The sequence below is a fragment of the Megalops cyprinoides genome, chromosome 22, assembly GCF_013368585.1.
Source record: "Megalops cyprinoides isolate fMegCyp1 chromosome 22, fMegCyp1.pri, whole genome shotgun sequence".
NCBI lineage: Eukaryota > Metazoa > Chordata > Actinopteri > Elopiformes > Megalopidae > Megalops > Megalops cyprinoides.
Genome location: NC_050604.1, coordinates 18,199,159 through 18,343,337, shown reverse-complemented (window position 1 = coordinate 18,343,337; position 144,179 = coordinate 18,199,159). Strand labels below are relative to the sequence as shown.

Below are 144,179 nucleotides of genomic sequence, written 5' to 3'. Positions count from 1 at the left end.
GAATTTTTATTTTTGTATGCACTAAACAGTGTTCTGTTCTGCAGTGGCAAAAAGTGCTTTCCTCACAAAGCTGTGATCATTTTATTCATATCTGTCAAAAGAGAAGTTACATAAGCTAGCCAGCACTATAGTCAGCATTCAGTTGTTCTCCCTTGTTCATTTCCACAACCAAACAAAATGTTAGGGCAAACATCATGACAAGACAGTCAGAGTCAAAGAAAAAACTGCACTCCAATTTTGGCTTCAAATTAAATTTTGAAGGAAACGCTGGCCAAAGCTTACTGTCCATATCATAAACAAAGTTCCTCATACAGGGGTAGTGTTGCAGTATCATTTAACATTTGCAGTAACATTTACATGCAAAGTACACTTTTGCTAAAACTAGTAACACAATACTGGGAAATGAAGGGACAATTTATACACTGGGTGATACTACTCTTTTGGCACTGTGAGCAGAGGTAGAAAGTAGAAGCGAAGAAGCGAGGCCCTGAATGACTTTGGGGAAAGTTCCTTCAGAGCAACATCCCACAAGTCACTGCAGACTCTGTTTAGATCGACCTCACACAAAATTTCACGAAAAAAACTGACATTTAGACTGAGACCAAAATAAATGAAAACAGGCCACTGCGCTCAGCTACCTGATTTGAGTATATTTAAATATTAGTGAACGGTTCACACTTTGCATCTCACACATTTAATGTGGATTTAATTCATGACAGCGCTATTCATCAAATACACTTGGAAGCACCACGTGACTATTGTTGTCAAAACTACAGGGCATCAATATCTCACTGGAAACATAATGTGGTCATACCATTTTCTGGTAAAGGAGAAGGGAATGGCAGTGACAGGTGGTGGGTTCTCGAATAACTCCCTCCCTCTCACAGACCCTGAAACAATTCCATAGATTGACATTACACTAATTCATTTGGCAGAAACTCTCATCCAGAAAGACTTACATGACAAAAGGTGATTACTTGGTGGTATCACACCACATCCCTCAGTGAGGGCTGAAGGGGCTGGGGGTAATGTCATGAGGCAATTATTCAGCCCCCACGTCCTCCTGGATGTACCCTTCCCGGATTTGCCCATGTAAAACAGCTTCAAATATGTGGTCAAAATACCAGCCTCATGATGACCTAGTCTTTTCCCTGACATGGTTTTAAGTCTGTAAAGGTGGCAGCTTTCTTCCTGTCCTAACATTTGCGGTCGAGAAACGGATCAGACATTGATGAGCTAAATTAAAGAATGGTGCACTGTCCTGCTGTAAACATGTTGCTTAGCGATCTTTGCCCTCCCAAGCTCTCTGCCACCTGGCCCCCAGTTCACCATGCCCTTCAAAAACAATGCCGAACGCCAATCACTAACCCACTGCACCATGCAAGTGGTTCCTCAGCATGTTCATATTCTACACACAAACACAAACTAATGATCTGAAGTAACTCCTGTTAGTAGTGTGCAATGCAATATTTACTGTGCTATCACTTAAAACTCTAATAAATGCAATATTCATAAGTTACCTTGAGGTGCAATGGGTGTGCATTATATTTTATTCATGAAGCAATAGGTGTGCACATAGCATTCCAGACTTCTTCAGTACAAGTGCTGGTCAGAACGCCTGGGGAAAAGCCTCAGCCTTTGTATAAGTAGTATAAGTTATATAAGCTGTATATAATATGTAAGTATACCTGAACTACACTGTATGATTATCTTGCTTCATATATTATTAGTTATGCCCTGAGCTGTTCACTTAGCTAGACATGCTAGCTATAATCAACAACAGGACAGTACAATGGAAAGGAAAATATAACTCATTAAAATTCACTAGCTAGTGTAGTTCCCACAGTGGGCTCAGTGATTTTACATGCTAGTTAACGCGCAGTGCTAACAACACAGCATCGAGCTACATTATCTAATGAGGCAATACATTAACTTCAGTCACTCATTGTATGCTTTAAAGAAAGCATGTGCTGTATTTTTACTGAAAATGCATTTATTGATTTTTTTTTCTGTAGGTTTAAGTAATATCAGCTAGCTAGCTAATTGTGAGAGTAACCCCTTACAAGTTTAATCCTTGCTTGATTGATAAGGCAACACACTATCAAAACTTAGACCCTTCTGGAAAACTACCTGACATTATTAGTTAGGTCCCAGCATTTTTGGGATATTCACTGGAAAATACCCATATTTTATTAAATTAGCAAATAGGACATGCTTTACCCAAATGTAAGCCCCTCGGGCTGTTTTCACAGAGTTTTGTCCACGCACTTTCAAGCACCAGTGGGTGAAATTCTCCCAGCTGGTCCAATTAATGTGGCCATTTAGGTTAGCAAACAGTGGCATCTATCTGACAAGTAGCAACAGTTAAACAAATCATGCTACCAAAATGCTATGTGATTTAGAATTCACCTGTGACGATATGGTAACAATGCTTTTAAATTTACATACTTTTCAAGCAAATGTAATATTATGCAAAATTAATTTTAACCTCAAGGCTCAAGGCCATTTTAACCGATTCAAGGCTGTAGGAAGAATTAGCATTCATTTTTGTGCAAAAAAACATACAGCGTGAACAGTGCAATGATTCCACCACATCTCTCATGCAGAGTGCTTAGTACTAACAGACACAAATTGGAAAGATGCATGTAGAACATAAAAATTAATGACTCATCATTTAAAATGAAAACAAATAAACTGACTGTCCTTTTCCCTGGTGGTGTAGGTTTGTTTTATGAAAATATATCTTATGTAATAACTCACAGCCTGGGATTGATTCATTTGCAAAAAGGTATTAAGAGCAAGCTGGTCTTTTCAAACACACCTGAGAGGACTTCAGCCAGTAGTAAAATCCTAAAATGTGCCTTTTGTTTCCCTTTTCCTTTCCCTTTCGGCTCCGACCAACACATCCTCATTTATCATCACTGGCTTTCAAACTTACAGTTCCACAAGGCCAGGGACCATGTTTCAGAAGTACTGCAAGAACCAGCACGGAAACAATGAACAGCTGTCATCCGAATGTTTACTAACAGGCCATCTTTTTCGGCGCAGGTGTATCCGAGATCACAACAGATCACAGTCTCCTGTGAACACCTGTTTTTCAACTGGGTAAGTTTAAAACGCTAAAGGGTCAACAGGCCGAACAGCTGACCTAATTCAAAGAAGAGCATCTAGCCTCTCTTTGAGACTGTACACGGGGACTCTAATCTTTCTCACAGAGGTAGTCCGACTGATAGGCTGCGGTAACTGAACACCGTGTCTCCTCCCATCGGACGTGTAGAACAATTACCTCTGAATTTACTGAAGGTCTGCCATCCATAGAATTTGGATTAGTGTAGAATCTGTACAGGGGCTGGGATTTCTTACATCAGGCTGTCAAACTGGGGACAGCAAAGATTTCTGTGCATCATCTTCTGGCTTTACAACAATTTCCAAAGTATGAAGGGAACCCTCAGAAACTTAGATATCAATGATGTCACAGAGGCGAAAAAAAACCTAAGGTCAAAGTTACAACATGCAGAAAATTCTATCACATCAGGGGATTAGTCAAACTTTTATTTCACGATTAACACTGAGAATACAGTACATGTCTCAAAAATATTTGTCAGCGGTCAAATTAACTTATATAAGTGGGCCCTCTAGTGGTAAATGCTGTCATATTGCAGCTATTTTGACCAGTACCTTCATAAAATCAATTGAAATCTGAGTTCAATTTCTCTAGTGTTTCTCATGAAGTCACAACAGTGATAGTATTAATTTTTTTACATCAGACACCTTGACTGCTGTACTGTACAGCCAATCAGACAAGAATAAGAAATAACAAGAGACAGAAAACCTGCTTTGCATATACAGTAAGATACATTAGCAATGAAATTGTTTTTTTTTTTGGTTTTTATTGAAATGCATGAATTCTTTTTTAATCTACATAATACCATTTGAATACAAACGCAGCCAGCTAATGAGACTAAACATGGCACTGATGACTTACAAAAATACAAATTTCTAAAGTCAGGGGACAAACCACCTCACAGTCTTTCCATAACAACATACAACAAAGACACACACACACACACATACACACACACACACACGTGTAAATCGTGTAAACACATGGTAAGGCCACTCCACGGAAAAGGTCTGAACAGCTACGTTTTTGACTGCGTGTAAAAGACACAAATGTTTTTTTGGTTCCATACTTTGTGCAACATCAACAGGTACACCAGCAGGAGAGATCTACAGTGCGTGCAGGTTTCGCAAAGGTGTTACTGCCTACAGCTAGGGGGCGCTCTCCGGCACTGCAGCTCTGTTCACGGCTGCACAGTTGTGGCCTCCGTCTTTCCCTGGGACGTCACCAACTGCACCAGGCTACCCGACGCAGGGCGATCCACTCCTGTCGTCCAGCTGAAGAATGTTCTGGAGGATAGACACAGGACAGATTTGCTACATTTCCACAACCATTGCAATGGCAGACCCTACTGTGTGAAAGGGGCATCACACTAAAGGTTCCTGTGTCTTTTGTGAATTCTAAAACCCTCCCTCTCAGGTATGAATAAATGCCGTTAATTTTGTCAACGCCTTCAGTGATTAAGTAAATCAAGTTAAACCCCCATCTAGTCTTAATGTAACACAAAAGACAGGCAGTCTATTTTTTTAGTAATCCTGACCATCATCATCATGGAACCACGTTATAAGCCCTAGGTTGTGCATCTGGCTGGTTGCTTATAGTCTAGCAAGTGTACTCACAGGGTGTTGTCAGTCAGACTTGCACTTTCTTATACAGTCAAGACAGAAAGTGGTTGTCTCAAAAAATATATATACCTAAGAAATTAACATAAATGCATTCAAATCTTGCATAGCTATACCTAAGAAATTAACATAAATGCATTCGAATCTTGCATAGCTTCTGAGCTGATCCTTCATACTGGCTTTGTAAGATGAGCGTGATAGGTCCTCTCCTCATACAGGTTATTACTTTTACAGGTGCTTCAGAATGTGAATGTATATAAATTGGACGGAGGTGGTGTAATTAATGCTGTAATTAAAGGGCTGTGACTGTCAGCGTAACAATCCCAGCATGAGTCACAGCGGCCAGCTGCAGACATCCTCTCTTTATCCTCTGTCCGGAAGCATGAATGTGCACGCACATGGACACACACACATATGCAAAAATGCACACACACACATATGCACAAATGCACAGACACACACCCACATGCACACAGACACACACATACGCACATATGCAAAAATGCACACACACACACACACATACACGCACTCACATATGCACAAATGCACAGACGCACACCCACATGCACACAAACACACACACATACGCATACATGTACAGACACACACACACAAACACACACATACACAGACGGAGCCACTAACTCTGCAACATATTCCAGCGGCGTCCAAGAGCTGAAGTCGCCATCAGGCATGGATTTTCTGTTCATCGGTGTGTCCAAGGTTACACTGAGCAGGGCACAGAGAGGAATTACTACTGTTTACACTGTAAGCAAGTCAACACATGAGAAGAATCTCAATAAAATCATGCATGAGCCCTAACACCGATTTGTGCTCTCAAACATTATGAACACATGCAGAAATGGAACCAACAGGCACTTTAAGATAGTAATGGCAATAAAGTAAGAAGCTAGACAAAACCAGATGCAATATTATCATTAATTTGACTGCTGCAACACACAAATATGGAACTCTTCTGAAATGATTCCAGTAGAGATGGCAGATGCTTAATAACACTGCCATCCAGCTGTGATTCAAACAATGCATTAAAAAGTAAGTTTAGAATAAAAATCTACAGTCTTAAGCCAAAGCTCAAGAATGTAAGAGATTTACATTAAAAAAAAAACCTCCTTCACATGGCGGTCTGACTGGTTAAAACTGCAGAGTCATTGCTGTAATGATGAACAGATGGAGAGAGTGAAAACTAAGGCTGTCTAATACAAAACCCAACAACTGAGCAGTATGGGACCAAAATATTACAGTGGGTCTAATGCCAGATGCAGTCAGACATTATGCATTAATTACAGTGAATCCAAACTGTAATGGGAGATGCCTTTAGACATAATGCATGCCAGTGGGTCCACGTTCTAATAACAGATGCAGTCACACCTAATGAATTACAGTGGATCCAAACTCTAATGGCTGATGTAGTCAGACATAATGCATTACAGTGGATCCCAGTACAATATGGAGCTCGCAGGTGACAGCAGATCCTAACACTCAGTAGCAGAGCACATGATTTCCTGTCACTCACGGCAAGATGGCCACCGCAGCGGAGCCTTGTGGCAGGCCATTTTTTTCCCCAGCAAGACTCTGGCAGAGCTGGTGAACAGCAGCTTTGGCCATGCCATATCCGACCATGCCTGAGAAAGAGAGAGAGAGAGAGAGAGAGAGAATGTTAGAGGGACAATGCAATGTAAGGAAGTGGTGCTGGGTTCTCTTTATGGTCCTTAATATAACCCTTCCTCCACTGAAGCTTGTGACTAGGATGTCTGGAATCGGTTCCCAGCTGGCGCTAATTAAAACAGTGCAGGTCCAGGTCTCTGTCTGATGTCTTTTTTCTGCGTCATAAACATGTCAGACTTCCAGTAACAGTTACCTTAGAAAAAACAACCAATGAGATCTGGGGTGTGGAGCACTCATTCCAAGACTACTTCTCAAGAACCACACGTCACAATAGCCATCTGCCAATATATATTTGGTTCTTATTGTTAAGTAAAAGAAAAAACTTTTTTACCCAAGTCAAAATGGCTAAAGACAATACTTTTATGGTTATTCAACCTGTTACTGGAGTGACTGTGAGTGTGTGTATGTGCATGTTGGTGATTAGTGGGGTGGGGTCAAAAGGACAGATCAAAGATCTGTTGTAAGCCTGGTCACTCTCCACACTGTATGGTTTTACTTTGCTTAAAATCCAAACTGGAATGTCCCTGAAATCGTATATTCCACACCCACACACTCTAACCCCTCACCCCCTCTACATTAACACTCACAATGCAAAACGAGCAAAACAAAAGCTGCCTGAAATACAGTATAAACAATGTAGCCCCGATCAAACACAAGACTGCACAGGTTTTGGAAACAGAAGGTAGGTTTTCAGTTCTGGTCTGACACCACAGAGACCCACAGATTAAAGCAACAGTTAAACATGCTGAGTTGTCGCTCCCTTAGATTGGCACATAATGCATCCTTTGGGCTATCTGCTGAGAGGGCATTTTTGATGCCTTCTGTTGGCCCTCATATTGTTCCTGGTGCTATGAATGGCTAATAGGGGACATTTTCAGGCTTTCAGTCATTGGAATTTATGGCTTTTCTGCAATGACAGTAAAAAAAAAAACTACATATTAGTAGTTATTTTACAATTTAAGACCAGATTACACATTGGCATAAAAGTCGCATGTACCTCTTCCATTCCTGTGTGAATGATTGGCTGCATTTGACACAATCTACTTATGTTCAGGTTTTTAATTTCCTGTGAGACTGCTGGCTCATTCCATCTACATGAATATTAGCACAACGCTCATGTTTATTTAGCCTGCTTGTTTGTGTGGAAGCAAGCCCTGTCCCTCCATATGTCAAGGCTGAATCAGTGTCACTGATAAGATTGTGCAAGGCTGGCTCTATCTCTCCATCTTATTTGAAAAAGGCAAATGCATATGAGCAGCCAATATTGCCGACAGCACACTTGAACAAGGTACTCAACCTGACCTGTGTCAGTATGACACCCAGTGGAATGAAAGGACAACACTGGACTGTAAGTCACCCTGTACAGGGGTGTCTGCCAAGCGAATTAATAACAACAATGAAAATCCACACAATTCCTACCAGGGGTTCCAGCCAGGGCCGCTTTGGCCCCTGCTAATGTCAGCAGGCCGCCCTCCTTCAAATGCTTGGTGGCCAAATGGCTAGAGATGGTTGATGTCCAGACACTCTGCTTCCACATCAGGTCAGTGTTTTTGTACAGAGCTAGAAGAGATCATGGACGAAACAACAGGTCTTTATGAGACAATGGCAACAATAATACACCAGGGCCACTGAGTATTCCTGGGTGACTCAATGTCTGTTTAATTAGATGTAACTAATTCAGACTATTTTTCCCAATTAAATATGTACTTAAGAAAAGTGGTCCTTGCCTAGTGCTTCCAAATACTGGGTACTTAGTTACAGGCAGAATTGGCAGTTTCATTGGTTGTATGCACATAAGGCTAACTCTCACAACACCTAAACTGCTGTTTAGGTGCTGTTTAGGGGTTTAGCATAGGGCTAACTCTCAGTTTAGGTGCTGTTTAGGGGTTTACCTTTTTTTCCCCAAATATGGTGCATTTCTTTTAAGGTGACCATTGTTCTGATAACTGAGTAAAATGGTCCAAGGGCTTGCTTCTTCAGAATCCCATTGTACCTCTAGTTGTTGTCAAATGTCAACGTTTTTCAAACGACTTCATTCTGCTTAAGATCGACTGGTTTCCATTGTATTTTAAGACATAAATATTGGGCACTAACCTTTAGCCTTGGCGCTACCACCTGCCCACCCCCCTGCAACACAGAGGATCGCATCCACTTTTTCACCTCCCAACAACATAGAGACATCCGCTGTCACCTGCAGCAAGCGGGACAACAAACGGGATATAGGAGAACTGATTCACGCTGTGTCGTGTCTGAACCGTCTCCTTCTGGTACGATCTGGGAGCAAAGTGCATATCGACATGTACCGGTACTTCCTGAAGCGCATTTGTTCTGATCTAGCCTATAAAATGTGTCTCATCTGTACGCTAGCAAGTAACCATCTCCCTGGCGACTGGACATTGAGTCAGAGGAAAATACCATCTCCTACCTGATCCGCTTGCTCTGTAAAAGAGTCAGTGAGCTTCACCAGCACGTTCGCGCTCGCCTCTTCATTAGCGGTGATGTCGATGCTGGCAACCCACTGCAAAACAACACAGACAGTCGTTAATAGCAAATTATGGATTCGAAGCATGCACAACATTAGACGGCTTATAACACCCTCTTATGAACTGATCACGGGGTCATGTCATAACATGCACGCAACCACACCAGCCAAACAGATCAACAAACCAATTCACAGTAACGTCATTTTAAAGAAATAAATATTAACAACTTGCTACATGACCATTTAGCTAACACATGGTGTTAGCTAGCTAGCTGGTTAGCTATTCGATCCCATACGCAGATGCATGGTATGAGCATGGAGTGAAAACAAATTGTCATTCGACCAGGCTTGAACGAATGGAACTAACCCAGCTTTTGGACTTGAAGTATTCCACGCATTTGGAGCCCAGGGCTCCTCTTCCCCCGTAGACGATAACTCGGTGCGCTTCCCCCGCTGCCATTCTAACCCGTCTCTGGTCCGAAACTTTCTGACACGAACCGCTGGCTGCAACAACCTCCACCGCAGCAGGGTAATGACACTAGCGTGCACTCTGCTGGTCCCTCCCATTGTCCCTCCCACCACTAATCCCGTTTAGCACGGAAAGTGCAGCGCACAGCACCACCGCCAGCGCGGCGGACTTCGCATTGTCTATTTCAACAGGGCTTGCAAACCTGCTGTTATTTTAGCAACAAAGGATTCCTCGTGAGTGTAACCGTGACCTGTAGTCCTACAAGTATAATCATATGAGAATATATGGGTCTGCTGTGGTTATATACTCTGCATCAGAGCTTCTCTTCAGTGAAACACAGTGAACACTGTTTCAGAATGCTGGTGTGTTCGGACAGAACTGCAGCTGATCTAATTCATTTGGAGACAAACATATTTAATGCACAGAAAACAGTACATCATAACAGTTGAGCATTTACTCGAACCACAAAATTACAAACAATGGTACAGACCTTCAGCAAAATGGTTTTATGTTTAATAGCTGCATGTTGACATAATTTGGTTTGAGCATCATTAAACATGACCTTTTCTCCTCCTTGGTTGCTTGGTGCTTTGTGGCTTGGAAGAATTGGCCATGCCTTGTGTGCGGAGGCTGACATTTAGGGAAGTGGGGGTGGCGAGTGGGAGTTGGTTGCAGTGACATCTGATCCAGGGTACGGCAGGGGTGTTGATAACGATTGCCATGTCTCTGGTAGATACGACTGGAAATTAAACCATTATAAAGCAATATTTTGACCTGGCTGCACCACATTTGAACTGACAGCCTGCCATTGGCAAGGAATGTTAGAGGTGTTGTTTTAGGGGGGGGGGGGGGGGGGGGGGGGGGGAATTAAACTACTTGCTGGAACACTAGCACGGTGCAAGAGATAGAATTTCCCCCTGAGGTAAGAGAGATCTCTCGAGCACTGTAGATTTTATTTCCATCCTGCTAATGGCGATGCTTAGTTTTCAGGTTAGACTGGGTATTTCAAAAAATGTTTTAACATTACTTTGACTCTCAAATGAGGTTTATATGCAATACCTTTTGGGCAAGGATATGCCAGATGCACATTTGCATTACAAAAGAGATTGCTGACACAACCTGGCATCGTATTGCAGCTAGGCAACATGGGGCCATAGTATCATAAGCAATGAAATGCCTGGAATCTGGAAGAAGATCACTTTTTCCTTGGCTTCTGTGCTCAGCATCGCCTCAGTTGTCCTGATAGTTGTAGCTCTTTCGACGGAGAAGTGGGTGACCGGGAGAATCCTGTGCAAAACTGGAGCAGAGCTGGTTAATGCATCGGATCCGGAGCTGGTGAAATTTATCGGGGATATTTATTTTGGGCTCTTTCAAGGAGGCAAAATCAGGCAGTGTGGGCTAGGAAGCCGACGATCCAGGATCTACAGTAAGAATCTGTTTGGTTTTTGTGAGTTGCTGTAATCCATTGCATGAGTCTTTATTTTCTAGGAAAATATTGCCTTCATTCAATGAAAGTGAATCTGTATTCTATTCTTGTTCTTCCATTTTAGAATTATTTGCTGCATTCAATTCTGATTAACTGATGAAGTCTTTGGTGCAAACAAATAATTGAACCGACACTGCTGCTTGTACTATGTTGCTAACCAAATTGTTTTACTTTTGCCCTTTTGATATTATATCAAACAAAAAACAATTTACGTTTTTAATAGATAAATTACTATATCAAAATTTTACAAACAAAATGTTGTAATTATGTTAGAAGTAGAATTAATTCAGTATGTTGGAAGTTTAAAAGTAAACATATGTATTTTTTATTTTGCAGTTTTCCCCAAACTTGTGAGGAAACTGAATGGTGGGCTGCATGTGATCATCATCTTATTCCTTTTTATTGCAATAGGCTTTGCTTTGGTCACTTTAGCATTTTGTATTTATAATGCAAGAAAAATTCCATATCAGTCTATAAAAGGGCCGTCTGGGATATACCTATGGAACTTTTTTGCAGGTATGTTGAACCTCATTAATACAATATAGGAAAGTTGTGCTTGAAGTGTATTGTAATAATCCTCCACACAGTTTTTGATTTATAAAGTAAAATAAAACCTCTGAAATATATACAGTATAATAACAATAGCATTATATTCTGCATTCCGTGCTGCTAGCGTGATGCGTTGAACTGATCCAACAGTGACCTGAACATTCAGCGATGAGACTCACTTAAACAATTACAGGACAAAGTGCCATTGCCATTGCCCTTAACTAACATTAATTACATGTAAATATAAATATATAAGTACACCCCCCTGAAGAAAGTACCTAGTTACACCTTCATCAATAAAATTAACAAGATGGCCTAAGTTGTCATGTGGTAATTTTTCAGAATTCCTCTGGGAAAAAGTGTATTGCATTGAAATTCATTATGCCAAACTATAAGCATTTCATCTTCATACATAAAAAACAAAAAATAATAAAATGCTGGCATGTATTTTGGTGGCCTGTAACTCTGGTCCTTTCTATGGTTTTCCAGGTCTGTTTGGGGTGTTTGCCATTGTCTGTTTCATTGCAGCAATGAAACACCACCGTCTAACAGAGAGAGTGGCCAACTTCAAAGAAGACATCTTCCAGTTTGTCATCCTGGAGGAGGACTATGCCTTCTCCTTTTGGCTGTGTGTGGCAAGTGCGGCAACACATGGCGTGAACTTTATTGTGGTGGCCATGAGTAAAATCCATCTCCCAAAAATACAGACTAAGAAGCCAGAGGTGCCCACTGTAACAGCTGAGGACCTCCTTTACTGAGACGGACTCACAGCTCTGGATTACCACCACTTCCAGCACTTTCTCCACATTTGAACGCAAGGCTCGCTTTTTTTTTGTGGGGGGGGGGGGGGGGGGGGGGGGGCATGTTGCCAAGTTTCTGCAGAATGGAGTAGTTGTTTATGAGTCTGGTTTTGTGGACAGTAGAATGCAGGTTTGAGTCCTTGAAGAGGCATTAATGGTTTTAACTTGTAAGGTTTAAGCTATGTAACACACCCCAGATGAAAGGATCTGATAAGCAAATTAACAGAATGGTCTGTCAGTGAATTGCACCTACACCATGAAACTTTTTGTACAGTGTATTTCAACAAGCTATTCATCTTTTCAGCATTTATGTAAAATGTAAATATAATACATGTGATGACAAACATCTAGTTTTCATTCATCTTATTTCAGTGAATCTTATATGGAAAACAATTATACAATGAAGCTGACATCAATGTCAAGACTGTCACATGACATGGGAACACAAGCTCTACCGTTGCCTTCATCAGGACTTATGCTGTACCTCACATTTCTTGTGCCCTTCCGCTTGGGTACTTGGTGCTGCCACCAACTGATCCAGGTTCACCTTCCTCAGATCTAATCCTGACCCTACCTGTTATGTGAAGACAGTTAAAGCTCTTCTTAAGTCAACGCTTCTAGGCAGTATCTATCAGTATCACCTGGTTTGTGCAACTAAGAAGTGGTTATATAGTGGTTTATATGGTTTTAGATGAATATCGCTCCTGAGGATAAAGACTATTTTATTTAAGGTATAAACTAGTATACACTTCAACATTAAAATTTCAATGCCATGCTTGCACAGCATTGATGTGATTAATAACAACTCGATATAGCAATAAATAAATAATAGTTCTGCATTGAACGGTTTCAGTATTTTATACTTCTGTTGCTTACATGAACCTTATTTAAAACACTGACAGTTACAATCCTCTTAATGTTCATTCCGACTGATAATTTTAGGGGTATAACTACAAATCAACAGCTTCGTAGATACGTCAGGTGAAGAATGGGCTTTGCATTCCCAATAAGCAACTTACTGTAGAAAATTGTGAATAATGTAGGGAAACAAACAATATTTTCTGTGAAAGGATACCCAAACTATAATAATAATCATAATAACAACACGGAGCACGCACTTTACAATAATCCCTTAATGCATGTGTCGCTCTCTGATGACATAGCAAACGCGACAGTTAAAGGTTGTCAGACAACCTTACGCATGGTGAGTTGGGTACATGTAACACTGTGAATGCTATTGAGATTGAGGTCTACATTCGCTAGTATACTTGTGTGATAGGAGATTGTCCAGTCCATGATGCTGCGTCCGTTTAGAAAATTAATACTACCTGGAGTAAGGAGACACTGCTGCAGATCTTTTTCAGTATCCCAAAACTGCTGGAATGCCAGAAAAGTAAGTTTGTCATTTCTTTTTTTTTCTAGCTAATGTTACGATGGTTATTCTTGCGTGTGGTTTTCTTGCTAACTAGCTAGCGTCCATTTAAAATGTCCTCCCTTCTTCCGAAATCTTCACTTCCTGCCAAGCTAACCAGTTACTTAAATTTTTGTTAGCTACAAGGTCGCCGCATCGTGCATATTGTTATTATTTTATTGTAGGTAGCGAAACGCGTTAACGAACACTTCGTCAAAGTGACTGTTCATAAGTAATAGAGGCACACCTCCATTATGAGCTCGCTGTTGTTTCGTCCACAGGGCTTGGTCCTGGGTGTATATGAGAAAGAAAAAGAAGATGACAGTGTACATTTCACAGAGGCTGCTGAGAACTTTGACCGAGCACTCTCAGGAAAGCTGAGAGAGTTATTGACCATGTGAGTCTGAAACGACATCCACGAATGAAGAGATTGTGACTGAAATTATCATTTATGTGCTGTCTATACTCCAATATTCCAGCGAATTAACGTTAAGCATTAAACTGTTTGCCTGTTTACATTTCTACCATGGAAGTCACGAACGTTCATTATCTTCCTCTCTGACACACTATAGATCTGGACCAGCTCTCAAAAAGGGCAAAAGCAGGATATTTTATGGTGTTGATAAGGTATGTTGAAAGAAATACGTGAAAATATTTTTTAAAAATGAATTCAGAGTTACCTTATTGCTAAGTTTATAAATGTATCACTCGTTCTATATTTTAGAATTTGATTCAGTTGTTGGTTAAAGTGGCAAGTGATATTCAAGTCCATGAAGACTTGTTTCAAATTTGAAACCATTAATTAACATTTGCTTAAACCTTAATTTGATGACTGTGTTTGTTCTTCACAATACATTACATTTTTCCATCTGCTCCTGCTTCATTGTAGGAGTTTTCCAGTGTCGTCCTTATTGGTCTTGGTAAAAGCTCGGCAGATGTGTGTGATAAAGAGTGCTGGGACAATCGCAAAGAGAATATTCGAGCTGCTGTTTCAGGTAAAATGTCTTGTCATTTTCACATAGACTAATAACACACATGCACAGTGATTGCATATGCTGGACTAGGATCAGGTTTCTCTCTTAAAAATGAAGAACTCAACAGCTGATCTGGGGCCAATGTTCACTCTACCTTCAGGGTAAAATATGAAAGAGCAATGTCAAAATAGCACAAAATCTCTTGTGACGAATTATGACATGCCTTAGTTGGCCTGCTGATGAGATGCATTCTAACATGTGTTATTAAACTTTGCTGCAAGCTACCTAACTGTAAAAATTGAGAGATTAGAGGAACAAATGTGCAATTCTCAAATGAAGGAATAGTGATTCAGTTGAGCAAAAAATGTGTATGTATTTGCATGCATATATTTTTAACAGTTTTCCATTGTAGTTCTTCTTTTCATTATTAGCGTTTTATCAGACGCTTTTATGTTAGTGCCTTACATCGGTTACAGTTTTTTCCACAATGTTACGCATTTATACAGCTGGATATTTCCTGAGGCAATTGTGGGTTAGGTACCTTGCCCAAGGATACAGCCTAAGTGGGGAATCGAACTGGCAACCTTTTGGTTACAAGTCCCGCTCCTTAATCACTACGCTGCACTCCCGCCCAATTTATGATTGTAATGGTGATTATGATTATACTTATGATTATAATGGTAAGCCCCTGAAACCAACTGCTTTTGATGAAATTCCCCACACCACAGCCATAGCATAGCCAAACCCAGGGAAAATCACGGCACCTCATAAGCACGGTAATGTTGCAATGAAAGCTGCAGCTTGTTTCTGAGCCGTGCTGCACGTGTGTCTTGCAGCGGGCTGCAGGCTGCTTCAGGACCTGGAGGTTCCGGAGGTGGAGGTGGACCCCTGTGGCGACGCCCAGTCGGCCGCAGAGGGCGCAGTGCTGGGGCTGTTTGAATATGACGAGTTCAAGAAGAAGAAGAAGAAGGCGGTCAAAACAAAGCTGCATGGCAGGTGCAGTGAAAACACAGTCAAATACAAGCATGCGATATTCATTGACGATAATAGGTATACCCATACTGTAAATGTACAAATGTACAGATTTTCCTACTCAGAAAAGATTTTTAAATTGAATATTAATTGATTTTTCAACAGATTGAGGAGAATTAGGTCAGTGTTAAAAAATGGATATTAAATCTCACAAATCTTTGCTTTATGGATGTACGAAAACAGTAACACAAAGGTTATGAAGAAAATTGGAATGAAGTGGCCTTATAATCATAAAAGTACTTTGACTTTAACTTGAATCTAACATCCAGTGTGATGCTACCTGTACGTCTGAATGCACAGGGAGCCTTAAAGGTGTGATGGCAATGTTTTCCAGCTCTGAGGCCGGGGCCTGGGAAAAGGGGGTGCTGTACGGAGAGGGACAGAATCTGGCAAGGCGCCTGATGGAAGCTCCAGCCAATCACGTCACCCCAACATTTTTTGCAAATACCATAGAGCAGCGGCTTGCGCCTTTCTCTGATAAAGTTACCATTCATAAACGGTAAGGATTTTTTCTGGAGACCAAGATGTCTTTTACTTAATCATATTACTGACTGCTGAATTTCAAATGTTTTGAAAGTTGCAGAAGATTTACACCTGCATAAGGAAAAAAAATCACATTTGGGGTCTGGGTTTCTCATAAATTTTAGAGCAGGTATTTGCTACATTATTTGTTTGTTTTGCACTTTTATTCAGAGTGGCTTATGTAGCTTACTGTAATTAGCATATGACTCATTTATACAATTGGATGTATAATTACTCAATTTAGTTACTTAGCTGCTACTTAAGAGCTGCACTAAGACAAGCAAACACAGTAACATATATAAGCAAGGCAAGATATTGCATATATTTAAGCAGTAACTGTCTACTTCCAGCAGTTGCACAGTAATGGACATTGATTTTCTCACAGGTCGCAGTCCTGGATAGAGGAGCAGCAGATGGGGGCGTTCTTGAGTGTTTCAAAAGGCTCAGAGGAGCCCCCTGTCTTCCTTGAGCTGCACTACAATGGAAGCTCAGATTCCAGTCAGCCACCTTTAGTACTAGTGGGAAAAGGAATCACTTTTGACAGGTGAATGTTATCACAGTTATCTCCTCTTCCTTTGGTCCTTAAGTGACAATTTAGTGTTTTGTCTAACAAGATAAAAAAAAAAATGCACACAATAGGTAAATGATAACATTCCCGCTATAGAGGGTTAAGTAGAGTGGAACATATATTCTGCAATGGGTCAGTGCAATGAAATGTGTATTAATTAAGCCCTTTTCTTGCCGACAGCGGTGGCATTTCTCTGAAGCCCTCCTCAGGCATGGACGCAATGAGGGCTGATATGGGTGGAGCCGCTACAGTCTGTTCCTCTATTGTCACTGCAGCAGCCTTGAAACTTCCTGTCAACATAATTGGTGAGATTCCAATTCCCGGTGCTAAGGCACATGTGACATTAAGTTCATTTCAACACGTGTTTTTTTATTTTTTATCATCTTGCAAACGGTTGCATGGTTAGGATATTTTCCATGTTGTCCTTATGTTTGTTGAAAACATGCCTGTAGGTTCATGTGTGTTCTTACAATTGTGTTTGACTGTTTCAAGGTCTGGCTCCCCTTTGTGAAAACATGCCCAGTGGAAAGGCAAATAAACCTGGGGATGTTGTCAGGGCAAAGAATGGAAAAACTATACAGGTACCTTAGTGGTATTAACTATGCTATTTGATTGGTCAGTGAATGGTCATTGTATGTATGCATGTACTGTATGTACCTATATGTATATGTGTGTGTTTAAAACTTCTTTAGTTTTAAAGACATACAGCCAAAAGCTAGCATTTGATATGTTGCACAATTTATATATTGAGGAACCTGTTTTCAGTGTGATATCTAAACATGAGTGTTTTGACAAGATAAGTGTCCTTATCTGTAGCTTTAAGTGCCTGGAGTCAGTAAGAAAGGTAGATGAATCTCAAAGTAATGGTGTTATTACTCCCTGAAAAGGTTTCATATCACATAAAGATACAATTCAGAGAGTAGATATGCTATTTCTAAGGGTATACATTTGTGGTTTTTCCAAAAAATACTGTTGTGAGATGCATTAACTTTTTACCACTGAGTTGCATGACATTCTTTTGGCTGGAGACATGTGATATGTATTATCAAAAGGAGGTTGTCAGTTCTACAGCATATGCTAACCTCAACAGTGTGTTAGTCCTGGGTGTATACTGTCAATGTCTACATTTTGAATGGACTTCTTCTTAACACTTTATAAACTATGAAACTGTCATTATAATGAGGAAATCATGCATGTTTCATTGCTATATTTTACCTCAGGTTGACAACACGGATGCAGAGGGCAGACTCATACTTGCGGATGCTCTTTGCTATGCACACAGTTTTAACCCAAAGGCTATAGTCAATGCTGCGACTTTAACAGGTACTGTAATAAATGTACCCATTACTGAAATAACAGTTCTGTCCATACACATAGTAAATACATTTTCAGATTGGTGTTCTGCCTATCACAGTTACCATGGCAAATAAGAAGTAATAAAAGGTTCTGATGCTGAATGGGAGAACTTGTGCTCTTCAATCTGCAGGGGCTATGGATGTTGCCCTGGGCTCTGCTGCTGCTGGAGTTTTTACCAATTCTGACTGGTTGTGGAGTCAGCTGCATAAGGTACATCTGTATGAACAAGGATTGTTGTGTGATAAGATATTGAACTAGATTTCTAGTTTCAAAATAATTAATTTATCCTGCTGCAAAAGTGGGAAAGTATTTTGATAGCTACTTGTTACCTCTGTGGGTCATGGGTCTTCTGCCTTTTTAAAATTATTTGTGTCTTATTACCTTTGCAGTTAATATATAGTAATGTATATGCTGTTTACTGATCTGACATCTCTGATTTAGGCAAGCATCATAACAGGTGATAGAGTTTGGCGGATGCCCCTCTTCCAGCACTACACCCGGCAGGTCACCGATTCCCAGCTGGCTGACCTCAACAACATCGGGAAATACAGTCGGTGGGTAAATGGCAGAGGAGCTTGTGCCGTGAGTCTCCAGAAGCCGCCTTGTGGGGGAAAAAAAAGACGCCCACATAAAAATTGCTTTGCTTAATTGGCTGTCACTCCAAGCAAATGCCACGGTCCTTGCTAATACAAGCGCATCTCATTTTCCACTCGCATGTGAAAAGGTTAATGGCAGACAGGGATTTTATTGATTCCTGATGAAGCTCCATTCATTCGGCGCTGTTGTTGGTTTGTCTGACTTGCAGGTCCGGCGGAGCCTGCACTGCGGCAGCTTTCCTTCGCGAGTTCGTCACCGTCCCGCACTGGGCGCACCTGGACATAGCCGGCGTGATGTCCAACAAAGACGAGGTCCCATACCTGCGCAAGGGCATGTCCGGAAGGCCCACGAGGACTCTGGTGGAGTTTGCTGCTGGTCTTTGTGACGAATCGTAAAAAGGACAGACTCGGTCTCTTTGGAAAGACCTTTTGCATATGTATTTGTAAAACGTCTTTAGTTGCGTTTTGAATAGTTTACATGGGTCAAATTCATGAAGTGTTAAATCATGTTAAATAATGTTAAAACATTATTAAAGGATTTAATATGTTATGTAAAGAGAAATGTCATTACAAAAAGTGTACAAAAATAAATTACCATATGTGTTTTATTTGACTGGCATTAACAAAGCAGGAACTAAATAGTCTAAAAATTTAGACTTCATTTTGAACCTCATTTTGGCCATGTGAAACATTTAGCTATCAAAACATTTACAATGAAGCAGAGAAAAGAGACAGCAAAACAATCAAGCAAGAAAAAAGCCCTGGCTAACCTCAACAGCTGTGTCTGTTTATACACAGTGGATATTTTCTGGCTCAAAATCACAGGTCTGAAACCATAACAACAATCGTGAAATTCATCTGTACAAGTAGTGCGCCAGTTATCAGAATTGCTAATCCAGTTGTACTGTTAAAAAAGATCTGTGAACATATCACACGTATATTGTGAGGGAGTGTGAGATTGAGGTTGAAAGCATGACACCAAATGAGTGAGAGTTGGCAAGCCTGAGTTAGAAGTTTTGCTCGAGAGATGGTGTTTTGCTTTGGTGATTGTAGCAGGGAAGCTTAGCTCCAGAAACAGTATGCATCTGTGGCTGCTGTAGCAGTCCTGTTGTGACGTCAGCTTCACATGAGAGATTACATTACATTGCATTCATTTAGCTTATCTAAGGAGATTTCCAGCCCAAGAAAACAAGTATATCCATTTAAGTCATATGAGCAACATTAGCAGACCAGGCTAACAACACTCTCAGACTAGTGAATGTGAGCATAACACTATTCAAGCACTACCACAAGTTAACTTGTGCTAGCATGAAACTAGAGAGCCTAGAAACTAAGGGAAGCCAAGAACATAAACTATCATACATCACACGGTCACTAGATCACAATATCCATAACACATCATGATACTACATGTAAAATAAGTAGAGAGTAAATACCAGTAGCAGGTGTTAGGGGGTGAGGTGGAACCAAGATGCAGTCTGAACAGGTGGGTCTACAGTCTGCATTGGATGATGGCCAGTGATTCTGCTGTCCTGACACCAGTGGGAAGTTCATTCCACCACTGGGGGACCAGTACAGACAGGCATTGTGGCTGAGAGGAGGGATTCCGTCAGGATGGGACAGCCAGCTGTTCCATGGTTGCAGAGCAATTAGCCTACTATATTCCATGGAGAGCAATGCTAAATAAAATAAATGTACTGATAGTCTATTAAAATAGCAAAATCTAGCGATAAAGGCGGAAAAAGTCCTGCATTTTTAAAGGAGGCCAATAGATTATTTCTCTGAAACAGGTTCTACCACACTTTTTTGTGCTTTGTCGATATTAAATTTCGCAGACCTGATATTCTACCTGATATTATGACCGCAGAGCGTGCATTAAACTAGTATGATCGGAGAAACGTTTTTCGCTGTTCCTCAGTACACGGAAAAGCATGTTTGTCTGAGGACCAAACAAAGAGAGGATGGCAAGCAGAAATCGAATCTACTCAATCTAGCTAGCTATACAGGCTACAATGGGACAGTGTTTTCATTTCTACTCGTCTTAAGAGGCAAGTTGAGATTGTATTAGCTAGCTACCACTAGCTGTGCCATGTCGTGCAGCCATAGTCGCCTACGTGTCTGAGGCGATTATGTCCCCGACCATAGCTGAAAGGGCCAGGTAAGTTTTATGTTTCTCCGTAACAAACTACCGAGTATTTGCTAGATAGCTCAGGTTGTTAAACAGTTTCTTGATAGCCAGTAAAAGCGACGGCAAAATGCCTGACCTTGTGTGTGTAGTATGTTCCAATGTTGCTCAGATACTGAACGCCATGGACAAGACAGCGTATGAGAGGTTCCATTGCGAAGAGTAACACCTGCCTCAAGAACCTAGCTTATTACATTAACCAGGACACGTCTTACACTATACTGCGGGCTACGTAAAATAGCTACACTATAACCCAGAAAGGAGTTGCAATCTAGAAATTTAGCCAGCCGCATTGACGAAACATTAATGATAGACGCAGTTTCATAAATCGGCAAATGCTTTCATCCAAATAGCGACGTACAGAGCAACCGTACGAAAGTCCAAATATTAAAGTCACAAGAATAACATTTATATAAAGTTATTATTTTTTTTTAATTACTTTTATATGTAAAGTTTACGTAAAGCTACAGCCTACAGTACAACGACAGAGCCGGCAATGTAAACGAATCGCTCACAGCCAGAGAGGGGACTGACTCTTAGCTACTTTGGTAGAAAGGCGTCCTTAACTAGTACCAACTAGCATGATTGCGATACCTGTAGATACCAGTACAAATCAACATCATAACTTGATGTAAATATATAGGAAATTATCATATAGAAATTATAATAATTATTGTAACCATAAGTAATCCTGATAGAGAATAATAGTCTTGGCAAGTTTCACATGTGGATTTACAGAAGGTGATGGATTGCCGTGAACAGGAATTCTGGTATTTGTATGGCTACCGCCAGTAGAATTCTTAAATACTGTGATGTCACAGTAGGTGCTGTTAGGACAGCCCCCAAACACAGAACATAAATTGCCGTGTTCTCTCTCTAGTGTCAGTGACAGAGATGAATCCGGAGAAGGACCATGGAACAGAACGACGAGCTGGAAGAGGAGGAAAAGGCCAGGGGGCTACTGGAGGCTAAGCTGGGCCTGGCTGAAGTTGAGGTGGAGCACAGCAGTGGACTGCAAAAGCAAACGGAGCAGGCACAAGACAAGTACCAGCAGGTACAGGAGAAAGTCGAAAGCCTCTCCCAGCAACTGAGCAAGGCTGAAGCTACGGCCGTTTTGCTACAACAGCAGATGGAGAACAGAAATGCTGAGAAGCAAGCTCAGACCGATGGCGTGGCGCTCCAAAGGTTTCTTGAGGAGAAGATAAAGATGCTGGAGGCCCAGAGCAAAGAGATGGCCTCCAGAAATGTAGAACTCCAAAATCTCCTTGAGCTGGAGAAAAATGAAAAAGAGAACATTCTGAGTCAGGCCCACCAGAAGCTGACTGACACAGAGAAACACCTCTCATTTTGCCAGGAGTCAGCAGAGATGATCAATCACCAGAGGATAAAGCTCCAGGAGGAAAATTTCTGTATGCAAAATGAAAAGAAGAGGCTGGAGGGATGCCTGAAAGAGCTGGAATACCAATATGAACAATCAATGCTCTGCATCCGGAGACAGCGGAGTGCTATGAACAAGAAGGATATTACTAACCAGCGTCTGGAAGAGTGCCTGCAGCTGCTGCGGAATGAGAATGCGAGATTGGCGGAGGCAGCCATACTGCAGGAGAGTCCTGAGGAAGAAAAAGAGGGCACGCAGAAGTGTATCGCCAAGCTTGAGGGAATGTTGCGTGAGACAGAGAACAGGTGCAAACAATCGAAGAAAGCCCTGGACGGCAAGGAGCGTGAGATCGCTGCCTATTCCCAGAAGCTGCAGGAGTATGTGACGGTCTCCACAGACAAGAGCAGGACAATCGCGCAGCTGGAAGCGTCTTTGGAGCAGATGAGCACCGAGAACGCTAGGCTGCAGGAGGTAACCGAGCAACAGAGCAGCGTAATCACCTTGCTGCAGAAGGAGGCCGAGGTGGCTGCGACACTGAGGAGGGACATGGAGGAGCAACAGAAAGGGATTGCGCTGTCCGTAGATGGACGGACACAGCCGGAGGAAACAGAGGTGGAGCTTCTCGAGGGAAACGAGAACGTAAAAGAACTGCAAGAGGCCCTGCAGGAGCAGCGGGAGCTTCTGCAAAATGAGCGCGTGGCGTTCGGCCAGCAGCTGCAGGAGGCCCAGGAAAATGCAGAGGCGAAGGAGCAGGCAATGAAGGACTTGCAGGAGTGCTTAAACGGCACAATGGCGAAAATGCAAGCAATCAATGAGGAGAAGGTAGAGATGACCGAGGAGAGAGGCAGAATTAGGGAAGAGCTGGCCTATAAAGATGCGGAGCTCCAGGAGCTTTTGAGTGTCCTGTGTGAAGCGCAGCAGACACAGGCTGACACAGAATCAGAGCTGATGACGTGCAAGGCGTTACTTGAAGAAAGAACTCTGCAGTGCAGTGATGTTCAAGAGGCGAGAGTATGCATGCAGAGGGATATAGACTGGCTTGAGAAAAGGTTGTCACAGCAGGCGGGAGAAATGGGGCAATTAACGCGTTGCCTCCACAACCTAAGGCAATCCCTGGAATTCAAGGAACGTGAGGTCTTGGCTTCTGGCAGTAAGCTGCAGGAAGCCCTCTCAACCACAGCGCTGTTGGAGAGAACTGTCAGGCAGCTGGAGGACTCTACTGAGCGGGTAGACATGGAAAACTCCAGACTGGAGGATCTGATTAAACAGCAGAAGAGTCAGATCAGCATATTACAGAAGGAAGCTGACAAGGTTGAGACAGTCAAGAAGGCTTTGGAGGGACACTTTAATGAAGAACTACAGAAGCAAACTGTGCTCCTCCTAAATGCAGAAACACAAATGAAGGGAGTGGAGGCTGCGCTGTTGGAGGAGAGGGAGAAGGTCAGCAGGGCTAGGGCTGTGCAAGAGACCCTTTACCGTCAGCTGGAGCAGGAACAAAATGAGCGCGTGATGCTCTGTCAGGAGCTGCATGACGTGCAGAAAATCTCAGAGTTGAAAGACCAGGCAGTAAGGGACATGCAAGGTTGCATAAATGACACTCTGGAACAGGTGCGGGCAGACAGTGAGGAGAGGGTGCAGATGGTGGAGAGGAGAAACAAAGAACTGGGGTCGAAGAATGCAGAGCTCCAGGAGCTTCTGAGTCGCAAGGAAATTGACAAGGAAGACACTCTCCGGCTAGTAAGGCAAGAACTCTCTGCCACGCAAGAAAAGCTGTCCATTTGCGAGGCGTCACTCGAAGGCAGAACTCATCAGTGCAGAAACCTTGAGGAGGATAAACTGTGTATGCAGATGGAGATAAACAGGCTCAAGGTGTTGCTGCAGCAGAGGGAGGACAAATATTTGCAAGCACTGCATGGGAACGATAAGCCGAAGAGTGCCATGCGAAAGACCAAGCAGGAGGAAGACTGTTCAGAGTATGTGCAGCAGCTGGAGACTGAGAACACCAGACTGCAGGAGGCAGCTGAACAGCAGGGCAGCATAATCGGCATGCTGCAGAAGGAAGCTGAGGAAGCCGCTATAATGAAAAAAGATGTGGAGGAGCAGCTCACTCAAGAGGTGCAGAAACAAAACAGGCTGCTCCTAAATGCACAGGCACAGCTGAAAGAAATGGAGGCGGCGCTGTTGTGCGAGAGGGAGAAGGTCAGCGATGCTAATGCACAGCAAAAGGCCCTGCAGGATCAGATGGAGCAGATGCAGAACAAGTGCACGGTGCTCCGCCAGCATTTGGAGGATTCTCAGAAAACTGCAGAGATGGAAGGGAATGCTATGATGGACATGCAGGATTGTATAGGGGAGACTCTAGCTAAGATGGAGGAACACAATGAGAAAAAGGTGCAGATGGTGGAGGAGAGAAACAAAGAGCTGGCCCGTGAAAACGCCGAGCTTCAGAATCGTCTAGCTTGCATGGACACTGAGGGAGAGAGCCCTCTGTGGCAAGTTCAGCAGGAGCTGATTGAAAACCAAAAACAGCTGTCAATTTGCAAAGCATCGCTTGAGGATAACGTTCAGCAGTGCGAACATCTGGAGAAAGAAGGAGAGGAAATGCAAAAGTACATCAACGGGCTTGAGGGAATGCTGCAGGAAAGCGAACACAGGCACATCCTCTCAACACGCTGTAACCATAAACTCCAGAGTGACCTTGACGACAAAGACAAAGAGATCATGTCTTACGCCCGGAAGCTGCAGGAGTGTCTGACAACCTTCACAGACATGAACAAGACTATCAGTCACCTTCAGGAGTCTGTGCAGCAGATGAAGATGGAGAACACGAGATTGGAGGAGGCGCTCAAACATCAGAACAACAAAATCAGTGTGGCTGAGAAAGAGGCTGAGGAGGCCCTTCAGGATCAGATGGAGCAAATGCGAAATGAGTGCAAGATACTTCGTCAGCAGTTGCAGGATGCACAGAAATATGATGGGATGAAAGAGCAGGCAATGAGGGACATGCAACATTACTTAAATGATGCTCTGGCTAAAATTGAAGGTTACGAGGAAACGACAAAGATGCTGGAGGAGAGGAGCATAGAGTTAGCCTCCAGAAATGCTGAACTCCAGGATCAGTTAGATTACAGGAAATCGGACGGAGAGAGTGATCATTGGCAGATACAACAGGAACTGTCTGATAGCCAGACTAAACTGTCAGCTTGTGAGGCGTCACTAAAAGACAGCCAACGCCAGTGTCAGGAGCTTGAAGAGGAAAAAATATGCATCCAGATGGAGAAAAACAGACTTGAAAAAATGCTGCAGGAAAGCAAGGAGAAGTGTGCCCAGTTAGAACATCATGCTCAAAACCTGACATGCGAAGTGACCGCCTCCACCCAGAGGCTGAAGGAGGTTGTGTCAGCCAACGCCAGTATGGAGAGAACAGTCAGCCAGCTGCAGGAGGCAGTACAGCAGCTGCTCACCCAAAAGTCCAGACTGGAGACTGCGTTTGCTGACCAGAAGGACAGAATCACACAGCTGCAGAACACGGCTGAGAAGGCCGCAAAGAAAGATTTCGAGGAACAGAGCAGCGAGGTGATGCAGAAGAGAAGACTGCAGACACTAAGCGCTCATATCCAGCAGAGGGAGAGGGAGCTGCGGGACATGGACGAGCAGGCTATCCAGCGTAACCTTCTGCAAGGTGCCCTGCAGATGCAGCTGGACCAGATGAAAGAGGAGGCTACAGCACTCCGTCAGCAGTTGGAGGAGGCCCGAAAAAGAGGGCAGGATAAAGAGCAGGAACTGGCAAACATGGAGGCTTACGTCACCAGCCTCATTGCTAAAATGCAAGCTGACAGTGAAGAGAAGGTGCAGATGGTGGAAGCGAAGAGGATGGAGCTGGCCACCAGGAACGCAGAACTCCAGAAGCTTCTGGAGTCTAAGGTAAGTGAGAGAGAGGTAAGTGATATACTAGAGCAGGAACTCGCGCACACGCAGAGGAAACTGCGGTTGTGTGAGCAATCGCTTGAACTTAAGACTCAGCACTGTGGCGCTCTCAAGGAGGAGACGGTTGGCATGCAGATGAAAATTAACACACTTGAGAGACAGCTCCAAGACAGTGAGGATCGGTACTCACAATCGGAGCATCGTATCCAGACTCTGAAGAATGCCCTGGACAATAAAGCACGTGATGTCGCTGCCTCCTCCCAGAACCTGGAAAAGGTCCTTTCAGCCTCTCAGAGCATGGAAAACACCATCATGCAGCTGGAGAAAACTGTGCACTTGCTGGAGATTGAGAATGCCAAACTGAAGACCAGAGCCAAGTGGCAGACTGAAAGAACCACGCTGCTGCAGCAGGAGTTTGACAAGACCGCAGAGGCGAAAACGCATTTGGAGGAAAAGCTAGTGCAGGAGATGCAGCTGAAAAGCCAGGCCTGTAGAGAGATGCTCAGTATGCAGCTGCAGAAGGAGGATGCCGGCAGCAAAATGACAGCCAGGGTGAATGAGCTCTCTCAGCAACTAGAGAGGGAGGTGCTGAGGTGCTCTACGCTGGATGAAGAGAACAGACGCCTGGCTGCACAGATCTCTTCTCTGAAGGCCTTGAGTGAGGGATACAAGTGGATGAAGGACAGAGCATCACGTGCAGAGGAAGAGGTGGCATTTCTGCGACAGCAGTTTGAGATGATGCAGAGATCCAGAGAGGAAAATCAGCCCGGCAATAACTATACTCCTTCCTCTGGGCTGTTCCCAAGTACATCAACCACTGGAGGGCACCAAGGTCAGCGAGGCTGACTTGATCAGCCAACTGGAGCTGCACGTTGAAGATCTGGAGAGAGCGGTCAGGTAAGCATAGAATATCCTTGCACTCCAGTAGCATTGAGGGGAGCCTGATCTCTGAAAATGATCCATCTGGGACCTGCTTGACCTACCGTGAGACCTGATGGGAGTCCATTTGTAAATAGCTGTAAGTAAATCATGTTATAGTAGCTGTAATGAATTTTTTGTATGTTAGGAACTTAATAAAAGATGTTATGTCCATTATCTTTGGGTTATTGATCTTTGATTGACTCTGCAAAATAAAAAAAAATCAATCAGCAGTTGAACTTTCTCTGTGTGGTCCGTGAATTTATTATGTGAATTATGTGAGGGAACAGAGAAATGTGCCTTTACATTATATCTTATCCAAATGTCTTTGTTAGGGCTGTCATCAATGGAGTATAGTCTTAATGGCCACAGTTGTAACATGATGTAAATGGTTCCTTATTGTTTGAGGTTGTCGCAGTTAATCTGTACAATTGGCAGCTCTAAAATATGGTTGCGTAAAAGGTGAAAGTATTCAAAAAGTCTGAAATCATAAAGAAGACTGTGAGTAGAATACATGGACAAATTACTGGGCTCACTCAATTGCTATGTCAATTACTTTTTTGTTGTTGTTGTTTTCTGAAACATCATGAGTTATGTCTGCTGCTCTAAACAACTTTTTGGAAGTTCAGACAGTTTTTTCCTTTGTGGAGAACAAAGCTGATTTTCTCCTGTGTCTTGGGTTATGGCTTTTGCCTTGAGTAGCTCAGGCAGTTGTGGGTTTGGTTGGTTGTGAGCTTTCTGATGAAATGCAATGCAACGCATTAAATGTTCATATACTGCTTTGAAATGCTTTTTCCCCTCTTCTTTTCACTTTGGCTGAAATTTAGAACCCATTTAGATCTGTGTTGATTGTCCAGCAGCTGTTTTGTTCTGAATTCCTCTCTGCATGAATGGTAGCATGGGCCCATATTTATTAAGCATCTCAGACTTATGCACAAGAGTCCTGCTAAAAGCGCTTTTAGGAGTAAATGTACCTCTGGGTAGGCAATGCCAGTTATTATTTATGAAGCTTCCTACTCTTACTCTCAGCTGGGACTAAGACCATTTTGTATGATTGGATCAAACTTGATTTTGATGATATGTGAAGTGTTGCAAATGAAAGGTAGTGATGACACTTTTCACAGTTTGTCCGCTAGGTTGAGAAAATTTTGGGCATGACCAAAAAATGTGTAGAATAGTTGCTGTTTATGCACCACACTCTTTCTAGCAGTTTCTTAGAGAAGAGAGAAAATTAGAGAACATCTTTGCCAGTGCATGTGGCATTCTAAAGAATTGTAGCACACTTATCCACTGACTTTGTGGGCAGGTGTTTTCACATTTTCATTCCAGTATTCAACTCGTTTATCCCTAGTATGTTGTGCTACATGGTGACTTTGAAGACACTGATTGATGTACATATTTTAGTGTGTGATTTTCAGATACTGAAAGAGATATGATCTTGGTAAATTACACTCTGTCATAAGTTTTTCATCTTATTCTTATCAAGAGGTTGTTGCACAAAATGTAAATTTGATTGGGCCCAACTCTTAAATCTTCCATCCATCCCAAATATCTTCAAAAATGCATAATAATGAACAGGTTCACATTGCACTTTTCTTCACCATTAAACTACCAGTTTTAGCAATAATTCATAACACCTTCATATACAGACAAAATCAAAATAATATTTCCTGCAACATAATGTATCAGAAATCGTGGGTGCATATGTAGGTATTTGATTAGATCCGTGGAGCTAACCGTCTCTTCTCGGTTAGGTAGAGGTCACATGACACAGCTTGGAGAACGTCACGTGATTCTACTGGGTCACTCGCGCATGTACAGTCGACACTGAACGAAATACAACCAAAATGGCGTCTTCGATGGGAGGAATGTTCCCCGGTCAACAGCCACCTGGTCCTCATCCTGCCGGTGCCCCAGGTGCTCCCGGGCAACCAGGCTTACTGCCAGTTGCAGCTGGGAGCAGGAGTCAGAACAATACTTTGGTGGATGATCTAGAAGCATCTTTTGAAGTACGTAGATTGAAATGCAGAATTCCCACTGGTTAGCCTAGCTGAGTTAGGCTAGCCTGACTCAATTAATCAGGTTTCTTCAATTTTGCTTCTTTTATTTAAATTGGTGTCACGGTAATTACAACTCTAGCTAGATGTTTTTCATGTATTTGTTCTGATATATTGTACTTTTTTATCTGGCTAAGAGTGATTGTTCCCGACGTCATTGTTATTGTTGTTAGTTACCAAGCTAATCTGGTCGACATGAGGTCCGTGTCCAAAATCGCTGTTTTGCAGTTGTCTTCTCTGTATAAGAGTAAGTAAAAACAGTGCAGCGTGTGTATGTTGCAAGTAAAATCGTATTGGAACCAATAGGCACAGACAGAAATAATACAAACGTATGATTGTTACTGTCTTTACCAGGCATGTTTTGCGTCCCTCGTAAGCCAAGACTACGTGAATGGCACAGATCAAGAAGAAATCAGGACGGGTAAGAATTTTGCCAATAGATTGTTCCATCTCGGGTAAATGTTTAGAATACCCATGTATATGTGTTTTTCGTTTGTAGGCGTTGACCAGTGTATCCAAAAATTCTTGGACGTCGCCAGGCAGACTGAATGCTTCTTCCTGCAGAAGCGATTGCAATTATCTGTCCAGAAACCGGAGCAGGTTGTAAAAGAGGTGGGCACATGTGAAAATGTTTTTCTGAGGTTTCCAAAGCCCTGAGACACAATTTAGGGTTTATATTAAGTCCTTACAGGTTATTCATCCAGCTGCTTTGGTCTCACCTTCTTTAACCAATTATAATGACACGTTCTTAAATTAGTAAAAATTAAAAATGATCAATATCCTGGGTGTAGCTTCATTGATCTTTTTAATGCTTCATGAGGTTTTGTGTTTTCAGTTTGCTTTTTTGCTTATTTAAATGTTGCATAGATGCATGCATGCAATTCAGCTAATTAACCAAATTACACAGAACTTTGTAATACGCTGTTTGCATTTTGATGTTTTTGAGTCTCAATATGTGACTCATTTCTCTGCAGGATGTTTCAGAGTTGAGGAATGAGCTTCAGAGAAAGGAGCATTTAATTCAGAAGCACCTCACCAAAATCCACCACTGGCAGCAAGTACTGGAAGACATCAATGTTCAGCACAAGAAACCAACTGAACTCCCGCAAGGTCCCTTGGCTTTCCTGGAGCAGGCTTCAGCTAACATTCCTGCCCCCATGAAGCCAAACTGAGCAAGATAAAGCCTCCCCAGGCTGCGGGATGTTTTTACTGTTGTAAATATTTTCTGTAACATTTTGTATTGTGAAATGAAACTTGTTTTTGAGGGTTGGAATTTGTAATAAAAAATTAAAACTGCAGACCAGAGTTGGGTGACCAGCTAATCCTCACCTGTTCACATGCCGGTACAGAGTACCCTCAGAGATGGATCCCCACAACCTTTCTGCTGCTTCTTATTTAACAGTGAAAAGACATTCCCTGGCTACATGGTAATCAAAGGAGTTGGTACTACAGCTGTCTGTGATATCTAACTTTAAACACACAATATTATTTTAGTCTCTATTTCATGCCATAAATAGCCTGTATGTGCTTGCTGCTGGTGTTGGTGAATGCCCATTCATGCTTAAATCACATACCAGCTTAACTGAAAATTTTGTAAAAATTATTGGCAAGGGGTTATCAGAATTATTTTCAAATTATGCTATGTAACATTTTACAGAGATAAAGTGATCTTGAAATCATCTGGATGGCTCATATTAGGCATTGATCCCCATGTCAGGCAATGCAGACAAAAAGACATCTGAAAGATTGAATCTATGCAGAGTTTTGCACAGCAAGATTTTCTCTGATGTAACCAAGGCAAAAACATTTTGGGGGGGAAAAATGACAGCTGTGGCTAAAGTATGCATGTTACATTAATCGATCAGGCGGCCACAGTGAGTAGAAGGGAATAGCTTAGAGGAAGAATAGCTGATTTTGTATGTCCCATAGTCATGTTTTGCATTTTAAACTGCTGACCAACCCATCATTAAGACAGAAAACAATCGTTCATAGGTAATAATCACTGCAGCGTTGTAAGATAGTGAGACACTATATGCAACTCCCTTGTGGTATGTCGGCCCACACTCTCAATGGTTCTCCTAAAATCAACTTCACAGATACTGTGCTCTTGTAAAATTTGGCTCATGATAGGTACACCCATACAGTTTTGAAAACTATTCCATTGTGACTGTAACCTTCAAACACTGATGGTGAGTAGTAAGGTGAAGTATGGCACATAAGCTGTAAGGTAGGGAGCTATATTACAAACACTTTAGTGTAAATCTCAGGCAAAATGAGCTTTCCCAGGTAAGATGTAGAGGTCGTTTTTCAACAAGGTAGGTAGCTTAACACTGAAAGCAATGACAATATTTGCACAGGATTTTGAGCAATCACATATTAATGAGACACCTGTTAGCTTGCATCATTATTAGGATCATAGTGACAAACAACGACCTAAAAGCGGTCCATTACTTATTTTCAGAACTCACTGATGGAGGTGATCAATTACTGAGTGCTTGGCATAGGACAGTGTAAGGTCTGAATGTGTGTAGTCGTGCAATTCTACAGGTCTGATGGATAGGCCTTTCCACCACACAAATGAGGGCAAATGAGGGAAAAGGTGAGTCTGGAATGTGTAGGCATTAAGGGGAGGAACAAAAAGCTGACCTTGTTGCTGAAAGGAGTATTTGTGCAGGGATGTAAGGTCTGAAATGAAGGAGCCATGCCCAGCAATTCAGCAGCTGGTTCTTACAAAAGGCATACCTGTAGGAGCCATGCCCAGTAATCTAGCAGTTGATTCTTAAATTTTATGAGGACAGCAATCAGAAGGAAGTCACCTATAATATTCCACCAGAAGTATAGTAGGTATTTTACTTTATTTTAATTAGAATGTTGTTTCAATTTGCTAGCTAACAGATTCGTTTTCTTGTCAATTCACTGGAAAATAATAATAATAATAAAAAAATCATAAGAACAGCAAGTGTACACAATGGCATGCATTTGCTTACGGGATCTATCTATCTAAGAAGAAAGTGTAAAAAAACATCTAGACCCAAGCGTCTTGTTACGTGTATGTTACTGGTACCCAATCAGATCCGAGCTACGCGTTCGACACGACCAATCAGAATAAGCGAATTTAAACAAGCGGCGCGTATGCCCATTCGCTACATCTCGAACGTAACGTTATAAATTTATTGCGGAAGCTAGCTAGCTAAATCAGCTAATCGGCTATTATGACAATAGTAATCGTTAGGTGCAAGCTTACATACAGCTTTAACCTGTGTAAGTACCACTAACCAGTGAGCCTTATCAGTTCGCGTTGGTTGTCCGCTAGCTTCGCTAGCTTGCCAGCGGCAGGCAAGCTGGATGTCATACAGATAATGTTAGGTTCCTATGTCAGCTGGCTAGTAATGTAAATCTAAAATTTTATGAACTAATTACACTGTTGTTTTGTAGCTAGCAAGCGCACTAAACATTATTCTCGACAGGCAGTGCTGGTAATTAGTTTGCTAGTTTTTTAAAGGGGTTATTGCAACTTGGGTGTCGAGCTTGGGTGTCAGAAATAAACTTCATGCTAATTGAGAAGTTAGTAATGCATGTCTCTTTATTGTCTAGGCGAACCCAGGCAAAACCTTGATTCCGCTTTTGCATTTACTCGAATAACATCAAAATGAATACGTTCGGAACAAATGGTCCATTGTTTTTGAAAACGTATGGAAAGTACTCAAGGAAGGTGGAGGCTTGGCTATCCCCTGACATACGAAAAATGGCCTTCGCAAGTACTTCTTCGTCTGACTTCTCCGTCGGTGAACAAAGCGGCCTAAAGTCCGGAAGAAAAAGGTTTGTTGACAGCTAATATGAAAACGTTGCTAATATTTACCTTCAATCAACGTTATGTTGTATAGCTGATGCAACACTGTCACATAATTACTTTGCAGTAACTTTACTCCGTCTTTCTAAGAGATCTGAGATCTGAGACCTGCAGACATGGCTAAAGTTTTTGATCCGGTTTAGGAAAAAGATCTTCAGCACTGGGTCTTCAAAGCCGTTGCGAGCTGCCAAGAAAAAGGCCTTGCTAGGACTGAGAGAGAATGACAGCGACGAGGAAAATCTAAATCTAATCCTGGAGGCCGAACAGAACAGCAGAGTGGATCGAAGAAGGTTGGTCTAGTATCTTGACTTGGCAATGCGTTTTGCTTGCTTGATCTTGTATAACTGCTGTGCACATGTGCTGTAATATAAGATCCTCTCCCTAATATGAACCTGAGATTCTTCTGTGTATAAATATTGTACTGATATGTTATAAATGGTATTGGCAGTTGGTAGTAAGGGGGACTTGGACTTGTATTTCTAGTTAAGCTCAAACTTTGACTATCTGATTAGAAGGCTTTTCATATAATCATGCTGTATGTGACCCTCAACCACCTCCTTCTGGTAATAAGAAACTTGGTTGTATCCCCCATGCAGAAATATATTTCTGGCAATAAGCTAGCCAAAGGTGGAGGTCTACAGAAAGAAACATTGGTGCAAGTGAAGAATGTTTGCTTGAAGCAGTGTTGTGGGAGCCTCGTCTTTATTTGCTTTGTTGTAGGAAAAACACCTTGAGCACCGCATCTTCAAAGCCATTGCGCGCTGCTGAGAAAAGCGCCTTAACAGGCTTGAGAGAGAATGACAGCGTTGAGGAGAATGGTTTCAACCTGGACAGCGGGCGACGCAACAGAGCCAATCGAAAAAGGTTGGATTAGAATGATGTTGACTCTACACTGAGAACACTGAGAACAGTAAACTTTTTATGCGGTGCTTGCATAACTAGAGAGAGAGTACTGCGTTCTCGTAGTGCGATCACACAATGATTGTTGTCACCTTGTAAATCATTGTGTGAACACACTACGAGAGACACTAAAACCGGAGTCAAATTCCTTGTATGTGTAAAAACATACTTGGCCAGTGAAGTCTGATTCTGATTAATTCTGGTTAAAATCCTAAATGAACGTGTGTTCTATTGACAGAAGGGGAAACCTAAGTGTGAAGTCATTGCCTAAGCGGGCTGAGAAGAAAAGGATGGTGACAGAGGTTACTAGTGAGAGTGAAGAGGAGAATGCGGACAAGAATAAAATCAGACATGGCTCCAACACACAAAGGAAATGTATGAACACAGTGGAAGATCAGTGCCTCAGGTAAAGACTTGATCTTTTAAAATATTTTTTTCCTGCAGCGCATTACAATACAAGACTCATCTGTGGCAGTAGTACAGTGCATCTGCTCCTCTGTAAACATGAGTGCTGGTTTGGTGGTGTACGTGGGTCATATTTGAGCTTTCAGATTAGCATTGTAGCTTTGTGGCAACATCAGCATCAACATTTATGTTTTTTTTCTTAAAAACCAATCTGCTAGTTCCCACCTGAGTTTCATACTTGCATGTGAGATATTTTTGTGGTGTTATGCCTTAATCTTAAAAGCTAGACTGTTGCCCCAGAGGATTTAGGGGACTTTTCAAAGGGGATAGGTATGCAATATAACATGGAAAAAAAAATCAATGTGGAATTTGTCACTGTAGTGTAGCAGCTGTAAAGGTTGCGCAGTGCTAATATTTCCTTGGACAGCTTGCTGTAAGTAGGAGTGAAGCAATTGCTGGTCCAAGTTCCAAGCTGCTGAAATATTCTGAAAAGATATTGAAATGTTTATTTTATCCTTAAATGGTTATTTTATTTTCTTCCCTCAGGTCAGGTGGTACTGCAACTCTTCCTTCATACCTGGGCAAGTTTGTCACTGATCGCAGGAGAGGGCCACCCGAAAACCCAAAGGTCCCACAGCAAAGAAGAATGAAAACAAAACGAAGTGTAAGAAGTAGTAGTATTACCTTCTGCATGATTTCATTCCAGATGTCTTTGGCAGCAGTGAATGATGCCATTGTGTAAAGACTTTAACCTCATGTATGCAGCTATTGCATACATAGCAAGCTAGGTAGTAACTACAGTCCTGTCTAAAAGAACTTCAGAGAAAATGGCGAAGAAACTCAGAAATACAGCCATGGCAATTGGCATTTGGTTTACTTGCAAATTTTGTATGGAAAAATTCTTTAAGACTGCAAGAAGAAACGGATACAATGCATTACAATACAGAGCAATGTTACTTCTCTTTTTTTACACTTTAATTGCATTGTTAGTATAAATTGTTTTCTCAATTTAAGCACTTTAATGAACAGCCAGTGTGAAAATGGAATGTATTTTTTTTTTTTTAATTTATCAAAAAGATGAAACTTTGGACATGTTTAGAGTTAAAAGGGAAAATGAGACTTTTAAAACCGAGGAAGTGGAAATCAATAAAATATAAAGTGGAAAATTGAAAATAATAAAACTGATTTCATTTGGCTGTGCATATATCAGTCATTGAATACTATATTATAAGGTCATAATTTGAGTTATAATCATATATTCATATAATAGATTATATGGACATCCTTGATTGTAACACATGCAGGAAGTCAATTTTCTGTTTCCTAACATCTCAATTTGAATTGTAATCTTGTAGCCCATTTGCATGGCAATCTCTTTAGGATGATTTGATTAGTGGTATGTATCTGACTTATGAATTGCAGCAGGCATTGTATTAATTATTTTTGAACCATGGATTTTAAACAGGCTTTCTGGGAGCTTTTTTGTGACTGTTCAGCATTTTTATGGATATGTTTTTAGGGTCCAAATAGTAAAATTGAAATTGCTGATTATGATATGCAGATTTTTAACCCTTGCAGCCTTAACATGTTCTAAACATAATTTTAAATTTCTCCTACAGGTGTGCATTTCTAACCGCAGCTTAAATTCATCGGAGGATTTTGTGAAAAGCCCATGCCTTCCCCCTCGCTTTGTAGACAAGAGGAAGAATCGTCCACTGCGTGTCCAGGAGCTCTGTTCGGAAAACACAAGCTCGGAAATGCCCTGTACCACCTCAAACCTCAGCAGGACAAGAACGCTTTTAAAGGAGGTTTCCCTTAACAAGACGGCCGACCGAGTTTTCAACTGTGGCTACAAAAAGCCGCTACTGTCCAGCACCCCATCTCTCACCAACAAACAAAGTTCCAAGTGTTATGAGCCGTCCATCAGTGAAATATCCTTCAGCAATGATGAAATGGAAGACATTTTCAGGTCCAGCACAGAAGCTACTAGAAACCTCATATCGCCCAGGCAACAGGAACTAAAAGTTCTGGTGGAAAGAAGTCTGGAAGTAGACAGAACCGACAAAAACCATCCGCCTCAAAGTGAAAAGAGTAATGCTGGAGACTGCTTTGCCCAGAATAGTAAGGAACTCTTCTCTCAAGTTAACAGCAAGCCTGTGCTACCAAATGGGGCTGAAACAATGGTGAACCCATCATTTTTGCAAGACCATTCCAGCCGAGACTGTGATTTTGTCTCAGCTAAGACACATTTCGATTCCTTTGTGGCTCTGAAAGAAGGAAGCGGAGCCTTAAACCCTGTGGTATCTTTGGATAAAAGTGAAATCTCAAAATACCTCGAGAATCAGTGTCGCAAAGAGGAGGTGTACTCTTCCTGTGTTAATTCCGAGTTGGCTTCAAAAGGCAATTGGTCCAGAGATAACTATTGTAGTGGTGTAAAGGTACCATCAAGGACTAAAATGAGTACACCTGGCTATTGTGGTAATGGTGAGACTGATAATGCAAGTCAAGTTCAAGAGAACGATGAGCTGCGTGGTGGTACATGCACATCAAATGGATCAGAAAGCAGCATCTCTGTAGTGTACATCTCAACAGAATCTGAAAGCTCCCAGGATCACAGTGGCCAAGAACACGTCGGAGAAATGGAACATAGTTCTTTCTGCACTAATGCCACTCAGAGACACGATGTGAAATCGAGCACAAAATGCTCAGTAGATTACAGTAAAGACCTGTATTTGGAACTGTCTGATGTGGAACATCAGGGTGCAAGTGAGGGAAACCTATCTGCTCCAGGCCCCTGCAATTCTGTCTCACCTCAGGCAGAGGAGCCTATAGCCACAGTGAAGGACTCTCCACCAACCGTGTCACTTGAGGCTTATTTGAAAGAAAGATGCTTGTCCCTGCAGCCCACAGTTAGACTCAAAGTCCTTGACCTGTCCAAATGCATCCAGGGCCATGGAGACCTGCCAGCGCCTGTCAGTGCTCATTCTGCTCAAGAGCCCGTGAATGAGGTTAAGAGCTCTGAGAGCAGCCAGCAGTGGCCTTCAGTCAGCAGTGACCCAGAGGAGCAACCTGGCCGCTCATCGAAGGATGAAGGACCCAGGCAAGGAGAACTCAAACACAGGGGTGGGAGTGGAAACGATAGAATACGGAAAAGATTGTCAAACACGTTCGCTTCCAGTCGGCCTAAAACTGCGAGCGTTTCGTCCAGCTTTGCTTCCACTGCTGCTGAGAAAAAGGGTCCAGGCAGAGTCAGAACCCAGGGGCTGCCCAGGGACAAGATGGGCACAGGACGAAAGGCCTGTATCAGTGGCCTGAGTGTGAGCAGGTGGACCAAGAAAGATCACCCTCGGCAGAGGCAGAAGAAATGCCCCAGCCAGTCACTGCAGTCCAGCACTGAGGATTGCTCCCTGTTTGACTTCCAGTTGGCACCCAGCAAAAAGAATTATCCTGCGGTGAGTGTGTATTTTAACAGTTGGGCCAGTAAATCAATGTTGCCGAGGCCCACTGTGAGGTGTTTAGTCATTGTCCGTTTTATCCTCAAAAAGAAAATGGAAGGAGAATGTAATAGGTTTCAAGTTATGTAGCTGAGTTCTTGTTAATGACAGATGAGTACTGGTCTGACTAGCTACAATGTGAAGCTTTCCTGTGAAAACTGGGCAAAAATGTATGTTGTCCTCTAGGATCCTGTGAACAGTTGGTTCCAAGGCATCAGTGGAACATTTCCTGGGACACCGGTGCTGAAAGAGACCTTGAACATGTCCTCTTTCCTGGCTAACTTTACCCCACAATCCCTGAACACCCATACCTGGCGCAGGCTGAAGGCTGCTCTGTCAGTGCACAAGAAGAAAAAAGGTATGGACTGTAGATTCAAATGTCATGAAACAAGGCACATGAAGCCTGCCATAGGTAGTGCATCAAATTTAGAAAAATGAATATTAACAATGCTACAGGTACTAATGGAAATTAGTTAATGGAGAGTAGTCGTCATGTAAGAAAGGGCATGTAGTAATACTTTTTTTCTGTAAAGGATGGCAGCAATGTCATTCATTAGTGTTGAATAGTTCATACATGCTGTGCAAACATGGGTCCCAGAATGCAAAAAAGGTGGGGGGGCAAGCTTTAAAACTTCAGGTATCTACATAATTTTATGTGCAAAAGTCAGTCGGACCCCCAAAGATTCACCACTTGCAGTTCATTTTTCACGGATACTTAAAATAACTATGAATTGCCCTGAATGTTTCTTCATATACTCTCAGCATTCTTCACTCCAAAGAAGCTCCAGCTGTCCCAGAATGAGTCCCGGGGGGGCGGCTCGCTGGATTTGAGCGCGGACCTCTGGGGTTCTTCTCAGTGCACCCCGCTCTCTCACCACATGAGGACCAGCCTGCTGAATGGCAGAGAGAACCTCACCAGAGGAGCGGGAGTGGGTACCCTACAGGTGAGCAGTGTGCTTATTCCAAAAACATTTGTGTTCTCACGAGGTAACACGGTGCACCCATACATTATTCATGCAGGTATGTTTTCCGTGCACTGTAGGCGGATTTAATTGAATTTGTAATGATCAGCTCTAGCTCAAACATATTGCAGAACTTGAACTAGCTGTGGAATGCATATATCGCCTGCATATATAAACCACCTCAGCGTGTACTCTGAATGTGAGAACTGGGGCAGTTCAAGACATGAATGAGTTGGAGTCACTGGGCCACGGTACAGTAAGTCCCAGTGTAATGTATAGTACACAATTCAAATAGTCCTAACAGAACTAATTCTTTTTTTTTCCCCCCCAGAGTTCGAGCGTTTTTGTTGAAGACATCACAGATGCAGAAAAGGTTTACCATGAGTGCCAGCAGGACGGACCCATCTCCTTCGAGGAGTGCATTCCGCCACACAGAATGAAGCTCCTCAAGAAGATTGGAGAGGGTGCATTTGGTGAAGTGTTTTCAACAACCAACGACTCCAATGAGACTGTGGCATTGAAGGTACCGTTCACCATCTGAAACATGTTTAAAATCAACATGTCCTACCCAGTCAAAGAACATCGCTGACCATACCATGACCATTGCTTTTTCAGTGACTGCTTTGTCTAAGGACCAACAGGACAAAACATACACTTTTGGTTCTTTTTATAGATTATCCCCATTGAGGGCAGTCAGAAGGTGAATGGAGAAGACCAGAAGACGTTTGGTGAAATTCTTCATGAAGTAATCATTTCAAAGTATGTGTACATAAGTTTTCATTGTATCTGACTTTTTGGATGAGTGACTTTAGTTTGAGGTTTTGTAGTTAGCACCTCTTAACTTGTATGTTTCTTTTTATTTAGAGAGCTTAGCAGCTTGGATGCAAAGGACCATAACAGAACAAACGGTTTTATAGGGCTAAACAAGTAAGTGAATTTCTCAAGTTTTTTGCAACTTAAGGCACTAATTTGATGTAGATACATGCTGACTGCTTGTACAGTTGCACTTGATAAAAAATTCCGGTTGTTGAACTAACTCAGTAGTAGCCATCTGTTTCCACTGACTGTAAATCATTTTTCAGCCTGGTGCATTTCTTGTCTTGTTTTAGCCTTCACTGTGTTCGTGGATCTTATCCTAAACCTTTGCTGAGCGCCTGGGACAAGTTTGACAAGCAGAGGGGTTCAGAAAATGATCGGCCTGGTAATGTTTTATAATGGGGTTTAAAGAGAGTATCGGTAAATTTAGAGTATTTATTAATTACCTTTTGGCTGTATAACCTTGATTATTTTTGTAAACTATCTTTCAGACTTCTTTGAGGAGGATCAGCTGTTTCTTATTCTGGAATTTGAGTTTGGTGGCAGCGATCTGGAAAACATGAATGGCAAGGTAAGTCTAACTCGATCATGTCTCAACAAATCAACACAGACAAAAGCCTGCCACGGTGAAGGCGCTGCTGGAGAGCTGTAATGAAAGGAGAAGCAGTGTGCAGGAACGTGGTCATTTTATCGGGCCCCCCCCCCCCCCCCGTTGCCCCGTTGCAGCTCTCCTCCTTCGCGCTTGCGAAAAGCATCCTCCACCAGGTGACTGCAGCGCTGGCGGTGGCAGAACAAGCACTTCACTTTGAGCACAGGTGAGGGAATACTGTTTCAGTTAAAAGCAGCGTGGAAATTTGCAAGATCTAGAATGGTGTTCACTCTCCCCCAATTAGGAATGATATAGTAATTATAACTGGCTGAAAAATGTATGCCAGACCCAGTTAACTGAATAGATGTGAGAAGTTAGAAGTGTGAGATTTCATGCAATTTCTCCATTTCTCCATCATGACCTGATGCAGCAGCGCTAAAAGACTGCTAAATGGTACATTGAGTGTCTCTTAAGTTGTAAAGTAACTCTTTAGAAGACCTGGCCAAATTATTACATATAGCATTTTTTGGCGATTGTGGAATGTGGCAACCTTTTGTTTTTAATTTATTATCATTATTATTATTATTATTATTATTTTACGTCCAAAAATCTGAGAAACCAAAGCAAATACACATGAGGGTTCAGTTTGATGACAAAGTTCTGATATTCATGACATTCAAAAAGAAAAACATAATTTCCAAATTATATCACTATTCATATATCATATATATCAAATTTCATATAAATATACACCGTCAATGTATCTAATGTCCTGTATTAGACAATGCATGATCAGGATAGGATCCCCCATGCATTAACCCAGTTTCAGTTTGAGTGTTGGGAAGAAAATATCCAACGGCTCTGTAATACTACTCTGTAGTCTGTCTTGCAGTACATTTTCATCAGACGGTGACCTACATTCTGACTTTTCATTGCCATTGTCTATCACTAAACTACATTTCCATTTTAAAGGGATTTGCACTGGGGGAACATCCTTGTAAAGACCACCAAGGAGAAGGAAGAGCTGTACGTACTGAACGGGACTCCACACAGCATCGAGACAAAAGGGGTCCATGTCAACATCATTGATTACTCGTTATCCAGGTTGGAAATAGGTCAGTTGCCCCATGTCTTTCTCTTCATGTTCAGTTTGGACTCTGTTGTGAGGGCTTTTTAATTGGTGGTCACTGTAATAGCTGATCAATGGTGTGACTCCAGATGAGCCGCATGGCATGGACATACATTGATTTCTTGAGTTTTGGCCTCTGCAGATGACCTGACTGTTTCTTGTGACATCTCCAACGATGAAGCGCTCTTCATGGGACAGGGGGACTATCAGTTTGACATTTATCGCAAAATGCGGGAAGAAAACAAGTGAGTTCCTAATTTCCTCTTGATCATGGTCTGCTATGATGTTAATAGTTGTCATGAACACCCCCCCTCCAGATGAAAATACTTATTTGTATTGGTTTTTTTTTTCTTCCTTACAGAAATGACTGGAGTGAATACAACCCTCACAGTAATGTGCTATGGCTCCATTACCTGAGTGACAAACTGCTTCATATGAGCTACAAAAACAAAGGACAGTCAAAGCAAATGAAGAGTTTTAAGAAAAGCATTGCAGATTTCCACAAAGAGGTCTTGGCCTACAAGTCTGCTACCAATGTTTTAGAATGCTGCAGTCTGTTTCAGTAGAATGTGCTGATTGGTAGCCTCTTTGGTTGTACATTAACACATCGTGTCCAGCACTGCTACCATACTGTAAATATTTGAAATTGTTAAATAAAGAAAATCTGTTTTTGTACCATTATTGACTTATAAATTTATGAGAAATTCCGTTTAACAATTTCAGATATTTACAGCAATTTCACTTTCCACCGTTATTTTTGCAGTAATAAATGCAGACCAATTGTCTATAGTTCCTCAGATAACTTTTTAAAAATGTTTTTAAAAAATGTAACCTTTTATCCTATTAACTTGTTCATCATGTCACTGTGTTTTAGCTTTGGCAAACAAAAATGCAAAGCAGAACAGAGTAAAATACTCAAAATACTCATACTTTATTTGACTCAATCATCTGTTTGCATTGAATGGGCACACGGTCTAAACCTCCGTGCCGACTCATCTGTCGGAAAGGCCTCGGCATGAATATGACTCGACTGTCTGTCTGATAGTGTGTGTGTGTCTGGGTTTTGAGGCGACTGCGTGAGTCAGATGGTGCATCCTCAGAAGGAGAAGTATTTGGTGAACCATTCCTGTCGCTGGGGGTCTTGAGCTTCCGTCCCGGGTTCAAGGACTCTCTGTTCTATAGGGGTCCTGAAACACAGTGGGGGTGGAGGAAAGGGGACTGCATTAATAATGCACAGCACAGGAGAGCACTGCTAAATTTACATCTGATGGGGCGTGAATCGATCTGAAACCATGTATGCCTAATTTATGAATCCGTCGCTTCTCTGATACTAACCTTAAATTACAACAGGCATAAAACCCTCAGATATGTTACTCATTGTTTCTTTTCGCACATACGGGAGAGTTCAGTGTAGGATAGTTTATCATAGCTCTGTCACCATACGAGCACACAAAACGCAGTAACGCTCCGTGTTACACTAAGGGAATCCACTGGAGTACGTGTCCTAGATTTCAAAACTGCTAGTACATCACTTTTATTAATGTCTTAATTCGATTTAAATCTGTTGTTGTGGTCAATAGTTCATTTTAAAACTGAAGATAGACACATTGCAACAACTTTTTTTTTTTCTTATTGCTGAGCCATTTTAGCCTAATAAGCATTTAAAACATCCCCAATAACAAAAAGAAAGAACTGAAACAGGCAAACTGTCAGTGTACTGGAGATGCTTAGCGCCGACGGACCTGGCAGGCTGGCTGTAGCAGTTGAGGCTCTGGTGTAGGTCCTCGGAGGGCGATGCTTGGCTGTACCTCACCGCCTGCCGGGGCTCGGGGACCGGAGTGGTGGGCGTGCCGGTTCGGGGGGTGGTCCTGCCGTGCTCGAAGCTGGGGGACTTCACGGCCTGCGGGGAGCGGACCCCCGCTGCCGTCTCCGGCCCCAGGAAGCTCTTTTCGAACGAGCTGAGGTTCGGGACGCTGGTGACACGAGGCGGCATGTCGTCTATCCTCTTTTTCTGGCGGTAATGGGGAGGGGAGAAATTATGCATCGTCAGGCAAATTTTATTTTACTTGAACTGTTGGGGGGAGGATAATCTAGTCCAAAATGCAGTACATTTATTTCGACAAAAATTTTCAGAGTTGTCACATGTCAATAAAGTGAATATAAAGTATAGATGAGATGAGTTGGTTTGAGTTATAATTATGTTTTCTGACTGGTGGGATGCCCTTAGCAACGGTGTCTTGCACAGGGTTATTTTTTCTCTTTTACATATTAATCTACCGCCTAACAATCACTGAAGCAATTGAGGTCAAACCTCTTTTCCAAGGATACAACCACAGGGCCCCACTGGATTTCACCCCACAACCTTTGATTACCTATTTCATTTCATAAGCGCTGCCCCATGATACTGTGCAGATCAAGATGCTGAGAGAAGTCAGTACATTTAGCGAGACTCTAATATAGTAAGCCAGACTACACCTGGAGAGCTGTTTTATGTGTGACTGCATTGACTTCCTCAGGTAAACTTCAGTTACACCAAAAAGTTAACTTTGTGGGACAATCATGCCTGAAAAAAGCACACTGAAGTATCATGAAATTCTAGTTACCCTCATTGTTGGAGTTAAGCTCCCAGGTTGTGGCCTGTTCTCATAGGCTTTCAGAGTGGTGCTATCACTGGTTACTAGTGGATGCTGGTGGAGGTGATGTCTCTCCTCCTGGAGTGAAACAAGCAGTACAACTATGTATTAGACCAGGGCCACACAATCATTAATTTTTGGTTTAAGCGGCTACCTTGCGGGTAGAGCAAGAGCCAGAGACGAAAAGCACAGAATTGGACAATTCAATTAAAATTACAACAAATAATCCTTATCGTGATAAGATAACTCAGATTTTCCTTTAGCTTCTTTCCAAGAACAGACTCGGCAGTCAATAGATTATGAAAATGGTTGCATCCTTGCCAACTGCCTTATCACCCTGTAGCCTTCCCCTGCCAGATGGCTGAAGTTGGGCAGTGTTTTATAAATACTTGGATGACACACCTTCCGGTAAATCCGGTTTGCTGCTGGAAGTGGTGATGGTGGCCCAGCAGGGGACAGAGCCTTCCATCTGGACTAGAGGAAAACCAATGCCCCAGTACAGTGATAGGGACACTGTACTATAGGACATGCCATAATTTCAATGAGACATTATACTGCGGTGCTGACTCACTACAGTCATCAAAAATCCCTTGCTGTGTATGGAAAGGGTTTGAATTCTGAATATGGCTGTCACAATTTGCACATCTAATCATCCCCCACTTTAAACTAAAAGCACTCCCTCTCCACCTCAGCTGATGGCACAAATATGGATGTTACACATTGGCTTTGGTTGAAGTGAGTCACTCCCTTCATCATAAAATGCTTTGAGATTGGTGAAAGATGCCTTAATAAATGAAATTCATTACACTTATTAAAGGCTTGGGAAAAGGAACACTTACCACAAGTCGCTTAATGACTTGGTCTCTCTCACTCAGCTTGTCCTGGAGCATCCCGATGACCTGCAGGTCCTCGATTCTGGATTCTCTTCTCTTGGATTGTTCTTCTTTTTCCCTTAATCTTGGTTTAATTAATATATAAATTACCACTAATATATTAAAAATAGTGTTCTGTGCTGACTATATTGGAGAATGTACCATTATTACAACATTTTAATCGCTGTTGTAATACAAATGAAATTAACCACTCCTAGATGCTAGAGTGGTGTAACTGATGTACTTACTTTTAGGAATTAATTATAAGTTATGACACTGTAACATTTGGAAACAAGCATTTCATTTTGATCAAGGCTGTGGAGTAGTGTAATTTAGTCGCACTTTTATAGGTACTTAGTAAAGGTACCTATCATAGGCACTCTTCTCCACAGTACAGCATATTAATGTGCTCAGCTCACTCTAAATTGGTCAACAAGGACTATGATCTCTTGACACCCTGCAGCAGACATAGAAAGCACATTTCATGAAACCTCTGACTGCTCAATTACAAAATCTTTCCACAAATGTAGTTTGTTGAAGACACTACATTCTATTGGTCTTTTCAGTATACATCCACAAAGCAATCAACATCATTTTGTAATCAGGCTGCTAAGTGGAATTTAGTTATTTTCAATTAATAAGGGCTCTTGGTACCATGTTCACCTGCAAGTCATTAGCATCATGGCACATATATAGCTTTAGTTTAGGTTTCCTGAACTTCAGACCAGGAAAATTGATTCACACTTGAACTGATTTACAAACAGTGTTTGATTAGTCCATGTAATACTGCTAAGTGCAGACCAGAATTCTATCGATTTCTCATTGCAGCTTTTCAGAGGTGGTCTGTTCAATTGCCATTTCCATGCTGCAGAAATTCTCAGGAGAATATACAGGTGTGATGGAGAAGGGACACCATGCATGCTGTGCTCTTTATTTTTCTGTGTTTTGTTGGTTGCTTTCATCAATTCTGTGCAGTGTAGTAGAAAAAGAAAATACTTAATGTTTTGTTTTGAGCCTGTCTGGAGAAGACACTGCCCTTTGGAAAACTCCCAAGCAAAATCACTTCACAATATATATCACATCAACAGGTTTGTTTCCAACTGAACCTGCATGCATTTCAGAATGTACCTATCAATTCAGTTCCAAATGGTTTGAGATGCCCCCCTCCATTCTTGGGGTTTCAGTTTGAATGTTTCACATTCTGGTACAATCACGTTACTGTCAGAGACTTCACATACACTGAACAACAAATTGAACATTCATAATAGACAATTAAATCAAGCAGCTAAAAACAGGTGTGACAGTTGCCTAAAAAGACACAGCATGAGATGCAGCAGTCTCCCTCTGAATGATGCTTCCATATAAGGTGAGCTGCATTTGTTCTGAGCTTCTTGCTTCAAAATTGCTTCAAAACATAAGACACTACATAATGTCACATATAGGAAACAGAATACTGTTTTACTGTAATGCAATGTAAAAAAAAAAACCTGGGATTGCGACAGTGTGTTTTCGGGACACTGCCAAATGTCCGTTTACTTGTAAGAGCCATTGTAACATTCTATTTAATGTCTCCTATAGATTTAACCTTCACATCTTTACAGTCTTGACCTTTTCAGCACGGATACATTTAGAGCACTGCCATACGTACTCTGTTTCCAAGGCGACGATTCTTGCTTGCAGTCGGGTCTGGGCGCTGCTGAAGTCGGAGACGATGGTCTGAATCTCCTTTCTGTGCTCCCTCTTCAGGTTCTCCACCTCCATGTGCTGCCTGTTCATCACTCCTTCATCCCAGCACCTGAGAGACGGAACAGAAGTACTGCAGGTAGATTAAATGAGGGGCGAATTGTACCCCCCTCCAGCTCCAGAATATTTCTTGACCCATGATGAAATATTATGGTTTGCTTAGCCATCATAAGGCGTCATACAGATGAAGCCCTAATATGCTTCTCAAAATTCCATTTTTTTTAAATTGTCAGCAATTTACTTCAATAAGTGTTAATGTTGACTGGCCAGTCAAAGTGAATCTTCCACATTCAGCCACTGCTGCTGCAATACAACTTTGAAAGTAAGGGATGTTCATATCCCTGCCAAGCATATTTTACTACTCACCAGTAAGTATAAACTACAGAGAGTAAATCTGTACGATGCAGCTGTTCAATGTCAAGAGATTCTGACAGCAGATTATGAAAACTGCCTCTTTGCAGAGGTCAAAGAAAATTGCTTTTCGTGGTAAGAAATGGTGCATTTCACAGAGGAGAGTGACTGGGTTTGGGGAAGGTTACACCCTGCGGCCTTTTGATGGTTCTTTTGCATTATTGTTGGGCCCCACCCACCTCTGGTGCTGCTCCGGGTCCTGCAGCCGGTACAGCTCCTGGGTCTTGGACTCCACCTGGGAGCGCAGGGTGGCCAGCTGTTCCTTCAGCTCGCTGTTCTCCCTCCTGAGCCCTGCGACCTCCACGCGGCTCTCCTCCAGCTGCCTCTCGAAGGCCTGGGCCTGGTTCTGCTGCTTAAAGTCCTGCAGAAAAAACATAAAAAGGAGGGGTCAATCTCAGGGAACATCAGTCTCAGAAGTGAAATAGCAGGGAGCCAGCATTTCAGTGCATAAAGGATTCTACGTTTCACAACAGCAAAAACGAGTCCTGAAAACTTCATCTGCCACTCATTTAAGTCTGGAATTACACCGCAAAAACACTATAAATCTGCCTTGTAAAATGAAACTGTTTACAAACTGTGCGGCTAATTCCCAGTGTACAGATGAATGTTAGCTGAGCTGTGTCTTTGATCTGTTACCCCAGTGATACTGTGCTGATCTCTCTGATGTGCCTGGCCCCACCCACCTTGCGTCTTGCTTTGCTGGTTAAATTCCAAACAGCTCTGGGAATTTATTTCCCCCAGCAACAAATCCAGGATCAGCTCACCTACCCATGCCCATAACCTAAAGCGGTATGAAAAGCTGAAACTGATCCAGACTCAGTGTTTAGGGCCAGAGCCTATTTGCTCTTCCATCTGTCTTCCATACCTCTCTCTCCCTTCTCACTCCCCTCAGCAACACTGATACCTGATCAGGGAGCGAGGGTGCAAGGTGAAGGCAGTGATCACTTACTCGCCTGCAGAACGCTGACCTGAGATCAGCATCACCTCGCCTCATCGACGTACCTGCTGTAGAGCCACAAGCTCTGTGTGAGTGCGCAGCTCTGCCTGCAAGTCCTCGATCTGCTGCATATGCCTCTGTGTCATCTGTCTGCACCAGTCTGCATGCTGTTGGGTCAGCTCTGCCTTCTGTCTGTCTGGAATACACACACACACACACACACACACACACAGGTACACAGGGAGGACTGATGCACATAGTCTCCACAATGTACAAAAAATTCTGCACACTGTCCATGAAGAACACAACATACATCAATATGTCAATATATGACATACATCAAAATATAATGATTATTGTCAGATTTATATACGCAGTTGTACACATATATATACACATTTAATTTTATACTGAACATATTTAAAATTTGCCCTACACATGCACAAATGACATAAATAAAAGTGCTAATTATTGGTTTGTTTATGTGGTATATATTGATCTTAACATGAATTCTGTTTATAAAAAAATTCCATTAAAAAATATATTATTATATCACTATTAATAATAGATTACTCCTTTGTGAGATGAAAGGGTGATAATGATGCAAAATGCTTATAATAATGATGACTGACAGTTACGTGATGATTTTTGACCTCCTGTCATTGCAGCAGATAGGTGCTGTAAAATGCGATGGCGCGTGACGCCCGGCTCTGTTACCCAGAAGGAGTTTCTGCTGCGCCTGCTGCCGGTGCCTCTCGGCCTGCACCTCCTCCTGCGCCCGCTCCTCCAGGGCGCGCAGGGCCTGCTGGTGGCTGTGCCACTCCTCCCGCAGCGCCTCCTCGTACTGCAGCCACAGGCGCTCCTCCATCTCCTGCGCAGGAGCCAGGGAGACACGGCAGCGCCCAACCGTCACTCCCCATCCTGCTTTCCACCGTTACTATCCGCCTCCAGGTGGGGGCGCTGTAGAGCAACTTTCTTCTGCCAGCTCCACCTCTGGTACTCCCTTATCCTACCCTGTCCTCTGCTGACCTCTCCTCCCTAATCTCCTCCTCTCCTGCCCTTCCCACTTCCTCTCCCTCTCCTCCCTCCCTCTCCAAGGGCTCTTATTTTCCAGGCCTGTACCCTTTCCTGCACTGGCCAATCCCTCCCGGTCATTACCCCTGCCACTACCATTACCTCCCAGTCTGTCTCCATTATTTATCTCTTATTAAGGATGTTGTTAGTGAGCCATTTTTTTTGCTGCATGGGGATGGTAGGCCGAAACAGCAGTTGCAATTGAGAAGTTCTGAGTACCAATCGCAGCCTTCCTGACTGTTCCTAAGGAGATGCCACTCACGTGACCGCCAAAATCGCCTTTCAAAGGTCCACACAGGCAATTGAATGACAAATTTTTCTTTGCGAATTTATTGGCCAATAACAAGGGGGTTGGGCAGCCATGATAAATGTGATAGAAGGCTAACCACTCCCAAAAGGTGATAAGTTGCCAAACCATCCCTGACAGGGTTTCAAGCTGGACGCCTAATTAACTGAAGTGCACTTATTAAAGAAGTACCAGTTAAGCCGACAGACAGTGTGACTTTTTTCTTTCTTTACCTTAAAGTCTTGGTGTTGCATCAACTGCTCTTTCTCTTGAATGGTGGACTGCAGCTGTGCCCTCAGGCTGTGGTTGAGTTTCATGGTTTTCTCAATTTCCTGCTCCAGGCTCTCTCTCTCCACACTGGTGTGAAACTCCCCTTTGTGCCTGACGTCGGTGCCAGAATCAATCCTCTTCTCCTCCTGCTTCAGCTGCGAGAGAACAGAGAGCGCGAAACAGGATTTCTGGATATTGGCTGCCGTCGCAGGAGAGGTCATTTATTTTTATTAATGTCTGCCCGGCGTTCGATCCGTACAATTAGCTTAATTAAAAAACATGACGCAAGAGCGTACCCTGAAATGTTTCTTATTGTTAGGGCAAGAGATGTGGCTTTATTTAGAACGGCTCACAAGGCTCAGTTGCACTGATGCAATACTCAAGGGGGATGGCGTGCAGCGGAGAGGCCCGCGGCGGTTAGCGAGGCGGGGGAAAAGGCCGCAGCCTCCGGCCACTGAGCACCGCAGGGTGCAATGGCGTCGCTTGTCAGCGCGCGTTTTTTTTAATTTGCGCCCTGATCTTATCAGGTACCTGTGACTGCAGGGCATCTATTTTCCTCTGAAAACTCTCCTTCATCTCCTTGATTTCGGCGTCCTTGTCCCTCCGTAAGCGGGACAGCGCAGAGAGGTGCTGCTGAGTGAGCTCCTGCCGCACGAATTCGCTCTCGCTCTCCGACCTGAGTCGGGAAAGAAATTGGGCACGCACATTTGAAGCTGTCCTCCAGAACGTACAGTGGCTTCAGTCTCAGCAGTCACTGACAGCACCGAATCCCCTGTTTCTGCCCATGTGTGCATGTTTAAGAATGCCTGTTCCAACTAGTGCACTTGAAGTGAAAAAATAACAATTTTCCAAAGAAGCCAGTATGAAGAACTACACTTGTTTCCTGACAGGGGTGAAAAAAATATCTCTCGAGAGGCAATCAGGGAATCTGAAAACCTTGCACATTCCTTCATCTCATGTTTTGCTCGTCATCCAAAAAACATCTTCGATATCCTACATTACATAACGGCAAATTTAAAATTCACTCTGCTCTGTCTTGAATGTTTGTTGTTAATCAAACCGTGGGATATCCAATATTCTGTCCTACCTCTTTTTTTCATCTAGGTTTTTCTGGGCCTGTTCTAAAATTCTGTCTTCCAGGGTCTGTTTTTCCCTCTTCATAGCTGAAATCTCTTCTTGGTGTTTCTCTTTCAGCAGCTCAAGGTCTTCCTGGAAGAAAGAGTGAAATCTGATTCGTGGTGTACTGTACCATTCTAACAGCATGAGTGTACACTCACAGAATTTACAATTCAGTACTCGTTAGGGTCTAATAAATCATCAAGCTGTAGCCTGTTTAAAAAGCAAAACTCATTCACTTGATAGTACCCATGCCTAATATAAACGACTATACCTACAACTTTCAATATTGTGCTGCAAAAATGCTGTTGAACATAAAAAGCTGCTTGTGAATGCATTTATACTGAACTCAGACTGTTAACGGGGATTGGTTTGTGTCTATTAAAAATCACTTAAAAAGAGAGAAAGACAGAAAGTGAGAGAGAAAGAGAGAGAGAGGAGGAGAGAGAGAGAGAGAGAGAGAGAGAGAGAGAGTGAGAGAGAGCACACTGAAAGTGATTTCTAATGTCTTATTTTCCCCTCCTGACTGAGCAGGTCCTTGAGAGAGAAAGCACCAGCAGCGCTGTCTGACTGGTCTTTGCTGGCTCTCCTCTCGCCCGGGTTGAGTGAGAGCGCCATATGAGCTGATAACAGCAGCTTTTCTGTCCCGGTGAGGGGCGCGGGGCTCGGGCGGAGTCTCTGCACTGCAGCGGGGGCGGGGGAGACGGACGGTGGCAGCCGTACCTGGGCCTGACCGGCGGCACGCAGCTCCAGCTCCTCCCTCACCGCGTCGGGGCGCGTGCTGCAGGGCAGACGAGCCCCCGGCGTCGCCCCGCCCTGGGCAGCCTGGCCTTGCTGGATCGCACTCTCCAGCCGGGAAATCTGGATGCAGACGGCACTCAGCATAATAACATCCCTCTGATTTGTATGGGCAGGATGAGCCCCGCACTGTACATTAGGAAATGCAAGCAGCGCCGTCTCCAGCAATGAGAAAAAACTGTTCTTTCAGTGGACTGTTGTTGCTGATGCAGGAGTCTGTCCTTGGAATGTGAATGTTTTGTCCTGAATGCTTCTGTACGCTGATGTTAACAATCTACTGTGACAGCCATTTTCTAAAAATGTAGTACATATGCAGCATAAAAAAATTCAGGAATTTTCAAAACTGCATTTGGCTCCCTCAAATGGGTCTGCTAATGTCAGCCTCTACACTCTAAATGAGCATATTTCTTTATGAAGAAATAAAAACAATGGTAGGGGGGGCGAACACTGGAAAAGCAAGTTTGGTGTTAGAAAATATACAGGGGCACATGACGACTGGTCAGCATCCTGTCCCGGGGAGTAAAAGAGTGTGTTTCAGAAAAGCTCACCTCGCTGACAGACTCCTGCAGCCTCCTCTGGAGCTCCTCCCTCTCCTCCTCCAGCTCCCTGCGTTCCTCCTCACTCCTCCGCTTCAGTTCGTCAGCCTGCGTCTGCAGATCCTACACCAGCGCAGACAACACGTCTAATCAATCTCGCTTAAGGCCTGCTGCCGGGAAGGCTATTTACAGTGCAGGGAGACTGGGGCTGTGTTTACTCAAGTCTTAATTAGAAAAGGAAAAGAAACTGCGCTGATATGATTCAGTGAAAATGATTAGCAAGATTTCAGCCAATAGTTCGGCTGTGGTATAAAGTGCTTCATTGCAGGTCGTGCTTGGGAGTTTTTGGAAGCAGATCTGCATTCTTCCAGTGGTAGTGCTGTGCTGCTATATTAACTCTGGGCTACAGTGTGTGGTTCTGCTGCATGTCAGAGACACAGCCAGCTTGAGGGTGGCTGGTAAGATGCTAGTGCATGTAAGACCACTCTGTATAATACTAGACTTGTATAAGGCGCGATATGAATCTGGGCAATGACAAAAACAAAAGTCATCTCAGCCATTTATGCATCTGATTTACTTGGAAAGTTATTGATGACTATTAACCATAAGCACATGCAGTAGGACAGGGGCAACAGTGTGGTGTAGTGGTAAGGAGCAGGTTTTGTAACCGAAAGGCTGCTGGTTTGATTCCCTGCTGGGGCACTGCTGCTGTACCTGTAGGCAGGGTACTTAACCCACAATTGCTTCAGTAAATCTCCAGCTGTCTAAATGGCTAACATGTAAAGTTATAACCTATGTAAGTCGCTCTGGATAAGGGAAATGACAGTATTGTAATGTTATGTAGTATTACATTTCCTGTTGCTAGACGTGGGATTGTCAGGTTATTGGTCTGCCTATTGGTTATCAAATGCCACGGGACCATTACAGGAAGCGCTTCCTCACCCTCTGCGCCTTCTTCCTCTCGGCGTCGACGGCGGCCTGCGCGCTCCTCAGCTCGCCGGCATGCTTCTTCATCACCTCCTCCAGCCTCTTCCTCAGGTGCTCCTTCAGCCGGCCCCTCTCCTCCTCCGTCTGCCTCCGGATGCGCCTCAGCTCCTCGGCATGGGCCCTCTGCAGCTCCTGCCTCTGGGCGGACAGGGCCTCCACGTGCTGCGAAACCCGACGCATCGCCTCAGAACCTCACGCCCAGGACCCCCTGAGTCCCACCCTGTATCCCCAACCCTCAGCCCGACCTCAGTCGCTATGAGAACGCAGCTGAAACCGAGGGAGGAGCAGAACCCGTCCCACCGAGGAATTCATCCCAGAACTCCCGACAGAGACTGATGCTGCAGAGACCGCCGACTGTCTGCATCACTCAATGACCCAAATAAGTCAAGCGAGCAAAACACGCTTCTCTTACGATCTGATGGGACACAATACTTGGACATAAATATGCTTTTTTTTCATTTAGTCCCACAGAAGCAAGCAAAAAACTTTGTTAAAGAAGGAACAGCTTACCACATGTCATGAATGTGCCATCTTGAGTTTACCAAATACTGTATTACCAAGTTCTGTAGTACTTTGGCTACCACTCCCAGACACTCTCCCAGACACAGCTCACCCCATGTGACATCCCTTGACATCCCTACCTGCTTGACCTCTCGGGCGTGGTCACTGGTCTTCCCACTGGTCTGCTGCTCCAGGTCTTTCACCTGCTTCTGCAGATGGCACACCTGAGCTCGCAGCTCGTCCACCTCCGCCGAGGCCTTGCTCTGGGATGAACACTGACTCAACAGCTCCTCTACGTTATTTAAAAAAAAAAACAAAGAAGAAAAACTGTTTTACTCGGATGACTAGGCACTGTCTTAAAATTGCCTTTGTAGTTCTGAGCTCAGGTCTGCTTTAAACTGATTGTAACCTTGGTATCTCCCCGGAGACACTACTCTCCCTACGCTTCATGAAGTTGCTGTGCAATTCTGCAGCCAGCTTTCAACTATGTGCCGTACTGCATGTGCTGTGACAGGGGACATCAATCAAAAGTGAGAAAGTCACAGAGTTACAATTATAATTATGACTTGTCAGCAATGAGGCAGGGAAAAAGAACACTCTGTTTTTGAAAGGAAGCTGAGAACTTTATGCCGCATGTAGGTTAAGGCCTTAGAGTCAATGGGGCTTTAAGTTTTCAGATTTTCACAAGCCTCTGCATTCCTGGTAAGGATGAAGACTATGCCTGTGAAGCACTTCCTGTGGAAAGAATGATCCACAGGGATGCATTCTGCCCCAAAAACTGATCCAGGATGGGCTCACTCATCCGCAGAGCTAACTCTAGCAAAGCCCACACTGATCCCGGATCAGCGCCCGAGCGTACCTGACGTGGTCAGTAGCTCGTTCTCCTGCAGCAGCAGCCTCTCTTTGGCCACGGCCAGCTCCTCCTCTGCTTTCCTCGCCTCGGCCTCCGCCCCCGCCACCCGGCGCCGGCCCTCCTCCAGCTGCACCTCCAGGTCCTAAAAACAGAGGTGTGGTACGGTTTAATCAGCCCCCCCCCCTACTCTGATAACAAGCTGAATATAAATAACCCTCATGGATGCCATTAAACAACCCTGTTTCCAGAAAAGCTAATTAAATGCACATCTTCAAAGAGGCAACTTGGATCCTTTTACGGCTGTATGTATATATACATTTATATATAAAAAAAACAACTGTGTGCTTTAGTTACACCCTGAAGCAAGTCGGAGGAGCAGAGACGCACTAATGAAATGCTTGAAAGAAGCGCTTTTCGAAACTTTAGATGTGGTTCGGGTAACTGCGGAGGTTGGTATTTTTAAACCATAAATGAGGAGAAAGTGCACAGGAGGTAGATGGCAGATATCCGCCCACGCGCACTGTGCAGTATCCCAAATCCAGAGCCCCCCATTCATCTTCTGCTTTCAGCGTGTACTCTTGCAATTTTTATCACTACCCCCCGATGCGTGCTTAACACTCAAGGTAAATCTAATCAGCATGCAGACTAGGAACTCCCCCTCTCCTTACAGATCAATGCTGGAGAAAGGTCACAGCCTCCGCAGAAGCACCGCCGAGGTTACTAATAAGCCGCTCAGCTCCTTGCGGTGGGAGTTCTTGACAGAAAGAAGGGACAAGTGTGGCCATCTGTTTCAGTCCTGCAGCTGTGCCTACCTCCTAATTGCCACTGTTATGACTGAACCCTGTCATCTTTGTTGTTAACAGCAACAGTGGAAGTAGCAGTTACTTCAAAACAGTACTTGTCGGCTGCACACACAATTTAAAGATCCCCTTCACAGCTGGCAATGAAAAGAGCGCATTTCGGGATGCACACACTTGCATGCCAGTTCAAAGGGCTGACAATGCAAACCGGTATTTTGTCCTATCCAAAGAAAGCCAAAAGGCTCCAGCACTTCCCTGTAACAATAATCAGTGTTACTGGGCAATTTGTAACACTAAGTAATAATTAACAACATGCAATAATTTGTCACAGAGAAAGGCCTCTTCTAAGCAAACTATTAGTAGCGAAAGTGTTAAATGTATAAGAATAATGTGTTAGTAACCATAATAACAATATTATCATTATTATTATGCCCTTTAACTGGACTTCTGTGTGCTTTAACTGGACTTGTGTCTGCTGCTCTGTACCTGTATTCTCTCTTGGGCTTTGAGGCAGTGCCTCTTGGTCTCGTTCAGCCTCTGAACACCGGCCTCCAGCTCGGCCTCCGTCCTCGCCAGCCTCTCCTGCAGCGCGGCCTGCTGGCTCTGCTGCTGCTCCAGCTCCCTCTGCTTCCACTGCGCCAGCGAGTCGGCCAGGGACTGCTGCAGGCTCCTCCTCAGGGCCTCCTGCTCCTCCCCGTGTGCCTCCTTCAGCTCCCTCAGCGTCCTCTCGAAGGCCTCCTCCAGGCTGGCCTTCTTCTCTCGCAGGGCCTCCAGCTCCGCCCGCAGCGCGTGGCTCTGGTCCTGGCACGCCTCCTCCAGGCGGCCCCGCTCGCCGGCCGCGCTCCTGCGCAGCTCCTCACACTCCTCCCGCAGGCCGCGGGACTCCTCCCTGGCCCTCTCCAGCTCGGCCGCGGCGCGCTCCTTCTCCTGCCCCAGCTGCTCCGTCAGCCGGTCCAGGCCCTGCAACCGGCTCTCCAGGTCCCTCCGGGTGTCCAGCGCCTCCTCGGAGACGGCCAGCACACGCTCCGAGTGCTCCCTCTCCGCCCTCAGGGCCCGCTCGTCCACCTGCTGCCGGTAGGCCTCAAAGTCGGCCTGCAGCTCGGCCTTCAGCCTCAGCTGCTGCTCCAGGGAGTCCTCCGCGGCCTGCAGCCGCTTGCGGAGCTCCGCCTCCACCTCCCCCGCCTCTTCCCCCTCGCCCCGGCTCCGCTGCTGCGCCTCCTCCGTCGCCCTGCGCAGCTCCTCCTGGTGGCTTTCGCGCAGCGACTGCAGCGCCGCCTCGTGCTCCTCGTTTTTTGTGTTCAGTGAGTAGATGACCTGAGAACGACACACAGGTGAAATATCTGTCAGCTGATTGCAAAGGCAGTTCAGTTTTGATGTCCATTTTAATGTCAGTCAAAATACCTGAGAACTATATAGCAATAGACAGTAAAGTACAAATATTAAGGAAAAATATCAACTAAAAGCTAGCAAATATTATGTGAAAATATGGGAGTGCACCTTTTGGAATAATGTATTTCAATGCATTTCAATATAGGAGAAAATGAAAACCAAAACAAGGGATATAGATGTCATATAGGTCACATTGTATGGCTTGTATTACAATATATTAATCATTCTACTTTAATAGATTCCCTTTCATACATAATATCGTTTAAAATACATTCTGCAATATGATGCTACATCTGAATACATAATAAATCTATAATTAACACATATTATTTGTTTACAAGGCAATAGTATGACTAGTCCATTCTCACGTCTATAATTCAAAACCAGAGATGTCAAAAGTAATGTATTACACAGATGAGACTGAAACCTGACCAGGTCCAGTCTATAAAAGTGACATCAGGGGGCGTGGGGAGTGGCGGGGGCTTTGCGTCCACATCAGTGCTCCGTTTCTATGGTGACAGGCTTCGAGTGTCGCCCTGTACTTTTAACTGCCCCTAACGTCTCTTTCACCCAGCAGCACTGTCAGTCACCGTGGCGCCCCTCGGTCTGTGATGGATTGCTGGAGTGGCGGGGTCAGACCGGCCCTCTATGATTCACTGTCAGGCTTCTGCACCACAGCCAGTCCACTGCCTTCACCCTGCATAGGCTGCTCATTCAACTCCGGGGGTGTATAAATATCTCACCCAGCAAGACTGTCAAGATGGCTAAGTACTTTACTTATATCTGCACAGTAAAATACATCAAATATTAAACCTGAAAATATTTTATTTATCAAATATAAAACCTGTATATTTTTTCTATAAATGCTCTAAATACTGCAGACGTTTAGAAACACAGTGTGGGGCCAAAATTCAGTCAAATTCTCTAATGAAATGTAGGCAGTTCGAGGCGTACATGAATACATGTTAGTTATGAATATTCTTTCACAGATGGATAACAATACACAACTCTTGGTTCTGTATATTTGCATCTCTCATTTCATGCTGCATTTTGCCTGTTACAATTTTTACATTCATCCATTGTTACTGGTACCAGTAACTGGTAACTGGCTTCTTCTTTGAGGACATTTTACAACACATATTCTAAGCCATACTAAACGAATTCCATGACTTTTTGGTTATGAAACTTTTTTGAAATGCTATTTAAGACATTAAAACAGACAATCATGTATTACAGATAAATATACAGTCATCTAATGCAACATGAACTACTTGCTTAAATATGTCTAATAGATGTCATCCTGCAAACAGTTTCCCTGTAATACTCACAGTGCCTTAAGGCCTATCAGTCCAATCTCAATGGAGTTTATGGTTACCTTAAATAAAAGGGTACCATTTTCAGAGGTAAAGCTCTCTATTGTAACTGTAGCGTTTGCCCTTCACTATGAGAACTATGAGCTTGAGCTAGTGTTACTTTTCTTTTCGAACATGATCATGAATCTGTCAGTTGCTGAAATGAATGAAAATGTTATGCAAACACTAACTCAGACTTAAATTGATTTGCTTGAATAGAAGCCTAAAAACATTCATCGCTGCTCTTCCTGGGCTGTCGATCACATTTCTTTCAAAGGGCTCTACAGGCTTTTATAACAAGGGCAACATTTCCTTCAGTCCTTCATTCCCTTTCATCACTGAGCCCCGTGTCACATTGGAGGAATTATATTTAGAAGTTTGCCTCTTCCACTTGCCAAATCAAACTGTCCTGAGGCTTTTATTAGTGTCCTGCAGGACGCTGAGCATATTTCAATCTGTCCGGTACTCCTGGTGCCTTCCAGTGATTGTGCTTCGTAGCAGGAGAGGTGTGGAGGAAGGGCTTGTTTATCAATTAAAATCTTCCTCCCCTGAATGCATTTAGCCATGCTGCTCACTCATATATTTGGAGGACCTTTCACCTTTGACCTCTAGATTTATTTTCATGCTGTTACCTGCATGTAGGAATCTAGTTCATTTAGATTCATTTGGCATAGCCTTGCCTGGATATGGTCCAAATACCTCTGGGTGTCCTCTGTAGTTTTTTTTTTTTGCTGCTCCCTGCAGGTTTTGCATCACTAATTAAATCCCCCTGCATAGTGAGAGGAGTACTGAGCTCTTTGAGGATACTTTTTAGAGGACAATTCCACTGGACCTCAGACTCGGCATTAAAAAACAGAAAACAAGGCGTGACTAGTCAAGCCACACATCAGCAATGTGACCAAACAAATCAGAAGACGTGTCGATTAATTAGGAAATGGAAGGGATTCAGAATACGACAAAAAAATTCCACTGTATTCAGTGCCAGGAATATCAAAGCCCTTCATCAGTCAATGTTGGCACGTGTATTAAAAAACTAGAACATTCCTCCTCCCCTTTCAGACTTCAACTGTTAGATGTATCGTGCTACCAGAATGTTCCTACCAGGAAGAAAAATGCAAACTGCTGCCTGGCATCATTTCTTTATGCCCTTAAATCTTCTGATGCAGCCATTGAGGGCATAAATATGTGTTAAGACAGCTATGCTAGACAACCCTCCCATCACACACACACACACACACACACTTGTGGGTATTCCGTGTTTGGAAACTTGACTCATATCAGGAAGTGACCTGAATTCTTTGATCTCTAATGCTTTTACACCCCCTCAAAAGCAGTGGCAAAGGTCTTGTTTCAGAGTTGGGAGTGGAGGGGGAATTTTCACACAGGGGTTGATGGAAGACTACCAGAATCATTTCAGATAAACTTGAAAATTCTGCACTTTACTCATTTGCTTGCAGTTGAATTTTTATACGTTGTTTTGCATTTCAAGTTGACATTTTTATGGCTCTTCCATATCCCCTTTTAGATACTGCCTATTATTAAGATACCGGATTTCTCAATTCAATGACCATTCAGTCAATAAATGATTGAACTCTAGCATAAACACCCATTCAGTCTGGGTACACTAACAAACAACAGACACATCAACACAGGTCAATATTTGCAGGTCTGGCGGCTACCGGCATTGCATGACTGATCCCACCATCAGTCCAAGCGGAACAGGTAGCACACTAAACAACCACGTTTGCAAAAGGTTAATTCCTCAGGAGAAACGGTCCAACGTGATCCAAATGGGATCCTCATCAGGGAGAGGAAGTCCCTTAATCCTTGAACAATGTGGTGAATCACAAAACTGTGCGTCGAATAGAAATATCAAGCAGCTGCTTTAAATTTCATGCCAGAATGCACATTGCAGTACCCTGCATTTATGTGAACCAGTCTGCTATAGCTACTTAATTGTCCCTCATGGGCTTTCCTGCAAATCAGGCATGCCGCAAATCAATAATCCTATCCGGGCTGAGTCTGTGGTGCATAGCTTTCCATATCAACAATAACTTCACAGTCAGGGAACCTCGAAATTTATACTTCAATAAAATCAGACTGAATGTCTAACAGACCGAATGCAACGGCCATCTTAGCACGTGAGGGGCATCATATCAAAGACAGCTAGCTATTGTCTGATATCAAAAATTTACGTATGACAAAACAGAGGGGTGCTAATTCAAAGAAAACAGACTGACACAATCCGTACACAAACTGTCTGCATGGGAGAGCACTTTTTATAGCTTTTGTACGACACTACTGAGATACTGGTGTATGACAGTGTGTCACTGTAGACTAGCAACACTGGGATTCACCAGGACACTTAACTCAGCTCCATATTCCCCTTTATGCACCTCTGTGCATGTTTCAGCATTAATCTTTGCATGTTATGACAGCCCAATGCATAATCAGTTTAGACTATGCCAGTCTAACACAGTGGTAAAATCAGAACAATTCAGCATAGTACTGGTTTGAAAACTCAGAGCAATTTCAGCAAAATCATGTTTGAGAACAAGCAGGCTGGGTAACATAGGGACAAATCTGTGTCTGCATGGATATCTGTGACAGATTCAATACTATAGAAGTGCAACCAATTTCTTTCTGCAGAAAAGTTACTGAGGATATCTTGAGTGACATCAAATCCCGATCAATACTCACTTAACAGCTCAATCAATTTGAATTAGTTTTGTGGAGATACACTGATCCACATGTACAATACTATTAAATCCTTGTTATGGAAAGCAGTGTGAATGCAGAGTGAATTAAGTCTAAGTCAAAACAGAAGACACTGGTATGTTAAATAAGCAACATTTTTTTCTGTCTTTATTATTTGCATTTACAAACAATACTTTAGTATTCATGCTGATTTGTTCATTTATACATAAGGTAAACCAGATTTTCCAGAACAACAATGGAAAATGAAATAGTGCCAGAAAGATAATTAAAACATTCATCTTTAAGCATATCCAATCTGGGGATTTATGAGACAGACATTCTGTTGTGGGCCCAGTGCTTACTCAAAGGAAGGCTGCTCTCAGAGGTTCTAGTAATGGAAACAAATCAAATCTGACTAGAGTACAATTCAACAAGATAAAAAATAGATTTTTTTTTATTCCTCAATCAGTCTCCAGCTTCAGAAGATAATGCATGTTTCTCTTACTGATTTGCACTGAGTGGTTTCATTTATGGCTCATTTGGTTGTGTAGAATTGTTTCAGAGCTGTAAGCGCACATAAGGGTGTGGCACTTTATGAAGCTGCTGTATTCACCTGTGATGGAACAAAGGAACGGTACTGTAACGAAACTGGAGTTACACTACATTCTCTGACGGTTGCAACACTGCATTTGTGGAGGTGTAGAATCATGCTTTTGTCCGGGAAAACTTTAATGGTGTGACAAACTTCTATTACAACGGGCATTTGGAAGTGCACATATACATGCTGTAGCACTAAAATGATTTTTAAAGGGTGAATTGAACGCTTCAACAGATACAAAAAGATGAGACAGTGGAAAATGTTTGGTTGGATGTACAACAGACATTGTAGTAAATTGCCTTTCTGAGGCTCTTTTTTTAAATGGCACCTATATTCAACCAAGCAGTCACCCTGGGTTTCAATTTTTTTCAGAGGAGAACCCTAGGTGGCCTTTGACATCACGCAACAAGAAAGACAAGCCAGCACTCACAATTCTAAAAAAAAAAAACATACTTCTTATGATACTTATAACCTTTACGTTCTGCAGATTGCACAGAATGTAGTATCACAGAACTCCTACGTTTGACCTTGCTCCTCATCAACCAGGGAATCGGATGACCATCAGAATGGCATTCCTTGCCTATACGTGTGACTGTCTCCCTTGACGTGACTGACAAAAGGAGTGACAGTGAGTCCTGTCCTGCACAGCTGCGGCTGGAAAATCTCGCTGTTAAAAAAAAAGAGACCACTTTTAGCAGCGTGTGGCATGCGGCACGGCGCGGGAGGGTGGCGGAACTTCCCTCTGTGTTAGTGGAGTAACGCCGGATCTGCGTTTTAAAAAAGAAACTGCTGCTGTCAGAGGGGCGGAACAGCTGGCGGGAGTCTTCTTTCTCTACGCACATAAACATAGTCCTACTGGTTATCTTTAGCCCATATATCACCGGCTGCTCCTGCTGGCTTATTATATTTCTGCACTTGACCTGTCTCGTTCTGAGGGGCAACATATGAAACTCTCTAGATCAACCCCAGGTTCAACACAGATGATATACAGCATGGAAAATAGAAAACTGAAAGGGAATTAAAACCTTATCATTGTATCATTGAAACATTTTCTAGATTTTTGGGTTTTGCAGCTTTTAATATGAGGTAAGATCCAAACAGGTAGACAAACAGGTATTATGTTACCTCCTAATAAATTGATGCTTTAAATTGTCTTGACACAAACTCAGTAAAAAGCCAGTGGAACAGTGCTGATGATCCACAGTTTCCTGAAGATTGTGCTATAAGCTCTTCCTTTTCCACACTATAAATGTAACATGGGAGCATTTGTAAAGTTTGCACTGAAGGCTAGTGTACTATAAGTCACTGGTCTCTAGCAAGCTGTAACTTTAAACACTACTACTGTCTACAGTGCATGTGTGTCAAGCCCTTTGTATCCTGCATTGATGCAAGCAGTTTTGGTTGCATTTATCTCTGTGGTATGTAAATGTGTTACACTAGAACTGCGCCGTCAGCATCACGCTTACAGCCGAGGGGACGTGTACCGCTCACTGACTCATGAAGAATCAATCTTCCCCAGACTGCATGAGATTCACATGGCTTGGTTTATCACATGGCTGCAACATACCGTGGAAATAGCTTGCTCGTGGGGCAGTGGAATCATTTCCCGGGTGCATATAAAAACTGTGTACAAGCAGGCTAACTGATACTCCCAGACAGAAAGAGAAACAGTGTTATAACAAAAACTGTCAAAATCCATTAGCACATCGTAATGATGGCCCTGGCGGTGTAGAGCTGTGCTGTATATCAGCATGTCCATCACTTCACTGACACCACTATGGGCTGTGTTGACGTAGGAGCGCCTGCCTGGGGTTCCAATGATCCAGCTGGAAACACTCAGTGCTTTCAACATAAAGGAAGCCGAGTATGCCCTCCTGGCGGGACTATACACTGGCTGATCTGTTGCTGATATTATGCATTCTGTAATTTTGTCTCAGCAATACACGGAGAGACAGTCTGGGACAGCGAACCAAGGACTTCAAAGCTTTCGCTTGTAATTAAGGCATATCTCCATGGTTACAGTTCAGATTTTTAAAAAAAGATTCCGCATTCATTTGGTTCGAGAAAGATGACAGTAAGTTTTAGGGGGAGACAGAGCGTTCGACAACAACAAGGTGTAAACATAATTTTGGTCTTGAAGGATAAAGTAAACCTTAATGGCTGTGAAGCATTCAATAATATCTCCCATGAAACATGACAGGAATCTCGGCCCATTCTCAGTATAAAAGGATATTTACTGTTCAGTGGATAAAACCTACAGAAAAAAGACCACTTAACTATGCAAGGGCTTACAGCCAAGCTACTGATGGGATGCATCCTATCATACACTCCCTGTAAGGAATGCTGGAAATGTTTCAGTAAAAACCACTCACGCATCTTAGAGCGTTCTCAAACATATTAGTAATACTATCAATGTTTTCCACATTCTTGTACGATGTGTCCCCTCCAATTATGGCTGGGAAATGTGCAAAAAAGTTACTGAAATACATAACTGTCTGCAACCTGGATAACACTGAATTTAAAAAGGCCTCTGTTTTCAATTCTGTAATGAATTTGTTCTGCTCAGGCACAGAAAGTGTTATACCGCAGTGAGTTGTATTCTACCCCAGTTTCCAAATGATACTAAATATTTAAACTCCGAAAATCTAATTTGAATGCATCAAACCATGTGCTGCACCAGTTTAAGCCATTCCACAGTTCCACAATGTAGTCACATTCAATACACAGTATAGTTTATACATGATAGTAATAAGACCGCTATGACACATGCCTGCCTCCCTTGGTACACAGGTGAGAAGTACACATGGTTAAAATTCTGTTAATGCTAACAGTGTGAAAAATGACAGGGTTAATTGGTTTGTCACAACTGCTGACATTATGAGAATAATGTGCCGGCACTGGTTGCAGCCCTTGCTAGCGCTGAACCTGCATGGGAAGGTTTGCTGGGAATTGTGCACTTAAGGGAAAACGTATTAACTGCACATCTGCTTGCAGTCATTTAGAATTAACTTCATGCATTAGAGCTGCTTTCCCGCTTCAGTGATTAACTGAATGTGGATATATGGTATCCATGAAACTGAGAAGGTGTATTAGCCTACACATTTAAAATACAAATCAAAATTTCCTTAAATGCTCCTCATTGAGCTATGTGTAGCATCTTGTCTCGTCCTTCATATACAGTAACATTACAGAACAACAGATGGGTTTATGTTTTGGTGGGGTGGGGAGGGGTGGGGAGACAGAAGGGGTTTTATCTCTGGTCGCAACGCTGATGACCTCCTGTCAAAAATTAATGATAAAGATGGTCCCAAAAAATCAACAGGACACTTTATTAAAGTAGGTTTAAAAGTGTGAGTTATAATTTACTGTATATTAGAAACTGAGTTACAACAGCTGAAGTGTCCGTTAAGTGCCATTGTAAGATGCATATCCGGGTTTAGTGTATTAGGTCACTATGACTACAATAACATATTCAGAGTGGTTCCACCTGTTCTGCTGATTCAGCAGATACAAGAGACGTCAAGAATGAATTAGCTGCTGGATGAGGACAGAGTATGCCCCTTTTCGTAAACATTTGCTAAGTACTTGCCACTAAAACTTGATGTAGGCTACTGAGCCTCGAATCAAAACGGTGCATCAAAAAGAACTTATATTTGTAAATTAGTGAGATTTTTTTCGTATGTTTACACGGTTTTTGTGAACACTTGCATCAGGTATAGTTGTTGAACATACATATATAGGCTAAAAAAAACTGACTACATGAATTAGCTACATAAATCACCCTGCAGGGAGTATGACGCTTTCATTTGTTGTCGGTGGTCGGCTGGTTTCGCACGACTAAAAATGTAATGTGTACACCGTAAACGCATTACCGCAGTGGTCAGCCTTCAGGAACAACCCGTTTATCCTTACCTTTGTAAGCTGTGCTATTTTCTTGCACATTTTTGTGTGCATCTGGTAGTCGTACAGCTCCTGTTCTACATTGGAGAAGTCTGCTGCAGTCCCATTGCAAGATCCACTGGGCTGCGTTGCTTTACCGGAGCTTGAAGCCATAATCTTAAACAAGTTTCTTTCCAAAATCCCGCGGAAAAAAAAAAATCCGATTTCTTGGGTGCGCCGCGATTGAGGACCAGCTCCTAGTCTGCTCTAAAGATGACTTCCATCCTTCAACGAAGAAATAAATTTACACTGCAGTGCGTAATGCGAACAACATAATTCAAATCTGATCATTTCTGTCACAACATCACCTTAGTTTACCGTCGGCCGACAGACGCTTACAGAGTTCGGATTTTTGACATTCCATCGGATACGCAGAAGGGATACAGCGCAGTCAACTTAGTGCCTTTTTAACCAAGAGACTTCATTGATGAAGGCATGTGTTCCAAACACCTGTCTTTCGGCAAGGGCGGAGAGAGCATGATTACAGTGTAACATTACCGGTGACAGCTAGCACTGCTGCATTGCTCCCCCCACGTATACTATTGCAGAAGACTGTAGGCTACTGCTCTGTTGTGTTGAAAACTATTTGCAACAGGAAGAATAAGTTTTACATAATCTTCTGTTGTAGGAGATACACGGTGTGTGTTATTGTAAAGATCAGTCGTAACCAAAAAAATCAAAACATCAATGACACAGTTGCATGGGAAATGATAGGACGCGATCATAAGGTACTGTCTAAGGTTTATTACATTTGGGTAGGCCCATGACATATTGTAATTGCTTTTTGAACGTAGATTGTATAAGATCAACCGAAACGTGAAAAATAAATCTTAACATTACCGTATTACGGTCGTTTATGTCGGTTGTAAATATAATGTTAAACTGTGTAAGTTGTGCGAGTTAGCCTAAAATTACAAATGGAATCATGCCCTTTTGGTTGAATAAAAGTGGCGTTAACCCTTAATAGTGCTGCATACTATTGCCACTGTTTTAAGACAATGAATAGGCCAGGACTTGAGGGAGCGGTTTACAATCACTTCCAAAAATTCTTCCCTGTAATCCACTCTCACCAACACGCTGTAATTTTCCAGTAAATATAGAGTGGAAACTTAAAACACGACGGTAACACAAACAGTTATTACGGGAATATTAATGATAATCATGGCAGTAAATTAGGAAATTAGGTCTTAGACTTTCTATCAATAAACTTTTCAAATGACGTTAAAATGTATTCTTGTAAATCCCTTTACTGAAAGTTAAAGTGAAACAAGTCATGTTGGTTTTGTTCTAAAACAGACTAAATTAGAGGATTGCATCAACAAAGTACATTTAGTATGGCGTAGCATTGTTATGCACAGTTTTATCAATGCAATGTCCCAGTTCGATGGCAAATAATCCATGACGCAAGAGAGAAATGAATGAATCAAACGTTCTGGATTGTTTTGGTTTACCCTTAAACTGGGGATGGGAGTAATGAATAGTTGGTGACTTCATAACGTTAACTTGCAATTATGTGAACTTCGCCCAGGTGTGTGGATCAGTAGCCTACACAGAAACATAGAAAGTAATGACAGTGGAACGAACAGCAGCCTACATTTCTATTGCCTCAGCAATATTATACTGGTACCACGATCACTACAACTGATATCTACTAAAATGACCTCAACTCTATTTTGTAATGTAGAGGCTACAACCCACCCCTGCTTAACAGTAATACATTTGTTTTCTCTGCCGCTGTTATTTCTCAGCAAAGTGTGGCGAAGATGGCGGATATTTTCGTCTTAATGTTTCATCCCCGGGCTTTCTAACTGGTACCGTCATATGCTGCTGTTTAATGTTATTTGTGAGAGGTCAGCACAATCTGTGTTACTTCAATTTTAAAAAGCCTGCACAACACCGTCAAGGCGCTTCTCGTTACGTATGGTAATTCTCGGAGTGAGGGAAAACAAGTACCAGTTCTCGCGAGATTTGATTTTGAAAGTTGTTTGGCGGTTGTTCATCGCAGAACCACAATACCTAAGGAAGAGAGCAAGCAGAGCAGTTAGAAGGGCGTTGACAAGGTACACTTATTTATATTTTAAAGTTACTTTACACTGTCACCTAATGGCTTATATTTATTGCTACCAGTTTATTATAAATAATTTCTAATGCAGCTAACCCCATGTTTGAGTTACCCAGTTGTTGCTGTAGTTATCAAATGTGGGTAACTTTGGCGATGAAGCTTCCGGTAAGCGCTGCCTGGCAGTGTCGAAGCTGAGATGTTAACGTTGACTAATTTAGTAAAAGTTAGCTAAGTAACGTTGGTTATCTACTTGGCAGCGCTCCGTAAGTGTTGTTCAGTGTTAACGAGTTTACTCCGTGTATTAATCGGATATGACTGGCCAACACATTGTGGTCTAACGTAACAGCTATGAAATAACCGTTAGCCTAACAAGCTAGGTAGTCTAGTTAGCTGACAATGTGTGGTGAGTGGCGTTAGCAAAGATGCATGTAGCCATTTAATGAAGATCCTCGTGTACCATTAGCTAGCTAGCCAGTGAAACGGGCAAATAATTGCGTCAACGACACCTGCAGATTTAAGTTATAACTAAAACTAAACTCTTGTATTGATGTCACAAACATACCCATTATGGAGCTAGCCAGCTAATTGCTAAATACATGTTACAGTGTTTACCAAAGTGTTATTTTTTGCTCGAAATAAATTCGTTAATTAGAAGCGGCTAGAAATTTTGAAAATGCGCACGGAAGGATGTGCAAGTTGAGTTCTGTGTGATTTAATGTTACTTCTGATCTGACACCTGTTTTTCTTGACAGAAGGTGTGAAGATGGCAGACAAAGAGCTGGAGATAAAGGAGGCATTTGAGAGGGCTCAGAAGGGCCATAACAATAAAGCCAAACTCGTGGCTGCTTTGCAAAACAGATACAACAAGGTGATCAGCTGCCATATTGATTACAGAGCATTAAATGTATCTATGATTATACATTTTTTTGAAAGACAGTTTTGTTAATTTGATTAGTTCTTTCACAACAAACTGACATACTTCAGAAATAGTGACTGATGTCATTGCAGCACATCACCTCATTAATCATGTTGGTAATTGGGCAAAAGTGATGTGATATAACCTGTTGAATGGCAAGCCTGATTGGTGGACAAAAATCATAAGGGAACGATGTATCCTGTTTTCGAAGAGAACAACAGCTTTATGCTGGGATTGCTTTACACTTAGGCTGGGCTAAGTCGTCACGCTTTTGCCTGCTGTCAGGGGTTTTCACAGCAAATGATTTCCAGCCTGGAAAGGTGTTACAGCCAAACCATCTATAATTGGACGGACAATGATCTGAGAGACCACGAATGAGAACATGCTAAGACTTGCTAAGACATCATTATGCTGTGTCTTAATGTCATTTTCTCTGCACCACACGTGTTAACAACACACATGCATGCTATATACGTGTACACACAGGTTATTTTGATGCACAGTATATGTACACAGTATAGTGTTGTCATGCTTCTACTGATGACATGACCCAACACATTACATTTGTGTACTCGCGATTAACTAAGGGTATTGTTCACTTTTATTTTCAGCTGGAAGACAAAACCACCTTCCATGAAGAGTTTGTTCAGTATCTGAAGTATGCCATGATTGTTTACAAGAGAGAGCCTGCGGTCGAGAATGTGATCGAGTTTGTCTCCAGGTTTGCCACAAGCTTCCACGTTGCTGCCGATAATGATGAGATGATGGAAGAGGAAGAGGAGGAGGAAAACCCATTCCTGAATTATTTGTTTAATTTCCTTCTCAAGGTACTATATAATGAATGTAATGGTAAAATGAATGAATTAAAGTTTGAGTGAGAGAGTACCATAGCTCCTTTATTCCATTATCTTCTTACATACCAGGACTTATTTCCATCTGTGTGTAATTTCAGTCTCACAACGCCAACAGCCATGCCGTGCGTTTCCGAGTCTGCCAGCTCATCAACAAGATACTCGGGGGCATGGCTGAGAACGCCCAGATCGACGACGACCTCTTTGACAGAATCCACGAGACCATGCTGACCCGAGTGACGGACAAGTTTCCCAACGTCAGAATCCAGGCCGCCCTCGCCATGGCCCGCCTGCAGGAGCCACAGAACGAGGACTGCCCCACCATAAAAGGTGCGTGCCTGCGCGTGTGTATGGAATGCCACTGAAAACCATTTTAACTCTGAGATTTCAGCATTGCCCAGTGGTTTGTGTTGAATGATGCATTTATAATGTGCGTCTTATAAAGCTTTTAAACTAGTTTAAAAAAATGTTCCGAAAAGGAAAAATACAGATGGTGTAGTGTACTGTGTGTGTTACAAGATGCATTGTGGGGAAACGGTAGGATGGATACCCTAAGGTCATATTGTAAGGAGTTATCTCACAGACTTACTGCTCCTTGGTAGGAAAAATTTAATAAGCCGTTCAGGTAATTTTTCAGAGCAGTGATTCTGCAAAGAAGCTGTGCAGCATGATGCCCTGAAACAGAACCTATTGTCTTATTTCCGCTCCCTCCTCCCTCTCTCCTTGGCCCCCTGAGTGATGATCCCTCTAGGGCACCCCAGTGTGTTTGTTTTGCTGAGGGGAGCAAGGAAGCAGCCTGGCACACAGCCCATTTCTGAGTCACAGATAGCTTTGTTGGCTTAAAGTAATCTACACTACAGTCAACTGTCTGAGAGGGTTTTAGGTGACATTTAGCTGTCAAATGCAATAGAAAATCTCTAACGTCAGTACGGTGCCTTTTTTCAGGTTTAGTTGTAATGACGTTTCTTTTCCACTCACTCTCATTTTGCTTTGTCATTTAAAAGCCTACATCCTGATTCTGGAGAATGACTCAAACCCTGAAGTGAGACGGGCTGTGCTATCCTGCATCGCTCCCTGTGCTCAGACCCTCCCCAGAATCTTAAGACGCACCAGAGACGTGAAGGAGAACGTGAGGAAACTGGCGTACGAGGTAGCATTTCCTTCAGATGTGTAATATGATTTATTCTTTGAGTCTGAGTAGCAGACATTTATCGTGACCTGTGCTGACCTTTGTTTTAGGTTCTGGCAGAAAAGGTGCACATCAGAGCTTTGTCTATTGCACAGAGAGTAAGCCTGCTTCAGCAGGGGCTGAACGATGCATCAGGTAAGGTTTGGGGCGCTGTTGAAATATAAAGCAAATGTGCTGGTGTCACCAGTAGAGAGAGCCCAGTGACCCCTTGTGTATTTGTGTGGTTAAAATGGCGTGTGTGTGTGTGTGTGTGTGTGTGCGTGCGCTGTGTCTCAGGGGCAGTGAGGGAGGTGGTGCAGAGGAAGCTGCTGCCAGCCTGGCTGAAGCTGTTGCAGGGGGATGTGCTGGAGCTGCTCCACAGGCTGGATGTGGAGGGCTGCCCGGACGCGGCTGTGACCGCCCTCAACAGCGTCTTCGCCCTGTCCTCCTCTGAGGAGCTCCTGCACGACTGCATTAAGCTGGACAGCAGGTGCGCGGGGCGTTTTACAGCGGGCAGACACGCCGTGCCTGTCAGCGCATTGAATTCCACGCAGACGGAACTCTAAAATCCTTTCAAGGACCTCGTACTGAATGATTTAAAGTTATCGGTGGCCTTGCAAGCATAAAGAGATGAAGGTCATTTTTTTTCCCTAAGCAGCTCACGCTTTAAATTTAATCTTGTTCCTGTTTCACTATTTGATACTTGCAAGACAGAAACAAAGAAACGTTATGTTTTGGCATGATAACGGCCTTTTTTTTTTTTTTTTTTTTTGGGACCAGGCACGATACCTTAAATGTGTGTGCATAGCTTCCCTAACAACCTTTTAAAGATCATTCCAAAATTCAAAAATTACTTTTTTCATTCTGTCAAGCAAATTTCAAGAGCATTTCAAAATTCAAAAATGACTTTTCTCATTCTGTCACGCAGTCGGATAAAAGTGTGCCTTTGGCTTTCTTAAAAAACAGCAACATTTGAATGCAGAAATGCTCCAAGCACTGACATGCTAAGTGCAACAGTGACACACAATGGCAACAAAGCAGTAGTTACACACACACACACATTCAGTGATGATGGGGGGAGATTGAGAAGTAATACTAAAAGGGCTTCCTACACAAAGGTACACAAAAAACCCAAAAGCCATGTCTACATTTGTACATGTCCCCAAACTAGATGAATTCCCTGTTGACAGTAAGCCGTATCTGTGAACAGCTGCCGGTTGTAGCTCGTTGTCTGCATGTGTGTTGCTGTAGGAAACTGATCCCAGTGGAAAACCTCACCTGTGAGAAGGTGCTGTACTGGAGAGCGCTCTGCCAGTTTGTCAAGTCCAAAGGAGACGAGGGGGAGGAGGTGCTGGAGCAGCTGTTGCCTGAAGCGGCCATCTTTGCAGAATACCTGTTTGAGTAAATGCTGTTTGATTCTCTGTGCTTCTTACAGAAAGCCACTTTGCCTTCCTGCCTAGCCTCTGTGGGGCCCTGGTAGAGGGTGTGCCTGCAGAGATGTAGATCTATGTGTATTGGTTTCTAGCACTTGTACTGGTAGGCGGAGATTGTTGAGCAGCTGGACGTGTTTATTTTACAGATACCTGAGAAGCATCCCAACTCTGACAGAAGGTCAAAGGTCAGATTTAGCACTGGCGGAGTTAGCCATGACTAAGGAGTTCATTGGAAAGGAGTTGCTTCTCCTAGTGGGCTGTCTGGACACCCAGGAAGAGGGAGGAAGGTAATATATACAATCATTTCTATAGTCTTTTTGTTTTAAAGCAGAAACATTTTTACTTTAAATCATTTTTCAAGCAGGATTGACCAGTGATAATATAATTTTGTGAAGAAAGTCCTTTTTCTTTGGAAGGCAGTGGCTACGCTCTTTTCTAAGTATGCTAAAGACCAGTGCATTGTGTGGATCATCTGTCATCTCACCGCCATGCTGTTATAGCCCAGTGTACTGTTGTGTTGCAGGAAGCGAATGCTGGCTCTGTTACAGGAGATGCTTGTCCTGCCAAACACTCCCATCTCTCTCATATCGTTGCTTGCGGAAAAGCTTGTCATGATCCTGAAAGATGATGACAAAAGGATTCAAGTCGTAAGTGAGGGGAAGAAACTAGGATGCTAGCGATATGTTACCAGGGTGGAGGTTCCATGATTCGGCAGTTGACATAAGGTTTTGCTCAATGACCCACACAGGTTGCTGAGATCATCTCTGATGTACGAGAGCCCATTATGCCAGTTGCTGATCCCATTGATGAAAATGAGACCAGGCGGAGACAAGTCAGGGTACGTTTAATGACTTCTGTATAATTTACTCCTCTCATATTGAAACGCGTTATACAAGGCCTTGAAAGATATACATGGGTTAGGAAAGTGTTCCTCATATGGAGAGCTCAAGACAGTTCCTCATGTCTTGAGCTCTCCATATTAACATTTGATTGACATCATAATGTATAATTAATGTCAGAATGTGCATGGTCATGTGCATGTTCATTCTGGAAAAATAATTGTCACTAGAAAACTAGGTATTTAAGTTACACAGATTGTTACATGGTCACTGAAAGAGTTCGTCTTGCCTCCCTAATAAGCTCGCAGAGGTCAAAGTCAAGATTTTCGAAGCCAAGCAAGCACTGGAGGAAAGTATCGCTGCTCAAGAATTCAGCCGCGCCTCGGACCTGAAAGATACGATCACGGAGCTGGAAAACCTCAAGAACCAGCTGATGAAGGAAACGGAGGAGCCAGAAATGAAAGAAGTTCGTGTGGAAAAGGTGAACCTAATGGAGCGTCCTTGTGTTCAATGAGTTTTTTGTAGTCACATGTTGGGCCTCTTGCGCTTGCTTAAATGTTTGCTTTTTAACTTCTTGTGCCTGACATTGAATCATTCTCACAGGATTCAGTTTTCCCAGTAATTCTCAAATGTTAAAATTTATCACCTCCCAAGTGCTTCTTTAAATGGCAGAGCAAAACCTGATAATCCCAGTTTGAGGTTTCTGTGGTGAATGAAGGCCATGACTGTCACTGGCATTGTAGAATTTATAAAACCAAATTACACCTGATCAAACAAGGCAAAAGAGTAATGTTCACAAGAAAGATGAGATGGCTTAAACATGGGGGTGGGCATGAATAATGCATCAGCAGATTACCCATGCGGGCATATTTCAAATACTGAAAATCAGCTTTCAGGTATTGGATATTGGAATTCTGTCATGCCTTAGGTGCACTGGACCTGTATAAATTTGCAGGCATAGGATTGTGGTTGATGCCTGATTTTTAAAATTAATTTGTTCGTTGTGAAATTGATGCATCATTAGTGGAAGACATCAGCATGGAAGAAGCAACAGTATTAGCTGCGTATTTCTTTACGTCTAAGCCTACTAATTAGCTCGTAAGAAAAAGTTTTTCTAAACTCCACTTGCAAATTGATTCCAGTACATCTTGCACTTCCCAGCTAAGCATTCCCTCAGTGGTCGATTTTCACTGTGGGAGCTGGCAAGCTATCTTCACACCTCTACTTGACCATCTGCTTCTTTTATCATTTTTGTAGCTAACTAACATTCATTTCAAGCAACTGAAATGTAATGTAATGCAATGAGCGCAAAGCTTACTTGAACATTAGCAATGGAGGTAATGAGACTGTTAGAAAAGACCTTCAGTGTCTGTGTTTTTACTTTTATATCCTACATTTATTCATCAGTGATGGTGATTATTAACTGAGAGTAACCGTCTGCCTGAAGGATAAAAAAAGGCTTGAGTGACGTTGACAGCTTGATTAAAAAGTGCAATGTGCTCGGCGTAAGGTGCAGTGCATGCATTGTTGGCTTTGAGTGGGAGGAAGACATGCCCTGCTGTGCTACTTGTGCTGATGTTGCTACGCTTCCGCTGCTTTGGAGACTTCTGGCATTTTGCACACTTAGTCGCCTTCTCTTTGCGTAAGAACTCTGGCCCGTTGCTGTGACATTGTCTCTCAGAACGGGGAAAGCCCTCTTGTCTGTAACAGCTGGGGAATTGTCTTTGGACAGTCTACGATTTCTGGTCGGAAATCACCCAACTTGGAGATGTGTGTAGAAAATCCTGAGAACAACATAAATGAACAAGCATCCATTAACTTTACAAAGGTAAATGTCCACAAGAATTTCCCTTCATTCAAACAATTACACAAAACTTAACCAAAATGAACTAATGTCTGGTACTAATTGCAAGTGAGTGTGAAATTGAATCATAAGTTTCATTAAGATGGCATATTTGATGCGGACAGCTGGTCTGAGACGAGGACTTGAGAAAGAAACTATAAAATCTGTGTGTCTACGATGGAAGTACAAAGTGGACTTCCATTATCATCTCAAAGTTAGCTGAGTATGTGTTTGGGTTCACTGTGTTAATGTATTTTTCATCTTCCCACAGAACGACCCGGAGACCTTGCTGAAATGCCTGACAATGTGCTCCGAGCTGCTGAAGCACATGTCAATCAAGAAAGGCATTGGCCCCACCATGAGTGGCATCCTTGAATCTTTGGTATGCTGTTTACATTTTTAACTTCAGCCGACTGCCTGGCTCTGATCTACAATGAGTCTTTCACAAATTCAGGGTCGTAAGAATGTCATCCTTTTGTTGTGATTTCTTTTGAGCAAGAATGCATTGGGGGAATGGTGTGTGTGTGTGTGTTGGGGGGGTGGCATTAATCATATAATGTATTTTACTGAATAGTGCATCAGTTAGGAATTGTAAGTAGCCTGCAGAATACTCTACTGTTCAGTGAGGTGGCAGTGTAGAATAGTACTTAGGAGCCGATTCCCTGTTAGGACCTCGATTCCCTGCTGGAGCACTGCTGCTGTATCCTTGGGCAAGGTACTTAACCCACAATTGCCTCAGTAAATATCCCGCTGTACAAATGGATAACATTTTTTAAAAAATTGTAACCTTTTTAAAAATTGTAAATAGCAATGTCAGTTGCTCTCAGTAAGAACGTGTACTGAATGACAATGTAATGTAATTACTGTAATGTCACTTATTACATTAACATGTTTGCATGACGTACAGGGGCTTTTAAAGGTTTCAGTTTTAGGTTGGATGTGCTCTTGTTTCAACAGATCCTGCCTGGCATTGCCAATGCTCACCCTGCAGTCCGCAACATGGCTGTTGTCTGCCTGGGCACTTGTGCTCTCCACAGCAAAGACGTGGCAAACAGACACCTTGTGCTCCTGCTGCAGGTACTGTGGAGCAAACACAGCTTTTACACTCTTGTGTGGGTTTCCATGAGGACAATGATGCTTATAACGCTTTTCTTTCATTTTTACAGATTGCCCAATTAGACGAGACTAAGATCAGGATCAGTGCCCTGAAAGCTATAATTGACCAGCTCCTCCTCAATGGATTTGACATGGTGAGAGAGAAGCCCTCCCGCCCCGCCGCTGATGATTCTGGCTCGGAAAATGGCGACGGACAGTCTGAGAATCAAATGGAAGGAGGCGCTAAAGAGCTGGATGATGAGGACACCGTACAGAGCGTGCTCACTATGCTCTCCGAATTTCTCGACAGCGAGGTACGACGTTTTAGCCGTTTTAGAATTACTAAATGGTTAGTTATTGTAGCAGTCTGACTTTTGTTAGTTACGGTATTGTGCATTGTGCAGATATGATGCTGAGCTCTTTTTGTATGCTTCTGTGCGTTTGGAGATCACGGACCTGAGGACCGAGACAGCAGAGGGCCTGGCTAAGCTGATGTTTTCCGGGAGACTCTCCAGCGCCAAACTGCTGTCCCGTCTCATCCTCCTGTGGTACAACCCCCTCACAGAAGATGACACCCGCCTCCGTCACTGCCTAGGGATCTTCTTCCAGCTGTACTCACGCGAAAGCAGGTAAAATCTGGCACACGCAAGAGTAACCTGACAAGGTTTTTGAATCATTGTTAATTGAGGGAGATGTGAGTTGGAGAAAGACGGGGGTTTGTTTTGGAAAATGTGTACCATTTCTCTAAACCCACCAGGTCCCATCAGGAGTGCCTTGAGGAAAGTTTCCTTCCAACTCTGCAGACACTGTTCAATGCACCCGCAACGTCACCTTTGGCAGAAGTGGACATTTCAAACGTGGCCGAGCTGTTCATTGAATTGACAAGGCCAAGTGCATTAATTCAGACAAGCAAGGATGCTGGTCTCCAGGTATGAGCCATTCCCGTAAAACGAGGAGAAAGAACAAGGGTAATAATTTGGTCAGTGTGATATGAAACCATGTGCACAATACAATCTGAAGCTCTCGAGTAAACGCACTGCACGTCCTAATTTGCTTTTTCCATCAAGGATATCTCGGTGCACGACTGCCTGGCGGTGCGCCTGTGTAACGAGATTCTGAAGGACCCCACTGCTCCTGAGGTGAGGCTGTATGCCAAGTGTCTGACCACCCTGGAGCTCAGCACCGAGGACAGCACATCCAAGAAGGACCTGATCCTGCTGCTGGAGGAAGTCCTGAAGGTATGGATACAAGTTTATCAGTGAATGAGATTTTTAAGGTCATTATGGATGTATTAATGGGCCTCATTCAGACCTGCCATTAAGTGCACATTATGGGGTTGGTTCATGCCTGTGCTTTCTCTTCAGTTTTCATATCTGTGCCTTTTCACCATAAATATAAAAACCCATTGAGGCTAAGATTTCAGGGAGAGAATGAATGTTGCGGTATTGGTTCCACAAAGAGAGGGGTCCATTTTGTGCATTACCCAGTCGAGGTGGTGTATGTTCAAGTTCTCAATGCATCTGATTGTTTCACTTCGTGAGTATTCTTCTCATACAGCGCCCTAGGAAGTTATTACAGAAACTGTTTGACCACCTGTCTCTGTTCACAGGATGTGAATGACAAGATATGTCTCAGGGCAATAGAAAAAGTCTTTTGTCAGCTGAAAGGAGTTTCTAAGGATGAGACTGGTGTGATTCAGGGTAACAATGTCCCAGAGCAGACTTTTCATGAAAATGAAGGTAGGACAATTCATTAATTATAATTTTTACAAAAGTGCGTGTGGAAAGGATTGCATTTAGCCTGTAGTAATGTTTTTGTGTGGTGTTACATGTAGGGCAGTGGATATGCATAAGGACTGTGATGAGTTTTTTTCATGTTGCAGTGATGTGTGTGAATGTGGTGGTGGTGGTGGGCTGTTGGGTAATACCTAAGGGCATGTGCACTGACACCCAGCTTTAGCCAAAACAAAGGTTCATCTTGCTGACTTTCTGTGCAGTCATACTTTGACCTTCATTCTCCAGACATTGAAAACAGTGAGGAGCATGCTGCCACAACCAAAAGGCCAAAACGAGGTATTGGTTTTAAGCTTCACCTTAATAATATTATGACAATTTAAGATATTTTGGTGAATCTGGAATAATGGTGATGGAATAATTCATTAACGAAAACCCTACATTTTTTGTTACATAGTCTCTGATTTTGGAAGAGGAGGCACAAATCCAGTTTCTCTTCCATGAGGAATTTAAAATTGTAATGCATATTAAAATAGACGACCTGTTCTCTACCCATGTTCTTATATGTACTTGTTTGGATGGCCTTGTGAGTTGTTCTGCCAAATAAATATTTAATAAAACCAATAATCGGCAGGATAAAAAGCCGATGTTGGCAGACTTATGGCTGGATACTGAAACGAGACAATCCTACTGCCATAAAATACATAGGAAATTGTAGCTTTGCCGCTCTGCAAGGGAAAGGATATATTGTCATTCGGAAAATCCTTTAACAGACACATGTAGCACATTCAAAGCATAGTCGCAGTCATTCAGCTCCCACGCATTGAGTGTTCACTGCTGTTGAATTATATGACTAACCTATTGTATACATTTGAATGGTGTCTTCAGCCCTCTGAGCTCAGTGTACAGTAGGTTAATATTGCTGCAACCACTGCTGCCTGGGTTTGAGCTAGACTGTTTTTTTTTAAACCTCTGAAAGACATCTATTTTAGATAAAAGTTGAAAGTAATTTTCTCCTGGTTTCTTTCAGGCAACAGAAAAACTACCGCAGCAAAAGTGGCCAGAAAATCCAGTAAAGCAAAGGAGTCTTCAGATGACAGGTTAGTATTTTTTTCCATTGAAAATGCAGTCTTATTGATTAGTAGCTTGACATTTTCCTATGTTTATTCATGTGGGTTTTATTGCTTTTTGTTCTCCTCAATGAAAGCTTGTATCTGCAGACTGATATTCCACTCAGAGTGGCGTGAGAATCTCCATCAGAGTGGATAGTATCACTATGCAGTACTGTTGCAGTGTTTTAACTGTGCGCTCTGAAATATGACCTCACTGAATTAAAGTGTATTCTTTCCTCTAATGGTAGCGATGGCGAAAATGTACAAGAGGTGCCTGTCGCCAGGGCAACTCGGCGGGCAAAAACGGCAGCGCTGGAGAAAACGAAGATGAATCTCTCTGTTCTGATGAGCCAGGAAGCAAATGGATCGTGATTCTTACTTGTGACGCGTGCCCCTGATTTTATACACATTGTTTGAGTGCATCATTTATTACACACTTTAAAATTTTCAAACTAATAAAGTATTAACCAATTTGAATGTGGAAACTTTTGTGATGTGCAAATCTCACAATAACTGCACCATGTTTATGTTTCAAATCTTTTATTCTAGGAACACTAGGTTTTTGTTACAAGCTTCTCTTTAAAGGAAAGTATAAAAAAAATCAGAAAACACCACACATAGCACCAGGTAACTTCAGGCATCCAGTGACAATGAGTTGCAAACCCCTTTTGCTGAGTTTCATGACTGACAATACAATTGAAATAAGCACAGGATTGGGAACATTGATCCCTACTTATCTTGCAGAAAGCTCAAAAGAAGTCATTTTCTCAAAATGATTGCACCTTAGTGATTGCATCTATACCTGCAGCCTGCCTTCAAAAATCTACTAAAATGTTGGATATTTACAGTGGCTTTAAACAGCTGGCTGCAAATGTATATGAAAACATAATCAGAAGACTTACTGGAACATTTGTACAGTGCCTTTTTCTGTAGAACTTCTAAAACATGTTGGCTGAGTGGAATACACATTCTTACAGCAGACAGCTGAAGACAGCACAACCTGATTACAGTGAAAATGAAACATTTGTACAGAAAATTTACATTTTGTCAGATGTATTTATTAAAAGGAAAGCCTGTTGCCCTCTTTAAAGTTGTATAAACCAGAGGTTCTCAAACTTGCAGTCTCAAGGCTGACCAAATTATTTTTCGTAAATATTTGATTGAAATATGGCTCAGTAGCGATGACTGAGACACCCAAAAACAGGCCTAAATTAGTAGAAAATGTTTCTAAATGCCTTCATACTACACTTATAAACATGCAGATGTCAACACGTGCCTATGCAGCAGTCAAACTTAATTTTTTTGTGCGCATGATGAAAACCACTGAAACTGCAAGAACAGAAAGTTATCCTATTCCCCTACTTGCTGCACAGCATTCTTAGTGCTTCAGGCTAATGAGAGTCGAGGAATTAATCTCAAAGCTTTCACTAGAAATTTCAGCTAACCAAATGGAAAGAACTGGAACTCTACTGCTTGGTATGATGTGCAGTATACATGCAGTGCATTTGGTTCTCAACTGTTAAATATTAGCCTTTATAGTAATTATTGGCAAATTCTCCAGTTTCATTGTCTTATTGCAGTCATATTATACTGACATAATTCTGTTTCACAAATGAAAGATGGCAGATTTTTTATGCAAACCAATGGTCAGCCCAATGGTTCATAAGAGTGAAATTGTTCCTAATTGCCATGCCATGTTCCTAAGTGCCACTGCAACTATGTGCGTATGAAATGTCACACTGATAGGGTAAACAAAGCATATGGTTTGTCCCTGTTTACATATGATGCAGAAATTCATTGGCTTCCCAGGCTGATGTGTGCCAAATTTCATGTAAATCGCTTTGGCAGTTTGTTCGAAAGTAACACTTTTTCAAAAAGAAAACAGAATCTATGGTGGCTGATGTCATATTTTGCAGTACAAAAACAAGTTTCAGAATAAAGACAGGAACATCCTTAGCAAGTTTGAGACCTCTGTGGTATACTAGAGATTTTAAATGATTTTTTGGGAAAACTGGATTTTCAATTTACTATAGTAGTGGCACCATGTGTTGGATAATTGTCATACGCCGGGGGGGGGGGGTATTGGCATATTCTTATTTCCTATATCCTATATCCTACTTGTCTGCAATACTTTTGTGAGATTTTGATAACATGAATAGTATGGCAGTCTGTCCTCAAAAAAATAAATAAAATTCTCAAAAACATAACAGGGTGGCTTTCACTGGCGGTATTAGGTCACCTAATTAATGCAGGTAACCAGGTAATCAGTTACCAGGTACCTCAAGCACATGGTTATCCACATTACTTTAGCATAATTTATCCAATTATGTGATTGAAGGTTCAGCACTGTAGGACCACAGTTGCATAGATGGTCTGCTGCTGACAGCCATTACTACAATGTTCCATTTCGATTGCAAGTAGGCATCTTGGCTCTGAATGTGCTGAATTATCATTAAGATATCATTAATATATCTATGTATGCTTAGGACTGTTACCATAGAACAAGAAATGTACACCACACCCACAACATTTAGGCAAAGGGCACTTCAATCAATTGTGAAGTAACCTATGCTGAGGTCAGGATTTTCTTGCTGCATTTTCTTGCTGTAGGCTCACATTCAATCTAACTGCATTGCCTTTTGTAATGGTTAATTTCACAACCATTTTATAATTTCATTATCGCTGATTTGAGTAAGTTCCAGACTCAGTGTTAAGCATGTTGTGCAAACATAACAGTGTTAGACCTGTCCCTCTTCAGACATAACAAAATTAAACTCTTGGAAAGTATGTCATTGGACATACCAAGCACTAATAATCTGTGCTGCAAGGCCCATATACATGTCTTGTTTATGTTTAACTTTACATTCCATTTAATTAAGTGGGATTTCTTTAAAATTTATTTTCAAAGTACTTGACTTCCAGAAAAGTCCAAAGCGTCCCATAAAACTAGCACAATAAGACTTCATTATTTCAATTAAGGCTTATTGTTTTATAGGGTATGTTTTCTGCTGATGTCTTTGTGTTGAATAACGACCTACAGTATTTTCTATGATGTAAGCAAGTCAAAAAATCATGTTAAATTTAAAAAAATGGATGGCAAACACTAAACTAAGACCATACCCATATATTTCAGATAGAATTAACATTAAGTATTAAATCATGGTGAACTGCGCTCTATATAACAATGACAAGATGAGAGATGTTTTCCTTTAAACCCCTTTCCAGGCGGATGGAAGGATTAGACCAAACAAAGGCAAAAATCAGCACGTGGATGTGAATGGGCAATGTAACAGACATGACAGACAAATGGAAGTAGAATGGCAATGTTAAAGGCAAAGGTAAGAAGGTAAATCTTCAATGTAGTGAAACAGTAAAATGAACATTTAGCTCCAGTATGAAATTACAGTATGGTGATAAAGCCAATGACAGAGCTGCAGTGTGTCAGTTCTGTACAAATAACATGCATTTCCCCCAAATCTTAGTGCCCAAAGGAATTCTCTGTCATATCTGGACAGTTTTTTTTTTTTTTTTTTTTTTTATCCAACATCTACATTGTGACACAAGATAATGTAAAAGACAAGATTCTTAACTAATATGTAGTGTTCACACAAGACCAACAATTTGATTTTGAATGATGGACCCCACAGATTTTACTTTGATATTTTGTCTGTTTGGAAATACGTTAACCAAATGGGACAGAGCAGGATGGACCACCATAATATGGTCCTCTCACTGACGCGCTACAAGCTATACTAAGTTTGCTCACCTTCAGTTTCTAACCTAATCTCAAGGATGATTTTCGGATGCAAAAGAGGTAGGTTTTATACTGCAACAAGAACAACAGATGGAGTCACTATAACATAATTTATAATAAAATAAAAACAACATTTAGTTAAGTGTGATTGGCTTCGTAAAATGCTATAATCTTTAATAAAAATGGTACAAATAATGATATATACATCTGGCTTTAAAAAAAAAAAGGTCAAAACAAATATTGCACCTATAACAGATATTGGACACTTCAAAGGATGACTGAGAACTAGGGGTTAATCTTGGATTTGAATAGTGCAGAAAATGTGTTCACCATTTACATGAGTAAATTTAATGCTTTGGAAGGGGTTAAAATGTTGCCAGTATTCAAACAAATACAAAAAAACAACAAAAGTAACAAATACAATAATAAAAAGACACTCAAAAAGGAAATCCTCACATACCTGCACCATTAAACTTCCGTTACGATCAGCTGCGTATGGGGATTTTGAACCTTTCAAACGATAATGCTGCATCAATGTCACAAAACAACAGAAACAAGTGCTAACAAAATATCTTAGATGATTTCTCCAACACCAAGTTATTTCACTTTTCTAAAGTACTGTTTTTTATGCATTTTAAAAGGTTGGCCTTGGACTGCATTCATGTCAGACTGTCTGAGCATACAACTAGCACACTGCATACGATACTTGCACATAGTTCGGAGTCCAGCATAACTAACAGTGTGAAACTGCCTCATTTATGCTTGCTGACTTTTTCCGATGATATGTTTGAGATCCTATTACTTTTTAAGTCGAACCTGAGGTATGCCTGAAGGCAGTCAATGACATACTTTTTCTCCTTCATGAAATATGGTTGTTCTCTTAATACAAAAATGCACAAACTTTGTCCACATCACTGATTAGGGGGAATACTTTCCAACAATACTTCAATTGTTGTTGCTTTGTGATGTAACTGAAAGAAACATGTTTACAATAAATGCATATATATCAGACTTAAAATTATGGAAAACAAAAACATTACAAAATAGTGCAACCTTACGTTACAGTTAGTTTAGATTTATGCTACATGACGCTTACTGAGATACTACTGTAATTCTTTTCAGCCAGCTGACAATTTGAAGGCACGTTGAATTGAAACTTGAGTCATATCTTGCAGAACACATCTCATTGAGAGGCACTACTCATTCATTTGAAGTGTCCTGCAATGGGGGGAAAAAAGCTGATTTTAGGTACTCTTGGCTACATCTGGTACATAACTGTAAAGTATTGCTATTTAATGATAATTATTTGTAGTATTCATAAAAATGTATTTGTTACCTGGCACAAAAATTACACCATTTCCTTCCTGTCAGCCTTCCACTCCGATTGTCTGGCTTTTTTTGCAGGTTGTGACCCCCTTGTGTAATGGCTTTTCCGCTTTCCTTTCCGTTCCACTGTCTGAACCCACTGTTCCTTGGGATATTGTGAAGACAGCCTTCTGGTAGATCGCCTGGTTCTCCCTATTTTCAATGCATCTGTTTTTGCAGAGCCACGTTCATCTCCATTTTCTGTTCTTACTGGCGAACCGTATGAAGAAGATGAAATGCTGCAGAGCTTTACCGTGCAAAAATCGCTTTCTTCAGCTGTGGATTTTGTTTCCGGGGAGTTAATTTTTTTTAAGAATACTCTACATTCCCTCATTGTTTCTGGGCTCCATGTCTTTGAACTGACATTCTCTTTTTGGCCAACATCCGTTGTTCCCATAGTCTTTTGAGCCTGTTGGACCGTTGATTCTCTCTCTCCAAGTGTGGAAAAGTTCAATGAGTGATGCACTGTGTCCACAGGTAATGCTGTGTTGTCTATTTGTGGTTGAAACTCTTTTGCAGGTGTCAATACATTTTTGCAAATGGCACCAGAGGGCGCTCTATCTAATAGCATAGTGCTGGGGCATTGCTTCTTTGACCACTTTGACATTCTCTTTCTGGTCATGAACTTTGACTTAACTCTCAGCAAATTACTTTTATACCCCTCCAAAGGGTTGCCTCTGGACCAAAGACTCCTTCGATGAAAGCTCCCTCCAACAGTACTAGAACTCCTGAGGAAAAGTCTCCTCTTGACATGCAGACTTCTATGCCTTGCAATCTGCTCTTGTGCTTGAAGGTGCATCAATGGACTCTTTGGGACTATTTTTGCAAATTTTTTGACATGTTTTCTCAGGCGTTCAGCTTGAGGACTTGGGCAGACATTAATCCTTTTAGTGGCTCTGTTGGGGTTGTACTGGATGATTTCATAAGGATTCCGTGTGCTCGCCTTTTTAACAATCGCCAATGACTGGGTCTCTGTGGTCTGCATGAACCAAGCACACAAATCATCCATATTACAGTGCTTCTGAAACAGCATCTTGACAGCAGAAATTGAGGACTTTGGGAAGCCATTCACTTTTGAGCACATTCTAGCTTTGAGATCAGTTTCCCTTTCTGTGGAGCACGAATTGCTCGATTCTACAGCATCTGTGATCCAAGTGTCTGACATAAGTTGAATCCTCCTGGTCAACTCCTCATTCAGTGTTTCAGTTGATGCTGAGGTAGGCCACCACTTGAAAGCCTTGCTTGGTGTAAAAATGGAATCTGCTGAAACTGTAGATAGAAAGCTTAGGTCTTGCCCACATTGTTCCCTTGCAGCTCTTTCAGAAAGTACAATATCTATGTTTTCTCTGACTGACTTTTCCACACTCTTTATTTGGTTTGGCTCACTGCTGGCTTTGTTTAACAGTAGCTTTCTAGACCTACGTAACAAGTTATGGGTGAATGCCCTAGATGTAGCAACTGAGTGCAGTAAATGAATTGAAGGTTTCCTTTCTCTTGCCGAATGTCTGAGCGGTACTACAGGTGCCTTTTCATTCATTGTTCTGCTTTCCATGTTCTCTGCTGTTCCGTCACGACTGATAACAGAATTGATTGTCGTCTGCTCTTTGGGTATGTTCTGATCTGAGGGAATTGTCTTTGTCTGTTGAAACTTTTCTCCGCCGGATTCAGCCATATCACTATTAATGCGAATCTTGCGTTGCTTTGGGGACACTGTGGTGACAGTCACAGAGATACCTGAAATCTTAACTTTTGGAGGTCTCCCTGGTTTTCTCAATGTGACTGAACGTTTCTGTTTTTGACATCTGATTTTACTACTTGGAGGATGCGCACATTTTCTGTCTTTCACAGGTCCAACGAAATTGAAGTTGTCTGTCTGTCCTTCAGGTAATTTTTCACATGAATCATTAGACCTCAACCCTACAATGTTTCCCCGTACTTCGCCTTTTTCTCCCTGGTCATCTTGGAGTTCTGTTTGCTGATCTTTTCTAAACTGCCCACTGTCTTCAGACACAAGTCTCTTTATCCTCCTTGATCTTCCATAAACAACAGTGATTTTGAGGTTTTTGTTGTTTTTTTCACCGTCATCTTCACACGAAATTGATGTTGAGTTCTTGTTTGCGGTATTGGTGTGACCTTTATTAGGACTACATTTAGAATTTTCAACCTTGTGTTTGGGCGGCCGCCCAATTGGCCTTTTTGCAGGCTTTTCAATTTGTGGACCAAGTTTTTTTGGACGGCCAGGTTTTCTTTTAAGAGGAGATGAAGTCGTTTCAGGAATCACAGGACAAGTCTCTTTCTGATTCTCATGTTCACCATTTAAAGGTTCAGATCTTGATGTATGATCAATGTTCCCTGGCTTATCGTTCACATCTCTACTAATGCAGGACCTGAGAGGCACCACCTTTGAATCTCCGTGTTGTTCTTTGACCGTGGTCTTTGCTGTTCCACCCCATGATGACTCCTCGCAAGGATCGAACATCTCGCCGTGATCGCTGGAACCGGAAACAGCAGACTTAAGTGTGTACCGGATTCCATCCTCACTCACTACAGGAGACACAAACATCAGTCGAATTGGACTTGTGTACTGAGGAACAGAATGCCATTCATTGCAAACTGGCACATTTTTGATTGCTGGAGGATGGTCCTCGGAAGTAACATTGTGCAATTGGGAGTCAATGTGGTCTTGAGTGACAGAAAACTTTGGCCTTGCATGTGACTTGGGAGCTACTTCGTTCCCCTTTATCCTTCTCGGTGAACTCCGCTTGATGGTACAATCTTCAACAGCTTTGCTCTCAACATACACAGATTGACTGCATTCTTCTGATGTAGTTCTTGATGAACTGTCTTGATTTCCTTCTGTTACGTTGCTACAGGCATGGTCATTATCATCCTGCCTTTCAGTATTCAATGCTGCGTTGGAGGGTTCCTTCTCATCATTTGGCTCCCTTGATGCTTCATTGTGTTGCACATTTGGGGAAGAACTGTCAGTGTCAGTGTCCTTCAGTACCTTATCTTTGGGTGCTCTTCGAATGAAAATGCTTTCTGAAAAACATGCAGCAAAATACATCTTTCTAGGTTCTGTGACATAGGAGGAAAACCGTTGTGGAGGGACTATGTTTCTCCTGGATCTGCCCGAATCGCTACAATTGCTGGGTTGAGACAGCCAAGATTGCTTTTCAGAACTCACTTCAGAGTCACCACTCCCATGAGACATGCCTTTCATAGATATTGCATGCTGTTCTTTTTCTACATATTTCCGTGCATCCATTTCAGATGTGCAAGGATGCAGCTCAGTGTTGTCTGTGTGAGAGTTCTGATTGTCACAAGAGTCGTTCTTAACTTCACAGGCCACATCTACAGTAGCTTCCTCCATCTCTGACCTAAGAGGTGATACTTGTGAGCAAGGGGAATGTGTGTTTGTGTCGAGTCTGGCGTTTTGATTTCTGGTTTGCTCCTGCATCAGCTTTCTTTTGCAGAGTGACTGGTCAAGAGTGGCGAGCTCTCGTTTGATCTGTAAACTCTGACGGCGCGAGGAAGGCAAGTCTGGAGAGTTAGCCATTGCGGTTAGAGCTTCTTGCCTCCTTCGAAAACGTGTTTGAATGGGTTTCCTCTCAACAGTTGACTCATGCTGGTGAAGAAGCTCCTTAAGGGTATAATCGTGGTTGTCGTCATTATGTAAAACCGTTGTTATTATTTTCCCTAAATGAAGATCATCGCTGCACTCCAAGCTTTGGTTGGCAGTTGAATTTAAGCTTTGCTCTTTTTCCTGCGGTTCGATCATTTTGAACTTCTCGTTTATTCGCTCCATGAGATCTCGGATTAAAGTACCACTCTGACGTCGTTCCAGACATCTGCTACCATCTGTGCAAGATTCGGTGCCCTCTTCGTTATCTTTCTGCATTCCGGTTTCCTCACTGCTTACATCTTTGTCAAGACGGACTCTGTGCAAAATGGCATCACCCGTCTCTTCATGGGGGAAAAGGGAGGGTGGCTGGCTACTGCAAGATCTGCCGTCCGCAAGGGAGAAAATGGCCTTGTCACCGATTTTGACATTGACGTCAGACGGCATGGGTGACAGTGGTGGAGGTGAGGGGCTGCAGCCCCTGGTGCAGGGGTGGTAGGAATCACAGGCTTTCTGAGAAGGGAAGGGGGCACTTGCTACATTTCCATCCGGAGTGATATACGCTCCATCGACATAGTTCTGACACGAGCACGGACACCTCTGATGGTGAGGGTAGCAACCACAGGAGCCGGGACCGACCATATTGTTAATGCAGCCGATGGCCACACTTTGGCAAGACAAGCAATGCAAATTTTTCAGGCAAATGCAGACTGGAGCTACAGAGAACGCGTTCAGCCTGCAGGCCTGGACATAGCACCCATTTGACATTTTGTAGTCCCCGAAACTATACACGTCCTGGTGCAGCTTATCCGCTAAATGACAACATAAAGGATCATCCGCTGCAGAAAAATGTCTGTGGCCGTTTTTGTAACAATGAGCGGAAAGGCTGTAATCTTCACGCAAACACTTGAGGATGTGATAAAGCAGTGTCTTGTGGTAAGGACACAATGATGAAAGAACCATTTCCAGCGTGGTACTTCTGGCTTCAAACTTTTCCTCCCTCGCATCCAAGTGGACTTGGACATCACCAGCTGGCACCAGGGAGCTACAGAAAATAAATATACTGTTATAGAGACATACTTACATTGAGCAATTTTTTTTCCATTAATGAGCAAAAATAAACTTAACATAATACAAATGTTTAGATGTCCATCAAAATCAACACAGTCTAAAACCTCTACGTTATTCAATGGTAATAAAAACCATATACAAATTGAATCTAGATGCCTCACTGATTTGGACATGATTCTTATTTCTGATGTGTGCAGCAGCCTGTCAGACAATACTGCTGCCGGTCAACCTCTGCAATGCTCAGTACCAAAACAGGTTGACTTCCCTTGTTTCAAAGATTGAATATAGATATAGAGCCAAATGAATATAGATATAGATATATATTGAAATCAGGTGCAATTAGGAATAATACATTTGGCTCATAGTGTTAGATTATTAGTTTACACATTATTGAAAAGTGCATATTATTCACACACTACAGTGCAGGAACTAAATACACGTGCGAACTCTGTTGTTTTTCCTGGAATGAAAGTTCTGTTTCCTGAGGTTTGCCATGTTTTGTGTCTTAATTATTTATATTCTATGTGTTGTGTTACAATGGATTATATTCTCTTGGTAGCACTTAAGAAATGTAATACTTGAAACCTCCTTAAATAAATCATTTCATTTTTAAATACATTACAAATCATTTCATTTTTAAATATAATTATCCCAAAATACTAACAACTTCTATAGTATGTTTTTATGTAGTAAGTCAACAGTGAAATGTCTGAAAAAACATGCATTTATGTTAATGTATGTACAATTTAGCCAACTTTGCAATGAAATCAATTTGTCTTAATTCAGAATGTCAAAAAAGAAGACGCTATCAAGAGAGCTGTTAGAATAAAATGAATCCTTCAAATATCAGAAATAGGAACTACGGTGCATCAGACATAGTAGCAAAACCATTCTGCAACCAAATTTCCTGAATAAAAAGCTGCCCCACAAGGTTGTTTTGGACAAAATGAACAAGTACATTACAACTGATGAAATGTTTAAATGGGATGGCAAAATGCATTTGATTAGACCAGTGGAAATTAATAAATGTAGGTATGGGGTTTTTTGGTCACTTTCAACTTGTGTCATTTGTTCAAGAAGTGCTTGGGAATTAGGTATCCATCAAACTGCACTTTTAACCATTTGATTCTGTTTAAAAGGGAGAGGCACAGTGAATCATGCAAGATAAAGCTTCTTAGTCATGCAGCATTTCCTAAAACACACAGCAAATCTGAAGTAAACAATTATAAAGCAAACAAATGAAAAAACACCCATGCAGGCTGCATTTTCCTCTGAACAGCCTGACACACAGGACAGTATTAAGCACTCCCAGGCAGAAATAATCTAGAGGAGAATACAAGTTGGTATGAATTTTAGAATACCCACACATTTCAGCCTTACATCCATTTCATGGCAGGTTTGTGTTCAAATATTATACTTTCTGGGCCTGCTTTTTAAGCCACCAAGAGACAAAAAGATAAAAATGAAAAAGGAGGAACTTAAGGCATACCATAAAAACAACAAAAAAACCCACATCTGACTGGGGAGTCTGAAGATATCTTGCTTTAGAACTAAAACTCTGAGACCACATTAACAGAGATTCTCATCTGATGCTCATCTGACCCATGTCAAATTCATTATGAAACAAAATTTTACGAGTACCTAGGGTTGTTTGAAATTAGTTAAGTTTTCTAAACAGTCAGCATTTGGAAAACATAATGCAAGCTCCAAATGACCCTTACCACAGATTTGTACATTACAGTCTGACCAGTAAGGACTTTCCCTTGGTTTTAATTTTCATAGGACAACCCTAAATGACTCACAAAAGTGGATATTGTTGTAAACACAAGGAAGTTATAAAAAGAAAAAAACAGAGCTCCCAAATATTCTTAACAGAATTTTTTTATTGACAAGTTGCAGAAGGCAGAGTTTAACGATTGTTGCAACGCTCAAACCTAGGGAAACAATGTGTCTATACACCCACTGAATTCCTACATTTAGAGACGAACTGAACCATCTTTCACAAAACAAATGATCTCCTCCAATACATATACAAATTCAACTCAATTTTGCAAGCGATACAACAATTCAACATTTTTTTCATATAAAACATGAAATGCTAAGAAAATGAACAATGAAGGTCAAAAATTTTTAATAGGATTGGGTAAATTTGGAAGTTTAGACATCACAAAAGTTAACTGACCAGATAAAAATCACATGGAGGGTGCTTGTAGGGATTTAACTTACACAACATTTAAATCTCATTTCAAACTGAAAGAAACTACGTATTTCACAAAAACAACAATCAAAACATAGACCTGACTTCTTCAAAGCTATGGCCAAACCAGTTTGCACTCAATGAATGGAACCCCTCAAAAAATCAGGTGGCAATCATTGATTTTGGTGCACATGGACAAAAGCACATCTGAGGATTATAAAATATCTTGTCCCATAGCAGAGAACAAAAAAAAAAACATATTTTGGGACATATTTTAACAGATGTTTAGTATGACATTTGTAGTTATCATTACTTAATTTACGGCTTTAACAGTTACAGCTTTAACAGTTCTCTGTCCTCTCCTCTTCCCAAATAAAATTATGAACATTGAGATTATGGGGCTTAAAGGGACAAGTCTTGAATGTAATTCAGTACAAATATAGAGCACACGTAATCACCTATGCATGCAAATTGCAGTAAAACACATTTCATGTTTTAATGTGCAAAAGCCTCAAAGTGCTTTAATACAAATTACAACCTAACCACAACTGAACCATTAAATCCACAGCTCTGGACAAGTTCACAGGGGAACAAAAACACAGTACATTTACAACAAAACATTTACATATACTAATTAGAAAAGATAAATAACTCATGAATTATAGTGCAATTGATTTATGCATAAATAACTGATTATGATAAAATAATTTTATATTAACCATTAACCAATTCTATTAAGAAATGAACAAAAATAAAGGCTGTCATCTGTATTCTGAGGAGTGTGACCACGGAAATACTGCAATTAAACCCGTTGTGAAAAGTCAACTGTAAACTAAAACCCACTGCACCAAGAACAGGTAATATGCAGGTAATAAAAGACGTCTGATAGCTACCAGAAACTGGTTAACAACTTTGTTGAGCAGTAGTTCGAAAAACAGAGGCACTGTATTGTTATGAAAAAGCATTTTAAGAAACATTCAAATCAGCCATAGGTTAAAACATCATTGAAGCATTGAAGTGGGATACTTATACTGATTTAAGAATACCTCCATTTTCTTTGATAAAAAAAAAAAACCTGGAGCCCCTTAGAAAGATCAGAAGCAAGTAAACAAATTTACAAATAAGTCACATTACAGGGACGAACAAATACAAATATCCATGTAAGTCAGAAAAGTATGTCCAAATTAAAATTCCATCCATTACAAAACTTTCTGGATTCAAATTAACTTTTTAAATGATCTATTATTTCTTTATAGCTTAGTATTAAGCTTAATATCTAACATTTTCTAACTAGTGTTGATTTTCATGTCCAGGCTACCCAATTGTTATTTGTTTTATCAGCAATCCATCAAAAATGTCAGTCATAGGTACACCCAGTATAGAACCTATTTAACATCATTCTATATTCTGCTATATTAAAAATTACTAACAAAAAATTCAACAATTGGGATGTCCTATATACTACAACATTTCAAGCAGCTTATGTTTTGTTAAGTGAAATGTGACCCTGAACTGTAGTTTTGGTATTAGCGGGATTATGTAATGGCGTGTTGACATTTGAAAAACTATTTAAACAATACGTATATATATATAAACTTCCAAAAAGAAATTCACAGCAGCGGAGTTGTTTTAGTGAGGTTTACAGTAGTAGAATGCAAAACAAACCTTCATAAATAGTCATTTATATTAAAATATATACAGCACACATTCACTAAAACCATTCTCAAGCTTATTCTGTGCACATTTTCAACATGCGTTATGTTGCATTCCAACTTACCAATTGCTTTCACAAAACAAAAGAGAAAATCGGTATTCCGAAATTTCTAATACAAACTTTTCTATTATACAAGTCTGTCAAGCTAGTAATTCAAAAATGTTTAACTTCAGGTGTACAAAACAACCAGGAAGTGCTTTTGAAATTTAACAATTTTTGTACTGACTGCCATGAATGCCACCGGAGACGCCAGTAACCACTGTCACATAACAGAGCTTGACACTTCAGTACCATGATTCTTTCATCGCACTCCGAAGATTTCTGACTGAGATACGGATCCCTACGTTGTCTCAACAGTAGTAATAAGTCACTTTATTAAACTGGTTGATCGACCCAGTGTGAAAGCTGCACATAACAATCATTAATTCTCAAAGAAGCGAAAGTTAAATCAAACCTGAATATTTCAGAGGAAAATGTAAGATTTTTTTTACATATCTTAAACAGACAATGCTTTACAATAACTATCATATTTATATATATGTATATATAATATATCCACAGTGAAAACCCTGAATAAACTATGTTTAAAGGCATGTATTGTGTTCTGAAGTGTTCACTTAATGTATCCTGTCTATGTTTTGAGTATTCAAGTGTTCAAGTTAGACTTGAAAAAAAAATGCAGCCTAAAACCTTTTGGAGCTGCTTGTCCCTGATTCGGTTATACGCAAAGGCCCAGATCCGGAAAATCTGGATTTCTTTTTCGGTGGGGTCTTCAGTGTCCCAGACCGCTCTTTAACTTTGTACTCTAAAGTGCTGTGAGGTACTCCGTATATTCCTTGTGCTTTAGAGACGCTCATTTTGCCGCTCATTACCATGGTGATGGCTTCTTCCAGGATATCGTGATCATACTGACGGTACCGGCCACGCTTTTTCCTGCGCTGTTTATCTCTCCGGTCCAGATCATCGGCGCCATCTTCAACAGAACCATTCTTCAAGTTAAGACACAACGGAGAAAGATCAGCTTGCATGAGGCAGGATTCAATACCAGAGTGAAGAAGAGGTACAGAACATTCCACCTTGTTCTGCTTAGGGAGTATGGTTTTGAGTTTTTGAAGTGCCGAGCCCTCTGGCAACGATGTAGCTTTCGACACTTGATACATTACATCCACAAGACTGGCGATGTCGGCTTGGGACTTGGGCACAGAACTGACTCGTACCTGAGGGATTTTTAAACATACAGTGGGACTGTTTGAATTCTCAAAGTAAAGGCTTTCGTTCTTCTCTTTCAGTTGAGAGACCATCCTCTGCATGGTTAGTTGGTGGAGGTAAGTAGAAGCTGCAGGAAATTTCAGCTCCGAATTTTCCATCAGGCAAAATTTACCCAGCTCCGCACGATCCCCCTGAGCTCGGGCCCAGGTGGCGACCTTCTGCAAAACAAGGCGAGTTTCTCTGCTTTTCGCAACCAGGTCCACCCCGTCGTCTTGGGGAAGGCTTTTCAACATCGTCAGTCTTCCTTCAGATAAGGCTTCCAGCTGGAGATGCAATGTTTTTTGAGGTATGCCGTAAAGTATGGCTGCTTTGTGAACGTCCAGCGATCCTGACTGAATGTCTTTCAAGGCTTTTGAGAGCAAACCTTCCGAAAACTCAGAGCTTCTTTCCACATAGTCATCTTTCTGCAGTCTCCTAAGATGGATGGAATGAAACGATGGTGAGCTGACGCATGACAGACTGGCACACAGCTATGGGAAGGGAAGGGTCCACTCCTTTATTCCTTGCTTAGGTAACATCACTGCTTCTCACACATCACTGCTTTAAGTCTCTGAGTGGTAGGCGTTATTGTTTAAGCAGTTGCAAACGTTAGTCCTGGAAGGACAGTCTGTCAATCATGCGGTAGCAACGTCTAGGGTAGCACTTCCAGTATTTTTTTTTTGCAATTCAGCAGAATCTGTATGTTGGAATGACTCCTATGTTCTCAAGGCTTAGAGTAAAATCTCCAAAGTGTTAAGTTGTACAGTACTGCTGATCTTCTCCTGCTCTGCTGAAAACTGTGACGTTACCGCTGAACAAGTAATAAAAGAGTCAACCCCCTTGGCATTCCACTAATAAGAAAAAATAAACTGCTAAAATATCTGTAAGAATAAAATGCTGCATTGCAAACAAAAAAGTATACTCAGGAGAAATACTCAAGAGCTCATGCATATTCTGACAGTCATTTTATGCTTCCTGCAAGTGGACTGATGCTTCCTGCAAATGTTTCATGAATTGTGTAAATTTACTACAGCTCAGCATATTTAACAGCCAATGATTTGCCAAGCAAATGTCCACATCCGGCACCATTTAAGCTGCTGAAGATGGTCTGCAGAATTTTAGCATTTGTCAACATGATATAACAAAGGCAGTAAAGGTGATAGTTCAGCACTCCCAGATCAGAAGCAATTCCCACAGTCTGTGTGTACCTTTTTTTTTTTTTTGCCAAGTATGTATACAAAATAAACGGCTCAAAACAAAACGATTAAACAGAGTGCCTAATACTGCCCATAAAACATACTCATTTTAAGATGCCAACGACTTTGAATGTAAGGAAATGAAATTGAGCAGTACTTACCCTGAAGCTTTTTGATTAGTGGATGCAGTTGTTGAAGTTGACAATGTAGAACTGGCACAATTTTTTTTCGAGAGATCAAGCACCCCATCTGCTACAAAAATAAGAGAAAATTAAGAATATGAGAACCATGAAACAGCATTATTTCAAAGGGCTTTTAATGCTTTTTACCCCTTTATGCAACCCTATTTTGGAACCTCCAATTGTATTCTAGGCTCGTCTCACATTGACAACCTCTGCATTCACGCAGGAACACTGAGGTGAGACAAATACAATCCTTCAAAATCTCACACGCAGCCAATGGCCATTTTCAAAAAAGCCACACAGCCCCAGTGCAGTAGAGTGAGCACTCATTGGAGGATAGGCGCTACTCCAGTGATGTTATCTGAGCATCTAGTAGGAACCGAACGAGTTACAGGATGCCTGAGAGCAGCGAGACCAGCAACTCCTGCTAAACAAGTAGCAGGGTTCTTGGTCATTGTCAGATGGTGACACAGCTGAGGTCATACCCAGGCTGTACACCTCAGCTTGTGCTCATGGGAAGCACCTTAACAACTGAAATCAGGAATCTCAATCCCAGCCCAACACAGGGTTTTTAAGATCACAGACCATATTTGCGACAAAGATCACCACAGCTTCTGATCAACAGCCCAACTCCGATGATCAGATTGCCAACCTGGTGTTATTTACCATTTCAGAGATTTACAGTGCTCCAAGATTTCCTGACATGTAATTTATAAGGATTATTCAATGGTGTTGTGTTTATGCACTTCTTGTTAGATGTCCCCTGCAAGTGAATCCAAATGCTTTCCTTTTTTTTTAACAAAAATGTTGCTGACACTGAACAATGACAGCAGCTTACCTTGTTCAACATTCACTTGGTTTCTGTTCACAGTGAGGTCAAGGGGTCCATCCTGATCTGGAGGGTGCTGGAGACTGCAGCACTCTGGGTCCACATCCACGGACGAGACGTTTTTTGCTCCTTCAATCTGACTTTTCGAAGCATATTCAATGGCAAATTGGTGGATCATCTTTTTCATTAATTCCTGAGCAACTAAGGGAATGTTCGGATCACAGCTCTGAGGAAGGTCTGACAACAATGAAAACAAACAGGAGAGTCAATGTTATTATTCACATAGCAATTTTCCATTTGGAAAATGATGATAGTAAAAACATCTTTTTTTCCTCTTTGTGTGGATGGCAGATTCTGAAACTACATTGGTTTCCAATATCAAAAATGTACATCTTGCAGAAGCATACAGTATTTTGCATGCCATGTTGATCATGATCATTTAATGATCAAAGTAATTAACTTATAATAAATATGAACAAAAGAAAATCACAAAGTCAGCTGTGTAAATGTGGCTTTTACAGCTATATATCTACTGTGAGGATTCTGCAGGCTCCCGCTAGAGGCTATAAAAGCTCAGTGGTGCGTACACGTTCTTTAAGACAGAAAATATGGCAGTCTGTACAACTACACCATTTGCAAAAAAAAGTGATACTGTGGTTGCATCACATCTGTCATCGTGACGTACAGCCCTGTTTGTTTTCTGTTAACAGACTTACTTTGTGGTAAACAACAGGAAACTAACAGTAAATGTAGACCCAGCCAAAGCATCCCCTTCACAAAGCCACTGAGGCTTACCTTTCTTTCGAAAGATTGCATGGAGAAATTTGTCAGCGTGGCATTCAATATTCTCAGTGTTTGACTGGCCCTGAGGAGGAGTTTCTTCTGTAGGAGTCGACTGAGGTGAACTGACAATGGGAATATGGTCCTTTAAGAGGAAAAATAGAAAACTAATTCAGCTTCAAGGTCTCCAAGTTTCTTTGACAAGAAAACATGCTTGGTACAATACACACGTCGGCACATTGTTTAATGTAGATAGCCGGTTTGCTAAAAGATGGTGAAATCAATGAGCGGTTTCATTGCAAGCATTGTGGGTTTTCAGAAGAGGTTACAACTCAAACTGAACTTACACTGAGCTTCTCTAATTGTAGATTGCAGAAAGAACAGCTGGCATCCACTGACCAGTCACTGACCACATCTGGTTCACAGTCTGAAACGAAATGAGAAATTTTCAATAATAACGAAAAGCCTATAAATAAATGTTGTAACCTGTTGTAACCTGCCAGGTGAAAGATACTTTTCTGTCTGTGTGTAATGTCTGTAAATTAAAATATCTGTAATAATTTAGAGTGGGTGTCACTGGAGTAGAGACAAAAATCATACAGAATATGCCATCATACATAATATGAAGGAACATATTACTTACCGTCAAATATACTGAGATCTCTGAGCAGCCTTGGTCCATAGATCCCTTCTAATATACTTTCAAATCCTACAAAAATACAAATGAACACTGAATGTTCAACCAAATCAGCAAATGAAAACTATAGACTAATTAAAATGAACAGATTTGAAATACTGTATGGAGTCTCCCTAAAAGCCAGGGACCCACTATATTTCAGAAGAATGATCTGAAACCACAGCCTACAGACACATCAATGTGCCTTTCTCAAACTGCTGTCATGAGACACTGGTCTCATGTATTGTCAGCCAGTTCTCCTGTTTTTTTACATGAAATTACCGAAATGTCCTAAAATATACAGAAAGGACTATTATACAGCAAAACAGCCCCAAATGAAGAAAGCCCACACAAAAGAAAAAGAGGGGAAAATACAATACAATGAAAAGTGTGTTTTTGTTGTGCACAAACCCATTCATTTCTGATTATCATAATCATTATTATTTCTGAAAGATTACTAGGCTCATAATTAAATACACTACACATGTACATAAATGAACAGCAAATTATTTATGCTCACCCTCCTATGAGAAAAATATAAAAATACACAAACTTTTGTTTTGCTTTCACCAGGCATAAAAATCTACAAACACTGAAAAGCAGTTCTTCCTACACTAAAGTACACATATCTCAAAGACAGCCTGCGGGTATACCAGGGGGTATTTTTGCCTCCAGTATACATGTAGATTTAACAAAAAAAAAAAAAAAAAAAACTTTTTGCATTGGTTCACCTAAAGTACCACGGTGATGTCATCATCACCATACTTCTACCAGAAGCAAATATATTCTACTGACATCTCTACAGGTGGGAGAACAAAGCCACTTCATTCAGTTCAGTATGAAGATATGGTATACTGGTTCACTAGTTCAGTTCCTTCAGTAAGTTGATTTTCTCTAGTTCATTCTATATGTGCATTCAGTTCAGTCAATCTAGTTAATTCAGTACACTTTGCATTATCCTACAAGAGTGACTCACCAACTTAGTAACACTGTGAAATTCAACTTAATGAATATAAGACATGTTTTTTTTTTTCTACAACATGCAACTTGCCCAATATTTGTGGACAAGACAAAACTAAGAATGCTCATGTTAAATGACAAAAGGTGGCAGTCACCTCTGACCATAGCTACACCAGTGGAGAGAGTGCGCATTCGGCAGTTGTCATAAGTAGCTAGCACAGCAGCAGGAAAGTGGATAGACAGACTGTGGTGACCATGTTGTAAAAAGCAGATCAAAACCTGGGCAAGTATGTAAGGGATTTATGATGCTACTTCATGATAATGCAGCTTCAGTTTTATAAATATATGTGTTGCTGTTCTCCTTTCCTTCTGTAGGCATCCACACAGATGAACAATCATTTCACAGTGCATGCTGAAAACTGGAGGCTGACATGCACAATGTTAAAAGTACCGGCAGTTACTGACATTGAGGCGAGTATCAACTGTCATGGTACTAAAAATATGTCACCGATATATTGAGACTAAGCCTGATGATGTCTAAGCCTTTTTCACAAACACCACAGCACTTGATCTTGCATTTGATAAGCAACTGATAAGGAAAAGTAAATTTCTGTTTTTGTGAAACATATAGGCATCCAGTTTTTTGTTTGCAACTGAACAGTGCAAGCCAAAGATTATAAACAGGGGGTCTACCCGATTACTGACACATTGTATGGTTTGTCAGGAAAAGTCAACTTTTCTTCCCCCACTGATTGTGAAGTTCTATTATTTTTTGGTTTCATAAAATGCACTTTGTCATTCCAAAAATACTCTGCTTTAACACAATTAAATTTTTACCTTATATCCCAGCTAACATGGTCAGAAAGGGGCCATGTTGACAAATACTTTGATAACATTAGTTGCTTTCAACTGATGACTTATTATCTCCACATCAGCTACATGCTTCAGTGGTTAAACTTACTTGAAAACATAAAACTAAGTGCATAACATCTTGTTCAATTTCAGTTTAAACCACAAGCTTAATCTTTTAAAATTCAAACATAAAAAAACCATATATTGGAATCAACTGTCCTTGCATGCTAAATAAAGTCATTCTGTCACCATTTGCTTTTCCCATCTTTATGCAAACCTTTTTTCTTTTCTGTTCTTCCATTTTCACCCAAACTTTGGAATGGCCAAGTGCACACATTAAACTCATGTTTAATGTATGTACTTGTTTCAGGAAACATCGTGCGCACTCTCTCAAAGGCTGCAGAATGACAAATGCAGTCCATTGATACACTCACATCCAGCCACACAATACAAGTCCCACCATAGTGCAGTACAGGAGGGCAGATGCCAAATGGAAGACAGGCACATCCCCACTGAGATCAGCTGTGGAGCTCACAGGTGCCTGATGAGCTGCTAGAGGGTGTTTCTGAGCGGTGTGGTGAGGAGACCATGGCTGATGTAACCTGCCTAACCCCGGTGGAACAGAGCCAATTATGTTCCACCCCTGTGGACTGCCGGTCACTGTTAGCTAATGACACAGCTCAAGCTCAAACTGACTGAGCCACAAGGGAGCCACAAACTAGTTTTTTGCCCTTCGGTTCTGAATTAGGGCAGAAATAGACGGGTACTGACAGCATCTTATCATAAGGAGTGCAGAGATTTTCTGGGTGGATGTAATATCTGATATTCCCACCAAGCTTATATTATGAGAGACTACAGAAACAAGTGTTTGTTTTTACAAATATTACAGTCAAAACTTAGAATATTAAATTATATGCACAAAATTCCAAAAATATTATGTTGAAAAAATGGAACAGTTGACAAAAATGTTCTGATACCTATCGGGCTTTAATAATTATATGCAATGGTTAATATAGACCTGGGTGTAATTACTGTACACACTTATGCTAATATTATTCATGAAGTTTACGGTTCCTGACTCACAAGGAGCTCAGCGTTTAAGGCATTCACTCTGAGAGGGAGTTGAGCTCTACAAATCAGGTTTGATCCCAGCCGTGTCATCTGCCTTTGTCAGGTACCTGTAAGCTGCACAGATGATGCCAATGGAGTAGCAGCCATCCTCCAATGAGCACCCATGTCACTCTGGTGCACTGTATGACTGGTAGTGTGAAACACAGCCATTAGCCGATGGTGAGTACATCAAAGCATTGCCTTTGTTTAGCCCCAGTGCTCCTGCATGAATACCGAGGTTGATGCAGTAAGTCAAGCTTAATGTGCAACTGATTTCAAAACACAGGTTGTATAAAGGGGAAAAGCATTAAAAATATGCTGGTTAGCATAAACAGCAAAGAATCTACTAATACACCGGCAATGTATGGTTACATCACACACTTGCCCAAGGCTATCTGACACTATACAATAGGTCTACTGTGTACTTGCAGCTGACACAGCAGGGCATCGTGGTATGCATAATCAGCTCAAGGACTCCAGAACAGTTTCCGAACCACAGTGTGTGGCCAACTGGTCAATGATACCACACAATAAGGTTATAAAAAGGTGAAAAAAGAAACATAACCAAGTGTTTCTATCAAGCTGCCCGGCACTACTTTCCACTTGTGCTTCCGCTCATTGCCATTGCAGGTGTCTGTGAATGGATCACACAATTCCACATACTCAACACAGCTCAATAAATTCTCCAATTTCAGCTTCTGTCTAGTCTGTATCTCTGGCCCTCGTCTTTCACCAATGTATCCTTCTACTCTAGCAGGCACTTGCTATGGTTCCAGTAAAGGCAACGCTTCCCACATGCAGCACGTGTATCTCATGTCTTGTGGAAATAAAGCGATTGCGCTACCAGGTGTATATAATGGTCACATAATACATTATAATAAATCACATAACGTCCTATTTCACAGACCATATCATGGACATAAAGTGACACATGGCTGTAGTGTTCAGGTTGTACACAATACTAAACCCCCAGTAAAAATTTTAACTGATAAATTTCTCCAAGAGACCAACCTAAAAATACTTATAAGGCTCATATTGAGATAACTCACTTCTAATTCCCTGAAAGTGGATGATGTACCGCGCTCCCAAGAGTATAAACTGAGAAACCAATGGGAGCATTTGCATGCCAGAGAAAGTATAATAGGGGGACCAATGAGAAAATGGAGTCGTTTAGGTTTAGTGTCCCTTTAATGTGTGTACTAGGCATTAGCTCCAGCCATTTGGCCGAGACAGCCTTCGTGATGGTGTCGCTCTTTATCCTTATTTCGAAACGGATATTACCACAAGGTAGAGAAGTATTCACCTTCATACACCATTAATGGCTTTTAAGGTAATTTATCATCACAAAGCTAGCTGCAAATGGGTTTCACTTCCTTTTCACTCACCTTGCACCCTCCCCCCAGCTAAAATTATTAAAAGCAAAAAAAGCAATGGATCCACACAGCATTTCTGCAATGTGCAGTGTTTGAAGGCTGGTCTCATGGCAACAAATAAAAAAAAAAATTCTAAACGTAAATATTTTTTGTAAACTGAAACTAACCCTTGCAAATTTCCAATGAAACAAAAAGGACACAAACACAGAGACAAGCAAAGAGCTTTAAAAAGATACAAACCATGTATCATGTATTAAGTCTGGGCAGGCACCAAACATGCAGAAGGTAATTATGTCAAAGAACCACACATGCAAAATAATTGAAGATATGGACTGAAATTCTGCCTTAAATGTTTGACAAAACAAATGTTAATGAATACTGAACTCGGACATACAATAATCATCAGATGACATTTTTCCATAATCGCACAGCCAACATTTGTTTACATTCGAGCAGTTAGGAGTCAACATCAAGGTCTCCTCTAGCTTGCTAGCTGCACAATAAAAGATATCTTCCCTGTGTACGGTCATAAATAGTGGTCGTATCTGTATATCAGATAACTAGATCACACCAGCATTACTCTTCTTCAATACGAAAACCTATCTCCTGTATTTATTCGTTTAATAGACTCTTTTCAATTTACGTTGTATTTTTTGTTTACTTTTTAGAGCGTATATCACGTAAAGCACAACACATGCAAACGATTTCAAGCAAAGGACGGCTATGAAAACGAAGACTAATCCATTCTGGTTAAGATTAATTTACGTTCGCCAGCTAGGGCTGTGTTCTTTCAACTTCTCCAAGCAGTAAAAGAGGACCATGTTGGATAACAATATGTAATGTTAGTCTAGCGACCTCAAAAGGTAGGCACTAGAGAAAGAAAAGTAAAAATAATAATAATAAAAATAAAACTTAAAAACGCTGCACAGAGAGCTCGCTAATGCCACTTAAAACATTTTGGATATACTTGTATCCTACAAGCCAGCTGGTTACCGATACTAAGTGCAACACTGTCTAATTTGAAATTAGCATCTCACTAGCTAGCTAATATACCGGTAGTTATAACTTGGGCTGCTAGGTGCGCGAATAATAAAAGTTGAATGGGCAAACCCGTGCTAGATGGTTGAATATTTAAGCGCTACGGGAACTTGTACCCGCGGAACATGACATTCGCGCTGGCTATACCGGACACGTTAACGTTACAGCCCCCACATTCAACTTCTGAAAACGTCGGTAGCTAATCTCCGTGACGTTACTTAGTTTATTCAGATATGTGGGCAAACGTTACCAGCTAACCGGTCAGGATGACAAGCACTTATTTATATGTAATCACTGTAACAGTAAACGTTAGCTGGAAATATTAATTTTTCATAAGTGATAAGCCAGCTCGTTGGAAGTCGAACTACTGTTCGTGTCTGGCAGCTAGCTAACAACTCGCTTTCAAGGTTCCGGTTCTGGCTGTACGGTCCAGCTCGCGAGCTGGTGGGCTCGTGTTTATAAAACAAAACGGTCACGTGAAGCTAGCACAAGGACGACCGTTAGGATTGTTGCTGACACTCCCCAGCTACGGCCAAAAAAATCCTATGGTCGCCATGGCAGCTAGCTGCACTCGGGTTCCAAAAAAATAAAAATAAAACGAAATCCTAGCCCTGTCAAAACAAGTGACCGCTCTTAAAGGCGCAGACCAAATTATTTCAAGTTCTTCACATGTAGCTAGCTGGGGGGAAAAAACGCCTCAAAAGTGCACGGTGAAACTCATACTGATGATGAAGAAATAGTCTTTTCATAATTCAGATTCCAAGAAATTCCCGAGGGTGTACGGGACGTTTATTGGAACAGCGAGGAGTGAAGACAAAGAAAATGGAGACAGGAATGGTACCTCTGCAATTGAACTTAGCTAGCTAGCTAAGCTAGCACAAGCAACTTGGGTTGCGCTGCAATCCAAATTTAAGACACACAATGCACCTAATAGAACAAATTAAGCGCATAATAAGACACCGGATAAAAAACTGTTTTGCTTACCTACGCAGTGGACCAATTTGTGCCGCCAGGAATCGAGTTCCCGCCGGAATCCTTTCCTTTCTGCCGTGCATTTAGAGCTACGGCACTGGGTAGCCATTCTGCCTGTCCTTCTCTAGCTCTGCAAATGACGTCACGCAACGTCATCTACAGATTACGCTCGTTTGATTGACACGTGTCACACGGGTAAATGAAGGAGGAGTTTGTCAAAGCAACGTCCTCCTCGGAATCAGGTTGTCTTTCAGTAATGTGAATTTTAGAAAATATCGAGGTTAATCACCACATAACACTAACATAATGGCTACCATGAACTACGTGTGTGCTGAAAGAAAGCTATGCAAATAAAGGTATGCTGGAATCATCTACCTTTTTGCAATAAAGGACACTGAATTAGTGGTTCCTCCTAACTGAAACATTATTCAACAAACAGTTTCTATGTATAACAACGCATACTAATTATATATACTCGTATATTCTTGTATGGTTCCTTTTTATGTTCGGTTCCTCAAGCCTGTAAACTAAACCTATCTGAATGTCTGAATTTACAGTATTTTAAAACAACCTTTTAATGACTCACGATGATTATTTCAATGTCATTGAACAAACTGCTAGTGCTGTGTAAGGCAACATTGCCGTGGCGCAGCCAATGTTCTTAACTAAATTAAAATCTAAAAATATTTTGACATCTGTTAATTACTTTGGCGCTGTAGGTTACAACGTGACGTCTCGCCTGATCAGTCTTTAGGTGTTGGCATTACATTCGTTTTCGCTCTCCATTATTCTTCACCTTGTTCTCTCACTTGCAGAATCTGATCTCAGCTCCATCTCTCAAAAAAGATGGTGTTTTCATTTTGTGGCGTTGCATTGGAGCCCAAAATCAAGTGGAATATCCAAGTAAGTACTGGAGCCAGCTAGCATGTGATAGTCAAGCCCCCAAAGTTGTTTGGAGTGACAAAATGAAATTGCTTTTCTAAACATATCATTTTCCTAAAGCACAAGCTGGGAGGCCAAGGGTGCTGTTGTGCAATACCAGTCAACTGCATACACATGCTATTTGGTGCCTCTTATCAAATGAATTTTTGTAAACCAGAATACATGGCTCCTGCAGCTTGTCTTCTGCAGTCTACTTTTTTCTTTGTTGGCTACACTACAGTATGCTCAAATGCATCCAGATGATATTCACCTATCATTCCAAGTAAACGTGATAAAATATAACAATAGCCAAACATTCTGACAAATCCTATGGAAGGAAGTTGGTTTGGTAGAGAAGAGCTCCTTTGGTTTAGTCAATTTAGACCCTGAAAACACAAAAACATGACATGACATGTGAAGAGCATCAAGACCTACCAGTGAAGCTGCATTATATCAGGTAAATTCAAAGCAGATTGAAAGTGAGGTTGCCTGAGGTCAGTGATAATGGAAGCTCCCTGGTAATTGGTTGGCAAGGTGATGTGGAAATACAATTTGAATCTATATTGGAACCTTATCAGAGCAATTATGCTGTGTGAGGGAGGACTGAGATATATAACATTTTTATTTGCACTAGTTGTCATAAAACATGGATTACCAGTATCTGCATGGGATGTGGGGGGAGGTCATTCCTTTTAACCAGATTTAATAAATGTTCACCAATTATTGTTTAACATACTGCTTTTATGTAAGATACTCCCATGTAGATAAGGCAAATTGCACAACTGACTTCTGTACAGGAACATTTTATCTCTGGTATGTATTTGTGTGTGTGTATGTGTGTGTGTGTGTGTGTGTAAGATGTTAAATTTGCAATCCAGCAAAAACCTCCACTGAAAAATATCGACAAAAATGTCGAGGTATCTGCAAAAAGTGACTGATCTTGTATCTCCTGTAGGGCATCAAATGTTATAACCTTTGTTAAATCTTATTTTCATATGTTTGATATATTAAATATCTACATATGATCTTTTGACAGATTTCAACAAAGTCTGGTTTTGTAGGCAGGAAGATTACTGGAATAGTACAGATGATTGCATTTAATTACATTAAAATGTGCATAATTTTACTGACAGTGAAGTTGTGCAAACATTTATCATGAAGAAAAATCATATTATGAAGAGAAAACAAAGCCAGAACACACAACTTAATCCAAGTATAATTTAGGAAAACTACATTTGAATGAATCCATACGGGTTTATGTATTCTGTTAGAAGCTAGAATAGGCCTATACTTTGACTTCCCTCATTTGGAACTCTGTGGGATGTCAGAATATTTAATTCAGGATGTTAAAAAGATTCTGAAATGTCAGAATAATTATGTCACAGCAGGCAATTAAAATACTGGAAAATGCCATCTAAGCTTATTCTATGTCAAATGACTGACAACCGTAAAGGACCAAATGCAAGTTGTTTTAAGTGGGGCATCCTTTAAAAACGATAGAATTATAATTAATTGAATGTTCCATGAAATAACAAACAGGAGCCTCCGGATGATGTATACAGAGCTCTTCAGAAAGGCAGGGTTGGTATGTGGACCACATTTAATTTGCAAAACCTGCTCTTTTCATAGTCCACTATATTGCAAATGTATTAAACATTTTTAAATGCACATATTTAGCCCCGAAGGATAGGGTGACTCAATTCTGGATGTATATATGGTTACTATATCACAAGATTAGATATGGCAAAGGGAATGTTTTGCATGTGATCATTTTTTTACCATTTTTACACTGAGCTTCAGAACAGGCAACAGCACACAGCAAATAGTACACAGCATACTAAAATCCATTTTTCACTATTGAGTTTAAATTTATTCTTCCAATTACACATCTGTTGAACTTCGTTGTAGCTCTTTGTTGTGAAAAACAAGACCTGTCAGTATGTGTGAAACATTATGAAATATTCCATCAGGTGTTATAACAGAACACAGGAAAACAGTAAATGAGGTATATAGTTAGTAAATGCATATATGTTTGTGTAGAGCTTGAGGTTTAATTTTTTTTTTAAAGGGGGATCTCTTTTGTAAAAGATTTTCAAATTCATAATGATTACAAAGATATATGAAGTAAATATAGATACTGTGGCTCTTGAATTTGTCAAGCTGCCATAGATATTTGACAATAGAAACCGAAAGACTTTCTGACAAGGATCCAAATAACCACCACAGTTAATAGGACACCCTTTTCAAGAAGGGCAAGAAAAGAGCACCTGACATTATAATATGAGAATTAAAAACTACTTACACTTTCTCGTAATTACAATTGAATTGTGGTGATAATGTATACAATTAAGTATACACTTCCTCACACAAAGTACTGAAAACAGCATCTGTTGTAGTCTACTGACTCTAACACACATTTCATATATTAAGCATTCCTTCCCGATATAAAAGTGTGCCACCTTTCAGTTTTTGTTTCAGAAGGACATTTCACTATGTTAGAAAATACCAGGAAATGGTTCAGTATTCAGCTACAAATATTACCTATGAAAATGTTTTGCTTGAAGGCTTACTGATAAGATCAGAGAAAATTGTCCATTATAAAACCAACAACAAAGACCAGCAGAAGAATTTTGAAGTCTGTGGCCAGCCTTTAAACAGACATTTCATGTCTTGAGATAAAACCCTCACTGATATCACAAAAATGCATCTATGGCAAAGCTTGACATCAATATGTAAAATGACATGACCATGACCAACTGAAGGTCCTGCTCTTTTTCTACATAATGATCCAGTGCAAAAAACTTTAAGACTTTCTAGCTATTTCATCATTTTCAACAGTTAAACTGAAAAGCCTGTAAAAAGATGGAATTCATCATTAAAACAAAAGATTAGGAAAATGTACACTCACTAACACTTTTGTAGTATCAAAATTGTTTAGCAATACCAGCATGGGTGCTTCCAAAAAATGTTACAAAGGAATCAGACAGAATCAACACCCCTCCAGATTAACAGCCTAATAGTGCATTCACAGGTGATTGCAAGAGGGTCAATGTTGTGAACAATGTGCAAATTTCTGTTGGAGATTTTTAATGAACAATGGTGATAACCTACTGTTGGGGATTTGTAGCTTCAGACTGAATACTGAAGAATATTTTTTTATGTATCCTTTCATCCTCGTTTATGGTTTTATCTGTGTTGGTGTTTTTGAATACAAAGTGGAAGTGTCTGTTCAGGATTTTCCTGTCCAAATTTATGATGGTTACATTTCTACAAATCTTAAAGCACCCGGATGGTAACTGGATACTGCTAACAGTTCTAAAATTCACAAGCCAAATGATAAACTACTAGCTTCAAACCTTTCCCACCATTATGCTTTTTTAAATATAGATTTTATAAATCTCTTAGTCCCCAAAATGAACTTCTTTTAGGAGTAATTTCAAAGTTTTAAATGAAAAAAATATATATAGTACAACAGTAAATTGTATAAAAAAACTAAAGTAAAGTAAATATGAAGTTATTAAATTATTTACTTATTTGAATCTGCTGCTTTCATGTCAATTCAATGAAACTATTCATAACTGTTACATAGGAACGCGAGAATGGGGCACTATCAAAGCAGTCATGGATGAGTTTGGTGTGGCTTGCTTTTGGAAGCCTTTCCATAATGCCATACCTCGTACAGCTTCTTTCTCCATGAACCTAAAGGTTATTTCATCTTTCAATGCAAAATAATAAAATAAAAACAGTGTACGATACCATAAAAGGCATACACTGTTTAATGTATTATAAAATCAATAAATTGTGTTGGACGAATAAAGCCATAGCTCTGATAAATGTACTCTTTAGTCCTCGAAGTTGTCCCTGGTTTGAGGGAAAAAAAAAGAAAGAGAACATTGTTTCTCTTCAGACCTCAGAAAAACCACAAAGCTCATCTTAAACAGCCAAATTCTTATCTCTACAGAACATGCCCTTGGATAAGTAAAGCAATAAACCTTGCTTTTGCTCTTGCACAATCCATTTTCTTTCACAATGTAATCTGCAATGTCTGTTCCTTGCTAGGAGTGAAGTTAAATCAACATCAGGAAACAGAATGAATTACCTTTATTTGCTATAAATGAAACAAAACCTTTGACAAAACAAAAGGTTGAAGACAAGAAGAATCTAAAATAATTATATATGGTGTTTATTACTCTTACTTGGGATTTATGATCTGTGGTAATATAATATGCACACTGAAGTATGTTTTGCAAGCTGAATGTCAATTTAACAATTGAATACATCATGTATGTGCTGCTGTGAATAATTCAAATGAACGGAATCGTTGTTATGAACAATATCTAAAAATAGAAACATTTGAGGGCAATTGCACAACCAATGGTGAAAAACACTGCAGGGGTAATACATGCTATATTGAGCTATATGTGACACAATAGCACAAGCACAAATTTAATGTTTGCATTAATGCAGTACTGTGCAGAATGTAGGAGCAGTCCGATATTCCATGCATAAGTCACTGTGCATCCTTAAACACGATGTATGGCAACTATATCTTCGAGCAATTTAAATGGTTATGGCAATTACTTTCCACTTATGTGACTATTGTCAAATCCCATTAGTTCTTTTTGCCACTGTGAGACCCACTGCAATGACCCAAATACTAACAGACACATTAACATGTCAGACTGTTTTTTTTTTTCTTAAGTATCCATTCAAATAAGCATGTTAGTGATACAGATTTGGAAAACATCTTAATGACAATAACTTTGAAAACCTTTTTCTTTTTAGCCTTTAATTTATTGGAGAAATGACTAGAAATTGTTGCATATCAGTTTGCCAGCATGAGACACAGATGGTTATAATGCTACTGCTTTTTTCCAGCAGCAAAAACATGACTCTATGAAATAAAAGAGGTCAAAGGGGACCTAAACTGTGTAGGCGTCACAATCTTCCTTTACTCTTAACATTTAAAGACATATTTCAGCAAATGTTCTTGTTTTAATGCACACACAGCATTGTGGATTTGACAGATATTGAAACAAATGAAAAAATGACTTAATGATGACTTATAGGTAAGGTTAAGGACAAGCTGAGGACAAACTTTGCAGTTCAATTTAATAGGGTAAATTATGGGCCTTTATAATTATAGGCTAGCAATGGCATGTTGCCATCATCCTGTTTTGCAGTTTTATGATCTTTTTCATTTTATTACTGCAGGTGAAACAGGACATACCTCTTCACAGCTTTCTCTTTTCTTTAGTACATCCATTCAGCCCTTTCTAGTGAAGGCATACATGGATCCAGGACATATGTGGTAGAGAGACAGCATGCATCCAGCTGTCCAGGCTGAACACATGCCCTTCTGGGCTTTGAAACAGATGGTACCCATGACCAGCTGGATGCCAATGTCCCAGCACGATGCCATGCTTAGGGTACCGTGTCCTCTGAGCAAAGACCCCTCTCTGTTGAAGATATGGTCCATGCTAAAGGTAGATCATCTGCCCAATGGACTCGGGTGTGTTTGATCCCAATATCAGGCACTCTGTATTTAGCATTTCTGTCCTGATGAAGCCAACATGCCTTCAAACTCCAGGTTCCCCAACACCCCCAGCCTCTCTTGGTACATAAGACAGTGTTGAAAACTCATGAATTATTTAAGCTGAATGGGAAATGGTAGGCAATTAATATGCTGCATGTTAACTCTCCTACATTAATTAAGTTGTTTTTAGGGTTTCTGAACTGCACTGAACAATTGGCTGGTCAGGGTTTACAACACAGCATGAGAACCCTAGGAATCCAGTTAATTCAGGAGGACCATTGCGATATGGTTCTAGGTTTGCTGTTTATGCCGGTGGGGGTCCTGCTTTCCTTATTCTCCTCCAACCAACAGACTGGGGACAAACAATCAGTGTCTTAATTGAGGAAGAATCATGTTGAGCTCATTACTCCATGTCACATGTTGACAAGTTGCTGTAAATTGCTGCAAGCTGACCAATCAATTGGTGCAAAACAGAAAAGCCATTTCCACTATTTGCTCTCTTGAGTGCAAAGCAAAATTGTGATATATTCAGAACATTTTAATGTTAAATTTAACATGCTTCAAAATGCAAAGTGAAATAACTTGCATTACTGTGTCTCTAACTATGGTTGTCTTACAAAGAGCAGCAATTATGTTTGTATATAAAATACATTAGCGACTAATCACTGAAATGTCAAACAATATTTTGGGGGAAAAACAATTATTTCATAATAGTACAGTCATGAAATACATTGATTTACTTTAACAAGACAGGAAAAAACAGGGGCAATTCAATTTTTAGGATATGGTTTTAAAATGCGCAGGCAACCTCAGATGAACTCAAAGTACTTTCACAATGCACATACTTTCACTATAATGAATGACTTACTCCTTTGAGTTCACTTCTTCCTGTAACTGACAGGTGCTTCCTGTTGACTCAGATGAATGACATAAAGTCCCTTCCTGCATACTGGTGCTGGTTTTTTTGCAGTAGCCAGGTCAATATACAGCAAGCATGACAAAAAGATGAGATACACATGGCATATATACATTTACTTTCTTGTCATATAAACGGTCATTTGATTCAGCTCCCAAACTGAATCACTGGCAAATCAGTTCTGAAAATGTTATCATTATTGAATCTGAGCCATGGTATAATGACTGCCTTAGCATTTTTGTTTCCAGTTGCACACAGCATTGCCATATTAAATGAGAGAAAACTTGCATTCAGAAAGCCCTGAGCGATCTTCACATAACGTTAATTTGCTTTGCTGACTTTGTGGTACACATTTATACAGCAGTATCTATTGTAATGTAGCACCACCACAAGTCAGTAAAATAAAAAACCCTATCATGTCACTACAGCAAAATCATAAAATAAGAAAAATCTCTAATGTAGTATTGCGTCATTCATTTTTTTCCTCATAAATCAGCCAGTAGTAATTGCACCGGTAATTGAATATGACACTGTTACACCATCATAAGAAATGATGTGCACATATTAGCTGAGCTCTCTTCTTGTGTTGCTTAAATTGTTTATTCATATTCCTTATTTCCTGTTGTCCAGTTAGCAAATGCTCAGTCCCTAATCTCAATCACATGTTGTCTGATTGCTTTGACCGAAGCTTAGGTGTCCTGGTGCTACAGTGGGGTGTGGCGAGGTGGAAAGGTGTGGCTACCTGTCCCCACAGAGGGGCTGGCCACACCTATACCTGACACATCACATGCTGTCACTCACTGCATGAACCTTATCTGACGAAAACAACAGCATGGACGTTAAGCACCTGGGTTCATTTCAGTTATTTTACTGCGTTCAGGATGTTAGAAGGACATGTGATGACTTGTCTTGAAGAGCAAAATAGTGGCTGTTGCATGCAGTATGATGAAATCACAAAATAAATATGATACTACTTTATTCATCTATAATTATTTTATTTATTTGCCTATTCAGTTCGATACAACTAATGATCTTTTTGATATCAGGGTTGAATTATGATGATAAAAAGAGCACTCCTGACAGTGTGTCCTGTTCTAGAGAGAACACTAGAAACTCATTCACCATAATCCAATCCTGCCCTCAGTAAGACTACTGTGATTTTTTTCTGTTTATCTTATATCCTGACCTCTACTTTTGTTTGAAGAGGATCACCATGGCAACATGTTGTCTCTTAAGGGAATACAATGCTTGCTGCATCCAGAAAGCTAAATGCATGTTAAAATTCAACAACACTGCCTGCAAATATACAGAATTTGTTTCATTCATTTACCAGAAGATGATTTGTCAAGCAAATAAACCAAATTCAACCACTGTCACAGCAGTCAAAAAATATGAAATACAAAAAAACATAAAATACACAAAATATGAAATACATAATTAAAATATAAACTTATCCATTGTCCTTTTTGATCTTATGCTTATTGATGAACAGACTATCTTACTGAATGAATAATATTTACAAATATTCTGAAATGGAAAGCATATGAAAAGGCTTGAGCATTACTGTTTCCTAAACAATTAGCATACACATGTGTAGCATACACAAAGCAAATTACCCCAGGCCGCTTTGTATATGCTTGATTTATCCAACCAGACACTCTCCCCCGGGTTTACGCTCCCATAGAACAGCCCTCTGTGCCTCTTAGCTACTTCATGAAAAATCCAACAATCAGATCTCACTGTGCTCCTCATGATAATTTTAACATTGAGCAGTGTCAACAATCTGACTCCATACAAACAAATACTGCTCACTAATAGATAGTTAATTAATATAGATGGCGCATAATGATCCATTAAAGATACCTGCAATGTTTTGACAATGGCAGGATGAAAATGACAGCAATACTACCTAGATTAACTCAGTTACAATAACAAATCTAATTCTATCTCCCTTGCAGGATCTTGTTATTTGCCTAAAATGTCTGGAAAATCAGGAAGTGCTACTATGGTGTTTTGCCAGTACAAATATTGACTTAAAGCTGGGAGATGCCTAAGACGGCTATGTAAATATGCCAGTATTTTTGTCAGTATAGCTGATCCCTCCCTGAAAACAGACAGCTATGTTATAGGTCATGGGGTTCTGAAGTCACAGTGAGAAGAATAAATACTGCCATTACTGAAAACAAGGGGGCATTTTTAATTGTTGTGTTTAACTAGCTAAGCTGCCAATGTAATAGAGGTTCAGTGCATAGTAATGTCCTATGCAAAATAATTCATTCAAGTTCCTCACATGTACTAAGCCATTATTCTTTATAAGTCAGCAGAAAAGCGTGAACATTGCCAACTGTGGCATTCATTGTGTAGATGTATTAGGTTGTATCCAAATTCTGCATCTTTAAGTCATATGGCGTAGAAGTTAATAACTTCTACTAGGAATCAGACCTTAGGGTCATTGTGGTTATTTCTGTTGGAAAGCAGAAAAAGAGCCTAATTCTCAGTGCTATATATGTATAGGCTACACCCCACCAACCCACGACTTGGTGGATGGCATACTTGCCATTGAAATTAGGCATGCAATTATACACTCCCCAGCCAATATTACAATGTTACCTTGTAGCTCAGTTACCTTGGAGAGATTGTAGAATATAATATGTGATCAGTAGAGGTCTGTTTTAAGAACCCCCCATACTTGTTTCAGAGGTGCCACACCTCACACCTGGTGCAAACAAGGCATGGTGTTAGTATTTGGTAAAATAATTATAGTAGTGCTGCAAGACTGCAGTATCCACGACAACCTCAGTCCAATCATTACATACCTCTCAGTATGTGGTATTTTGCTTATTTTAGCAATTCATTGTAACATGACAACTGATGTGCAACCTCTCTGTTATGATGCGTACGAGTGTGTTAGGATCGCTTAAATAAAAATAATGAATACCCGGAGATGTGCTGTATTTTCTGTGGAGCCTATGCCTGTATTGTGTCGAAATTCAATGGCCGTGTGGCCTGATGGTGTTTGGGCTGAGCTAAAGACTGTGATCTATAGAAGCTGGCGCGGATGCAGGGGGGGGAAGGGATTTCTGAGACTTTCCCTTGAGAGCACTCATGAAGGAAGGAGCAGGTATGTGCACAGACCCACTCAGACTTTCATATTTCCTTTATTGTTCTCTCACACCTTCTCTGGGTGCTGCTTGACGTTTTGTAATTTCTTCCAAGAATTCAATATATTGAGAGATGGCTGCCCACCGACAACCATTAACAGCAACAACCTTACAAGTTACAAATTTACCGTAGTCTTTTTGCACCTCACTTACAGTAGTAGATGATAGTTTAGGCCCGAACGTTTAACCTGGTCCCTTGAGTGCTCACGAGATTTTATTCCCACCAAAACTCTTAAGTTACTAAATAAAACAAGCAGTTAATTGACCTTTACTCAGAATGAACCATGAGCCAATGCTTGGCCAACTCAGAAGCACACAGAGAATGTATGCCATGAATAATTAATGTATCATATGTGCTTAAGGCCGTGCTAATCAGTCAGATGTATGCCTGGTTAACTCAATCCTTTCGTTTTCTTTGGTGTGCACTGCATCAGTATTGTTACCAAGCAATTTCTATTTGCCCGATTGACTGATTAATGGGGAAAATTCTATAGATGTAATTTCAGTATGTGTGGACACCTGTTTACTAAATTATTTCTCCTCCCTGTTATACCCCCCTGGTTAGATGAATTGAAACATCCAAACGTGTGCTTTAACTTTAATTGATCAAGACATTGAACGGAAGAAAAGCCAGAGTACATGAAGAACTCCAGGACAAGATTTAAGAAGCCCTGTCCAAGACAGATTTAATGTAGATAATCACTGTCTGCTTGACCAGCTGGGTTGTCAGTGTTATAGGACTCAACAGGAAGAACTGATAGTTTTGGGTAACAAAGTATGACCTGTTTGCTCAGTAGTTCATACAGGAACCAACCTATTTTGCTGTTCACCAAGTCATAACAAACAAGCTTTAACAACACTGTAAACATAAATAAATAAATAAAATACCATACAATATGTCATCAGTGCAAAATGTGTACTTCCATAAAATTGTGTTTCATTATCAATAATTTTTATTGAGATTCAGCCTGTTCATGAAGTTGGTGTTTACTATCACTTTACTGTATGCCCATACATTAATTTAAATGTATTGTGTCTTGACTTCTTGTAAAACATTTGGAAAAAAAAAAAACTTGTACCCATTATGAAATAACAACTGACACATTAACATTATCTTCCCACAGTCTCAAAACATAAACATTATTTATGTTAAGCAAACATGCAAATGAAGTGAAAGCATCTGCCATTTGTTTTTGCACAGCTAAGATGCAGAAGGCCTGAGGAGCACCATGCTTTTGCATTTGAATGTGGAGGCTAACATTACAAGGTTGAGAGGGTTATAAGTATCCTCGTTCTGCAATGTGTCTGCACTGCAATGCTACACAAAAGCACTAAAATTCATCTGATTCCTTCAGAGCAGATGCCTCAGTGAAATGCATTTCAATCCAATGGCCTTGCATTAAATTGAGGCACACCCAGCAAGCCATGGTCCAGAATTGCCTGTAATGCAAATAATGCGTTAAATAAACATTGAACAAAGGTTTTCAGTCCGTAGGGAATATATTTTATACATAAAATAGCAGGGAACCTAATTTAAGGAATTGGCCTAAAGGAAGAACAATCTCTAGAGAACAGGGAAAACAGAAAGGAGACAGAGGAGTGAAGGGTGGGGAGGAATTGTTTACCATAGGGAACAGTGTGGCTATAATGAGCTGATAAAATGCAGTTTACACACTGATCGTTTTGGAAGGCAGCTGGTGGTAAATCAGGCTCCAGTGATGTGGGTGTGGTGAGAAACCAAAGCGACAAATGCTGCTCCCGGAAATTCTCTGCGGTACTCCCTCTTCACTGTCTGTTAAGGAGAGAGCACGCTCCCAGAGGGACAATTTGTTGCTCAGGGTTGTATTATTTATTGCTCAGGAGGAGAAAAAAACAGTTCTCTCATTAAGGAATCATACAAGAATCTTTTCTGTTTCTAAATACTTCCTTCTAAATCCATGTTTTAGAAATACACAAAGAACAAATGAGAAAACAAAACTAGATGCCTGTTAGACAACTGAGAACTACATGAAAATGTCTCCAAAACAGATAATGAGGCAAGAAACAACTGAAAATTAAAAAAAGTATAGGAGCTTAATGATTATTGACAGGGTCTAATCTTGACAATTATTCACATAACTGGTAAACATAATTTAATATGAAACCTGTCATCAATAAAAAATAATGTGACATAGCTTGAACATGAAATATATCCTAGAAATAAACAGTGCAAAAACAATGCTAATTAGATGTTCAAGTATTTAATTGAATAGTTAAACAATTCATGTTTTAAGCAGAAACTTCTGTTAAGTGATACAAAACAGCCTTGATTTAGTAGTAACACTACAAAAACAAACACTTCAAACATCTGAAAACAGCCCTTATCCAGCATTTCATTATGAATGTCATTTCAGCTTGTTGTCATCCACTGACATCAAGTATTCAACACATTCAACCCCTTTCAAACTTTCTTTGTTCACCACAATCGAAACAGATATAGCTGGTAGACATACTATAGTTACATGTATGTGCAAACTGAGATGTTGTGATAGGGTGCCTAAACCCACAGCTGCAAACTGTTGGGATTGGTATGCCAAATCCTGCCCTGTATCTGAGTGAGAAGGTTGTTCATGCAAGACAGTGACTAAGGCATGCCCCTTAGAACACATACAACATCGGGGAAGCACAGTTTCCTGGGCTATCATAGAGCCACTAGGAGAAGCTTGTGGTGACTGTGTCTGACTCTGTAGAGTGGCTCCAGTATCCAAGGCAGTGGTATAAAAGGGCATTACAAGCCATGCACCCACTTGTGAGAGAGCGTACCTAACCCCGAACTGCCTGAGATACCACTTCTGGGTGGAGCTGCCACTCCCCTGAGGGTATCTGTCACCTGGAGAGGGAATCTGAAATGAAGTTCTTTTCTCCTGGGGGGGTGAACCAATGGTAGGAAAGGCACACGGGGCCCATGTCAGGGGCTCTGAAGTGACTTTCAGGGACTGAGGGGACCTCGAATCCCCTTGATTGCTGATGTAACACACTGTGGAGGTATCTGTCTGCGAATTTGCCTCGGCCATTCGGCCTTCCCAGCCTACTCAGCAGTCACTCAGGGAAACCTCTTTAGTCACCACCTCTCTCCTTGAGGGCGGCCAGCCAGGAAGAACTCTGGTCTTCCATAGGTGTAGACCCATGTAATATGCTGTCATTACCTAAACCTTGATTCTTCTGTCCCAGTTGGTGTGGAGGTTGTTTTTGAGGAACCATCTCTGGAGAGGTCATATCCTTATGCAGGTCAAGAGGAAATACCAAGGCCGGCACCAACAATCTCTAGACCTTTATGTCCACCACCCGTGCTCTCTCCTAGAACCATCCAAGGATGTGGCACAAGGGCTCCCCTCATGCTCAGAGAGTTCTGGGTTAACCCAAATTAACTGGTGTGGGAGTGGAAGTCAGGTTGCTCCTCTACACGTAAATCATGAGGCCTAAGTGAAGGACATAAGTCATTAGTGGATTTGTATCTGTAACCACACATTCTTGTGAGGGACAAGAGAAACACTAATTGTCCAAATAAGGGAGGATTTTTAATTCTTTCATTCAAATGGGGTGTCCTGAGTAGCCCTGATATATTGTATGAACGTGTGAGGAGCTAGAGAAACCCCAAAAGGGGGCACAGTAAATTTCTTGTGTGGCTCCAAATGTGATGTTTACACTGATTAAATAAGTATAAACATACCAATTTCATTTATGTAACCGATATGATGAACGTTTGCAGAATTTTCTCACAATGAGCCTTGCTGATCTGAATATGAATTTAGGTTCTTACATGCGCACCGCAGGTTGAGGCAAAACCTGACATTATGCACCAGACATAGTGAGTTTAAGAGACGCAGCAGAGACTATTATTCTTAAGTATTACCAAGAGACACTGCCCTATGTCTTGAGATTGCCTTGTGGTGATCTTCTTTTCGCCTAAGGGATTTACAAGAATCAGAAGGGAGCAGAGATCTGTGACTGTAGCCTGGGTGGAAGGTATTGATGCTAACTGTGTGATATTTGCCAGTAGATCTAAAAATAATATTATAGTCAAGTGATAATCTAAGAAATTGCTAAATATTCAATTTCTTTGTCAAGTTATCAAGAAAAATGTGTTTACAATACTGCAATTCCCATGTAAAAAATACACTAAATTTTCTTTGGAAAAACTCCCCCATACCTTGAAGTAACTAACATTTTTAAAAGAGACTACGAGGAAATATAATGGCTGTAGGGAGTTGTTACCACTGAAGACATGAAGGCAAGGCTGAAAATTGTGTGTGTCCTTGTGAGAGCGTGAACTCATATTCAGTTCAATTGAATGTCTATCTCCTATCACCTCTTCTGTACTTTTCTACAACATAACCCCCTTCAGGACAATGCAGTCAATAGAAGCTGAGACCGACAATTAGAAGAGTGAAATTTTCTTTGTGCAGAGTGGCAGACAGAGAGAGCTGGCGATGTGAGGGCCAATAAATACAGACCTTGAACAAGTTCACAAGAAGAATGTACCGGTCTCGCAAGGATATCGGCAGCACGATGTGTTTAATAACAATAAAATTGTATTCTCCTCAACACTTTTCTTTTCAACAATTTTATCAGCATTCGGCAACTAAAAAAAGAGGAAAAAAATGAATGTCTGGAAGTATTGCTATTATTTGGTCGCAGGTATACAGTATGAAATGGAATGCCCATAAAAGCAGGCAGTGGTTTCATGTTGGTTCAGAAATGCTTTGCTTTGTCTGTCCACATGCTATTCCTGAACTAACCATTTTTTTCAGTGGAGTTATGTCCTTTGCTTAGTAATTATATTTATAATACTACAACCTCTCAACCTCCTAAGTGATACAATTAATTGCATATTCTTTAATATTTCTTACTGTTCAAGAGATAATATTGTGTGAATATATGGAATAAAAACACAGATATTTAATAAGAAACAAAACATTTTTAATTTGCTAAAAGCCAAGAATTTAGCATAAGATCAAAACAAAATGTAAGAAAAAAAAATACAAATGTGGAGCTAATCATGAAAGGCTTGCAGAATACGACTATTTTTCATCTTGTAGTTCAAGTTCATGCTCTTTAATTTAAATTATTTTCCAAGCCAACATCCATCTTTATTTGGCAACTACCGCTGAAGAAATGCATTTCTGACCAGCATGTATTCTAACTCACTCAGGTATACTTGGGATAAGTAGAAACAGATGTTCTAGGGGCAGGCAAACCGAAATATCATCAATACAATATTATTACAACAATATGTTCTTTCATGCTTCCCACTACAATTAACCTCAATTACTTTATATTACATTGCATTATGTTATTGTCATTTAGCAGACACTCCTATCCAGAGCTACTTACATAGGTTACAATTTTATCCATTCACACAAATGGTTATTTACTGAGGCAACTGTGGGTTGAGTACCCTGTCCAAGGGTGCAATGGCAGTACCTCAGCAGGGGTAATCGAACCAGCAACCACCAGAAACGATCTAAACCATCATTTCACATATATATATATCTTATACCACTGTATTTGAAATGTATGTCGAATAATGACATGATATGGCCTTGAGGCAAAGTGTTGGATGTACCAAGCCAAGATCTCATCACTGAGTCTCAGACTTACAGGGTGTGGAGTGTGTCCCTGTCCCGGACCAGATACTACAAGGATCCTAAAGGAGAACTGTGAGAAAACAAAAACCAGAGAAAGATTTTGGTGCAATGTGCTGAGCCACTGATATGTTATGTGCTTGGCTATTTTTAACACTTAATTTTGGCGAAATGTGTGTTGACTTTTTCAAACACTTGAAAAATTTCAAATTACAATTAGACATACACATTAAATTATAATTGTAAGAGAAAGTGTGTTCCTCATGACTTTTGTTTTCAGAGAACTACAGTTCTAGCTGTCTGGTATTGTTATCAATACATTTTACATTAACTTTATATTCGAGTGCCAATCATCTCACCACAAAATGGAATCAGATGTATGTTTTTATGTTTTTATTTTGCTTTCATCTGTGTTCTTTTCATCCCTTCATCTCATGTTTCAGCATTATCAGCCTTTGCTGTTCCTGTATTATTCTACCATTTCCCTACAAGCAACTAGTACAGAACATTCTTCTGTGCTGTAACTGAGGGCCTCTGTCAATTTAAGGTCAATGCTTGTAAATAATTCACAATCATAATCCCCCTGCTGCTACACTCTTTCTGCATTGTGAAAAGACAATACCATGTTAGAAAAATAATGCGTAAGCAGACAGCAAAGTCATACAAGTTTGATCCTTCAAAAAACAGATTTTGATCTATCTATCTGCCTCTCTGTATGTATGTGTGTTTGTGTGTGTGTGTGTGTGAGTGTGTGCACATATGTATGTGTGTGTCTTTGGAGATTAAGTTCAGTTCAACGCATGATTGCCCATTTGCCATGGTAACGGTAACAGCCACAATTAAAATGTGTTGCATTGTCAAATTGCCAATGTTTTCAAGGCTGTAGAAGCAGCAATTTCTTATAGAAAGTTGGTCTAGGAGTGGTACTGTATTTGTTAACAACAGAAATTCAAAACAGAAATCTTGAAATTCTGAGCCCACAAATTGCCTCTTACTCGGCTTGCCAAATTTTGTTGATTTTAGTCAGTTAGGTATGGTGGGGGAATTTTGTGGAGAACTGTGATGTGGTTCATTGTACAAGGTGGCTTCACTTCGTTTTTCAATGCAGAACATTTGCTTTTTGCAACCAATCTTAAATCTGTGTTTAAAATATTCAAAGCTCCCAGCTGACTCCATGCCAACAGAAACTGGCTGGACAAGATGTTCATTCCAGCATGGGAGGTTCTGTCAGACTGCACAGAGAATTCAGAATACAGGTGTATGGACTCTAGAACATGTTATTAAATATTATTAAATCACATCCTCAGGCATGAGTGACATATGCTCATATTATTGGTAACTAGAGATTGGGTAAATTTTTAGAGTGAATTATACTAGAAATGTTACCAACTAATACTTTTTGTTATAGTTTAGTTATCTGAGGTTTGTATTTCCTGAGCATTTTAATATTTATTACAGTCATAGATACTGACTATGATACTGATACTGACAATTTATAGAAGTAGAAGTTAATTACAGCATAAAGCAGATTGAAATAATAATAATATAAAATATGCTACATAAATGTTTAAATAAAGGCACCCACTCTAGAGGAAACCTCAACCTTTAAACAATGAAATAGTTTTCTGCTCTTTTAGAAGCCATCTGCTAATTTTCTGTTGCCAAGGAAACGAATCCCATCCCTTGAAAAGCGTGTTCTGGGAAACATTTATGTAACCAAAAAACAAAGACAAATACATTAACAGGTGTACTGGGGTACATGCCATGAAACAATTACCCAATCTTGAGATTAACGTCGAAATGACTTGTGCATGGAGACAAACTTTGTGTGAACAGAAACACATTTTGAAAAAAAACAAAACAAAAAAAACAATGAAAACTGTGTGGTTAAAATGCAGTCAGTATTCAACTTATGATAAAGAAGCACATTTTCATTCGTTTATTTATATATTTGCACCCATGAAAAATGTTATTTCTTTCATAGGGGCCATGCCCATGCTTGCTGGGTGTATGATCTGTCTTTATCACTAACATAAAACATGGTAACAAAAGTGTACTAAATGATTTATAAGGCAATGTGCTTGATCCTACTGAATGTACTTTATTTGTGAGTCGCTCTGGATAAGAACGTCTGCCAAATGAATAAATGTAAATGTAAAAAAATGGCTTTACAGTCAGAAGATTGTTAGGTTGTCTACAAATCCATGCTGAGACCAATGCTTAGATCATTTGTTATTAGTAGACAGCTTGATGATGCCATTGCAAATGTCATAATTGTCCTTATTCAGACCACATCTTGTAACTGAATCTGACAAAACGTAACCTTGGCATACCATGATCATACAGCCATACCTCAGATTCTTACAAATGCATGACTTATTATCATTTATCTGACTGTGATATTTTGAAAGCTTTGCATCATGGAGTTTGTCTTCACACCTATGAAATCTTGAGATAATGAACACTCAGAAAAAGGGGTAATGTCTGCAATGATGTAGCGCCACTGTTCACTTGTTTGAGAAGAGTGCTTGATGATATGTCACCGATCCAGCTGGCTATGAGAAACAGATAGCAAATGTTAATTTATATTTGAACAACGAAGCAAAGCCCATGTAATAAGCATATAAGGTTCACTGTAGTGCTTGTCAGAGTTTAAGCGTAAAAGTATATCTATGTACACATATTTCACCAGGAACTGCATAATCTAGGTTAGGCTGATGCCTCAGATTTACAGAGTTGTCTAAATTAATTAGCAGGTGAGATCATTAAGTAAGGTAAGTGATGTCATGCAGTCAGAGCTGAGGGGAAGGGAAGAGGGTGTAGTTGCTTTCTAGAAAACAGAAGAATGATTTAATCTTGCTGCCAAACAAAGGGAACAGTGAGAAATGCTGTGTGTGTGTGTGTGTGTGTTTATCCACATTGCTGTGTCCACATATTTGTTGTTTCTATTAAACCCACACAAGTCTGAATTGTGCAATGCTTATATTTACTGTATGTCTGAAGACAAATTTTAAATTAATACACATTTGTAAATTCTTATTTGTAAAACCTTTTCAAAAATGCTTACAATACATTATCATTTGATGATGATCTTATATTTAAAAGGCTAACAAAACTATTGTGTGTGGAAATGAAAACTATGCTCAGATTTAATCCATAATGTTTTTTTTTTAATCCATAGTTTAATTACAATCAGTTCTAACATGTATGAGGCTGTGTAATATATAAAATTTAATGTTTAATATCTTCACCCTAATTAGAGAATTTCTCCTTGAGGCCTGAAACTGACATTTGTATGGTATGAGCTTTAAGTAAATGATAAATGTTTAATGTTGCTTTTGTTTCACAGTGAATCAAAGCATTTTTCTACTTGCATATTTCATAAAGTATTCTTCTTTTGAAATCTGGAAATCAACTTGCTTTCAAAATGAGCTTGTTGGATTCATGTAGGGGTTTAACAGCCGACAGTAATCTTTACATAGATATTCTGCTGATGTCTACCAAATTGCAATCACCTTGAAAAGCCAGAAAAAGTTTTAAAAATCACTTTCCGTTGTGGGTCTAAGAACTTGTTGAATACATCTGCCTTTATCGACAATAGAAAGCATGTGACCAAGGTCTCTACTAAATCTAAATACAATTCACTTCATCTTTGACTAGAGATATTAGTGGTGTGTCTATTTTAATATTATTTTTTATGCAGCCTATGTTTTTTTTTTTAAAGATACTTAATATTTTTCATTGATGTCTGTGCCTGCCAAGCTGAATAAAATATCTTGCACATTAAAAAATAATTAACCTAACATTTGCTTAAATTCAATCCTTAAATTTAAGGTCAAAGCAAATTAGGTTGAGTCTTAACACTTTCTACCCTCTTCCCAGCACAACTTAATGAATGTGTGAGAGCTGACCTTCAGGGTTGCCTTAGTCTGTCTGTTAATTAGCCTGGTGATGACAATCAGCTATTTGCACTCTCAGCACATCATGTGCAAGTGCCATGTGAAGCTGCAGGTGGCTTGAACATTCACTTCCAGACTTCTTTGGGAGGGATCGATGTATGTTTGATGGATTGATGGGTGCACGCACAAAGCTTTGCACATTGCCGTATGTGTTTAAATGACATCTCCTCAAAAGATGTTCATATACAGTATTGACTTGGAGCAGCTAAGGAGGAAAATCAATGAGGCAAACATCTGGATTACATTTGTAATTGATTCACAAGAATAACAAAAACATATTCATTTTTTTATGTGTCACAAACAGTACATTACAAACAAATGACAGTGTATCAACGTTCAATGCAATGAACTGAAACCCTGTATGGCTTTGTTCTGTAGAGGGAGACATATTGGCTTTCACAGTAAAAAGGAAGACAGATTAGTTTATTTTTGCTTGTGACATCACCTTTCTTCATTACTCCTACCTCCTTTGTTTGAAGATGTTTTATGGGTGAGAAAACAGACGAGTTGAACTGGTAGGAGGAAACACTGCCACCTAGTGCTTTCCCTCCCCCCCACATCGCAATCAGTATGATGTTGGCGGAAGAGAACAAAGAACCCATGAAGAGTTTGTACAGGATTGGCTTGTAGGTCTATAGAAACGTGCGATTTGTGCATACATTAAGTATTTTGGTTTAACTTGTATTCATTACATAGAAGCTCTCAGAAAATCGAATTAGAAGCTTTTAAAACATCTTCTCTTCATTATTATAATGACGCTGATAAATATCTTTTATTATTAAGTGAGAAAGGATATTAAGATATAGAAGGATTTGAAAATATAATGGCTTGAACAAGGCATGCAACGATAATATGTACCATACAATTAATTTAGATAAGTATAATAAATATAATTTGTCATTGGATTACATTGATTGACAGACCTAAGAACGTCTACATACTTCCGCAGTGTATGCACAATAATTGACACACAGGTGGGTTCAGTCATACATCAAAATAATTTACCTTTAACTTACAAAAAGAGGTTTTCTGCAGAGTTGCGTTTTGCCATTGTTATTACAATGCTTTTCATCAGCACAATGTGTGCACAACAAATTATACTGTCTCAAATGTGCTACTCTAAGTTAAGACGACAGAACACTGCTCTGCGTGAATCTTCCCTGCATTTACCACACGCAACATCCAGCTTTCCAGCAGCCAAAAACAGATATTTGTACAAGGCAGTATATGTTATTCCGAGGATTCTTTCCAGCCATTCTAATAAATTCTGTAAGGGTATAAATAAATTCTCCAAGGGAGTTCTGCAGAAGCAGTTTGCCTTGTAGATTTTTTGTCAATGTTTTACGCTGTTGCTCATAATGGTAGAAAATGACGTCTAACAATCTGATACTAGCATAATGTACCTTCTTGTACTGGTGTGGTTTTCTGCCAATACATTAGTGACATGTCAGACCTTTATTTTATAGCCACTATAGGAAAACGCTCCTAATTCAAAGATCCAAAAAGTCGTTTCAAGTATTGCTTTTTAAAATACTTGTGTTCATCCCTGGCATATTTTTAAATCAAAATTGTACACAGTAAATAAATCAGATTAGAGTTAACATTTTCCTTGTTTATTCTGGACTAACTATATTACCACTGACTCAAAAGATATAATGCATTTAGGGCTAATCTTGAATGGAATCTGTATGATCTAACGGGAGGTTAGAAAGGAAAACTGTGTGCGCTTGTTTTAATAAACATTTATGATTGATGTTAGATTCGATTTCAGAAGTATTTTCCCTCTTTAAACGACGGTAATTACGGTCATATGGGCAGAATTCGTTTAACAATAAACCATGAAGTTACGTTCGCTTTGCAGTCCCCCTCCATGCTCACGTATATCTTCACATACCGAGTCAGTCGAGATGAAAAAGCAGTAGATCGCCGCTTTACGTTCTGAGCCGTATGCGATTCGTTCAAACCAGACGTATTACAAGAAGGAATCAGACAACAGAGACCCGATTAATTATTGGCTCATCTGATATATGTATTACAACTGCCGTTCACGCTACGAGCGGTGGGTTCAGGCGTTACTTCAAGTCTGTTGCGGCATTTGACCGTGTTGGTTTGCGTTTCAGGGATGACTGTCGAATTTGAGATGATATCAGATACTATCTGAAATAGGTTTCAGACAGATAAAGAAATATAGGTGAGATTAAAGCGGCTTAAAGACTCTCAACCACACAGTGGAGATGGGTAGACAGCGAAAAATCTTTCGGGTGAAATATATATATATAAAGATCGAAATCTAAAATGATTTTATAATAGAGACGTTTTATAACTTTCAAGTGGAAGACCCCGATTTAAAGCATCTTTAACATGATGTATTAGTGGATACGAAACCAGCGATATAGTTCTGATGCCATATAAACGTTCAGTGAAATTTCTAGATGTAGAGCAATCGGTAATCTTTTACGTGTATACTGTTCACATTTAACATTGTTAATTGGCTTGCGGTTTCCAAATGTAAGTCAGGCCTCAGGGACAATTCAGAAGGTGCGTCACACTCAGTGTAGCAAAGGTAATTCTACACATGATTTTAATTATGGATTGGCATGATTAAATTGGGTGGTTTCAAACATATTTCTGCAGTCAGTACAGCTGATACAAGGGGTATTCTCTGCAGTGACTTCAGGATTGTTTGGGGTTCCATCTCTAACAACAGAGTGCATAAGTACACTATATGTAAACGTGATGAATCAGATGAACCAGCATTTCCCCTCAAAGGGGAGTGTATAATCTCAAGGACATAATATCCCCCAGATTACATTCCCATTTGAAGAGAAACACTGGTTCATCTCTAGATAAGTGTTTAAAATAGGGTCAGAGTCAAAATAGTGTCAAAATATACATACTCAATTCTATCAACATGTCAGCATATCCTTGCTCTGTGTTAGTTTGGCAATCCACGCTTGAGCATTAGAATCAATGATCATATGAGCATCAAAGAGCATTAGAATCACATGCAATGGAAAAACAGTTTCCATGTGCAAGTTTGTGAATTTAAAAAAACTTACCAATGGGAAGTCCTCATTTCAAAGGTATGTGGTGGACACCATAGGCTGAAGCACCAATTTTGATCTGTTTTATAAAGTTGTCAGAAGATCAAAACTGCTTTTTTCATACCATAATGTCCAAATGATGAACACCAGAACAAATGGCAAACATGACTATTTTTATTTCTTGTTAGAATTATAACTGTAAATACAATCATCCTCCATCCCCAGACGTATCCACGCTCAGGTTAGCATAACTGGGTGTCATACTGTATGCCATTGCAGTACCATGTGCTTAGAAATATAATACATTTCTAAGAAGAAGAAGAGGAAAAGACATTCATTGTTATTATTCACATTTTTATGCAGGACACTGCCTAACGACTCTGAGAAGTCTTTGTATAATTTAAATGAAGGATCTTAAGACTACTTTTGTACGTGCCATCATTTGACAAGTCATCTGAAATTTCCTTATAATTTCTTTCTCATAATTACCTCCGCCCCCCCAGCTGGGTTCACTGCCAGATGGTGATCATCCATTACTTCCTGTAACTTCTTCAGTTCCTCTTGATTCATATAACAGATCGAAAGGGTAATTTGGCCCATTGTTGCCACAACCTGTGTGGGAGGTAAATCAGACATGAGTCAGGTGAGATGTCAATTTCTTGCAAAAGATCTTGCAAAATCAGCATTATTCATCCATTTGTGGTATGCTTATTTAAGGTCTTGTTCAGAGCCATTGCACTTTGCTAACTAAGGACTGGAACAGCCCATTTTGGCTGTGTCACCTGCAACTTCCAGAACAGCTAATTTTGCAATGCAGACACACGTGACCTTTTCAGTAGCTTCAGCAGCTTTTCAATATGAACTCTCGCTATGTCCAACCAAGCACCTTCCCTGATTTTTTTTTTTTTTCAGCAAAGACTCCTGCATGCCCCTTGAGGTATGAGTTGTATATTCTGTACTCCAAGCAGGTTTGCAGCGAGGAAAAAAACCAAGGAAGTATAGCGTTTCTGCTGGACCCATATGTAGCACATTTAAGGCAAGCTTAAATCACGTCCCCTTCAGGAACAATCAATCCTGAGACCATAATACAATGCAATGTGGTTTTTCAGCCCACTCCTGTGTTCTGTGGCACTGTCCTGAAATATAACCAAAAACATATTTGTGCGTCCTTTCTGATTTGATGGTCCTCAACGTTCAATCTACAGTAACAGCCTGGGACAATTTGTTTTAACTTTAATCTCCTGCACATGCTGGGGAAAGTGCAGCAGGGACCACTTCAGCAGCATTCCCTGATCATTACTTTCAGAGCTGTGTCTCTGGTGCCACTTGCGAACATTGCAAACACATTTCGGCTGGAGTGTTGAGGCAGCCCTCCGGCCGCATTCGAAAAGAGAACCCAAAGCCACCGCAAAGCAAAAGCTGTCAGGTCAAATTAATCGCACGGTCCCCTGAATCGTGGAGACACCAAGATGTCATGACACCAGGATTTTGAATTACACCCCTTTGGCAGGGCATTTCATACCCACATGAAAATAAAAAAGGCGCTCTTCCCAACTGTTTCTTTTTTTAAACAATGACACATCTTAAACATGTTCCAAAGAGCTGACTATACACACCTGTTACTGCAATCTGCAGTAGAAATCAAGAAGAAATAATAAATACTGGAAAAAAATGTAGTATCAAAGTGTTGTTTTTGAGTAGATCAGTAATATTTTATGGAATCTGGTTTTGCCTTACTAGTTAATCTATTCACAAGTTCAAATTATGTTTCCTGTTCAGCTTGAAATGCAATCAGTTCACCTCTGTATTATCTGGTAGGCTGAAATGTTTAGAGCAGAATCAAGTGACATGTTGGATCCTTCTGTATTCTAACTGTTAGTTCAAGTGAGGGTGGTATTCCTTTAGTTTATCATTTGTATTTTTATGACATCATTTGACTTGATATTTATTTGACGTGCAATCTCATTTTAGCAATGGCTGTTGGAAACTTCAATTTATTATACAGAAATACAATGATTTATTAACTTTTACTTGTTGCACTTGGCTTGCGTTTTAGCCATTTAGTTCCATAAATCCTTAGAAGTGGTATTGCAAAACTAAATAAAAATCTTGGCAGGTAACTATCTCTTGGCACACCAAGGTATCCATAAAGGTTGTGGTTAAATCTTAAAGAAGCCACAATGCATTTAAGGGTTTATGATTACAAATGTAGTTTTTATAATTTGGGAATTATAATAATGATAATAAATAGTACAAAAGTCTACCTCCAATTGCATCCAGGCTTTGTAGCTAAGGCGAAGTCTAGAATGTTTGCAGTTATGAATTTAGATCCCTGGCCTTGGCCACAGCCATCGCAGACACGCCTGTCTCAAAGAAAAGCATTCTTTCTTCAATTAGCCTATCATCGTCTGTCTCCATTTTGCAAAATTGTTCTGATTGAACAAAGACTCTCATTATTTTCCGCCAGCTGGAGAGCTCTAGCATTGTGTTGTGCTCCATTTCAATATTTCCCCATGATAATTTGTAATTTATTGGGATTTTCCTGGGCTGCTGACATGCATTATTCTTGAAAGTCAGGTGTCTAGACCATACGTATGATGGGTGAAGAAGAGTTTACATTTAAAAAACATTGTAATGATCTTTACTTTGTGAACTCATTTATAACCATGAACTTTGCACCTGGTAAGTCATTTATTAAAACCAGCCACAACTTTTTTTTGCATTTGTTATCCACAAAAGTGACTTATTTCCATTCTTTGTTTTCACAATTTGAAATATTATAGGTGCCAAGGCATACATACATAAATACATGTTTAAATACATGTGCATAAATACAACTTTACCTCATACATACCACATACATGTGGACATGTAGACAAAAAGCCATAACTGAACACTCAATGCAAGAATTTAGTGGATGGCTTTAATAATTGCCACGTTAACTTTAGCTTCTCTGTGGATTGCGTACTTACGCACTTTCATTTGTTTTTATAATGCATGCATGGAAATGATGCCTGCAATAATTTAAATCTAAAGCTGTGATTTTGTAATGTCAGTTAAGTCTGTTTTCCCAGCAACTGTTCTGTTGGTATGTTTACCAACATATTCTGCAAGACTCACGGGAGTTTGAAAATGGGAAATTTGTATTAGCGAAGCAGGCCTGATTCATGAAGCGATTTTTTTGACAGTGTATAACAAATAGGCTTTTCTGTCATGGTGGGCTTTAGGAATTTTATAAGCTCATAATCAATCAGATGAGCCTTGAATGTGATCTCTGCCTGTGCGGAGATTCTTGTAATCCTGCTCAGTGAGTGCTGCATGATGTATTGCATGTGAGCTGTTTTTCTTCATGTTAAACTCATTTTGACAGCGAGGTACAGACGTTTCCAACCAAGCGGTGCGCAAGTCTTGAACCACAAGAGGGCAGCAGAGACTTGCGGTTTTGGAAGAATTTTCCATCTGTTGTCTACCGAAGATAAGTGAGATTAAGACATCTGATGCTTCTTCTGGTGTGGAAGGGATCATGGGTGCTGGAGAGACCAAAACAGAAGTGCACTGCTCTTCGTGCCCGAAGGTGGCTCCTAAAATAGCTCCTCTTTTTCTCAATAGCAGGGAATATATTCATTTCTTGAACTGTGTATCACATGTATCCAGGATGTGGTGAGGTAGCTGAGATCCAGGTTGTGAAATATTTATAATGAAAGTGCTGACTGAACTTTCCTTTACCCAGCTGAGTGTTGCTATATATTTGCTCTTTCCTTGTGCAAAATTCCCCCTTACTTCCAATTTTTTTTTCATATAAAGAGCTGGAAGGAAGACCCTATTAAAAATAAATAAATAACTGTCTAGGACCTTTTCAACACCAGCTTTGACTGTACTTTGAAGAATGCAGAGTTCAAAAGTAGATTTCCACATGTCCCTTACAAGCAGCAAAATGCTGAGAAGATGTTACACAACTTGCACTGTAACACTGTCAACTTTCAAATTTTCTACAAGCATTCTGCTTCCATGGCCACCTGAAATGAGAGAAATTCCATCGAAATGAGGAAAAAGAGGGCAACACATACTTGTTAAAAGACATTTCCCCAAAACATGCACATAATTCTAATGAGAGGAATTAAATGTATCTACCACACTTAAGGAACGAAACAGCTATTCTTTGCACAACTAATTTATTTGGCTGACACATTACCTTTCATTCCAGCGACTTCCTGTTTAATATGATCTTTGCAACAGCAAAACACCAACATTCTATGATACACAGCATTTGCACAAATGTCTGTGTGCTGCCTCCTGATTTTCAGTGGTTAGCCTTGATCTCGCCACCCTGCTGGAGAATGCCCATGAAACGGTGATGGAGACACATTTCAGGTGCATTGTGTTTGAAAAGCAATTTAGCTGAATTCAGCTTGTACTTCCATTTGTTGACCTTTTGCATTCTGGCCTGCCTCTAGGCCTGCCGTTTACAGGAAGATAAAGAGACTGTTTTACAAGGTTATGCAGAACTTTCTAATTTGTTGGGGAATGCAGAGTTTAGATAAAACCTCTTAAAAACCATTCCAAAATTTCCATTCCAAAATTCCTTCCTGGTAGCAATTCAGTATATTTAATTGCATTTTACTGTAGGACATCAAATCTTTTCCCTTAGTTTGTATACTGCTTCCAGTTATGGTAATTGAGGTGTGTTTGAACATTTGTAATTGATGTCATTGTTTACCACAACATCTGAAGTGGAGTGTGTCTGTGCATAGAAATTGAATGAAATATTTTTATTACACCCACCTCCACCTCACCATTTGCTTTGAAAGTATTTCCATGGATTATGACCCCAGCACTTCCAACAGGGATTATTGAATTGTGAAAACAAGACAGTATCTTTTTATGTAACTATACAGTTCAAGCTCTATAAATGTGTTTTCTACATAGTATTGAATTAGAATGTCAGAAATTGTGCCTTTGTTCAATGAGGTGGAAAATTGCAATCTCATTGGTTGATGGAAACAGCTGGAATGTGTCTGCCTCGTGATTTGAATAATGTAGTTAAACAAGGGTTAATGTTTTTCCTGCTTTTCACCTTAACATTGGAATTGACAATTGTATGTTAGGCATGCCTCACTAGAGTGTCCTCTACATTCATACAGGAGTGCTTAAGCAAGGTGAACACTATTCTCCAGTACACTTACCTGCTGCAAATGGCAATTTTTACACTGCAAATCCCATAGTACACTACAAGAGAGTGAATTCTGATTAGAGGGTTGGGGCTGTCACTAACAAAAAATAATAGTCTTATAGGTGCCTCAGGAGTTGAAAGAGAATGTTCACGGGCCACTTGGGAGCCACAAAGTTGCTTCTTTTTATCACTTATTCTAAGTCCTTTGTTAATCTCTCTTTCAGAGATGATCAAACATGTGACAGTTTGTAAGTAATAATGGAAAAAAAAACATCAATCGAATTTGCCATTCAGTGTTTAGGACAAACTGCACGTGCATTTAGCATGAATCCCTGTCTAAATCAGCAAAATCCTTTGAAGCTTAGAATGCTCTCTAAACTAAACATAGTATATGTTGAAAAAAGAGAAACTCTAGTACCTTACATATCCAAGTTTTGGTTCTGTATGTTCCAGTCAGCAGTGCACAGTGAATAAGGGAACCTCCCTCCTCTATCTGAGCTGTGTATAGTGTATTAGTGCCATTCTCTGCTCTCTCTCTGAGCTGTGTATACCGTATAAATGGAGTTCTCTGCTAACTCAGAGCTGTGTATACCGTATAAATGGAGTTCTCTGCTAACTCAGAGCTGTGTATACCCTGTAAATGGAATTCTCCTCTCTCTGAGCTCCGAATAGTGTACAAATGGGGCCGCATCTGCCACAGGTAAAGCCTGGATATTCTACAGTGCAGGCCAGAGAAAACAGATGGGCCACCTGATGACTGCTTTTTTTTTGAGGGCGCTGGGGGGGGGGGATTAGGGTAACATTACCCAGGTGTGTCATGGTCTCCTTAATTAGTTCTGCAGAGAAAGGATGCAGTAGGAGTCGCTGGCCCTTCATGCAATAGGCCACCTCTTCTGGCAGGGAAAAAAAATGTCTGTCTGCTGGAGAGTACAGTATGCTGTTTTGAAATCCACATGGATACATTTAGTTCTGTTTATGACTCACACCTAATGGAACCGCATCTGATCTGATAAGTCACAGGGTACATAGTTTGTGCTGGTTTACCTTAGACACAGACATAACAATGGATTTGTTGGCAGATCTTGCTGCTCGGTTGATCAAGTGAATTGAAATGTTCAAAGGATACACATTTCATTAGTTTTATGCTTCATGAATTAAGATATATTGAAAACACAAGTCTTACAATAGTGTAAAACATGTTTAAGGGCAGCAATGAAATTATCAAGAATCTGCAACATACTGTTACAATATTACTTTTATTGGACATTCAGGATTGGTCCGCAACACTAAATTCACAGATCTTCTGCATAGTTAAGCAATGCCTCATGTGAAGTCTGTGGTTTTCCATGAATGGTTTCACCCCTAATTGCTTTAACTGACACCAACATGACATTATAACATTTTATATTTTACCAGAGGCTGTGTAATTTGCAGTTACAATGTCTAACTGTAAAAATTACTTATGTATAAATGCATAACAATTCTCCCGCTCAATGGTAATTTTTCCACAATGTAGCATAATGTGCATATACAAAGCTTTACTGTATAATCTGCTATATACTAATTTAAATAAGATGAATTAAAAATTAAATAAAATCTGTTATTCACAGTGACTGTGGCATCACACCAGGAGGCTAATAATACACAGATGGAACATAGACAAACCAAAAAGTTATATTTAAAGATATAATGCTTTACAGTTAATGACACAAAATTCTCTGAGATATTGAGCACTACATCGTGAAGATGGTAATGTTCAAAGTCAACAACAGCAGCACAGCCATGACTGAATGAATAAATAAATACATAAAAAACAGGCACATCTTTTTAGGAAGCAGCTACTGTGTAACTCTGAAAGAAACATTCTTTGAAGTGATGTGTATAGTGTGTAGACTGTATAGTGTGTTACACTGAATGTAAGTGTGTCAGAGTGCTCCAGCTGTCTGTGGTGTGGTAAAGGAGGGTTTCCACCACAGATTACCTGATTGTGGGATGCACTGCACCAGTGTCCTTGGGCACTCAGAGTGGTGCACTTTCAAACATGACCGAATATGCATCCATACACAAGCATGTCTGATTTCTCCAAATGCAGGTCTGCAACACCCATTGCATTTGTGTGACTTCAAGTAAAATGAAGAGGAGGGTCATCTGGATCTGGTTATGCATTGTAAGAAGGGTGAAAAAATATGGTAGCCATTCTGGATAAACTCCTTTTCATTTCACAGTTATGAAGTGGAATTTTGAGTCAAATAAATGCGATGAATACATGTCAGATAGATGTCCTTGGATTCACCGTCTGTGGCTTTTCCCCCCCCTCCCCGTCCCTCTTGCCTCCTTTCTCTTGTTGCCCCCTTCTTTCCCTCTCTCTGAGAATACTGCAGTCTCAGAGAACAGTGCAAGACATCAGGGGAGCAGATCACTACTGTTTACCTCCGAGTCTTTGATCACTGGATTTACAAAACAAAGGCAGGAGAGCAAATACCAAGCCTAACGCATGCACGTCCGTACAGAAGCACACACACACACACACACACACACACACACACATACACACGCACACACACGCACACACACACACACACACACACACGCACGCACACGCACACACACGCACGCGCACGCACACGCACGCACACGCACGCACACGCACACACACGCACACACACGCACACACACGCACACACACGCACGCACACACATGCACACACGGAACCACAGTTGTTATCTTTGGCAAGCTGTTTGGAAAGTTGCAGTTAAAATTTGGACTGGCTGATAACAAACATCGTGCGGAGCAATATCGCTCTCTTGTTCAGTCACAGTTCCTAGCTTTTGCAAAACAGGTTGAAAGATCCATGAACCCATTGAAATTCATTATAGAAAAGAATGTGGGTAATGCATTTATGTCTGACAAGTTATGGCTCTGGAAAAGTGCAGTCACTTCAGTTGTTTCTTCTTAATACATTTGCATGCTGTTTGCCTTGTCTCAGGCTCTTTACTAATCAAGAGAATACATCGAGAGATACATATAGACTCTATATCTCTGAAGGATATGTTTTTGGGATCCCCTCAACTTCAAAAATCTGCAAATGACATATATTACCAATAAAAGATTTATGTGGCAAGAAGAATCTGTTCTTGACAGAAATACTACTACTAGGCCTACTACTACTGCTACTAATAATAATGTGTGTACAACACTGCAATATGTATTACACCACTAGGTGTCAGTAGCACCAGCAATAATTAACAATTATAGTTTATATACTTACCCCCTCCTAAGGTTACTCAGTTAGGAATTAACCAGCTAGCCTACAACCACACTGAGAGCAGCTAAATGTAATAAAACATGCGGTTATTATGCGGTTGTTCTCTTGTCAGTTGTCTGTCCTTGGATTCTGGGTTATAATGTAATGCAAAGTCATGATACAATTTATAAAAGTGATTGAAGTGTGTGTCCACATGGTAAATAAATAAACATGAGTAATTTTTAAAATAGATGCAAGACAGTAGTCACTAGCACGGCTCTGTGGTAGAGAGAAAGTGCTGTTTGGTGTGAATATTTGAAATCGTGCATAGCAAATGTACAAAAATTTTGTATTGTCCTGTGTTGTTGCTGTATTATTTGGTCCTGGTATTAGTACCTGCAATAACATTCTTGTCCACCGGAGGGAGACAGTGGTCAAAATGATGGTCTTGCAGGTGGATAAATTGAACAGGACGTACATGAAAAATAACATTTGGTTTCCATACACAATGAAACAATATAAATGCTCACTCTACACCCTTTTAATTATGTATGATTGTATGCTAAAAATATTTCATATTATTAGATATGAAGTGGATCTGAGGAGGATTACATGACGCTGTTTTTTGCGGAGAATTATAATTAATTAGGGGCATGGTTCCTACTTCACACCGAGCCTTGCGAATCTGACACATTTTTTTATTGTGCCTGAAGTCAGAGCTTTCACACTGAGTTAACTGTGCCGTAACATTACTTCACCATATTCAAGCAGTGCTACGCTCAGTCGTGCTCTTATCTGAAGCAGAGCTACCAGTTTGTGAGGCAGTTTTATTGCAAGGATTTAAACAACCCCTTTGAAATGTACTTAAAATCTTTAATTAAGAAAATAAACAAAAAAAACCCCTTCATGGCTCAGCTTTAATTGTCGACAAACAGAATACATTATGTGCATTTCTCATAAATATCTACAACTCAAGTATACAGAGTCAGCGCAGATCAACACAAATCATTTATTGATGTACACTACAATTACCGTAAATGTGAGAACCATCATCTTCTGGACTGTGTCCTCTTCCAGACTCTGTTTGGGCTCCGCTTTCAAAACAATGGCAGACGTTAAACAGATGTTTCTGTATCTGAGACAAATGATTCAGGTTGGATTTTTTGAACTGCTTTTTCAAATCATGGTAATGTTTGGCATTGTTAAGCTCGCTGAGATGCATCAGAACACTCAAGTAGCGAACATGGAACTTATTATCTCAAAGTAGGTGTTTTCCGTTAGTACGCACTTTTGGGCTGCGATTTTTATGTGGTCATCGGAAATAAGCCTTATTGATCAACAGAAACGCATTTTCTGTCTTTTTCGGGAAAATTTGAGTCATTCATGGTAGCTCTGTTTCAAAAGATGTACAGTCTAAAATTTGCTCTTTTGTGGGGTAGAGAATGCGGAGATTGGCAGGCCGTGTTATTAGCTTCATTTGACTGTGGAGAACCACAAAACCACCACTCATAGTTGGAAGCCATTACTGAGCAAATTAGTGAAAAAAAAGTTAATCTAAATGTTATATACTCGGGTTTACCATTTTTAATCAACTGTTTGAAAGTTCCAGTTGTTAAAATGTCTGTCTAATGTTATTTTTGATTGTCTCCTTGAAAGGTAAATGGAGGGAGAGCTTTGGGGATGAGAGTATATGAGGGAGAAGGAAGGAAGTAGCTGTAGGACCCAAGCATTTGACTTACACTGTAGTGTCTCTGCACAGTTGCAGTTTATAAGTGTAAATAATCAAAATATCTGCATAACCACTTGTCCTAGTTGGCAGCAACTGTAGAGACTCTAGAATAACTAGTATCCTCCTGAATAAAGGGCAAGGGGAAGGATTTTTAGCCTTGTTACTGAGAAGCACCTCTTACTAAGGGCCAGATGAGAAAGGCGTGGGCCAATGGAAAGACGCACAAGGTTAAGTGGGCTCACTCTTTTTTTTGGATAACATTGTGATGATGGATTGGCCCAGGAAAAGGGCTGTTTGCTGTGTGCAATGGCTCAAGTTCAGTTGTGATTTAAACCCCAAAACAAGACATCACAATGTTTGTCCTTTTTGTAAGCATACATATATGTTTTTTTACTGGAGCCACTGCAATAATTTCTATTGAGAACGCATGGACTTGTTGATAGGTACCATATGGGCAAAAGGTTGTAAATTTAACCTGATTCTAAAACGTAACATGCCACAATCTATGCCTGTGATTTAACAAGCAAGCTCCCTTTCAAAGGTTTACCTTACTGCCCTCAGGCAGTGCTGATACACTCTTGTTAGACTTGGAATTATGAGCCACATTCGTCTGTTTAAATTGCTTTAAAATATTTAATACAAATAAATAGAGGCAAAATGTTGATGTCATTGTTGGAGACTGGGCAGCCGTACTTACCCTGACGGATATTGCTTTTGAGACTTATTGCTTCACTTAGGTTTTTCTTCAGATCCTGAAATTTAGGCTGAATGAATCTAACAAAATGCAGATATAACTTTTTATATTATGAAGTATACCATTTGAAGGACACATGCAATCAAAGGCCAGCGATAAACGTTTTACATAGGAACACTGTTCAAATGAAATACAATAAATGATAATGTTCATATCATTTGTCATTTCTCCTTTTTTTGGAATGGCATGATGCAATCTGTTTTTGGTAACAATATCAAGACTTCTGTGAATGACAGTCTACAGTGATGCATTCTGTGAACTCTTTGATCATCTTTGTGACCGAATTAATATTACATATATATTTAATCATAATTAACCATTTAGACTGTGTTACACTGGATATGAGAAACTATGAAATCAACCTACTAAACTCATCCAAACATTATGAAATTTCTTTCAACTTCAGAAGCAACATAACAACAGGAGGATTATCGGTGATGTCACACTGAGGACTGATCAGTAAGGGGTGAGACACATGAGAAAAATCACCTTGGCTGGTTTGTGGTTGCAGCTACTTTTAACGCATACCAACAGGATCATCATCCTTTCAGACAGTGTCAGTAACGCTGGCCGCAAGCTTTGTCTGCAACTGTGGAAAAGGGTGAGTGAACGAGCGCAGGGGGGCGGGGTTTTTTGAGCACGCACCTGCACCTTGTTGGGCTGGGTGTGGGAGGCTGATGAGGGCTCTTTATAAGCAGATCGGGATGGGTAAGGCATTGAGTTCAACGCAGGTGTGGCAGCAGACTTGGTTGCTGTGTTTGGCAGGTGGTGGTTTTGGTGTTGTGTGTTTTGGAGCGGGGATCATATCAAAAATGTTAAAACAAAATATTCCCATTCTGCAACCCACATGTATGCTAGGTTGTAACCACAGTGTTTGCTGTGATCATTCTAGATAAAGCCACACCCAGGATCTCAAGCTCTTACCCTAAGGGTACTATGCACAGTACAAGTTTAAATATAACTTCTTCTCCAGAGGTTGAACTGTCTGGTGATTTTCATTTTTTAACAGTCAAAGCAGGAATTCCACAAGTTTTTCACCAAAACCTACTGTAAATGCACATAAAACATCTTTCAAATATGTAGAGTTACTAGTAGAAAGGGCGTTTTTGAAATAGGAAATAAATATAACTTGAGAATAACCAGAATAAGCCTGGTAAGTAAAAAGGGTATATCTAGCAGTGGAGTGGCATTAGAGTGGATTTAGCATACTTTGTTAAGAATATGTGCTGACACACTTGTGCTGTACTTTTAGATTTAGGTCAGGTACTACATTTTCGGCCTGTGTTTGATATTCAGTAGAGCACACATCCAGCCAGCTCTCTCTGAAATCAGTCTTATTTTTGTACCTAGATCACTTTAAAACTACTTAAGGTGAAGCAATTCACATGTCTTAGATTCTTGTAGATCAAAAGAGAAGGAGCACAGACAACTGAAAAAGAACAAAGGCAAAGGTAAAAACCTGGCAATCTCAGAGAAAGAACAGCAAAGTCTACCTGTGTGCAAACCTTTCTTTTTTAATTTGTGCATTGCACTCTCATAGCAAGAAAATCCCAGTCTCTCTGTCAGAAAGTGAGATAGCCCCGATTAATGCTTGCAAGCTCGAAGGGAGTTTTTGAAGCATTTAGGGAACAAGATTAAAGTTATCTGAAAGCTAAAGCAAGAGGGTGTCAGTGCTCCCGCCCCCTAGCTATTGTGTTTTGTTTTTCCCTGTCCATGTGCTTTTGTTTTCCTTGTGTTCTAGCCCTGCCCCACTCTCCGCCCTGTCTCCGCCCACCCGATCATCCCCTCCTGCCTGCTTACACACCTGCTTCCCATCTCCCCATCAGCCCAGCCCTATATCTACCCTGCTTGTCTCTGTCTTGTTGCCAGTTCGTTGCAGTGTGCCTTTACCTGTCTCGTTCCCGCCGTGTTTTCTGCCTGATCGCTATTCCCCGAATCGACCCTGCCTGCTCTTTGACCTTGCTCCTGCCTGCTGTCCTGCCTGATCTTGCTGACTACCTGGTTTGACCCTGCCTGTCCCCGGCTTTGATTCCTGTCTGTGTTTGGACTGCCTTCCTGGTATTTTGACCCTGCCTGTTTTGGACTGCCTGCGTGTTCTGCGATTTCGTTAATAAACGCCTGGACTCTGGAGTTCTTGTGGTCCGCGCCTGAGTCCTTGCCTGTGCCGTGTCAGTACGAACTGGCCATCATGGACTCAGCGGACCTTCCTCAGCTGAGAGCAGCGTTGGAGTTGCAAGGTACCCTGCTGGGAACCCATCAGAGCCAGTTGGAGGTAATCGGCAGGTCCCTGGAGAGCTTCGCCACCAGCATGGCCAGCATCACGGCTCAGCTGCTGCAGCTGCAGCAGAGCCGCCCAGCGCCACCTGCAGCCGTCTCTCTCCCTGTTCCGCCTGCACCTCCGGGTCTGGAACCCCTACTGCCACCTCCTGAGCCGTATGCCGGTGATCCAGGTACCTGCAGGTCGTTCCTCTCCCAATGCTCCCTGGTGTTCGAGCTCCAGCCCTCTATGTTCCCCACGGACCGGACGAGGATCGCATACGTGATCACCCTGCTGACGGGCCGTGCCAGGGAGTGGGGCACCGCAGTCTGGGACGCCGGTGCCTCTTTCTGCCACTCCTACGCAGCCTTCACCGAAGAGATGAAGAAGGTGTTCGACCGTTCTAAACACGGTCGTGAGGCTGCCCGGGAGATGCTGCTGACCCGCCAGCGGGGCCGATCGGTGTCGGATTTCGCTATTGATTTCCGCACCCTCGCTGCCTCCAGCGGGTGGAACTTGGAGGCTCAGTATGATGCGTTCCTCAACGGCCTCTCGGAGCCCATCAAGGACGAGCTAGCCACCCGGGAGCTACCTGCCAGCTTCGATGCCTTGGTGGGCCTGGCCATTCGTGTGGACCAGCGCCTGATGCTGCACCGCAGGGAGAGGGGTTCCCGAAGTCCGCCCAGTCCCTCCCGGGAGCAGTCCTCTGTTTGGGCTGCACGGGGTCCTTCATCTCCTCCACCTACCCCTCCAGGACCGATGCAGGTCGACCGGACTCGTCTGTCACCTGCCGAACGTCAGAGGAGGATCAGCACTGGGTCCTGTCTGTACTGTGGGCAGTCAGGGCACTTTGTGGCAATCTGCCCAGCAAAGGCCAGTGCTCACCCAGTAGTGAGGGGATTACGGGTGAGCGGCACCCCCTTACACCAGTCCCCTGAAGTCCATCCTCTGTTCACCGCCACCCTGATCGTCGGGGGTCAGTCTCACACCGTTTCTGTCCTAATAGATTCGGGAGCTGACGGAAACTTCATTGACGCCAACCTGGCGGCCCAGCTGCACCTGCCCCGCATCCCACTGCACTCACCATTGGAGGCCCATGCCCTCACCGGGGCCCCGCTGGTCCGCATCACCCACACCACCCACCCGGTGAGTTTCCTCATTTCCGGCAACCACCGTGAAGAGATAGTGCTGCATCTCCTCAACACCCCTCAAGCCTCTGTGGTCCTGGGTCACCCCTGGCTAGTGCAGCACAATCCACACATCGACTGGAAGGGCAATAAGATCCTGGGCTGGAGCCCCTTCTGCCACTCACACTGCCTTCGCGATGCCTTGGTCCCTGCTTCACCAGCCCCCCCTGCACCTGAGGATTTTCCTGACCTCTCGGCAGTACCACCAGAGTATCTGGACCTTAAGCCGGTGTTCAGCAAGTCCCGTGCCACTTCGCTGCCCCCGCATCGTCCTTATGACTGCGCCATAGAGCTCCTGCCCGGTTCATCACCCCCTAGGGGGCGCCTGTTCTCCCTGTCCCCACCGGAGACCGAGGCTATGAACCGGTACATCCAGGAGTCCCTGGCAGCAGGGATAATCCGCCCGTCCTCCTCGCCCGCAGGGGCTGGCTTTTTCTTTGTTGGAAAGAAGGACGGCTCTCTTCGTCCCTGCATTGATTATCGGGGTCTCAACGCCATAACTATTAAGAACCGCTACCCCCTACCACTCCTGTCGTCTGCCTTCGAGTCACTACAGGGCGCCACCATCTTCACCAAGCTGGATCTCCGCAATGCCTACCACCTGGTCAGAATTCGAGAGGGGGACGAGTGGAAAACAGCTTTCAACACCCCCTCTGGGCATTATGAATATCTGGTCATGCCATTCGGTCTGATGAATTCCCCAGCTGTTTTCCAGTCCCTGGTGAACGACGTCCTCCGGGATATGCTCAATCGGTTTGTGTTTGTTTATTTGGACGATATCTTGATCTTTTCTCGCTCCCGGTCTGAACACGTCCAGCACGTTCGTCGCGTCCTTCAGCGCCTGCTGGAGAACCAGCTATACGTCAAAGCAGAGAAGTGTGAATTCCATCGGGGCACCATCGCCTTCCTGGGTTTTGTCATCTCCGCGGGAAGCATCCAGATGGACAGGCGGAAGGTCCAGGCGGTAGAGGAGTGGCCTCGCCCCACTTCACGTCGGGAGCTGCAACGCTTCCTGGGGTTTGCAAACTTCTACCGCCGCTTCATCCGCAATTATGGCATGGTGGCTGCTCCTCTCACCTCTCTGACTTCTGTTAAGACGGCATTCTCCTGGTCCCCTGAAGCCGAGAAGGCATTCGTCGACCTGAAAACCCGGTTCACCTTAGCGCCTGTCCTGACCCAGCCGGATCCTGCCCAGCAATTCATTGTGGAAGTGGACGCTTCAGACATAGGAGTGGGGGCCATCCTGTCTCAACGCTCGCCGACAGACAACAAACTTCACCCCTGTGCCTTTTTCTCCCACCGCCTCACACCCACCGAACGCAACTATGACATCAGTGATCGGGAATTACTGGCAGTCAAACTGGCGCTGGAGGAATGGAGGCACTGGCTGGAGGGGACGAGCATCCCATTCCTGGTGTGGACCGACCACAAGAATTTAGAGTATCTCAAGTCGGCCAAACGTCTGAACCCCAGGCAAGCCCGCTGGTCCCTGTTCTTTTCCAGGTTTGACTTCACCCTGTCATACCGCCCCGGTTCCAAGAATGGTAAGCCAGATGCCCTTTCACGCCAGTTTTCACCCGCAGAGGTACCCCAGGAGCCCAGCACCATCCTGCCCGCCCGATGTGTGGTCGGGGCTGCTCAGTGGGACATCGAGACCGTCGTCCGCACTGCTCTTCGGGCCGAACCGGGCCCTAGCACCTGTCCCCCTAACCGTCTTTATGTTCCCCAGTCTGCTCGCTCTCAGGTCCTGCGGTGGGGGCACTCCTCCAGACTCACCTGCCATCCCGGTGCCCGACGTACTGCGGCGTTCATTAGCCAACGGTTTTGGTGGCCCACCATGAACGATGACGTCCGGACCTTCGTCTCTGCCTGCTCAGTCTGCGCCCGGAACAAGACGTCCACCTTGCCGCCCGCTGGCCTGCTACAACCCCTGCCAATTCCCAGACGACCCTGGTCCCACATCGCCCTGGATTTTGTCACTGGCTTGCCCTTGTCTGACGGTAACACCGCCATCCTCACTGTCATAGATCGCTTTTCCAAGTCAGTACATCTCATTCCACTGCCCAAGTTACCCTCTGCCAAGGAAACAGCCCAGCTGCTCATTCACCATGTTTTCCGTTTGCATGGACTACCCACTGACGTGGTGTCCGACCGGGGGCCCCAATTCACCTCTCATTTCTGGAGAGCTTTTTGCAGGCTACTGGGTGCCACGGTCAGCCTGTCATCTGGGTTTCACCCCCAGTCTAACGGCCAGACCGAGCGGGCCAACCAGCAGCTAGAAGTGGTACTGCGTTGCCTCACGTCTCAGGAGCCCACGGCGTGGAGCCAGCAGCTACCCTGGGTGGAGTATGCCATCAACTCCCTGCCCTCTGCATCCACAGGGCTGTCCCCCTTCCAGTGCTGTGTGGGCTACCAACCTCCCCTATTCCCGGCCCAGGAGGAGGAGGTGGGGGTCCCCTCGGTGATGGCGTTTGTCCAGCGCTGCCGTCGCACCTGGAGACGTGCACGTACCGCACTGCTCCGCTCCTCAGCTCGAGTCAAGCGGTTTGCTGACCGCCATCGCTCCAAGGCACCCCGCTATCGCCAAGGTCAGCGAGTGTGGCTCTCCACCCGGGACCTTCCCCTCAAGGTGGACTCCCGCAAGCTGGCTCCCCGCTTCATCGGCCCCTTTCCCATCGCCAAGGTGATCAGCCCCGTGGCGGTCCGGCTGAAGCTCCCGCTCTCCCTTCGCCGCATCCACCCTACCTTCCACGTCTCCAGGATCAAACCCGTCGTCCGCAGCCCTCTCTGCCCGGCTCCCCGGGCTCCTCCGCCTCCCCGCCTGATTGATGGAGCACAAGCCTACACTGTACGCCGTCTACTGGGGGTTCGGCGTCGGGGGCGCGGTCTCCAGTACCTGGTGGACTGGGAGGGCTACGGACCTGAGGAGAGATGCTGGGTCCCAGCCAGGGACATCCTGGACCCTGGCTTGATCCGGGATTTCCACCGCCGGAACCCGGGCTCGCCTGCTGTGACGCCTGGTGGCGTCCGTAGGGGGGGGGGTACTGTCAGTGCTCCCGCCCCCTAGCTATTGTGTTTTGTTTTTCCCTGTCCATGTGCTTTTGTTTTCCTTGTGTTCTAGCCCTGCCCCACTCTCCGCCCTGTCTCCGCCCACCCGATCATCCCCTCCTGCCTGCTTACACACCTGCTTCCCATCTCCCCATCAGCCCAGCCCTATATCTACCCTGCTTGTCTCTGTCTTGTTGCCAGTTCGTTGCAGTGTGCCTTTACCTGTCTCGTTCCCGCCGTGTTTTCTGCCTGATCGCTATTCCCCGAATCGACCCTGCCTGCTCTTTGACCTTGCTCCTGCCTGCTGTCCTGCCTGATCTTGCTGACTACCTGGTTTGACCCTGCCTGTCCCCGGCTTTGATTCCTGTCTGTGTTTGGACTGCCTTCCTGGTATTTTGACCCTGCCTGTTTTGGACTGCCTGCGTGTTCTGCGATTTCGTTAATAAACGCCTGGACTCTGGAGTTCTTGTGGTCCGCGCCTGAGTCCTTGCCTGTGCCGTGTCAGAGGGACGTGTTTATACATAATAAATAACAACTAAAGAGTCATTATCCCTAATG

General features: G+C 41.4%; 7 protein-coding genes across 7 annotated transcripts; 4 read left to right on the top strand and 3 right to left on the bottom strand.

Annotated features, from left to right (window-relative positions):
* Positions 1-3,949: 3,949 nt before the first annotated feature.
* On the bottom strand, positions 3,950-9,427 carry LOC118769755 (dihydropteridine reductase-like). Its single transcript, XM_036517054.1, has 7 exons — positions 9,282-9,427; positions 8,858-8,950; positions 8,527-8,623; positions 7,852-7,992; positions 6,281-6,389; positions 5,392-5,475; positions 3,950-4,410 (listed from the first exon to the last, which is right to left on the bottom strand). The coding sequence occupies exons 1-7, from the start codon at positions 9,372-9,374 to the stop codon at positions 4,305-4,307; spliced, it is 723 nt and encodes a 240-aa protein (XP_036372947.1). The 5' UTR covers positions 9,375-9,427; the 3' UTR covers positions 3,950-4,304.
* Positions 9,428-10,556: 1,129 nt separating this feature from the next.
* On the top strand, positions 10,557-12,176 carry clrn2 (clarin 2). The gene is made up of 3 exons (XM_036516451.1): positions 10,557-10,809; positions 11,206-11,385; positions 11,908-12,176. Exons 1-3 carry the CDS (start codon positions 10,557-10,559, stop codon positions 12,174-12,176), a joined length of 702 nt encoding a protein of 233 aa, XP_036372344.1.
* A 1,238-nt stretch (positions 12,177-13,414) lies between these two features.
* lap3 (leucine aminopeptidase 3) lies at positions 13,415-19,154 on the top strand. The gene is made up of 13 exons (XM_036517186.1): positions 13,415-13,611; positions 13,911-14,026; positions 14,202-14,256; positions 14,519-14,624; positions 15,440-15,599; positions 15,970-16,134; positions 16,543-16,701; positions 16,906-17,030; positions 17,218-17,306; positions 17,946-18,048; positions 18,212-18,291; positions 18,523-18,635; positions 18,887-19,154. The coding sequence occupies exons 1-13, from the start codon at positions 13,513-13,515 to the stop codon at positions 19,071-19,073; spliced, it is 1,557 nt and encodes a 518-aa protein (XP_036373079.1). The 5' UTR covers positions 13,415-13,512; the 3' UTR covers positions 19,074-19,154.
* Positions 19,155-28,932: 9,778 nt separating this feature from the next.
* Positions 28,933-30,440, top strand: med28 (mediator complex subunit 28). The gene is made up of 4 exons (XM_036517305.1): positions 28,933-29,094; positions 29,497-29,563; positions 29,642-29,754; positions 30,117-30,440. The coding sequence occupies exons 1-4, from the start codon at positions 28,933-28,935 to the stop codon at positions 30,312-30,314; spliced, it is 540 nt and encodes a 179-aa protein (XP_036373198.1). The 3' UTR covers positions 30,315-30,440.
* Positions 30,441-42,300: 11,860 nt separating this feature from the next.
* fam184b (family with sequence similarity 184 member B) lies at positions 42,301-65,212 on the bottom strand. Its single transcript, XM_036516613.1, has 18 exons — positions 65,053-65,212; positions 55,591-56,418; positions 54,311-54,446; positions 53,592-53,743; positions 52,906-53,112; positions 51,976-52,086; positions 51,157-51,490; positions 50,601-50,766; positions 50,045-50,189; positions 49,477-49,668; positions 48,601-48,754; positions 47,949-48,079; positions 47,126-47,307; positions 46,441-46,608; positions 44,760-44,877; positions 43,891-43,998; positions 43,030-43,298; positions 42,301-42,474 (listed from the first exon to the last, which is right to left on the bottom strand). The coding sequence occupies exons 1-18, from the start codon at positions 65,191-65,193 to the stop codon at positions 42,384-42,386; spliced, it is 3,633 nt and encodes a 1,210-aa protein (XP_036372506.1). The 5' UTR covers positions 65,194-65,212; the 3' UTR covers positions 42,301-42,383.
* Positions 65,213-65,260: 48 nt separating this feature from the next.
* ncapg (non-SMC condensin I complex, subunit G) lies at positions 65,261-78,543 on the top strand. The gene is made up of 23 exons (XM_036517411.1): positions 65,261-65,333; positions 67,894-68,009; positions 68,669-68,884; positions 69,010-69,238; positions 69,913-70,058; positions 70,148-70,232; positions 70,374-70,566; positions 71,328-71,477; positions 71,656-71,796; positions 72,033-72,156; positions 72,258-72,347; positions 72,650-72,829; positions 74,081-74,176; positions 74,463-74,573; positions 75,149-75,268; positions 75,358-75,600; positions 75,734-75,915; positions 76,044-76,215; positions 76,354-76,524; positions 76,896-77,025; positions 77,308-77,358; positions 78,050-78,119; positions 78,380-78,543. Exons 2-23 carry the CDS (start codon positions 67,905-67,907, stop codon positions 78,501-78,503), a joined length of 3,129 nt encoding a protein of 1,042 aa, XP_036373304.1. The 5' UTR covers positions 65,261-65,333; positions 67,894-67,904; the 3' UTR covers positions 78,504-78,543.
* A 13,918-nt stretch (positions 78,544-92,461) lies between these two features.
* On the bottom strand, positions 92,462-103,179 carry lcorl (ligand dependent nuclear receptor corepressor-like). The gene is made up of 7 exons (XM_036517131.1): positions 103,083-103,179; positions 96,733-96,798; positions 96,437-96,516; positions 96,105-96,234; positions 95,319-95,546; positions 94,460-94,550; positions 92,462-93,537 (listed from the first exon to the last, which is right to left on the bottom strand). The coding sequence occupies exons 1-7, from the start codon at positions 103,177-103,179 to the stop codon at positions 92,538-92,540; spliced, it is 1,692 nt and encodes a 563-aa protein (XP_036373024.1). The 3' UTR covers positions 92,462-92,537.
* Positions 103,180-144,179: the final 41,000 nt, after the last annotated feature.

What these genes read in the sequence shown, in the direction of transcription:
- LOC118769755 (XM_036517054.1), bottom strand. Translation starts at nt 9,374, where the DNA reads ATGGCAGCGGGGGAAGCGCACCGAGTTATCGTCTACGGGGGAAGAGGA. An exon ending in GGCCCTGGCTGGAACCCCTG is followed by an intron (nt 6,390 to 7,851) that starts GTAGGAATTGTG and finishes TCTCTTTCTCAG; the next exon opens with GCATGGTCGGATATGGCATG. An exon ending in GCTGCGGTGGCCATCTTGCC is followed by an intron (nt 5,476 to 6,280) that starts GTGAGTGACAGG and finishes TGCCCTGCTCAG; the next exon opens with TGTAACCTTGGACACACCGA.
- clrn2 (XM_036516451.1), top strand. Translation starts at nt 10,557, where the DNA reads ATGCCTGGAATCTGGAAGAAGATCACTTTTTCCTTGGCTTCTGTGCTC. An exon ending in CCGACGATCCAGGATCTACA is followed by an intron (nt 10,810 to 11,205) that starts GTAAGAATCTGT and finishes TTTATTTTGCAG; the next exon opens with TTTTCCCCAAACTTGTGAGG. An exon ending in CCTATGGAACTTTTTTGCAG is followed by an intron (nt 11,386 to 11,907) that starts GTATGTTGAACC and finishes ATGGTTTTCCAG; the next exon opens with GTCTGTTTGGGGTGTTTGCC.
- lap3 (XM_036517186.1), top strand. Translation starts at nt 13,513, where the DNA reads ATGATGCTGCGTCCGTTTAGAAAATTAATACTACCTGGAGTAAGGAGA. An exon ending in TATTTTATGGTGTTGATAAG is followed by an intron (nt 14,257 to 14,518) that starts GTATGTTGAAAG and finishes GCTTCATTGTAG; the next exon opens with GAGTTTTCCAGTGTCGTCCT. An exon ending in AAAACAAAGCTGCATGGCAG is followed by an intron (nt 15,600 to 15,969) that starts GTGCAGTGAAAA and finishes AATGTTTTCCAG; the next exon opens with CTCTGAGGCCGGGGCCTGGG.
- med28 (XM_036517305.1), top strand. Translation starts at nt 28,933, where the DNA reads ATGGCGTCTTCGATGGGAGGAATGTTCCCCGGTCAACAGCCACCTGGT. An exon ending in ATCTAGAAGCATCTTTTGAA is followed by an intron (nt 29,095 to 29,496) that starts GTACGTAGATTG and finishes TGTCTTTACCAG; the next exon opens with GCATGTTTTGCGTCCCTCGT. An exon ending in CGGAGCAGGTTGTAAAAGAG is followed by an intron (nt 29,755 to 30,116) that starts GTGGGCACATGT and finishes ATTTCTCTGCAG; the next exon opens with GATGTTTCAGAGTTGAGGAA.
- fam184b (XM_036516613.1), bottom strand. Translation starts at nt 65,193, where the DNA reads ATGGCTTCAAGCTCCGGTAAAGCAACGCAGCCCAGTGGATCTTGCAAT. An exon ending in CGAGCTACTGACCACGTCAG is followed by an intron (nt 53,744 to 54,310) that starts GTACGCTCGGGC and finishes TAAATAACGTAG; the next exon opens with AGGAGCTGTTGAGTCAGTGT. An exon ending in AGCTTGTGGCTCTACAGCAG is followed by an intron (nt 47,308 to 47,948) that starts GTACGTCGATGA and finishes TTTTTTCTGCAG; the next exon opens with GACTTTAAGCAGCAGAACCA.
- ncapg (XM_036517411.1), top strand. Translation starts at nt 67,905, where the DNA reads ATGGCAGACAAAGAGCTGGAGATAAAGGAGGCATTTGAGAGGGCTCAG. An exon ending in AAGAAGTTCGTGTGGAAAAG is followed by an intron (nt 72,830 to 74,080) that starts GTGAACCTAATG and finishes GTCTTTGGACAG; the next exon opens with TCTACGATTTCTGGTCGGAA. An exon ending in TGCTGGAGGAAGTCCTGAAG is followed by an intron (nt 76,525 to 76,895) that starts GTATGGATACAA and finishes CTCTGTTCACAG; the next exon opens with GATGTGAATGACAAGATATG.
- lcorl (XM_036517131.1), bottom strand. Translation starts at nt 103,179, where the DNA reads ATGGCTACCCAGTGCCGTAGCTCTAAATGCACGGCAGAAAGGAAAGGA. An exon ending in AGATCTCAGTATATTTGACG is followed by an intron (nt 96,517 to 96,732) that starts GTAAGTAATATG and finishes ATTTCGTTTCAG; the next exon opens with ACTGTGAACCAGATGTGGTC. An exon ending in TGCAATCTTTCGAAAGAAAG is followed by an intron (nt 95,547 to 96,104) that starts GTAAGCCTCAGT and finishes CATTGTTGTCAG; the next exon opens with ACCTTCCTCAGAGCTGTGAT.